General features: G+C 35.5%; 1 protein-coding gene across 1 annotated transcript; it reads right to left on the bottom strand.

Annotated features, from left to right (window-relative positions):
- Nucleotides 1-50,726: 50,726 nt before the first annotated feature.
- LOC145680602 (tektin-3-like) lies at nt 50,727-118,683 on the bottom strand. Its single transcript, XM_081751280.1, has 9 exons — nt 118,521-118,683; nt 103,446-103,600; nt 102,071-102,322; nt 98,354-98,586; nt 92,636-92,745; nt 83,683-83,831; nt 71,457-71,679; nt 65,718-65,872; nt 50,727-55,161 (listed from the first exon to the last, which is right to left on the bottom strand). The coding sequence occupies exons 1-9, from the start codon at nt 118,551-118,553 to the stop codon at nt 54,951-54,953; spliced, it is 1,521 nt and encodes a 506-aa protein (XP_081607406.1). The 5' UTR covers nt 118,554-118,683; the 3' UTR covers nt 50,727-54,950.
- Nucleotides 118,684-129,311: the final 10,628 nt, after the last annotated feature.

Here is a 129,311-nt window from a genome sequence, read left to right as displayed (position 1 = left end):
TCAAAAATTGATAAAGATGATGGTAATTTATATTTAAGAGTAAGATTATTAGATGATATGAATATTGCAGCGCCCACTGAAGAATCTGGGTATTTTGATGCATCTGTATAAATTAAAACAATGTCGGTGCGTAATTTTTGAATTTCTTCTTCCCAAATATGTTTATATACTTTATTACGTAATTCCGAATTTTCAATTTTTATAAAATTCGGAATCGTGACATTTATATTTACTAAATTGATAGTATATTGCCATAAACGTCTCCGCGGTGATTTCAAAAAGTGGCATACAAAAAGTTCAACTAACGTATTTTTCCTGCAGTAGTAAGGTGTTTAGTATGGCGGTAATCATTCTTCAAAACGACGGTGCAGTTTTACTATACGGATCCTGCACAAAAATGATTCTGCATAAGGCGGAATAAAGATTTAACAGGGGTGCCCACAGAGGGGGGCTATGACGCAAAGTGCGTCATTGAAATATTTGGGGGGGTTAAAAATCTATATAAATATGTTTGAGGGGGTGTAAAATTAATTGAAAAGAAGATTTTTTCATGGAAGAACACCTACGGATAGGCAATTGGGGGGGGGTGCGTCATGGACATAAGGGGGGGTGAGCACCACTGGATTTAAAGATGGTTATAAGATGCGAAATAAAGCAGAGTCTTGAAAATAAGCATAAAGAACAGGTGGAGATAAGTTGAAAATTAACAAATCGTCATTAGTGTCGCCAGGACCAAGAAATATAGGGCCTTATGCAGAGTCGTTCTGGCATGTGATTCGTGTCATACTAAAGAGTTCGACTAACATGTTTCCTGCAGTAATCAGCTCTTTAGTATAAAGCTAATCGCATATCAAAACGTTATTGCGGTTAACATATCCAGGCATACAGAACTGAGCTACACAGGCGTGTGCAGACTCTTGGATTAGTGGGGGCAAATCAATAGCGGTACTCCTGAAGATATGCAACCACCTTGTAATCATTACTTTCTTTATAATTTAATTTTTATTTCCATTTGTCCGGAGGATGGTGAAGTATCTGGGAAGGTGGCGGACCCAGGAGCCTATAGATAGTGTGTTAGGTGTGTGTATGTGTGTGATAATATACTGCTGGGAGGAAACAAAAAGAAAAAAGACTGAAATATAATTTAATCGGGAAATTTTTGTCGAGTATTGCAAAGTTCAATCAAAGTGTTACTTTATATAGCGATGTTTACAGACGTCTTTTAGGGCCAGTTTTTGTGAAATATAATCCTTATTAGCTGAGAAAATTATTTTAAGACTAAAAAGGTACTGATTGTCATGTTCCAGTGTCCAGCATGGAAGAAGCAAATGCAGCCCTCTGAGGAATGTCATTTGGCTTCAAAACTTGCGTAAATTGCAATTTGTAGACATGAAGATGTAACAGCTTATGGAGGTTCTTATGATTGGATGAGTACATCCAATTCCCGTGACGCACGACGGACCGATTTCTGCGGGCTGCGTTGAAATGCAACTTAAGGCAGATTTTCATGCAAGCGTACGTTGCGTTCTTTGCTTGCGATGTGGCTGAATAGCGAATTGAGAAAGTCGTTTAAGTACGGTTCTGCGTATAACACAACTTTCTGTTGGCTACACATAGAAATGGCAAGCAACGAATGCTACGGACGCTTGCATGAAAATCTGCCCTTACACATTGTCTGCAATTGCTTGCATCACACCTGGCGTCCACTCCGTGGCATGTCCATTGCATTATCTATCTCTAAAAATTTCGCACCCCATCTAATTATGGGTGTTTATGATGGGTGATCTCTTCTATACTGCCGGCGGAGTTTTCACTGAAAAGTTACTGGAATTTCCCAGATTCAGCATAACCACTACACAGCTTCTCCTGTGCTGTTTTCATTGTCATTCAAATCACAATCTCCAATGAGAGGAAAGGAAACTATGAAATATGCGTGCGTAACAGTTACAAACACCTATCATGATAACATACGTAAAAACAGTCTTGGGAAGTAACGTAACGCAAGCAACGCGTTACTTGCAACGAGTTACTTTTTAAGTAATGTTTTCTAGTAGCGCGTTACATTTTTTGGCAAAGTAACTGTAACGGTAACGCGTTACAAATTTTTAAGTAACGCACCTATTTGCGTTACTTTTTTCGCGTTACATTTCGGATGGATAACTAGAATATATGTTTTTTTTTTTGTTCAGAAACAAATGTTTCTTTCCTGTATATGAATTTCTCAGAATGGAGCAATGGAGCATGAACGATGTCAGTGATCGACAGTCAGTCACCGACATATAAAGAAACAGATAAGATCATAGTGCAACTTGCTGTTTTTGGAAGATGAGGACAGCTTCAGAGAAATCACGTGTATTGATTGCAAGCACCTGCAAAATTTTGTCGTAGATTTTACAGCTCCAAATCAATACATTCAATGAGTGAACTACTAGTGCAATGGTACCGGTAGTCTATTTACTTTGATTGGTGTTGCTTTTATAAATATGGAGAACGAAAATATTTTTTATCGTTCGAACATTTGAAAGAATACATTTTCTTAAAAGCTGAGGATGGTGGTGGACAGAATTTAAAAGTAAAGCGGTGGGCCGGCGGGAAATATTTATCAACAACTAGGGTGCCATAATTAATGATATACAGTAAGGGGTTAATATGAATAAACTGTGTCCTGAATAGACGTACTTTATTGCTAGAAAATAGTTCGTTGATGGTATGTAATATTGGAGTTCTTTCAGATCAATTTCCGTATCCTAGAGTCCCGTTGATTATAGATTTTAAAATGCATATATCGATTTTAGAGTTACTGGCGAGCTTTCATTCACTCCCAGTTCATGTGTTCTTATTTTATTAGTTCTAGTGTAATGTTTTTCTATATTCTGTATTTTTAATTTTACATAACAACATTGTTGTTATTATATAAATAGTTTAGCAGAATAATAATAAAACAACCATTTTTTCTAACTCATAGTGATGGGCACGAGTCGAGCTAAAACTCGACTCGACATGAAACTCGACTAGAGTTCACGAGTTTCGACTGAAGTCAAACGTAATTTTCTCAAGTCGAGTTCCGAACCGATTCACTGTTTTTAGCGTCGAGTCGAGTTTGATAAATGGCTCGCTCATTTTAACTCGTTTTGAAATCATGGCCTGATTACATTGGAAAGCGAAAGCCATGAGAAATGTAAGCTAAGCAGTAATACGAAATACTTTTAGTGTTGCTCACGAGAGGGGACACTGCTCTCATCTCGTCTCGTCTCGATAGCGAGACCACAAGAGATCTTTTCTAACAAGCTCAGTTCGGCTCGGCTCAACTGAGCCGAGGGCTCTATCCGACTCGGTTGGGTGAGCTGTTGGCTCGGCCCACTTCTCGTTTCGGGTCGATAGTGAATGAGCTGTGAGCCGAGCAGCTCGGGTCGTTGACAATTTTAAACCCGGGCCGAGTAGTTTTGAAAATATGTGGGTAGTGTCCTATAACTTTTAACAATGTTTGGCTCGAGCCCAAATACTCAACCTAGACCCTCAACCCAAACTCAGAAGCTCGTGAACAATGTCCTTGACTCCTAGACTTCACGTCTACCAAGGTTGGCAATCAACTAGTTTTTTAGTATTCAGATACAAACAGTCTATCTTTCATGTTTATACAGTGCTGTTATAATAATAATAATAATAATAATAATAATAATAATAATAATAATAATAATAATAATAATAATAATAATAATAATAATAATAATAATAATAATAATAATAATAATTGTAGAAGTATCATTGATAATGTTTATATTGTCTATACAAGACACTTGAAGAGAGTACTCGAAACTACACACCGGATTTGGCTCAATTCGACCTGAATTCGAGTCGAGTTGGAGGAAATTTTTCGAGCCGAGTTCTCGGGTTGAGCTCAAAGATGTCTGTTTCTAGTCGAATCGAGTTTCAAAGAAAACTCGCTCGTATCATCCCTACGAGTAACGCAGTATGGGATTTTAGTCAATGTTAAATTATATGGAAATGTTCATATAACTGTCAAGTAAGAATTTGTTCTTGCGTTTACATAAAGCAATTCAAAACGTGCGATAATAATAATAATAATAATAATAATAATAATAATAATAATAATAATAATAATAATAATAATAATAATAATAATAATAATAATAATAATAATAATAATAATAATAATAATAATAATAATAATAATGGTAGTAATAGTAGTATGGAAACTTGAAGTAATAAGATTTTTTCACATATTCAAAGTTTTGGACCTAAAAGTAACGCGTTACTTTCGAAATAAAGTACAATTACTCTTTTAGGGCAAGTAACGCGTTACATTTTAAGAGAAAGTAAAGTAACTTGTAACGCGTTACATTTTTACAAATAACTTACCCAACACTGCGTAAAACTTTGCGAAATGTAGAACACGTTGCTGACAACAGCATGTCTCTGTCTCTGTTTCATTGTACTATCCAAAAGGTACTGCTGGCCTTTGCTGAGAATTTGACGGTCTACTTCAGGGATTATGCAGTCAACTCTTTCAAATTCAACTACAGATAATCTTTCACAGCCATTAAGCAAATGACCGATCGGCCCACTAAAAGTTTTAGGACCTGTTGTTTCCCCATGAACGTGTTGAAATAAGTGGCGGAGAAACAACTAATTAAAATGGAGATGATATACAGCCCACTGCAACGGTCTACCTATATGAAGTTCAATTTGCCGAATTACACCATTCCTCCATCCTGTATTGGTAACAGTACCATCACAGCCAACAACATCTAATTCGTTCAAAGAAATGTCAACTTCAGTCAAGTAGGAAATGATGCTGGAAGCGATATCAGTAGAAGATCCCGATAATGGAGAAACGTGGCCAATATATGTCGACCCAGGTTCTTGAATGATATTGTAGTGATCCTCTTTTTGAAATCTATGAAATAACTTAGAAACACGTTCTTCAACTACCAAGGTATCATCTTTGCGCCCATCAAAGTATAGACCACGATGCAAAGTATCAGGTTTACACTGCAAAGATCTCCTGATATGACTTTCTCTCTCCGTTTTTATTTTTATCGACTACGTGACAATAGTCCGTGTCAGTCACCATTCCAATATCTTGTAGAACGCTAGAAGCAATTGCGCAGTAGCACGGTCAGATACACCAAACCTATCATTATTTAGTGCCGTTGTCTTCAGTTTTATTCTCATTTGCCATTCTGACGGAGTTCGTGGGGATATCTGGGACGAACTCATCATTTTCACTTTCACAGAACTCTGAAGCGCCCGAAGCATCTTGTTGAAGTCTTGAACTGAAACAATCTGAGGGTCGTTTTCAAAAATGGTTGAACTCGAAGGCGTATCATTAAAAACACGTTTATGTTTGTAGTTCCTTCTTCTCAGTCTTCAAGTTAGCCTTTTCGTTTCTTGAAGATCTATTAATCCAATTTTGCCCAAACCACACTTTTTTTTTTTTTTAATAGATGAAGCGTAACTCAAGGGCAGGTATCATCTTAAACGTTTCACACTTGCACTTGATAGAAATTAAATATTCACACAAATCTTCTGTCTTATCACACGTACCAAATTTCACACAATTAAATCCCCACGTTAAGCGGGTTTGCATATCCAAGCTCCTAACTATGAAAACATTTACGATCACTCCAACCCCAATCATTTCACATATTAAACCTGTTGTATATAAGTTATTAGGACATAAAATTGAATATAATTTATACGAAATCCTTTGATTTGTAATGAAAAACTAATTATAAGCATTGACGATTTCAGAAGATTCTCCCCGGGGGATAGTCAATATATGAATGAGAGAAAACTAATAAAACATTATTAGTCCACTTTGAGCATAGTCGAAGATAACTTATGTCGACAAGGTCTCAAATTCTACGACAGATCATGCTCTGAAATCATCACCGTCTGAAAGTTTTCTTAACAAATAGAATATTACATTTATTTCTCGTTCTACGTTTTGAAATGGAAAAATCATAATTTTAAAAAGAATTATAATACGATAAGCATAAAGATTTATAGAACTAATAAAGTAAATATTCTTGTGTAAGTTATCGATTTCTAATCGGATTAAAACTCGAATATTCGTTTGCATCGCACTTTAAAGTAAATCATCTCTCTATATAATTCTTACTGGAAAGCATGTTTAACTCCAATTACTTAATCAATATTTTTAATAATATATTTTATTGTAATACTTTTACTATTCAATGTCATATGCACTTCATTTTCCAAAGCAAAACCTCGCAAATTTATAGTGGACTAAGTAACTATTATCAAATAAATTATCATTTAGTTTACGTAAATACTGCATCGCCCGATTTGAAACTTCGTACTTTAAAAAAAATAAAATAAAATAAAATAATAATAATAATAATAATAATAAATAATAATAATAATAATAATAATAATAATAATAATAATAATAATAATAATAATAATAATAATAATAAAATCATAGCAATATCTTTATCAAAATTTCAGGGTTAGTCAATAAATGAATTCAACGGGTTCTATATTCGGGGTTCTATTTAATCGAATCCGACAGAAATACGAAGAGGACCTTCGAGAACAGGTAAAAGAAAAAGTTGCTTTGGTGGAACTGAAACTAATTTTTAAGAGTTCTTCACAATTTACAGACAAATACTTTAGACACATTTTCTTTTCTTTAAGTTAACTGATTCATCGAACGTATCTGAGTAACTTGTCTCTAATTTCTAATCGGTTATACACGTTTTACAATCATTTCCATTAATCTTGAACGAAAGGAACACGAATACGAGAACATCTAGGACAATTAAAATTTCAACCTTCACCACCGGGAATTGAACCCGGGACCCCGTACACCCAAAGCACACGTGCTAGCTACTAGACCAGCGGGAAGAGCTAAATGTATTATGTAGTGTCTGAAGTTTACCCCTATTTCGCCCTGATATAATATGTCTATTAAAGTTTTTATTTTTACCGTATTCGTTACTTTGAGGAATGAGATATATGTTATTTATATGGGGTCTATTAAGTATTCATCGATAAATATTATATAAATTATCAGAATTATTCATGGTCTTTCATGGGAATTCACTGGTGCATGCACAGTAGACAGACAGTGTAATTGGAAGGTGAGTTCAACAGAGATGATATATTTCGTCGACATTATTTAATAGCTATGTAGAAGAGATAGCGAAAAGGAATCTACATAATGAAGATGGAATTTCGGTAGGAGATATGTATACGGTTTGGGGTTTATATGGTTTTTATTGCAGAATCTAAAAAGAAAATTAATAAGATGTAGAAATTTTGAGAAAGGCTTGTGAAGAATATGGGATGAAAATAAGTGTTAGAAAGACAATCCATGGTGATTGAAATGAAGCGATCGGTGTCAAATATAGAAGTAGGAGCGGGAAAAAAGAACAGGTGACTTGTTTTCGATATCTGAGTAGTATTATTAGTGATGATATGACATGCGAACGTGAAATAAAAGGAAGGATAGAAATGACGAAAGAAGCCTTTAGGATGAAAAAAAAATACTATTTTGTGGGACCTTGAATAGAGTTGAAAAAAGACTCATAAAATGCTTCGTGTACTGTATTTTAATGTACTTATAGGACAGAAATATGGACATTACGCAAAAATGATGAGAAACAATCAAAGGCTTTCGAAATATGTGCGTGGAGAAGAATGGAGAAAAATAGCTGGGTCGAGAGGAAAACAAATGAGAGGGTGTTAGAAATGGAAGGAGAAAAATATTATTAAGAAGAGAAAGAGAAACTGGTTGGGATATTGGTTAACAAGGAACTGTATCATGAGGGATGTGCTAGAGGGTATGGTGGCAGGAAAGAGAGCGAGGGGACGGATTAGACTACATAGAAACAGAATTAGGCTATTGGAGATATCGAAACAGAAAAATCGTATGTGAAGATGGAGAGGTTAATAGAAGATCGTGGAGCATGGTAGCTTCTCAGCTACGGTAAGTGACCCGCTGGTCATGGCGGAATACTATTGATATAATGATGATGATGATACACGGTAGAAACAGAAAGATCCACTTTACTGTCATTGCTAATACGAATCACAATGCAAATTTCTACAGGCTGCCAAAATGCCTCGCTCTAAAGGCTGTAGAAAACTATCTGTTACTATGCGAGGGAAAATCATAGGTCGAGCAACAATGGGAAAAACTGCCATTCAGATAGCTAGAAGCATGGACTATGACGAGAAAACTGTGAAGAAATTGATTTAGCGGTATGAAGAAGGTGGTAAATATTTCACATCTCGGCCAAAAAGTAGGAGACGAATAATAATAATAATAATAATAATAATAATAATAATAATAATAATAATAATAATAATAATAATAATAATAATAATAATAATAATCTCAGGAATTTATATTTATTTCCAGCAAAAGTTTTGCATACCCTCCTAGTGCAGTATTATGTTTTTAAACGGTCATTATAAAATTGTCAAGCTTAATTTTAAGTCATTATAAGTGGTGCTTTATTTATTTATTTCACAATTCATTTCTGCCAGTAGCTTTCGCCCCCTTACTCCCTCTTCATGCTTACTCAGGAGGAAGCTTCGCGTCCCCAGGTTGGGAACCACTGCTTTCCATTAAGAAATTCTGACAGCCTGTTATAAATTTGCATTCTGACTAGTATCAGTAAAATGCATCCTCCTGTTTCTACTGCGCATGCACCTGTGAATTTCCATGGAAGATCATGAATAATTCTGATAATTTATATAATATTTATGGACGAATATGTAATACAACATATATCAATAACATATAACATTCCTCAAAGTAACGAATACGGTAAACATTAAAAATCAATAGACATATACAGCAGGCTGAAATAGGTATCTCTTCAGACACTAGAGAATTCATTTCACTCGCTCTTCCCGCTGGTCTAGTGGGTAGCACGTGTGCCTTGAGTGTATGGGATACCGGGTTCTATTTCCGGTGGGAGAAGTTAGGAGAAGTTAACTGTCCTACCTAGGTAGATGTTTTTGTGTTCGTGTTCTTGTCGTTCAGGGTTAATGGAAATGATTGTAAAACGTGTATAACCGAGCAGAAAATAGTGACAAGTTACTCAGATACATTCGGTGAATCAGTTAACTTAAAGAAAAGGAAAAAGTGTTTAAATCACTTGTCTGTAAATTGTAAAGAACTCTTACTTCCAATCCCACAAAACTAACATTTTTCTTTTACCTGTTCTCAAAGTTTCTCTTTGTATTTCTATCGGATTCGATTAAATAGAACTTCGAATAAAGACTACGTTGAATTTTATAGACTAAGCCTGAAATTCTGATGAAGATATGGCTATGATATTATTATTATTATTATTATTATTATTATTATTATTATTATTATTATTATTATTATTATTATTTAAAGTACGAAGTTGCAAATCAAGCGATGTAGTATTTACGTAAACTAAATGATAATTTATTTGATAATATTCACTAGTTTACTACAAATTTGCGAGGTTTTGCTTTGGGAAATGAAGCGTATACAGCATTGAATAGTAAAAGTATTACAATAAGAATATATTATTAAAAATATTGATTAAAAAATTTGAAGTTAAACATGCTTTCCAGTAAGAATTATATAGAGAGATGATTTATTTAAAGTGCGATGCAAACGAATATTCGAGTTTTAATTCGATTAGAAATCGATAACTTACACAAGAATATTTACTTTATTAGTTCTATAAATCTTTATGCTTATCGTATTATAATTCTTTTTAAAGTTATGATTTTTCCATTTCAAAACGTAGAACGAAAAATAAATGTAATATTCTATTTGTTAAGGAAACCTTTCAAACAGTGATGATTGCAGGGCATGACCTGGGGCAAGATTTGAGACCCTGTCGACATAAATTTTCCCCTTCGTGGCCATAAGTTATCTTAGACCATGCTCAAAGTGGACTAATAATGTTTTATTAGTTTTCTCTCATTCATATATTGACTATCCCCCGGGGAGAATCTTCTGAAATAGTCAATGCTTATAAAGAATGAGTCAGAAAAAACTTGGCCAGTAACTTTGACCAAAAAAGTAGGTAAAGAAATGAAAAGAAGAAAGGTCGTTTGCATATTTTAGTTGACTATAAAGTTTAAAAAAATAAACACACAAAATATATTATAAAGAACTAATTATGGAAAAATGCTCGTACATTACTCTTAATCCGCTTCATAAGAGTTCGCACATCTTCTTCTGTTATTTGATTGGCAGCTGCAGTCCACTTGCGACGAAAAGTTTTCAAGTCAGCCGCCTTCCCTTTTGATGTTTTAAATGTTCTTTTAATGTGGGCCCAATATTTTTCAATTGGCCTAAGTTCAGGGCAATTTGGTGAATTTGCCTCTCTTCGAACTGCGACGATACCCTTTTCTTTATAACAATCAGTGGCTGCTTTAGAGTAGTGAGAGGTAGCAAGATCTGGCCAAAAGAAAACAGAGTTACTGTATGACATCACAAATGGATACAAGCGTTTTTGTAAACACTCCTTCGTATAAATTTCGCCGTTAATTGTCCCTGTTGTGATGAACGCCTTGCTTTTTTTACCGCATGAACAAATAGCTTGCCAAATCAAATATTGTTTGGGATATTTGGATGCCTTCCGTTGTTTAAATTTATCCTGCAAATCTCCCCTCTTCAGTGCCACGTACTACTCCTTTCCGGGAATTTGACTGAAATCAGCGACACAATAGGTTTCGTCGTCCATAATGCAACATCCATATTGAGTAAGGTACTGATCATAGAGTTTTCTTGCTCTGGATTTTGCCGTCACTTTTTGCTTTTCGTCTCGGTTAGGTACCTTTTGGACTTTGAAAGATCGTAAACTTTTCCTTGCTTAAATCTGTGCACTGTAGATTGGGACGCTTTGACCACACCAGCAACTGCTCTTTCCGATAAGTAAGGATTTTGACGCAGCAATGCAGTAACCCTTTTCTCCAGCTTCGGTTGGCTAGTCCCCGGTTTTCTACCTGAGCCAGGTTTTCTTTCAACAGTTAAATCTTGTGCGTACTTTTTAATTACATTTTGCACAGTAGACCGAGGGTATTTTACGAGTTTGCTTAATTTATTTAAGGACATACCTGGATTTTCGAGGTATTTGTTCACAATTAGTTTTCGTTTTTCTAACTGACTCATCGTTCTTTACCACAGTATGCACACTTCACAACTGACAATCTATTCGTGAGTAAGATCGACAGTCTGCCCTTGCTTATGCACAGTGCTGCCAATGTTCATCTTATATACTAGAAAATATGGAGGGAGGAAAGTGGCCAGGTTTTTTCTGACTCATTCTTTAATTACTTTTTCATTACAAATCAAAGGATAATAATGAAATATTGAATATACTTAATATTTTGTTCTCAGCTATGGATTTTAGATTTGCCATTCGTATAATGTTCGCTTCTAATCGAATTCGAGAAAAGAGTAGTTGCCAAAGATTTATTCAAAGAAATGTTCTCAATCTTCTGATGAAAGTGGGAACTCACTTTTAAGAAAAAACAAAACAAAACGAATACTTCCTCCAGGGTTTGAACACATAAACTTCTGATTGATAGGCTAGTGACCCAAACCGATCGACTAGCTCGTATGTCTTCACTGAGCCTCTTTTGATTCTTATATAAAGTGGTTTCCTGCTCCACACTTTTTTTTTTTTTTTTTTTTTTTTTGTTTAGGTCGATACGACTATAAGTTTGTGGTGAATATTTGGACGTTACAACTCTTGCAATGCATAAAAGTCTTTTTCGTATAAATTATATTCAATTTTATGTCCTAATAACTTATATACAACAGGTTTAATATGTGAAATGATTGGGGTTGGAGTGATCGTAAATGTTTTCATAGTTAGGAGCCTGAATATGCAAACCCGCTTAAACGTGGGAATTTAATTGTGTGAAATTTAGTACGTCAAACATGATGAAATAGAAGAACGCTTTATCGGTTTCATAAAACTATCAGATTTGAGTGCAAAATCACTCGCGAGTAAAGCTTTGGAACATCTTGCTACTGTAGGCTTAGACCCAAAGAAATGCATCGGCCAATCCTATGATGGTGCATCGGTAATGTCAGGATGTGCTAATGGTGTACAGAACGTATTTCGTGAGAAAGTTAAAAATCCATGTGTTTATGTCCATTGTTATGCACATAGATTAAATTTAGTGTTAGTAGACGTTTCTAAAAGACTTGATGTGGTTGGTGATGCTTTAGGTTAGGTTAGGTTAGGTTAGGTTTGTTAGAAGCCATCTATTCTTTCCAGTTGGTGTCCACGTTACATCACGAAAAATTTATTGAAGTGCAGAATAAAATTTATCCTGAAGAGCGGGTTCTAGAAGTGCCGTACGTTGGGTATGTAAATACAAGGGCATCGTGTATTTCATAAAACGCTTTGCATCAGTTAAAACAGCCCTTGAGTATTTTTCAAACTCAACAAACAAAAGAGAAGCTGGAGAGGCGCGAGGACTATTGAAACAGTTCTGTGACTTTAAAGTGATGTTTGTGCTACAAATACTTAACGATATTTTGGCCCTTAAAATGGTACTTCGTTGACTTCGGCAGAGCAAAACGATTAGTTAATGGACTGATTTGTTCGTTGCAAGATAAACGTAATGATGATTATTTTTCTATCATTTGGAAGAAAACATGGGAGCTATTCAGATATTTTGATCTTCAAGTTGATGCTAGCTTAAGAATTCAAACTATATCAAAGAAATTGGATAATTATGTAGTCACAGCATCGATTTCCAACGTAAGAAGAGACCAATCTACACCTTTGGCTGAAGAATATAAAAGGGTCTTGATTCAAGTGCTTGATAATATGACCAGTGAACTGAAGCGCAGATTTCCTGAAAATGATTTTGTGTGTGATGCTATAGACGCATGCAATCCTAAAAGTGGTTCCTTCCTTAATCCATCTTTCATTCAGATCTTCGCGGAGAAGTACAAGGACTTTTTCCAGGATATTAACAAATTGAAATCGGAACTGGATTTGGCTAAGAGTGTGTTTGCTAACGACAGTAAACTGTAAAGCGTAGGTGTCATGAAGTTTTTCGTTCAGCTACAAACTATGGAATTGGCTTTTCCTGAATTGTTGACGTTTCTAAGGATTATCTTAACACTTCCTGTGCCATCTGCATTTGCTGAACGCAGTTCCTCTGTTATGAAGCGCGTAAAGCAATATTTGAGATCTACAATGTCAGCGAAAAGACTTTCTAATCTTGCTCTCATATCAATTGAGACGGAGTTAAGTGGAACACTTTTTCAGGATCCATCTGGGGTAGTGGATCAGTTTGCGAATATTGGAAACCGTAGAATCAATCTTTAGTTACTGATAGCTCATAATATAAATACATTATAAATATAATGTAAATATAATATAATATAAATACATAATATTTCTTTGGTTATAAATATTATTAGGTTTGCTTTTATTTTATTTCTAAAAAAACAAAGTAATATTCCATTGTTAGTCTCTACTTTAGAGTAATCACAAAATTAATATTTTCAACAGGACTTGTTTCTTCTAAGCTTCCGATCAGGATAAAATTTGCTTGTAAACAATGGAAATCAAAAAATAATTTATTGTCATTCAGTGGTAAAAAAAAAAATAACATAGCGTTTACTGTTTTAAATTGAGAAAAATGTTTTACATTTGTAAAAATATAATGTTAGGTTTATTTGAATTTATTTTGTGCAATAATTATTATATAGCACTACCTAGAATGTAAACTTTATTTTATGAATTTTCATTGAAACGTATTGCAAACATTACATATATCCGATGTTTATTTGAATATTAAAATGTTCACTCTTTTGTTTCAACTAATTACTGTTTTCTTACACTGAAAAAGGTTTTAAACGTACATATTTGTATTTCCTTCATAGATATACCTGAGGAGAATTAATAAGCAATTAAAAAAAATGACTGATGTGTTTGTTGAGTCATTGTCTGAAAAGAGCTTACGGAAAAACGCATTGGAACGAATGGTGGGAAAGCAAAAGAGGAAAGAAAGAGAATGTAGATTATGGACAGCAGGACAGCATCAAAATAGAAACACTTTATGTTACACACCCACCCACACACTTTCCTTTCCATGTATTTAGTATTTTCTACATTTACATATGAACTCATTTCCCTGCAGGCTTTTAATAACACTTCTGCATTTCTTTGTATTCTCTGCATATAATCTCTCATCAGACTGACATCATCAGCATAAGCCATAATCTGATGTGGCCCATAACAATATTTTCACTCCATCCTCCCTACACACACACACACACACACACATATTTATATATATATATATATATATATATATATATATATATATATATATATATATTCGATATTGAGAGCTCCCCCCCCCCCAGTTTTTTCTTCTAGAACCGCCACTGGCTGTATGCAAAAATTGGCCAACAATAAACGTAACGATATCGAGAATTGCGCCATTGCATTGTGATGTAAAAAAAAGATTAACATGAATAAAATTAGGGAGTTAATTTTAACTACGCAATCGATTTTAATGCAACCCTTTCTTTTGGATACTAATATGAACAAAATAAATAATTAAATAAAATTAAAAGATGAATTAGATTTCAGTAAATACGCTATTTCATTTCAGTAGGTACACAACTGGAAACCATGTCTTGATTTTATAATGATCAATTGAAACTGAGCAAAAAGAACAAATATGTCTTATAAAGTGTGTTATATAAAGCATACAGACGTCGCAAATATTCACTCTGGATTGGTATTCCAATGGAGTTAACTTCTTTCCGAAAATGAAACGATACAACAAGTGTAATCTTTGCATAATTTGATAATAATTTAATTATGTAATAATATTATATTCTTACGCAATGGGCATTTGTAGAGTGAATGCTAGTAAGAATTCATGATACTATCTCGAATTATAACTAATTACACCCAGGGTTGGCCCTAGGCAATTTGCTGCTCCGTGCAATGGCATCATTTGCAGCCTCCCCCATTCTCTAGAAAGAAAAAAATCTTAAAAGCCACAATTTTAAGTATGCTACCCCTCACATGAACAACGAATGCGAGGAAAAACACACTCGCACTCAAAAAGACCTAAACATTACAAATACAACCTCGTTGTATGTTTTTTCTTTTATAAATAATAATCTATTATATTAGTGAAAGATAAACACGCCTACAGAGGAAAGATGGTAATCCTTTTTATAGAATTCAATATCGAGCTTCAATCTCAATATATCAGATTGCAATTCCAGTGCAACTAGCTCTTTTATCTTTATTTCTTGATCTTCCTAATACATCTTTTAATGTTTTAAAACCTGTTTCCACCTTCAATGATAAAGAATTTGTTTGTAACAAAGACAAGACTAGTTTTCGTATGAAAATTGTGATAACTAACTAAATGGAACAAGTGTTCGTTACTGTTCGAGAATTGAGTTCTTACATTTGACATCAATTAAGCTATTCATGCTGGGATTTATTTGACCATTTGTTTTAGCACTGTCCATGTGACCTTAAACTAATGCGACCTAAACATGAGTTATAAATGTAGTATTCAAGTAGAGGTAACTTAAACTACCATAATCATGAAGTCTGTTTCCGCCAAGAAATATTTATTTCAGATAATATAGTTATGGCAGATTTTGCCGTCCCTCAAAATTTGCCGCTGAGTGCAAATGCACGTGTTTCACATATGGTAGAGCCGGCCGTGATTACACCTTAAAGCAAGCAAGTGAGATCTTTTTATCCCAAACACTGAAAGAGAAATCACTGTTAAATTTGCAACCCTATGCAGGGTTCCCTACAAGAAAGCAGTTAAGGCGCCCTGAAAGTAGTGTCCCTTCGAAATGTTTTATGTTAGAAGAATTCTGCCTCGTCTCTATCCCGTCGGGAAAATTCTGTTTTGTCTCGTCTCAAAGGGAAACTAGTTAATACTCTACTTACATACACAATAGCGTAAGTTACAGCTCTAGTGAAGTGTTCCAGAACTCAATGAATGAAAGATATTCAAGATAAAATACATATATCCAAAGCTGTATTGAAGCCCTGACCGCCCCAGTCTCCATGCAAAGTGGGAAGAACAGAACCTCTTAGCAAAGTCGAGGTTTGAGTACAGAAAATGTTCTTGCCTAGGGTTATAATAAGGCGGCCAGCTCCTTCCCTAGGTTACCCACAATGCACTTCAGACTGTTGTATCCCAGAGGTGTAAGAGCTTTTCCCGGGCTTATCGTTTCTGTTAAACACCTCTGAGATATGAAGGGATGTAAAAAGGGGACAAAGGTCAACGTCAAGTACAAAATATTCTAACATACTTCTCTCCTTAATAATAATCCCTAGGCTCATACATGCATAACTGAAACCGAAATATAAAATACAAAATCATAAATGTATATACAATACTATTTTATACTTACTAACAACCAATTCTCTCCTCGCTCCGGATCTACATCCTCTGGAATTAGTTAAACATAAAAATCTTCCTGTCAACCTTCTCATTGGTTTATCAAGGAGTCAAAAATACCTCGTTATCTGCGGTTATTTAACGTCGAATCTTCTAATCTTCTTCTTCCTCTTCAATATATAATTTGTCCTCTTCTTTCTTGAAATGGCGTAACTGGAAGCAAGGAGTCTTCGGGCATTTGTCCTCATCCTAATGTGCTTCTACAGAAGCTAGGAGTCTCAGAACGCCTGCCCTCGTCCTTATTGCTTCTATAATGAGGCGTCAACAGACCTTGGTCCTCCTCCTAATTCGCTTCCGAAGAAGCTAGGATTCTCTGGACTTCAGTCCTCGTCCTCTGCAGTTACTTAAACGTAGAATCTTCTAGTGTTTTTCTTCTTCCTCTTCCATATATAAAATGTCCTCTTCTTTCTTGAAATGGCGTAACTGGAAGCAAGGAGTCTTCGGGCATTTGTCCTCATCCTAATGTGCTTCTACAGAAGCTAGGAGTCTCAGAACGCCTGCCCTCGTCCTTATTGCTTCTATAATGAGGCGTCAACAGACCTTGGTCCTCCTCCTAATTCGCTTCCGAAGAAGCTAGGATTCTCTGGACTTCAGTCCCCGTCCTCTGCAGTTACTTAAACGTAGAATCTTCTAATGTTTTTCTTCTTCCTCTTCCATATATAAAATGTCCTCTTCTTTCTTGAAATGGCGTAACTGGAAGCAAGGAGTCTTCGGGCATTTGTCCTCATCCTAATGTGCTTCCACAGAAGCTAGGAGTCTCAGAACGCCTGCCCTCGTCCTTATTGCTTCTATAATGAGGCGTCAACAGACCTTGGTCCTCCTCCTAATTCGCTTCAATTGAAGCTAGGATTCTCTGGACTTCAGTCCTTGTCCTCTGCAGTTACTTAAACGTAGAATCTTCTTGTTTTGTGATTAGATCCATATATATAATCTTCGAACTGTAGAGATTGTTTCACTTTGTTGTTACATTTTTTGTTGTTGATGGAGTTAATATCTTCACTTCCCGTGAATGATCCATATTTGTTTATCTTCTTGATGTTTATAATATCAGTTGTTTAATTATGTGTCGTTATTTTTTTCCTTCGGTGATCTTCTATTTTAAAGGTGTTTGAATAGAAAGCTGTTTGAATAAAAAGAACAAAGTACAGTTGATAATTTATATTTTACATTGTATTTATTCTTATATTAAAATATATATGACCTATTACTATTTAGAGGAGATGCTCAAATGGCTTGTTATATTTTAGCATTTTGGTTTGCTTGCAATATTTTTACATGGTCGATGTACATAGTATATTTATACTTGAGAGCTGTTTTATTAAGATTTTATTGAAAAATACTCTATTGAAAACTATTTCTGAAATGTATAAAATAATTTTGTGGAAGACCACTTTCTAGCTCTGTGTGGAGAAGTTTGAGCAATAAGAATTTTTATATATTTGTTGTTAAAATAACCGTTATAATCCAAAATTTAAAATGTTCCTTCTATGGCAACCAAAAATCCGTTCATTTTTTAAAATGTGATTTTCCTAGGAATATAGGTATTAATATCTATCAATACATGAGTTTGTTAAGTGTTATAAACAACGTTACTTATTTCCTTTATTAGCCATTATTATACCAAGGAAAATGCATTTTATAAATGTAATATGATGTCTAAATGTATGTTTCTGATACACAAGAGGTAAATCGTAGTAAATTAAAAGTGTAATCGTAAAAATATTAAACAATAATTATCAAATATAATCGATAAAGTGATTTACACTACCGTTCTTACGTAATTTGTCTTTAACTTGAAGCCTTACATTAGATCACAAACAAGGGAGAACGTGATACGCAACAAAAGGCTTTATCATTCTCTGAACTTTGTAATGGTTATACTATCAAAGACAAATTATTCTTTATACATGATAGTTTATTTAGTACTTACGTCCAATACTTCTGACTAATTATATTAAATCTTCTAACAATCTTCGTCTAGCTATTGATTGATATTGATACTCGTATACAATTCAGTAATTGTTGCTCCTCAATTACACGAAAGTAGATTATGTTTCCTCCCAGTAGCATAGCAGAAAGTATTGTTTGAAGACCATCCAATACATCTTTCATTTGACGATGTATTTAACGATTGTTATCAATTGTAAATTCCAAGTATTATAGTAATTCACCAGGTCTACGGTAGACAATTTCTCTTCAGGCTTCTCTTACGCCACTTTTTCCATCATAGTGTGGTGTTTTGAGAGTTAATCGACTCAATCTACATAAAACAAAAATAGAAGGGAAATCTGTTTCAAAGTGGATTAATTTCTATCCAATGTAGGAAAATTCTGGAAACATTTATTTTATATTAGTTTTCAACACCGCGTTCATGTTCATCACCAAGGCTATATGAGACGTGGATTTACAACTTAACGTGGAATCCAAATTACATGAAGTCGAATTTGTGTCTCCCGCGCTAGAAGTATAAGATATTCTTTTTAATTGCATTGTAGCAAAGACTCATCTCCCATATAGGAGACTTAGAAAGTATCTTTCTTTCTGCTTTGTTGCAGTTGTATATTGATAGCCCAAACGCTTTCGCAAATGCTGATGGTTTCCATATCGAAGTTTATTATTCTGCATGCATCGTATATAGTCGTGCCATATGTTCTGTCTTTTATTCAAATGGGCGAAACAAAACCAAATTTTATAGTTCATTGAAATCTTTATTGCGACGTGTACTTTAGTACCAAAGGAGCGGAAAATCAAAAAAATACTAGCCTATTCAAAATGGCCTCCACACATCTTCAATTGTTGAGGCCACTCGTCAATGGCTGCACGCACCACATCTTAGGGTATGGAAGCGGCTGCTTTTACTAAATCGGCCTTAATCGACTCAATATAGTTGTGAAATTTCTTGCAGGCGTTCTCCTCTAAGTAGTCCCAAAAGCGGTAGTCCAGCGGGTTGAGATCTGTGCGTCTAAAAGCCAATCCTCAACGGCTATGAAGTGGGGAACATTGTTGGCTAACTACTGCTGGTTTTTCTTCGCCTTATGTGCCGGCGAGGAATCTTGAAATATCCATTCTGCGCCAGAAAACACAGTGTGATTCAATGGTTTCACTACCTTCTCCAAAACATCGTTCTGCTAATTTGCTGCCTTGATCTTGACTCCATGTTCGCAAAAGTGTAGCTGGGCCACCCCGTAGCAAGACACGCCCCACCAAGCCATCACGGAAGCTGGGTGGTGGTCTCTTTAGATCCTAAGAATTTGTTCGGCAGCTTCCGGAGAACTGTGGGCATAAATTCCGTAATTTTATCGGTAGAATTTTTATTGTACGCTGAATATTTTTTTATAGGTGAACAGGATTCGCCTGTGTTTTCCGTTCGCGTGCCGATAGAGTGTCCTCTTGGCTCTTGTGGCTCGTATCTTCTTTAAAGTTGCTGTCAACAGTTGTTCTGTGATTCTCCTATAAGCCTATTTGATGATGCGGGACATCATTCTCTTCGGTATATTCATCTCTCGTGCCATGATTTTGTTTTCGAAGAGGATTTCGACGAATTCCCGCAGCTACGGCTTTCACAGCTGCTGGCGTTCTTGAAGTGCGTAGGCAGCCACTTCTTGTTCTGTCATCGGTCAAGAAGTGTTGTTGAACCGTTTGATGCACCGATGCACAAATTTTTGCGTAATTTGCAAATTCTTTAGAAGATTGAAAATCTGTACCGGTGACTTGTTGCACTTATGCAACGCGATCACAGCGGTACGATTCTCTTTGATACCTCAATCCATGTTAACTGGACGAGTGAACGACACAAACTGGGAACTGGTTTGCACTATAGGTTTGGCACGATGTTGTTTAAACAAAGTTGATCGCGAACGTCAGTTGAATTGGCCGTGTGGCGCTAGTGAACTTAGGTACAGATCTTATGGTATGACAATAATGATAACTAAATGGTCATTTGTAGTAGTATCTTCTAAGTAACTAACTAACTCTATGGCCTATGAAACCCGGAGGTTCAATGCCGTACCTTCAACCTATTTCCTCATGGTAAAAGTTTTGGTGTGGGAAGAATCTGTTACTTGGAGACATTTACCTCCCAAAAATTTAAAAATTTACACTATGCATGCAAATTTGGTATTACCATTCAAGGTTAAGGTGGTCTTTTTTAAAAACAAGTGTATTTTTTTTTTTGTCTCACTTGTCACAACAGTTCATCATCCAAAGATATAATTTCTACAGTTGAAGTGATACTATGAAGGCTAACTCAATCAGTAACACTTAAACAAATACACCCTATTTTTTAATCAGTACGTGTTAGGATAAACAAACTGTCTTTCTCTTAAGAAATTCACATTTCATATCGTAGTCAGATGCGTTTAATTGTTATTTTTCTATCAGTAGTTTTATCTTAAATTTCTGACCCAAATGAGGTTACAATCTGTAAGAAGAAAACTAATTGTATCCATCTTTGTTCAGAAGAAGTTGAATAGATATGGTGCCTTTAGCTGTCGCAGAAATCGTCTTCTGACTCTTGAACAAAAGCGCACTCGGTAAATCACATCATTGGTTATTTTAAACTGTTTGAATGTGAGTAGAACAATTTTCGGTCGCGATTCGTCACTATGGACGAATGTTGGGTTTATCACTATCAACCCGAAAACAAACATCATTCCAAACAGTGGAAGCACCATTCATCCCTTACCCAAAGACGACAAAGACCACCCTTCTGCTGTCAAGGTAATAGCATTAATTTTATGAGATTGAGATTATCAAGGTATGCTATTGATTGATTACATTCAAAAGAGTCACATCATCACAATATTATGCTTGTGAAGAAAATCAAAATATCAAATCCAAGAAAAAAGACCACAAATGCCGACCAGAGCAGTTCTCTAACATTCGACAATGCTTCAGGCCACATCTCAGAAGTTTTTGTGGCAAGTATTCATAAATATGAATTTGAACTCTTTCCTCATTCACCTTTTTCACCAGGTTTCGCCTCTCATACTTCTATTTGTTCCCGAATATTTAAAAAGCTCAAGCTGCACGAGGTTTCGCAACTGATGCTGACATCATTACAGCGATCACGACCTAAATATTCCTATACTGCTATGATAAGGGCTCTTCAGCATCGCAGCATTTACAAGAGAAGTATGTTGAAAAATGAAAACGTTATGAAATGTGTATCTCTTACAGTTTGTTGAATGAAAATTAATGGGAAAGCTTTAAATGGTAAGAAAATAATAAGGCGAAGTAAAAGAATTATAAATGATAAGGGACTATATCTCAGAGCAACCTTCGAAACCGCAATATTTTAGCCTCGTCATTGTTCCCTCTCCTCTAAAAGTATTGTCTAACCTCACATTCACTTGCACAAACGAACACATTTCTTACGAACAGTTTGATTGACACTGATGGGCGCACGCAATGATGATTAGAGGAAGTGGGACTGGTCTACAACCAACCACGGGATCTCATTTTTGTAAGATGTTGCAACATTTGGATCAACTGTAGTTCGTAGAAATATTCCTAAGTTTTGCATTAAAAGAATATCAAATTACTGTAGTACGAAACTTTTATACATTTTTTGGTTTTACTTCGAGTAGACCAAAGATATCTTCATGTTTTAATACATCATTTCCACTTTACTGAGAACAGTTTGATTTTAGATCTAATTTAGAAACACACTTTAAAGAGGTCTTTCGTGGATATAGTAAGCACACTCGCCTTCACGTGTAACATGCGGATTCTGATTTCGACATTAAGTTGTAGATCCATGTTTCATGTAGCTTTAGTTCTGATAAAAGACAATAAACTGAAAGCAAACCAAACAAAGCAAAACGCGATTACCCAGATCAATATTAATACAAAACATTAATTTCATTAGTTTCCAGAATGTTATTATTATTATTATTATTATATTAAATCAATTTTCTAGTTTTACATCGTATGGGTCTGCTTTTTAGGCTTAAGTAGAAGGATAATTAATGAAAGTGATTTATTGTAAAAATAATTGGAGGAATGAGAATGTGGGGGGAAACGGGACAACTTCTAAAAAATCCACAGACACCACACCACCACTAACTTGTGTGAACGAGATCGGACCAAGAATAACATGCACCAACGGTAAGCGCTCTACAATTAAATAATAACAAAAGTGTTATTTTACATTAATCGGTCCATGGGTTTTCTCGGGGGTACTCCCATTTCCTCCAATTTCTCATTCCACCAATTCTTCCATAATCATCCACTTGCCTTAATCAGATTTCTCTCAGCCAAAATGGCATGATCATGGGACGTTAAATTGAAATATTCCATTTCATTTTTCATTACAGCTTATGTCAGAGTGGAATTTCTGTGTTCTTTCGAACAAAGAACAAAAATTGTACTAAAGCAAGCTTAAATGATATTTTGAAACGCCATCAGGGACGTACGGAAGGGGGGGGACACGGGGGTCCGGACCCCCCCCCCCCCCGAAATTTCGACTTTTTAAAAATTTAGCCTAATTTTAGGGGCAATTTTAGCAATTTTAATATAAAATAGCTTCATATTTAGTTTGAACCCCCCCCGAAATAAATTCCTGGGTACGCTACTGAACGCCATGTATACAAGCAGCAGAAGTTAGTCAAATCCAAACAACTTTCCTTACTCCTTTTCTTTAAGCAGTTCTCAAAGTGGCGTCCACGGACTCCTTGGGGTCCGCGACGCCTAAAAATTGAAATGTGTTGTAATAAAATGGAACTCACAGCTGTTATACAAGAAGTATTTTTTTTTCAGTTACTAAAAAGAAAGTAATTAGAAATTATACCTACGCTTGTAAATTTAAATATTTCCCTACTTTACTAAGTGTCTGCCCTGTAAGTATGAAGAGTTGTCTAAAAAGACATTGCGACATTTGATGCCTTTCCCTACTACTTACTTATGTGAGCAGATCTTTTCTGCTCTTTGCAGTATTAAAACATTAAAGTGAAATCGTCTTAATCTGGAATCGGACCTAAGATTGATGGTAACAGAACTTATTCCAGATTTCAATTTAATTATGTAAAAACAGAAAGAGTTTCATTCCTCACATTAGTGACCCTACATTTGAGAACATTGTTTATCAAATGGATTTTTTTTATTTAAAGAAAACATTGATTTTTAGTCTTGAAAGTTATTGTATTTTCAATTGAAATTTCGTTTGCTAGGAAACAGTACCAGTGATGCATCTTTGGAATAAATTACTTATTGCATTATGTTTCTTCATCTTTTTCTTGTCACTGGTAATTCTAATTAGTATATTTTAAATACCATGTAAAATTTCAGATAGCATTGCAAGGAGGTCCGCAGATCACTTTCCGAATGAACAGAGGGTCCGCGTTGTCGGAAAGTTTGAGAACTACTGCTTTAAGGTCGTACATTCGTTGCAAGACTAATTACGAGGACTTAAAGAGTTTTGAAGACGCTACTTTTTAAATAAAAATAAATGATTCTTTCGTGCCAAATTTTTGCCTCATCTATAATTGATCATTGAAAATAATTTAAAAAATTATCACTACTTGTTTTGAACGTTACTTTCATATTGTACCCCTAGTAGGGCCACAACTTTTGTATAAACATTCTATATTTTATTTTCCATTAGTTTTATAAAAGCTTCATTTGTTTAAAAAAAATCGTTTATCGTTGAAAAACTAGTTCACATTAACACCAGAAACACTCGTCAGAAAAAGAAATTGATGGAAACACTGTCTCTGCACAACTACGTGAGTTTTCGTCTGTTGGGGAAGAATAGCCCGAGTGTCTTAGGTTATATCTTGGAAGTGAGAATAGCAAAACAAGAAAACTTTGAGCAGACTGCGTGGCTTAATGCTTGTTACATATAGCCTCGTTACTGAAACGGACGTTAAACTCAAAATCAACTCATGCGTGGGTTTAATCGGGGTTCTCCCGTTTCCTTCCACTTTCTTCATTCCAGCATTTCATTCATTTTTCATCATCACCGTCTCCTTTAGCTTAACCGGCATAACCGTGGGACGTAAAACTCAAAGATTTTATTTTTTCATTTTCAAAATCAACTCAACTCAACGTTGGTGAAAGTTCTATGAAGATTAAAATCAATGCACAAGCGAAGTGACCAGGCTCAACAATGAGAAACTGGCTCCATTGTAATGCAGTGGACAGTTTGGTATCAAGCGTTTCCTTTAACCTAAAGGGCATAATCGTGGGACGTTAAACAAAAAACAAAATATTTTGATGATCAATTATTTCAACTGGTGGATAGTGGATAGTGCTTGGAGAAACTCCGGTAAGGCAGTAAAAAAGATCAAACGAAATTTCAATTACCAACCAGCTATCAATTTAGTCTATCTATTCGGAAGAAAACAGATTCAGAAATTCGCTTTAGTTCAAGTTATTGGGAGTAATGGAGTTAGATATTAATCACCATCTTTCCGAAATTTAAGACTTTCGACTCAAATTTAACACGACAAAAATTTGAGTCAAATGAAGAGATCATATAGGAAGTAACATTTACTTTGAAAGCCTCGAAGAAACTCATTTCCATGTAGAAACCGTGAAGCTGGGGATACGTTGGAGCACGTGCGTTGAACTTTGATGGGTACTATAGAAGTAACCAAGAAAGTTCTGTCGCTTTTTGTGGAGGTTTGTGTTCAACTGACACTCACACCGTGAATTGAATGCGAATGGAGATAAGCCGAAGGTCAATTGTTGGTATGAGTATCTAACATACTATCTGGTTGTGGCAGATCAGTTAAACCGTGAACTTGTGTAAGGACAGAGGGAACATGGGACCTCCACAGAGCATCGCAAGGGCGTGTATGCTATACGAGTTTACACTGGAGTCAAAGGCCGCTGCAGCGCGGCGGATGATATGCCAGGCCTTTGGTGAGGGTGTCGTAACTATGCGGACAGTGCAGCAGTGGTTTAACAAGTTTAAGGACGGTGACGAAACACTCGAAGAAGCACCGCGTGCCGGAAGACCAACACATGTACAAAATGAAGATCTTCAGGCAGCAATTGAGGCAAACAGTGGCCAGACATGTGAACAACTGGGACTACAATTCAGTGTAAGTGCAGAAACCATTCGGCAGCACCTCCATTAACTTGGGAAGCACTACAAGTTGGGTCGATGGGTCCAACATGATTTGACTCCGGGTTAGAAGGCAACTTGAGCAGACACCTGTTTCTTTGCTGTCTCGTCTGAGCAAGGAGCTATTTCTGGACAGACTGTCAGAGAAGTAGGTCTTGTACGAAGCTCCACGGCGCATCATTATTGGTTAACATCCCATGAATTGGTTCCAAAAACAGCCGAAACCAGCATTGCACCAGAAGAAGGTCATCCTGTGTGTTTGGTGGACTGCTCGTGGTATCGTGCATCGGGACTGCTACCGCTGGTCAGAACATCAATGCAACTGTGTACTCTTAGCAGTTGAGCTGTGTTCAAGAAAAACTCAAAACTCTGGAAAAACCACTTCTGAATAGCAAGGGGGTTCTCCTGTTACAGGACAATGCTAAGCTCCACGTGGCTAGGATGACCCGTGACACCATTCTACTCCTTGGATGGAAAGCACTATTGCATTAACCATACTCCCCAGACATTGCACCGTCCGATTATCACCTGTTTCATTCCTTGGACAATCACCTTAGAGGACGCCAGTTCAAATCCCTACTAGAGGTGCAAAATGCACTTGATACCTTCTTCGCTTCACGGCGCACCAAGTTCTACCGCGATGGAATCCATGGCCTTCCAGAACGTTGACAGAAGATCGTCAATGCTGATGGGGACTATTTTTGATCTTCCAGGTTGTCTTAGGATACATATTGATGTTCGAAGATGGTGGGTAAAAACCGACAGAACTTTCTTGGTTACCTTTATAAAATCACAGTCCACTTAGATATAACAATTTAAATACGTCAATATGTTCACATATCAAATCTTACAGAATGAATCGGAAGCATAGATACGGAAGGAACAGAAAAAAAGAAAAAAACTATCTTAGCGATTGTATGGTAAGATAGCCAACTCCTCCGTTCCTCATTGAGTGCTGTTACCAATACGATAGACCGCATTAGCAACGTTAGAAAATGCAGACAGATCAGAGAATTTCGAAAAAATGTATGCGAACGGAAATAGAAGGGTTGGATGCAAGAACCAGATAGGAACGAATTTGAGATTTTGACATGTTCCAGTTTTTAAAAAAAAAGAAAGAAAGAAAGAAAAGAAAAGAAAGAAAAGAAAACTTCATTGTGTGCAAGAATCATGTGGATTCGATGATTATATTCAGTTTTATAATGTAAAAGGAGGTATACCTTCTACAAACCGTGTTCATCGTGAAGTTACAGCAAGAAGCGGGCAGCTGCGGAAAAAAATTCTAAAAGTGGACTTACCTGGTTCTTGCGTTCAACCCTTTGACTTGACAGAGGTTTCCTGTATCGCTGAAGAAAGGATGGATTTAGTCTCCCCTTCTTCTTCTTTTTTTTCCCAGAAATTGATGTATTTTGTCTGAAGAATTTTGAGAAACTGTTGAAATCACCATAAACTACCTACCATTTAAGGCGGAATGCAAACCACCATAAAGCATTCAGATCTTAAAGTTCTTCTACCGGGAATCAGACTAGTAATCACGTGCACTAAAGACGCTCATTAGCCACTAGACCACCGAGAATTGCTTCAAATGCTTTTGCTTCTACGTAGATCATCAAACAAAATATTACTTCATAATAACATTTTTCTGCGTACAAACAGTGAATGTTAGCTAAACTGAATTTAATTCCGAGCCACCAAGAAAATTATCTCAGTTGCCTGACCTTACTGTTCTGGGCACGGACCTGCTTAGAATCGAACATAAAACACTTCTCAGAAAGACGAGTTCTGTATTATTGAGTCACGGCGGAAGACAAATAACAGCCTAATACAAATACCTGTATATTACTCGCCATTGTCAATATAATATAACAGTAACATTTCATATATTGTTACAAGTCCTGATAAAGTAGTTTAAGTCATTAATGGAAAAATGCTGTGGTATACAGTTGCATTCAGTTGGAAATGAATAATTTCGATATTTGAAATTTTGTACCGTATACTATTACATATCTATTCTATTTAAACTTACTTACGATATCTTGACTTCAGATATGCATGCCGATAACGATGATTTGATATTTAAATTAGTTTTTTTTTTAAATATGTTTCCTAGATACTTCAATCCATTGTTGTGTAAAACTTATTGAATCCTTAATAGTCATAGCTTTGAGACTATTATTTATAGATCTCGATTGAACAATGAGATATACAGTAGTGTCCAATATAAAAGGGAAATAATTGCTGCGGCAGTAGTCCAGAGAGTAGAGGCTACGGGCAGTAGCGTAACGATAGGTGTGCGGGCCTGCCCCCCTAAAAACAATTCGGGCCCCCTAAAAGTATAGTCTCACCGAAACTAATTGAGTTTACATAAGTTATAGTAGGCTTGGCACATTTTATGTTTTTCTTGGACATCCTACGTTATTCGTTTTAATTTAGTAAAACAATTTATTACGTTTTTTTAATAAATGCGAGAAATGATAGTCCTAAACGCCACTAAAATGTCTTTTTATATATATAAGTTAGTGCATTTTTAATTATTATTATTAGAGGAAGTGATTTCTCACACAGTTAACAACGCAACTCAACAAATGAGAAAGAGCATTCAAGATGGAATATTGCTCTCCCATATGGGCAATGATAGCATCTACGTATCTCTCTAGACTTGATTCTGTTCTCAATTGCTATAGTAGACTTTCGTGTCCCCGCGCTTCCAATATTACCTAAGGAGGAACTCTTGAGGAATCTTAATACCCAGACTCAGAAATAACTCTGACCTGAAATTCATTCAAAAGATGGGCAGTGGAAACTTGATATCGGAAACACTAACGAGTTTTGACAAAATAATATTACCTTTGTACTTCTTGTTGACAGTTTTTTTGTTTTGTTTTTCCTATTTGTTAACACTTCCATGTGTAAAATGGCGAAGTTATGCTTTTACTGAGAATTTATTCAATAAATAAATAAAATGCAACAAGTTGCGTTTTTATCTTCTATCTAAGCGGGTCCTAAACCGTATGTTTAAGACTAAGCGTTTTTTAAATATACATTATACATTTGACTAATGTATCATGATTCGCGAGTTTGGAGACACCCTGTACAGGATTTGCCTTAATAGGAGAATTTATTTAAAATGATTGAATATATTGTGTAAATTATTATTTTGTGGATAACTCTGCGAAGTTTTATGTTATTAGTTTTAGGATAATAGTTTTAGTGTGTCATATCGTTTACCTGTGAATGTACCAAATTTCACACAACTAAATCCCCACGTTAAGCGGGTTTGCATATTCAGGCTCCTAACTATAAAAACATTTACGATCACTCCAACCCCAATCATTTCACATATTAAACCTGTTGTATATAAGTTATTAGAACATAAAATTGAATATAATTTATACGAAAAAGACTTTTATGCATTGCAAGAGTTGTAACGTCCAAATATTCACCACAAACTTATAGTCGTATCGACATAAACAAAAAAAAAGTTTGTAGCAGGAAACCACTTTATATAAGAGTCAAAAGAGGCTCAGTGAAGACACGAACTGGTCGATCGGTTGGAGTTCACCGGTAGACGTGAAGGAGTGCGGACGTTTGCTCCTGCTCGTTGTGACTACCGAGTCGCCAGTTAAGTGCGGCTAGCTAAGTGCTATTTCAAGTGACTGTTATTAGTGCTATCTTGCTATAGTGAACAGCTTTGATACTTGTAGAGTATCTAGTTATTGTTTGAAAAGTATTTTTTTGTTTGCTTTGGTGCGCATCATGTTTCGTGGTTTACGTCAGAACACAGTGAAACTTGCATTCGATAAAAGTACACGACATATACGACCAACTGCTTTGGATATCCATGTTTGGCTGGATGAACAGGTATATGTGAATTTGGATCAGATTGATGGTATTCAATAAAACAGTGAGGATTATTGTGTGTTCTTAAAATTTAGTTCTCCAGAAAAATTTGAACAATTTCTCCTTAATACACCTAGTGAACTTCCCTTTTTGCATCAAGATGGCTCCCGGAGTCTTGTTTCAGTTCAAAATGCTTCAGATACTCTTACACGTGTGCGCATCACAGATCTCCCCCTTGAACTAGATGTTAGTTTTCTCAATTCTGCCCTCAGTAATTACGGAAGTGTGAAAAAGATAGAAAATGAGCAGTGGTCTCAGAAGTACCGCTTTCCTGTGTTTAGTGGCGTACGTATAGCGTATATGGAACTCAAGAAGCATATTCCTTCGAAATTACTCATCCAAGGTTATCGAACAAGTGTTATATACTCTGGGCAACCCCCAACTTGCTTCGCGTGTCACCAGGTCGATCACACGTTTAATTCTAGTCCCCGACGTCTACAGCGCTCCAAACATTTGAGTACTGCTCCTCTGACGCTCAATATGTCCCAGTTATCTGGAAAAACTCTTCCTAAAACTCCTCGTTACTCAGCCGATCAGAGCTTTCAACCTGGTAACCGTACATTAACAACGGCCTTATCTGACTCATTACCCAGTGCCCACAGTGCTCCATCGCTACAGGACCTCAATGAGTTTCCTGTGCTGAATGTGCCTACTTCCATGGATCGACCCACGGATACCGGGATACAGGATTCGATAACTAGTGCGTCCCCCGAAGGTATAGGAGATCCGCCCATGGTGCCTGATGTCAATGACCAGTGTTCGTTAACAAGTGTGTCGGCAATAGAGGAAGCTTCCGACACCAGTGCTTCTCAGATACCGCCTACTAAAGTACTTCACGACCTTCCGCCTCCTTTATCTGAATCAGTAGATGCGGAAAGCAGCAAAACTGTGAGAACGGTTTATATAAGTGAAAAAGCAGGTAAGATTGCCTTGTCAACACACAAGAAAATCAAAACAAACACAGGGAAAGGGAAGGCTGTCGTGACACGTGACTCACGTGAGCCTGTTGTTGGTGCTTCGATTACATCATCGCAACCTAGCTTCTCGACTGTCCTTGACGATTCACTACAAACAGACAGTGTAAAGAATCAACCTGAATAGTGTTGTTTTTTTTCTTTTTTCTGTTTGTCAGGTCTCATCATGCAGTTTGTTTATTTTGCAGCTCTAATAACTCTATTTACTTTCTATCAGCTGTGTATGTCTTATCCTATTGTCACTGTTCGTAAAGTGGGTACTTTAAATTTAAATGGTATAACTAGTCCTACGAAACAACGCTTGTTACAAAACTTTATACGATTACATGACTTTGATATACTCAATTTGCAAGAACTAAAAATTACCGATTTAAATTTTATAGATCGGTATAATTGTTTTGTTAATCTTGGATATAGTGGTAGAGGTACTGCAATATTAGTGAAAAAGGAATCCATGTGCAACACCTTACTCGTTTACCGTCTGGCAATGGGCTCAGCCTTGTATGCGATAATATTCTACATGTAAATGTGTATTGCCTGTCAGGTTTTCTACACAAAACTGACCGTGAAATTTTTTTAATGCTGATATTGTGCCTCTGTTTTCTGTTCCGCATACGAGTATTATCCTTGCTGGAGATTTCAATTCCATTTTGTTTTGTGACGATTCTACTGGCTATTTTAATAAATGCTTAGCGCTAGAAAGACTGGTCCACGGATTCCGATTAGTTGACACCTGGCGGTCCAAACGAACTGATATCATTTATACGTATGTCACTCCATCAGTGAAGTCACGCATAGACAGGATCTATACCTCCTTCGATCTCATACCTCGTGTGTGTGACATTAGTGTTCTTATGGCTCCGTTTAGTGATTATAGTGCTGTGTCTATGTTGCTCAAATTTCCTCCCCCTCTCCTTGGTTTGAACACAACGTTCGGTCCATCTAACTGGAAACTTAATCCACAGCTTCTGAAATCTGATGATATTAAAGAACTGTTTCGAGAGAAATGGGATTACTGGTGTCGACAACAGAGATATTTCGACAGTTTAAATTTGTGGTGGGTTCAATATGCTAAGCATAAAATTAAAACCTTTTTCCAGTGGATGCATTCTGAATACCGTCAGAATAGCAAAAATACCATTGACTACCTGTACAAAGTGTTACATGAGTTGTGGCAACAGCCTCCCTCTGCGCACACGTATATGCATATTAATAAAATAAGAGCAAAATTAATTCGATTAGAAAACGACTATTTACAGACTATCACTAAATCATTCGATTCCAAATTATTGTTGTCCAATGAGCGAGTTACATTTTTCCACATCATGCGGCAACATAATAGAAGGAGAACTAATTTTATGGAACATCTTGTATTAGAAAATGGCCAAGTTGTCACTGCATTACCTAACATTATGTCCAGTTTAACACAGCATTATGAACAACTATTTGAATCGCATCCAGTTGCTACTCAGACATGGCCCACTTTCTTTTCCAATATATCTTGTAAATTAACAGAGGCTGACAATGCGCCATTGTTAGCCCCGATTACTAAACAAGAGATTTATGATGTGTTAAATACTACCAAGCATTGTAGCAGTCCTGGAAAGGATGGACTCATTTTTCTCTTCTATAAACAGTATTGGGATGTGGTAGGAGATACTTTCACTGCTGTACTTAATGATATGTTTCAATCTGGCAATGTTATACAAAATGATGGTATCATTATTTTAGTTCCAAAAAAAGGAGCCCCAGCTCATATTTCTAATTTTAGACCCATTACGCTGTTAAATACTGATGTAAAATTATTGTCTAAGGTATATAAAGTACGCATGGAAAAAGTTCTCGAGAAACTTTTAAGTGGTAAGCAGGCAGCGCTATCAAAAGAACGTAATATTTACAATGTCCTATGTAGCCTACGAGATATCATGGGATATTTTCAAGTGCAACAGCTTCCTGCCTGTGTCACTTCTATAGATTTCAAACATGCTTTTGATTTTGTCGAGCATAACTATCTGTACGCTGTATTACAAGCATTTGGTTTTGATTCACGCTTTATTGATACTATTAAAAATTTATATCACAATGCAAAATCCCAGCTTCACATCAATGGTTACTTTAGCTCACCCATATCTATCAAGCGAGGTATCCGCCAAGGATGTCCATTGTCAATGTTGTTATTTGGCTTAGTTCTTGAACCTTTATTTCAAAATTTGTCCTGTTTTCCAGTCTCACATTTACATGATTTTCAAAATATTGTTTGTTTTGCTTTCGCTGATGATGTCTCAATCAGTTGTACCACTCTTGCTCAGGTCAACTATGTTCACAAGTGCTTACATAGCTATTGTAATGCTAGTGGAGCAAGTATTAATGTCAATAAAACGAAGAGTTTAACCTTTAATAATTGGGCTACGGTCAATAAAGGGTTAACCATCTGTCACTCAGAAATTGTAACGAAACTAAAAATTTTAGGTGTTAATTTTACGAGTAATCTTGATTCAGACTCTGAGACAGTCTGGACGCCAATAATCAATAAAATCAGGGCAGTTGTTCTCCAAAATCGTCATCGACAGCTGAATTTAATCCAGAGAGTATGGTATGTAAATATTTATATATGTTCTCAATTATGGTATACAGCACAGGTATGGCCACTTCCTGACATCTGTGCCAAAAAAGTGCAATCGATCGTTGGCTGGTTTATTTGGTGCGGCTTCTTCTTCCGAGTTCCACAGGTAGTAATGGTGTTACCAGTAGACAATGGTGGCCTTGCTTTAATCAATGTCCGACTCAAGTGTAAAATCTTATTTTTATTACGTAGCTATAAATTGTATCATTTGGACAATAGTCATACACAACAATGGCTACAATGTTGGACGCCCACCTTACCTGCTCCAAATCCACCCAATGTTCCTTTCCTTCAACACGCACCCTTATATGTATATAAATTCATCCTAGCCTGGAGTTATCTACTTCAACATGATGAGATAAGCGAAATCTGTTCTCGTGGTCTTTATCTGTATTTTTTAAAAATGACCATTACTACAACTACGATACGAGTACAGCAGAACCATAATAGTTGTAACTGGAACCGCATATGGTTTAATATTCATAGAAAGTTTCTTCCTACTTGTGTACGTAGTTTATGGTACAGTGTTGTGCATGATATTCATGCTACTAATCAACGTTTGTTCGACATCCATCGCCTACCACATAATGCCTGTTCCCATTGTGGACACCCCGACACCATTCTCCACAGATACACCTCTTGCCAGATAGTCAAGTCTGTGTGGTTAAAACTATGTGCTCTCCTTGCTATCGTAAGTCGGACATCTCCACACCATTTTACGCCTGATATTATTACCTTACCCGATTATCATTGGTACCCTCCAACCCGCAATAATGCTGTTACTTGGCTAATAGAGCACACCTTATACTATATTGATTCCAGTCGCAGTAACATAAGTGTCACGGATTATCATGAATTCTTAAAGCGCACCAGGTGGAAAACTTTTGGTATGGTACCTTTCCACAAGAATTTCGCAAACTTTCTGACTGCCTCATTTTAACATGATATGACTAGTGTAATATCTGTAAGATCTTATTTGTAATACCTCTAAATTTCTGTATAATACTGTCTCTCTTTTAAACGTTGTTGTCTACTTTGATAAGTTCAAAAAATGTAATATGATGCTGTGATTTGTATTGTTCTTAAAGCACTGTGTATGTGCCAATATTCTACTTGTATTTACCGTCTATGTCTTATGTCTACACGACCAATTTCTTTCAGGTATGTAAGTGACCTTGGGAAATGAAGATGTTTAAAAAAAATCGGTTTGGGTCACTAGCCTATCAATCAAAAGTTCGAGTGTTCAAACCCTGTAGGAAGTATTCGTTTTGTTTTGTTTTTTCTTAAAAGTGAGTTCCCACTTTCATCAGAAAATTGAGAACATTTCTTTGAATAAATCTTTGGCAACTACTTTTTTCTCAAATTCGATTAGAAGCGAACATTATATGAATGGCAAATCTAAAATCCATAGCTGAGAACAAAATATTAAGTACGTTCAATATTTCATTATTATCCTTTGATTTGTAATGAAAAACTATTTATAAGCATTGACGACTTCAGAAGATTCTCCCCGGGGGATAATCAATATATGAATGAGAAAAAACTAATAAAACATTATTAGTCCACTTTGAGCATGGTCTAAGATAACTTATGGCCACGAAGGGGGAAATTTATGTCGACAGGGTCTCAAATCTTGCCCCAGGTCATGCCCTGAAATCATCCTGTTTGAAAGGTTTCCTTAACAAATAGAATATTACATTTATTTCTCGTTCTACGTTTTGAAATGGAAAAATCATAATTTTAAAAAGAATTATAATACGATAAGCATAAAGATTTATAGAACTAATAAAGTAAATATTCTTGTGTAAGTTATCGATTTCTAATCGGATTAAAACTCGAATATTCGTTTGCATCGCACTTTAAAGTAAATCATCTCTATATATAATTCTTACTGGAAAGCATGTTTAACTTCAATTACTTAATCAATATTTTTAATAATATATTCTTATTGTAATACTTTTACTATTCAATGCTGTATACGCTTCATTTCCCAAAGCAAAACCTCGCAAATTTGTAGTAAACTAGTGAATATTATCAAATAAATTATTATTTAGTTTACGTAAATACTACATCGCTTGATTTGAAACTTCGTACTTTAAATAATAATAATAATATCATAGCCATATCTTCATCAGAATTTCAGGCTTAGTCTATAAAATTCAACGTAGTCTTTATTCGAAGTTCTATTTAATCGAATCCGATAGAAATACAAAGAGAAACTTTGAGAACAGGTAAAAGAAAAATGTTAGTTTTGTGGGATTGGAAGTAAGAGTTCTTTACCATTTACAGACAAGTGACTCAAACACTTTTTCCTTTTCTTTAAGTTAACTGATTCACCGAACGTATCTGAGTAACTTGTCTCTATTTTCTGCTCGGTTATACACGTTTTACAATCATTTCCATTAACCCTGAACGACAAGAACACGAACACAAAAACATCTACCTAGGTAGGACAGTTAAAATTCCTAACTTCTCCCACCGGAAATAGAACCCGGTATACCATACACTCAAGGCACACGTGCTACCCACTACACCAGCGGGAAGAGCGAGTGAAATGAATTCTGTAGTGTCTGAAGAGATACCTATTTCAGCCTGCTGTATATGTCTATTGATTTTTAATGTTTACCGTATTCGTTACTTTGAGGAATGATATATGTTGTATTACATATTCGTCCATAAATATTATATAAATTATCAGAATTATTCATGATCTTCCATGGAAATTCACAGGTGCATGCGCAGTAGAAACAGAAGAGTGCAGTTTACTGATACTAGTCAGAATGCAAATTTATAACAGGCTGTCAGAATTTCTTAATGGAAAGCAGTGGTTCCCAACCTGGGGACGCGAAGCTTCCTCCTGAGTAAGCATGAAGAGGGAGTAAGGGGGCGAAAGCTACTGGCAGAAATGAATTGTGAAATAAATAAATAAAGCACCACTTATAATGACTTAAAATAAGCTTGACAATTTTATAATGACCGTTTAAAAACATAATACTGCACTAGGGGAGTATGCAAAACTATTGCTGGAAATAAATATAAATTTCTGAGATTATTATTATTATTATTATTATTATTATTATTATTATTATTATTATTATTATTATTTTAAAGTACGAAGTTTCAAATCAAGCGATGTAGTATTTACGTAAACTAAATGATAATTTATTTGATAATATTCACTAGTTCACTACAAAGAGTAGTTCATAGAGTAGTACATATTGTACATAAATGTATCAGAAATTGTCGGAGGAAACGGCCGCAACTCTAAGAAACGTATTTTGTGTATTGATATGGTATTTTTACTAGCTGATCTGGGATTTTAGAATAGAATATCATCTTTTTGATACTGTAGGGTTCTAATGGTGTACAAAGCTTAGAGGATTGACAAATTACATGTATATATGAATATATGAATAATTTGTGAATGGAAGTATGTATGTATGTATATTGGTTCCGATATCTGGACAGGAATATATGTATCATATTTTAGACATATTATCTTTCGTTTCCATGTAAGTGTTTTAAGCATGGGTTGTTGGGTTGCATAGCTTTAGGCGCTATGGTAGTATGGATAGCTTGTACCTTTTGGTTTGTATTGTATTAATATTAGATTGTATTGTAGAGTTATATATTGTGACTTTTTATGCATGTAGCCTTATTTTAACGTAATGTAGGGTTGCATATCTTGTTTTGGTGATATGTTACCTGAATGCAAACGCCTGAAGTGATTGTATTGTATTAATATTGGATTATATTGTAGGCTTATATATTGTGACCCCTTATGTATATAAGTGTTTTAGATTACCTTGAATGCCATTTTAGGATATATATATATATATATATATATATATATATATATATATATATATATATATATTGTGATTTCTACCTATGTAGATGCTTGTTAGACATGTCCTAGTTCTATTTTAAGCACAAATGATATCACTGTGGTATAAGCCATTTACTTATAGATATATTTTAACTAGCGTATTCTAATGAAAATATTGGTACCTTTACTTATAAGATGCTTGTTTACCTTGTAGAAGACATTTTAAACGATTAGCAAATGATTGAGTTGAATTATTATTAACAAAATGAATAATTTGATTGTTGAGAACAGTGGCGTATGCAGAATATGATTATGTGGTCGGGTTATTGAGTAAATTAGACTCTCAAAGCTATATAAAAACACACCTCACATGACAAACTTGAACAATTTTTTGGGGTGTGATAATGGCGGCTCCAAAAGTAAGTTTTGTGACATGACATTTTTTGCTTTTTTACGGCAAACTATTGATCGTAGAAACAAAAGAAAGGTATTTTCGTGAAGCTTAGGACCTAACGAACACTAATATACAGGTTAGAACAATGTAACTTTAAAATAAAAATTTAATTAATTTGCATAAACAATATGGCGTCGATTTTTTGAAACTTTGGAAATATCTTTATTAGAGGATATATTTTTATATCAATAGGTAAAATGAATGACATTACTAAAATAAACACCATTCTCGCGCCTTTTTACTGGTACCGGTGCGCGCCGCGTGGATTTTGTTACGCGGGACGCGTAAAATATTGCTTCCCGGAAACTGCGCGGTGTATTGCCGGTTATAAAAACAAACAACACTCGGTAACTTGCTATGGTACATGTACACACACCCACAGTTTTATACACACTAATGTTAATGTGTGCACAGATGGCGTTGTTTAAAGAAACAAACATGGGAAAATGAATGAAGAAGGGTAAATTGTTATAAAGAATTAATAGAACTATACAATACAATGTAGGAAAAATTTTAAAGAAGAGAATAATAAAAAGAGAAACCTCACAGGTGTATGCTTAAAAAAAAGAATAATAATTTAGGTGCCTGTTATAAATGGTAGACTGTTATAAAAAATAATAGAAGTATACAATACGTTGTAGGAAGAATTTTTAAATAAAAGAAGAGAATAATAAAAGAGAAACCTTGCAGCTGTATGCTTTAAAGAATAATAATAAAAGAGAAACATTGGAAACTTGTTGAACAATGGTAGATTGTTATATAGTGTAATAGAAGTATACAATACATTGTATTTGTATGAAAAGAATAATAAAAGAGAAACCTTGCAGCTGTATGCTTTAAAAATAATAAGAGAGAAACCTTGGAAACTTGTTGAAGAATAATACATTGTTATAAAGAAAAAGAAAAGAATAATAGCTTATGTTGATGTCATGGGAAGTTGCATTGTACAATAGATGAAATGTTTATGAAAAGACTTTTAACTGGGTGGCGGATGCCGGAAACGCGGACGTGGCGCGGGAAGGGGCAGGGCGCAAATGGCCGGGCGCGAACGGTAAAAGAAATGTGGGCGCGGATGGTAATAAACTTGAAAATGAAGTAAAAGAAAGGATTATTTAGAATTTTAAAAGAAGACAATAGTATTTACCTTGAACGTATATATGAAAAGAATTTTGGGATTTTTTGTTAGTGTAAAGAAAATTTTTTATGTTTTTGTATTGTGTTAATGACATGTTTAAATATTGTTTTGAAAAGGAATAGGTGACTTGTATGAACTTGATGCTATTGGTGGACGCCATCTTGTATGTTTGAACTGCTTAAATACGGGAGTTTTGGAAAATGTTGTATGTATTTTAGCTATGGCTGCTATGCAGAAAGATTTTGTGTACGCCGATGAAGAGACTTTGCTTTCTCCACCGTGTGTGGAGAAGAAGCCGAAGACAGAGAATAGCGATTTATCGGTAAACGCACGAGCAGATTCTCCAGATAGTGTGAAAACTATTTATTTATCATCATCATCTTCGGATGATGATACTGATATTGAAGAAGATGAATTTTTGCCAGGATCACCATCATTATTATTAAGAACGGTACGATTTTGTAGATTACATTGTACGTGTGGAAATTTTCAAGTGGACAGAAAGTGCATTTTAAATGCTATTAAAAACTGGGAGACAAATAAAATTTTAATTTGTAGTGGTTGTTTTGAAAGTGTGGAGAACCAAATGGCCGACCAATTGTTATTTATGACTGAAGAAGAATTGGTGGAGCCATATCAACTTTAATAGAAATAGAAATTGACGAATTGTTTTATACATATGCCAAATCGCATATAATTGGCATATGTAGACAGGAGATGTTTTACGTATTGTATTATGATTTGATTGAAGAAAGGGACAAGACATTTTTAACTGAAGTGATTGATATTTTTAGAATGAAAGATAGAAAACATGTGTGAACTGATCTGCAGATGTAAAGTGAACTTTGTGTTTGGGTTTGTGTAAATAGTGTAAAGACATACAAAAAGTGAAACAACGATTTATATTTTAAACTTTTGACTATGTATGTATGCATATTATTTATTCCGAAAAACATGATTTGTGTATCATGTAGTGAAGAACATATTAGTGAAGTTTGTGTTTTAAAAACTATAAGTGCATACTTACGCTATAATAATATTTTTGTGAACATTGTTTGCTGCATCTTGAACATGAATGTTTATTTCTTCATGATGCTGGAACATTTGCTTTAGAACATTTATCCAACGACATAACTCTTATTGATTTATTTGAAGTGTTTGAAGAACATCATAGTGAAGTTTCAAGTATATACTTTATACGCAAAGCGCCTGATTTTTTAAAGAACACTGAATTTGTTGGACATATTATACCGTTTTTCTTAGAACGTAAACATAAGAATTCACCATGTGTTAATGCATACATTATTGACATACACGCTTTTAAGATTTCAAATCATGAATTTATTATACGTGAATTTTGTTTAACTGCGTGTGATGATACAGTAAATTTGCATTGTTTAATAAAATCACCAGTAGAATACAATGTACTTCCGTTAGGTTGTTAAAAACAAATTGAATGGTTATCATTAAACTTACATGGATTAACTTGGAATGATAAATGCGGTTGTTCTGTTTCACCCATACCTTACCTTATATATCAAGGTTGTAAATAACATGTAACATTGTATTGTAAAGGTGCAGAAAAAACAATTTGATTAAAAAATATTTTTGCATTAACTAATATTTTTTTAATTTGGAAAATAAAAAATGTATAACATTGAATGTGTTGTATGCAAACAAGAAATAATAATAATAATAATTATTATTGTGTAATTATTGATAATACCATTAAGTTTGTTATTGTAATTTTATTGTATTGTAATGTGAGAATAATATAAAGAAATAAACTTTTGCATTATAATATTTTTTCTTGTTTCCTTTTTTAAAAAGGGTTAATGAAATAAATAATTCAAAAAAAAATTTGAAAATGATTGAAAGTAACATATGTTTGATATTTATTTTCTTCTGCATTTACTTATATTATTTGGCGATAAGTATTGTTTCACACGTTTGCATTATTTTAATTTTTCGTAATATTATTTTACATTTTAAGAAAATATTTAAAGATAAATACAAATAATAATAAAATACCCAACAAAGTATTACAATTTAAAATATATATGCATATATATATATATATATATATATATATATATATATATATATTGCTTTAGAGTAAAATAAAAGTTTAATACTTAAGTAATTTATGTATGAACTATTAAAAAAGAAATGTTTTGAAAATATTAATTATTTATATTCTCGTACTAAATTAGTCGAACTCTTTGTATGACCGTGTTAAAAATTGCAAAGAAAACTTTACCTTCGTATTCTATCGTTTCTTTTGAAAAAAACTCATAGTTAAAAAAGTGTGACTCTACGAATAATTTTTCGTGTTATTTCAAGTAACACGTTATGTGGAAAATGTTTGGAGAATTTGTTTTACTAAGTAAACTTTTTATTTTTAACGTTACGTATTATTAAAACAATTGTTTTACGAAAACTATTTATTTATTTATTTAACCTTGCGCAATAAATTACTCAAACACTTCGTATGGACTAATAAAAATGATTTGAAAATAATAAAATGTGCGAACTTAGAAAAAACATATTAATATTTATTGTGTTCTGAATATAGAATACAATTTTACTTTGGTTTGATGTTAGTATACTTTTTAAAAAATATACATATACATACATACCTGCATAATGAAAAGTAAAACACATGTTGCAATTGGAAGCTCTGGTAACCAATGGAAGCTATGTTCAGCAATGGAAAGTAAATACCAACTTTGTAACACGCGTGCGCATTCGTTAAAAGTTTATACGCATGCGCAAATTTATTTATGTATACACAGGAACATTACTTAAATAGTGTAGTATTTGTGAAGATGTGTAGTAGACGGGTATATCATTCCGAGTATATTTCGCCACGAGAGAAAGAACTTAAACTTGTTAATGGGAAGAAAGTTATTTTTGTAGATAATAATATTTTTGAAGTGAAATTATTATATCCTAATGAAGAACATTGTAATTCGTTTAGAAGATTTTATCGAAATGATGATGAAATACAATTTGAAAAAGTGTATCCTAATACACTATTGAAATTCATGAATTAGATATTGTGAACTGTGAGTGCAATCGATTTAAACTGACTTGTGCATAAAAGAACTTTTTGAAAATTATAAACTGAATGAACCACTACTTTGTTTTGCTTGTTCATTAAGAATACCAGATGAGCGCCTTCATTTATGTTTATTATCATACAATAATCGATTAAAACGTGCTGTGTGGGAATTTGTAATTAAGAAGAAAACTCGTGACATAGTGTTTGAATTGTACTTGAAGAAACATTGTTTGGACGATAATTACAAACAAAACAAAACGCTTTTAAATAGATTTAATTCATCATATGAATCACATTTTTAGATTGTTATATTGCTGATTTAGTGGAACTGTTTTTTAAAAAAGACAAAAATGCCTACAGGAAACAGACCGTGTGTGTATAATTGTAGTTCTTTTTTGTGACTGAACAGTGCGTGTCGGAATGTATTTCGAGATGGAAACCAGACTATAAACTTGTATGTGAAGGTTGTTTTGAAAACTTCCGTATTATAGACCACCATGATTGTATTACTGCGGATTATGAAACGATATGCTTTAATGCATGGCGTATTATGGTACGAGGGGATACTTTTGATGAACTGTATGAAATCTTTTCATCATATCACGATATTGAAATAGATGACTGGACTTTTATTTATGTATTATATAATATTTTATTAAACAAAAATTATGTTGATTTAATCACAAGGCTTTTCTTAGAAAGAGATTTTATTTATAATTTTAATTTGTTTTATGTGTTAATGAAATAAGTAAACGAAGTAAAAGTGATACAATGTAAATACAATAAATTTTATATTGTAAAATACTTATTATAATTTGAAACAGAAAAATTTTAGTATGATGAAATTGTTTACATGTACATGAATTTAAAATTAAAATAGAATATAACATTACGTATTTATTTATATTATATACTTTGCAACAATTTTATTTATATGTAATCAGTTTTAAATTACGTGAAAAATAAAAAATATTATTTTTATAAAAGTATTTTTATTTTTATTTGTTTTTAAAAATACATAGTTTGTAATTTCTGTAAACAAAAATAGTTTGTAGTGTTATGTGCAGACGTATTTAGTTGTAATTTGCACACATTGGAATTTATTTTGTAATGTTCTACATACGTTTTCATTTTGTAATTGTACATAAAATCGAATTACATAATTATTTTAATATAATTTTATTACATTAGGTGAAATATAAAAATGAAATATCATTTGTAAAGAAGAAAAAATATATAAGAATAAAACAATCAAGTTTGAAGTACATACATAGAAAAAACTTTTGAAAGGAAAGAAGAAAAGAATTAATGTTTTGTTTATTTTGATAATTTAAAATTAAATTGTAGTTTATATTTATACTTTAATATGATAACAAGAAATTTTAACATTGAGTTTTTTCTTTAGTATACGCAGATATTGTTAGGACATGTTTTTTACAATTACTTTTTAATGAAGCGAAAGAATGAATGAAAAAAGAACCGATTCGTAAAAATAATTTAAATACATATAAACTAATAATGAAAAAGTAAGAAACAATGTTTACAAAAAGTTTACGAGAAAGTATTACGAACGTTTTCCGTTTATGTTATTGATATTTTCGTTAACAGTTTATTTTGATATTTCCCTAAAAGTATAACAGTAGTGAAAAAAAGATTTCTTAGTAAACATGTACTACAAATGCAATAAGTTAAAAAGTTGAAATCGCATATTACATAGTAATAAAAATACTGAGAAAAGTATATTGAAAACATAAAAGATAAAACATGTAGACATAGACATATACAGTTAGTAATACACATAATATTGTATACTGAAAAGCAATATAAAAAGTGTAAAATAGAAAACATCAAATGGAAACACTTACAGAATTAATAACGAGCTTCTATTAAGGCAATTAAACAAAATACTTATCTTAAAAAGTTATAATAGAAAATATCAACTTGAAACATTCACAAAATTAATAATAACGAGCTTCTAATGAAGCGATCAAACAAAAAACTTACATACATACATATATAATTGAGTAATAGAAATACTGGAAAGAAATTTAACAAGTACATATGTATATACAAATTAGTAATACGGAAACTTAATTTACGCTTAAATTACGCTTAAAGTTTTAAATATGCTTACTAGTATTGATACATTATTAAGAAAATTCCACACGGATTTGTTAATATTATACGCCAGTCTTAACTTTCAAATGTATCAAATCTAATTTAAGATCGAACATTCCCATTTAAAATATTTCCAATTTAATTTGCAAATGCACATGGTGGAGAAAGCAAAGTCTCTTCATCTTCGTACACAAAATCTTCTTTCTGCATAGCAGCCATAGCTAAAATACATACAACATTTTCCAAAACTCCCGTATTTAAGCAGTTCAAACATACAAGATGGCGTCCACCAATAGCATCAAGTTCATACAAGTCACCTATTCCTTTTCAAAACAATATTTAAACATGTCATTAACACAATACAAAAACATAAAAAATTTTCTTTACACTAACAAAAAAAAATCCCAAAATTCTTTTCATATATACGTTCAAGGTAAATACTATTGTCTTCTTTTAAAATTCTAAATAATCCTCTCTTTTACTTCATTTTCAAGTTTATTACCATCCGCGCCCACATTTCTTTTACCGTTCGCGCCCGGCCATTTGCCACCTGCCCCTTCCCGCGCCACGTCCGCGTTTCCGGCATCCGCCACCCAGTTAAAAGTCTTTTCATAAACATTTCATCTATTGTACAATGCAACTTCCCATGACATCAACATAAGCTATTATTCTTTTCTTTTTCTTTATAACAATGTATTATTCTTCAACAAGTTTCCAAGGTTTCTCTCTTATTATTTTTAAAGCATACAGCTGCAAGGTTTCTCTTTTATTGTTCTTTTCATACAAATACAATGTATTGTATACTTCTATTATACTTTATAACAATCTACCATTGTTCAACAAGTTTCCAATGTTTCTCTTTTATTATTATTCTTTAAAGCATACAGCTGCAAGGTTTCTCTTTTATTATTCTCTTCTTTTATTTAAAAATTCTTCCTACAACGTATTGTATACTTCTATTATTTTTTATAACAGTCTACCATTGTTCGGCACCTAAATTATTATTCTTTTTTAAGCATACACCTGTGAGGTTTCTCTTTTTATTATTCTCTTGTTTAAAATTTTTCCTACATTGTATTGTATAGTTCTATTAATACTTTATAACAATTTACCCTTGTTCATTCGTTTTCCCATGTTTGTTTCTTTAAACAACGCCATCTGTGCACACAACATTAACATTAGTGTGTATAAAACTGTGGGTGTGTGTACATGTACCATAGCAAGTTACCGAGTGTTGTTTGTTTTTATAACCGGCAATACACCGCGCAGTTTCCGGAAGCAATATTTTACGCGTCCCGCGTAAAAAAACCACGCGGCGCGCACCGGTACCACTAAAAAGGCGCGAGAATGGTGTTTATTTTAGTAATGTCACTCATTTTACCTATTGATATAAAAATATATCCTCTAATAAAGATATTTCCAAAGTTTCAAAAAAAATCGACGCTATATTGTTTATGCAAATTAATTAAATTTTTATTTTAAAGTTACAATCTTTTAACCTGTATATTAGTGTTCGCTAGGTCCTAAGCTTCAAGAAAATATCTTTTTTTACTTTCTACCACCAATAGTTTTGCGCAAAAAGCAAAAAATACATTGTGACCTACCCCAAATATATTTCTGGCGGTGAACATGTTACCCCCGAAAAAATTGTCCAATTTTATCGTGTAAGGTGTCTTTTTATATAGTTTTTAACCTGATAAATCGATTTCTGTAGTCCATTTTGTCCTAACATAAATAGTTTAGAAATTATGACCATTTAAAATCATCAAATTTTATTTTAAACTTACAATGTTCTAACTTGAATAGTAGTGTTCCTTAGGTCGTAAGCTTCACGAAAATATCTTTCTTTTGTTTCTACGACCAATAGTTTGCCGTAAAAAAGCAAAAAATGTCATATCACAAAACTTACTTTTGGAGCCGCCATTGTCACACCCCAAAAAATTGTTCAAGTTTGTCATGTGAGGTGTCTTTCTATATAGCTTTTGACCTGGCAAATCGATTTCTGTAGTCCATTTTGTTCTACGATGAATAGTTTAGGAGTTATGACCATCAACTTTTTATTTTAAAGTTACAATGTTCTATCTTATATAGTAATATTCCTTAGGTCGTAAGCTTCAACAAAATATCTTTCTTTTGTTTCTAGGACCAATAGTTTGTCGTAAAAAGCCAAAAATGTAGTGCCGCAAATGTTATATTTCGAGTCGCCACTGTTACCCCCGAAAAAATTGTTTAATTTAGTTTTGTAAGGTGTCTTTCTATATAGTTTTTGACCTGGCAAATCCATTTCTGTAGTCCATTTTCTCCTAACATGAATAATTTGGGAGTTACGACCATTTAAAGTTATTATACGGAAAAATTTTACTTTTTTCCATTAACGCCATCTATATAGAGATCATTATCAGTACTATACTGGATTTTGTGCGTTTAACTTCCAAAGTTATGGGCCTAGTGTTATTTCTAGAAAGGGCAATGCCTCATACGTTTACGGACAATAATATTTCGTCCCTTCCCGTGTTGGCTAATCATTTATTTTTTCCCGCCATACTTTATTTCTTCGTATACAGTTCCCGTACGTGCTTCAAACATGCAAGAGGACAACCTCTCTTAGGTAAGTAACAATGTTTTAAAATTTGTATAATCTCCATATGCTTTGCAGTGGTAGCCATAGTCGTATAATGTAGCATTACATAGGCGTATATCATACTCAAAACCTAATTTTTCCCCCTTTCAAATTGTCACAAATATTTTTAAAGTAACGCTAAATAGCTAAAAAAAATAACCACTCAAAAGCTTTCCATTGCAATAACTTTCACAAACTGACATGTAACATTTCCAAGGTGTTTCTAAAAATCACTGTCCTTCACAATAATCAGTGCTATTTTTTCTTAAACTTGGCATTTTTTGTTCTCCATAAGGTACAAGTCCCAACCCAATTAAAAGGAGTTCCTTTACTCACAAAACACTTCACATTTCACCCCGACCACCTGGAACACCCACATTGAAACATCTCGCAGTGTTTTCGTTTCTTTACATGCCGTCAAAGGATTTTTTTCTACATCTCCTTAGTGTCTACCTCCACCTCTTAGCTATCATTCTCTGTCCTTTTAACAATTGCTTTAATGTTGTTTCTAAATAGAAGCAAGTAACATATGTGACATGTTCAAAATGCTCTTTTTTGACTTCCAACAGTTAGAGTATTGTCCAATAGCTATCTATCAGTTTCAACTCTCAATATCTTCTTTTGTATTAATGACACAAGGATGAAAATTATGTCAGAGTTAAATAATGCTTCTCTGTTACAAATACTAACGTTCTTTGTCTCCCACCCCCCTATTTCCGGACTCCTGGGGCCGATTTTGACCACATATCGGTATATCCCTACTCTGCTCCTAACTTTTTTTTGTTTAGGTCGATACGACTATAAGTTTGGGGTGAATATTTGGACGTTACAACTCTTGCAATGCATAAAAGTCTTTTTCGTATAAATTGTATTCAATTTTATGTTCTAATAACTTATATACAACAGGTTTAATATGTGAATTGATTGGGGTACGAGTGATCGTAAATGTTTTCATAGTTATGAACTTGGATATGCAAACCCGCTTAACGTGGGGATTTAATTGTGTGAAATTTGGTACAGCTATCTTGCAGAAGGGGATGGGAAGTGAGATTAAATCCAGTAAATTGTCGGACTGCGGTGAAATATTTCCCTGTCAATCTGCTTGATTTTTAAACCAATCACTTAACTCATATGTACAGTATTAACCCAGACATTAATTCTGAAAAAGTTTTGTTTTTGTAAAAAAAAAAGTTTTCAGTAAAGTTGTGCAGTTGGAAAATATAAAACAACACACTGTAAGTACTTTTGTACTTTACTACAATTTATATTAACGAAAATAAATCATGGAATCGATTAAATATTATTTATTTATAAGACAAAAGAAATTTAAAAATCACAAGATTTTCGTCATTTTTGGTAAACTTTAACTGCGATGCGCGAATGGAAGATGTTAACCGATTTCATTTTTTTTTCTTAATTTTTCTAATCAGTGCCAAAGGCAACTTTTACGCGCTATAGCGATTTAAAAGAAATATAAAAGTTTTCTTTCGGTCCATCCTACTGTATAGGTCTGTAGTTGTCACTTGTGGTATCCAGTAAAAAAAAATCTTTTGTCTATCTTATATAACTTGCTTCCTAAGAGAGTTATATCTACCTATCCATCTGCTATCTCTCTAACACACACACACACTCATATATATATACAGGGTGCGGCACGTAAAACCGGCCCGTAAAGTGAACACATAAAATGAAATGTATTGAATATGGTTAACTGCAACACATAAATAAAATGTAATGTATTGAATATGACTACTCACCTTCACAGCAGCCTTCACAGCAGGTGCTGAAAGTGTCCTCCGCCCACTTCAACACACATGTGAGCACGATTGAGGAGATTCATATATACCCTTGTCAGTTCTTGTGTTGTAATGCTATTGGTGACATCCTGGATCCTGGACTTGAGTTCTTCAATTTTGTGTGGATTTGTTTCGTATACTCTTCCCTTTAACAGTCCCCATAAGTAAAAGTCACACGTGGACAAGTCTGGTGACCGAGGAGGCTACAAGCCTTTGCTGATTGTCCTCTCTGGTGTAAACATCTCATGCACAAGGGACAATGATGCAGCTGATGTGTGGCATGTTGCGCCGTCCTGCTGAAAGTAACATAACTGACGCTCCTCTTCGGTCAAGTGTGTATAAAACTCCTCCAGTATTCCCATATACACGTCACTGTTTAATTCAGGTGTGCAGACAGATGGTCGTCTGTTCCTGGGAGCATTTTGAACCAATCCTGTACGCCGCCATTTTTCAATCAATTCCTGAATGGTGCTTTTTGCTGGCACAGAACGTTCTGGAAATTTCTCCCGAAACAAATTCTTTGTTTTCACAAAAGATCCAGTGAGAATGAACCCTTCAACAATGGCAACACGCTCGGGTATCGAATACGGCATTATCACACACTGACACTCACTCGGCTTAACACAACGAGGCCTTTTTTCAACTGGTTTCGACAAGTTTCACTGGCTGCGGCTGCACGTGACTGCTGCAGGTCACGTAAGTCGACCCAACCTAGACACGCCATCTCTTGGTAGGAAGGTAGATTATTTAAGTGTTTCCAAAAACACAATATACCAGAATATTACGACGGGCCGGTTTTACGTGCCGCACCCTATATATATATATATATATATATATATATATATATATATATATATATATATATATATATATATATATGCCTAGATATTATAATGTATTCTCACATTATTGTATAGTTTCCATTAATACAGCCTCGGTTTCACATAATATATTTTGACTATTTATCTACGTTCTTCCACACCGATTTCATTTCTATCTTCAGTTCTTTTCCTCTGATAATGAGTTCATTCCATTCAATGGGAGTTCTTTGCAGGGTACGAAATCATTTACAAATGATGAGTGAAAATATTATTACTACTTTTCTTGTTCTTCTTGTTCTTCTTGTTCTTCTACTCTTATTATTATTATTATTATTATTATTCTGCTACTACTATTACTACTAATAATAATATGATTGAATAATAATAATAATAATAATAATAATAATAATAATAATAATAATGTTGCAAACAATTCGCCATTATCGTTATTTGAAATACGTCTGCATCATTAGCCTACTTACATATTTAACCACAATTAGAAAAGTGGAACAACTACCTACTACATTTACATGTGTTCTATTATTACCAAATTACAATAACGGACATGATTATGATTTTAGAAGAAACATATATCCGTTCAGTAATTTCAGTATGAAGACATATTTCTTTGAGTAGAAAACTAATTTCAGTAACTATATATTTGTTCTCGGGGGATTGGCCAGGTGAATTCGTAATAAACTTCCAAGTTTTCAGCCTCTAACGCTACTTCCATCTGCATGAAGATGGTGACGTTAGTGGCCGAGAGTTTGGAAAGTTATTCTGATTTCACCTGGCTGATCTTCCGAGAAAAAATATATACGGTACTCTTTGCCACCAGGTAAGCTTCGATGGAGATAAATATAATTTCAAAAGTATTGTTATATAATTACATAAAGGTGTTAATTTTGTTTATGATATTGTGCACTTCAATATTGTGGTACCACATAAAATAATTAAATTGGAGGTGAATATAGTTATATACCATTTTTTGGCAGTACGTGAGTTTTTGTATTTCTACGTTATTTTCTCTGATTTTATGTTTAAATCTTTTGAGGAGTAAATATATCTATAAATTTAAATTATTTGGTAAAGCCCTATCAGAAAGTTCTCAAATAAAAATTTATTAGAAGTAATATAACATTAGTGCATTGTATTTGGGTATATTTTGCAGATGGGTTAAACTTCTCAATTAGACTTACTGCAAGAACGGGTTTTGGGTATATATATATAATCAATCCACAGATTATTGTAAATTACTATCCTTGTTCAAACCAATTTCCAGTTTATAGGTATTTCTCTAGCGCATTTTTGTTAGATACATCAGCTTTTATTTATATAGCCTTATATTACCTATTTGATTATTGAAATATAGGTTTGTCTTTTGCTAGTCAGAAATACGGGTTGATACGATAGAACAAGAATTATTAGAAAGAAATAATCTAGTTTTTGGTACAGGATGAACTTCAATTGTTTTCTCTCATTTAACAATTATCATTGTAAGGCTTATCTCCCAGTTTAGATACTTGTCCTGGTCATTAAAGACCAGTGGCCCACGACAGAGCTATACTAAGGCACGTTACAAACTTTTCCGTAGTAACTACAGCATAGGTTCAATTTAAGGTGAGAATGAGAAAGTTGAATAAGGTCACCTGTACATTTTATTATTATTTTAATCTATCATATGTTCTGGACTTCTCAATATAAGATGTGGGTGTATTTGCTATACTGTATAAAACACCAAGTTTATATTTAAAAAGAGGGTAATTCGCAATATGTTGCCACACTAATCTAAGACACCTTATTATGAAGGGAAAAATTATTGAAAAATCTTTGTTTGTTTTGAGTTACAAACTTTATTATGCTTTTCTACATAAACAATATTCAATAAACAATATAAAATTATTAACAAATGCATCAATCGTATAACACATTTCTACGGAAGTAGTTACGATTATCATTATGAATTGGACCAATGTATTAGCAACATTACGAAAGTAGAAGAGCGACATTTACATAGAATTATTTTATATCAACATAAAATATTGCTACACTGTGGTCTCCAAGAAAACTATTTTCTAGTTTCAACATCACAGAATAATTACAAGAAAGATATTGGATCAGTTTTTCCTTTAGTTTCTTCTGTAGTTTCATATTAAAATGTGCAACGTTGCACCTACTGTAGTTTCTCAAGCTTAACAATTTATTTTGAAGATAACTACTCAGATGTAGCTATAAACATTGATTCGCTAATACAAATACTAGTATACCTTCCTATTTTTAAGTTTGACTACTTCATACAAAAATTGAAATGTCAGTTATCAGCGAGGAAAGTTGCATACTTATTTGTGCAAACATATATAAGAAAATTTGTTATGAAGTTCTAGAAAAGAGAAACTTTTTTTACATACAGGATGTCCGAGAACAGGGTGTACAGGAACTCCCCGTACACCTAAGTTAGAATAGCACAGAGAACAATATCGGTGTAATTTTAGTTGGGACATTGATAACACTCACTAGGGGACAAGAAGGGCATTTGGCAAGAGAGGCGGTTCATCAGGAAGATGAAAGTAGGGTTGAGAAAAGGAATGTAATTTTAATAAATCATAGATAATATAAATAATAGGAATAGTTTATTTAGTCGAATAGCAAAATTTGTCATCAAACTACAAGAATGAATATAAAAGTGGGTGTGTATCACATAAGCAACTGAGACTTTTGGGGGGCGCTTGCCCCCTCGCCCCGTGGATGCGCCACTGGTAACATTGCTTTCTTGGCCACCAACAACATTGTCTGATATTCCTGCGTTCAAGATCACGTGGAGCATTTCAGTTTTGAAGCCATGGCTGATGAAAGCAGCTGCTGCTACACAGATAAGCAGTTAGTAGCATGTGTGTGGGCGAAACGAGTAACCATACATAGGGCAAACTGTAAAACAGATAACGAATTCACCTAGAGATCGTTTTGGCAAGGATCCACCACGTGAAGCAATCATGCTTGACTGCGAGAAACGTGCTTTGCTTCAGGATTTCAAAGACAGGCAGTAGTGGACGTAAGGATGGTTCGTTGTATTGGGGTTTAACGGGCCCTTTCATCAACTAGGCTATACTCATATGAAACGTGAACTTACAGCTTAATGTGGAATTCGGTAAACCTCTGAACTCTCACTGAGAATTGAACTCGAGTTTTTCGAGCCGAAGTCGTGTACTGTAATCATGTAGCCATGGAAGACCTTTGAACGCAAAAAGACGAATGGGGAATATGTGCGGCCATCGCTCAGTTAATTGTAATTTCTTCAACTAAAGCGCTTCACCAAACACCGGCTGAATTGAATATACCGAATCTGACAATACATGAACACTGAAAAAATATTTGCATACGTAAGCATTTAGACCGATATTTGTATATGAATTCTCTGACATCGACATAGAACAGCGTATTTTAGCCTGCCCTGCTTTGTTGACAACACTTCTAAATGCTGTGTCTCCCACACGAGTATTATTTTCTGACGAATATGTGTAATATAATGCAGTTCACACAGGAGTAATGTGGTCTTCTAGTCTAAAGAAAATCCTCGTTATGTTCAAGAGTTAGAACGAAACCCTCATCTTATGATATGGGCCAGGATGACATCATATTATTTGTTGGGACCATATATATAATTCCAGGCAACTGGATTGGGCGTGGTTCTCAATCTCCTTCTCCATTAAAATGATTCCTACGAATCCTGGACATTAAAATATCAAGGAACTCATTATAGGAAATAATCAAGTCACATGTATCTTATCGTCAGTATAGGACAGACGAAGAATTGCGCGAGAGTGTGGAGGAAGCCTCTCGAATGATAACTTCTTACATGCACAGTGACGACATTAGTGGGTAGGCCGGATAGGCACGGGCCTACCCCCCAAAAATTTAAAATATTTAACGCTGAAACATAAGAAGTAAATATATTTTCCACTATTTATATTAATGGTAGATAATTATTTCTCAGATAACATCAACCATTACTGTAAAAGTAATTTCTTACTGTCATTAATCAATCAAATGTGTATATATGTATCCATAAATGAGGGAGCGGGCCTACCCACAATTAAAATCCTAAGGCCGCTCCTGCACATGCTCCGCAACAAGTCAAGGAGAACATGTAGACGGCATCATTTATGCCTACAGCACGATGAAACACATACAAAAATCTCTGAATACATGCTTCGTAAATGAAAGTACTCAACTATAGTATGTACTAAATAAATTAACTAAAATTACACTGCTGCTTTCTGTGATACTAAAACTTAAAGTACGAGTACCGGTATTTCTCGGACACCCTGTAAATAGAATAATATTAAAGTATCAGTATAAAGTGTACAATGTTGTTGAAACAATTCCGGGCACCCATCTCTCTATTTTTATTCATAGATGGAACTAAATCTAACGTTTGTCAACTTCTTTAGCCCTTTAAAATATTTATTCCAAGTCAAAGTAGGTATTAAAATTTCCTACTTATGCTTAAGAAAATATGGCCTTCAACAAAAGATGGGTAGTCAGGATCTTAAAACCAAATTGTACATTTTACCATATAATTATATCATTTTATTATCGAATATCTAATTCGCATAAGAGTCTCAACATTAAAGAGTAATGGTTTCTAAAGTTATAACACTTGCATCTAGCATCTAAAGCAGTCCTAATATTCAAAATGGTATTGTATATTGTACACACATGTTTATTAAAACTATTTTATATATTTTAAAGGAAGAAATATTAACCTGACAGTAGAGAGCGAAGTAATTTTCCACTTAAATGGAGCAACATACTTCTTATGTTAAGAATTACTTTTCTAATATACAATGTAAGTACAGTGAACCTCAGTTCACAAACATCTAGATTCTGAAAAACATTAGGATTACGAACAAAATAAGTTTTGTGAACAATTTTATCCTCTGCCTACGAAGATTATTTTGGAATACAAAGACACACACGCGTCTACATTCATAAGCCCATGCACGCCCAGTAGTGCTTTTGCGTGTTTGTCGTCAATATTATCTGTTACGAGTGCAGTGTTCAAGAAACTACTTTTTATTTCTTTTTGCACTATTTGTGCTTTTAGCCCTCGTACTGTTTTGTTAGTTTATTTGTCACTCATTTGTCAATGAAAGAAATCATGTTATTTTCATTATGTATTCTTTGTCACAGAAACATAAGGAAAGTGTAATCACTTCATACAGTGTCATGTGTCTGTGACTATAACGGCTTATATTTACATTAATTTCAATGAGAAAAACAATTCCCATCCACGAACAGTGTTATAGAACGGATAAAGCTCATGATCCGAGGATTCACTGTATCTTCATACTGAATTTATCAATTTCATGATGCAAGCTAAAGCGTTTAACTATTACGTTTGGTACATACTTAACTACTAATATCTACAATATATTTTGTAACTATTTACACCGTTAGCAAACATATAGGATAGGCCCTATACGTAATAAATCAAAATTAAATTACATGTTATTGCAATTGTTTCCTTCTCTATTATCAAGAAATATAAAAAGCACTATCTGACTAGATATGATGGTAACTATTTTTGTTCACATTCATATATATCTATTGATAGCTGTATAAATATAAAAGTTGTAATCTTATAAAGCACAATAAGTTACTAGAACCCGCCATAACCTAACACTATCCCTTGTCATAAATCTGAATCTTAGGTTAATAATAATTATCTTGATTATATTAGATTGGCACAAGATAGGCTCAAAATGGGATGTAGTTATGGCAGTGATGAGCTTTCCTTTTATTAATATTTATATTTTTAAATGTCAATTTAGTTAGTTTATGTTTGTTACATATATGAGCCTGATATAAATATATGAGTTTACTACTATTAAGCTTTCACTTCGCCTTTGAGAATACTAGTACATCAGCTCTATTATTTTCAAAAAGTCAAACAACCTTTATTATAGTAAATATTTTTGTGTACATTTTATAAATTATAAGAACACATCAAGTAATAAAATATATAAAAGTATAATAAGTAAAACAAAAAGAATACATGAAATCATGTTGACTACTAATATTTAACAGTAGCCGTTATAGGGAAACTGCGACGCATACCAAGACATTTTTCTCTATCAATATACAAGGAGTTCGCCTTGATGTTAAGTTCGGTTTCCAAATTAACTCTTGTCTTCAGCAGTTGCTGATGTTGAGATTCAGCTTCCTGTAATTTTCGGTGAAGATAGTTAATGCTGTCACTAATATCTCCCACTTCACGCACCAATCTGACAATGAAAGACGATGTTAGTGTTTATGATCTTTGAATAACATATAAACAGAAATTATTCTTATGTAATATCAAGTTTAGTTGTATTAAACGCTTTCCTTACTGCTACCAAATCCAAAATACAATGCAATAGAGTACGAATATTCGGGTCAAAACACGGGAGTCGCAGTTCAACGCCCACCTAGAAGGGAAGGAGAAGAAGAACAAGAAAAACTTACAGGACCTGAAAAATATAGAGAATAGAATAAAGGAACGACAGCAGGGGAATTTCAGATTTCGCTTGAGGGGGGCAAGAACACCACCGACATATGACTTTCACGTTTTATACCAGTATATTAGTAGACAATCTATTAAAGTATATGTTTTCCTCAAACTCTTGGAGGGACAATTTCCCCCTCCTTCCCCCTAAATGACGCCCCTGAACGGCAATGGAAGAGACATGATGAGAAGCCGAAATATTAAGAACGGAACTTGAAGTTTGAACCTTGTCTGACTGAAAAAAAAGAGTTAATCAGAGAGTTGTTCTGTACAAGGCAGAATATAAATAAAGTTGATTAATGAAACTTACATCTAACACTTGAAAATACATGAATCATATTTTAAATATGCATACCATTGATAATAAGAATTATAATTATTTGAATTTTAACAAATTTGCCAATTTTTGTAACGTTAAATTAGTTCGAGTGAAGACAGTTCTTGCTGGAAAAGTTCTCCCTCTTTTCAGTTTCTCACAAGTTCAGCTAGAAAAAAAATATTTGAATAATACAGGGTTATTATAAATGATGGACCCATTTTTAAAAAAATCGTAGTAATTAAAGTACAAATCCAAAATGAACAATCTTTATACCAATGGAAAGAGGAAGGTTGAAAGTTTCGGTGGGTAATGATGGTTCCCGAAGCGGCCGGTGGAGTTCGCGTGGCAATAGGCCGCCATTCGTTTCCCTCTCAGTTGTGACAGTGTTGTCAGATGGCAGGAAATTTCCCGCAAAACGGGAAATTCACATAATTGGCGGGAATGCGGGAAATTCTGTCAACTTTTCTTCCTTTCCATGTCATCTCTTTCTCACTCCTTGTCTTCATCTCTTTGTAAATGGATTGGAAGCGTCTTTGAAGGTCAAAAGAACCAGAAAGAGCCAGAAGTAAGAGACGTTTATAAACAGCGCCAAAGGGAACTGATTGTTAATAGTGCCAATATCCATTTTCTGCAACAAGAATGAAGGGAGGTTTATGGTCCTTTGCTTACTATATTTGTTATAGGCAGTCATTTATGGAATGTTAGGGTGAAGTAAGAGGAAGTAGGGAAGAATATAATGATTGGAAGTAGCACACACACATACATACACAAAATGTATATTTCTCTTTATCTATATATATAAAAGAGAACGTACAAAATCCTTTGTCCGCTCATCACGCTAATACGGCTGAACCAATTTCTTTCATTTTTGGGGGGTTATTAGGATTTGGACCCTAGATGGTTTTTATCATATCACTTTAATTTTTAATTACCAGTGTCTTGAGATAATTGACCATTCAAGTGTCCATAACGTACAAATCCTTTGTTATTAGTTCATCATAGGTAAAAATAAACGTATTTATATGCAACCCGCATGACCGTGTCACTCGGCGGGTTAACATAAATGACAGGCGATATACAGCGGAAAATAGCTTGAATCTTCTGTTTAAAATTTTTTAATTGATTTGCTTATTTTTACAGACACTTTTACAATATGCCAGCACCGGGATGACCGCAGCGAAGCGGGGCGGGTTAACATAAATGACAGGCGATATAATGTTAAGATTTACTGCAATCTTCTATGGTTTTTATCATATCACTTGAAAGCGAAAAAGTAAAAATTATCTAAGTAACAAAGTTTATTGCGTTCCGGGGTGACCGCAGCGAAGCGGGGTGAACGCTGCTAGTACCAAATAAACTGTAGATGGAAAATAGAAGGATGGCCCTATAATAGATTTATCTTCCCGCAGGAAAAGGAGCATGTCTGATTGATATATCATAATTATTTGACTTTAATTTGAAATCATTAATAAAATGATTAATTAATTAATCATTAATGATAAATTAAATAATTTATGATTAATATTCTTTCTTGACGGGAAATTTTGCAAGCGATCGGGAAATTTCAGGGCTTTGGTCGGGAAGTCTGTTATTCTTAATCTGACAACATACAACTGAGATGGCTACTGTGGAGCACAAGGTTTTCTGCATTCTTGAGTTCGCAAGAAGTGAGTCACAAATTGTAGTGCAGCGGGTATTTCGTACAAAATTCGGTATTGAACCACCAACTACGATCTGCGGAAGCGTATCACAGCTGCCGTGCACTCAGTAACAGTAGATACACTTGCTCGTGTGTAGGAAGAGTTCAGCTATCGCATAGATGTTTGCCGTGCAGCAGACGGTGGACACATTGAACATTTATAATATATTGCCAAAAAAAAAAAAAAACTTTGAAACCCACTTTCCATTGGTATAAAGATTGTTCATTTTGGATTTGTACTTTAATAAATACACATCTTTAAAAATGGGTCCATCATTTATAATAACCCTGTATTACCGATAACAGATAGTTGCTTTAACGGTTAATTAGTTTCTTCAAGTGTCTGTCCAAGGAGCCATATAATAATATAGTCACTATTACAAACGTTAGTAGATTATAATGCTTCTCCGGTATAAAAATCCATTAATATATAATATAATTACTTCTTCAGTATGAATATTCTTTAAACAAACGTCTGATCTACAACTTAGCTGCGTATCTAAATTAGAGTGACAAATTTAAACAATTTAGAAGAGATTAGTTAATTTCAAAGTAAATGTCTGAAATAACTTTAACTTCCGAAACCATGAAGATGGGAATTTAATTATTTTACTCTTAAACTTGTAATAGATCACATTAATCATTAATCATCTATGTTAAAACTGGAACAATGTATAGATGTTCTGGAACTGGAACTGGAACAATATTATGGTAATCCGGTTTATGATTTGTTCTACTAGATTCGTAAAGTATACTGTTTTAAGTTACGCAGAAAGCACCGCTGTTTTAATTAGAAAAAGCAAGTATTCACAACTTTACAATCGAATAAACAGATAAAGTTATTGGTGTTTAATTCCACAATCTTTGGAAGTGCAAGTATGACAACACAAGATAAAGTCAAAAGAAAATACAGGAGTAATTAACGAGATAGTTTTGCATCTGACCGTGTACCACTTACAAAAGGAAAATGCTCACCATCCAGTACAAATATAGAACCTGGTCATAATTAAACGCCTTTAGGACTGGGAACAGAGCCTTCTTCTGAGGATATGACATGATAATATTTCACAGCGATCAATAAGATATAGAGCAAGGTTAAACACAACATAAGCTACCATTTGCACAAGCAATTGCATAAAAGTAAGTACACTTAACATAAACACCAAGAAGTGAGCCATCAACTTCCAAGTTTATAACTTATCGCAAGACCTTAGCAATAATTATAGGAGGAATCACCAATCTATTGTACCTAGTACTGAGCCACATGCATAAGCGTAAGAAATACTGCGATAAACTAACTCGTTGAAGTATCTACTTCACGGGAATTTCAAAATCTACCCTTCAGTAGGAACCAACGACTCAACAAAATGATCATAATAATAACTTGCAAGAGATTTTGCCAAAGTTTTTGATTTAGGTACCTCGACACAGTCTAGTACTAATGACAATATTTGATATAGTATGAGAGTCAAGACACTTGGATAACATGGTGTAGTGATAATGACTTGGATGACATACAAACGCATAATAAACTTGAATTGGTGGGGCAAGATTGAAGAAACATAATGTGGATTTGTGTAATTGCAAATGTGTAACTATGAATGTGTAAGTATAGCTTGTGTAAATGTAAGAATATACTTAGGAGGTTCAATAATTATTGTCCCCGGCATATTTAAAATACTTGAGCTAGGATGGCTAATGGGGGATATTGTAGCCTAATGTCTTAGATGCCTATATGCTAAATTTCAGAACCATAGCTGCTATATTAATATTCTTTTTTGTCGTTTCAGATGTGAGAGGTGGCACCTAGCTTGAAAAATGGAGAAAACCGAACAACGAGCTGTCATCAAGTACTTCCAGAAAAAGGGGTTAAGCCCAAAGGAGATTCATGAGGACATGATCAGTGTGTTGGGTGATGAGACTCCTTCCTACCAGGTGGTAAAGAACTATTGCCGCGACTTTCGTTGCGGCAGAGAAAGCTGTCAAGAGGCCCCTGGTGCTGGTCCTCTAACAGCATGCACCCCAGAAAACATTGATGCTGTGCATGATATGATTATAGCAGAAAGACGAATATGGGTGCAACAGTTAGCAAGCATCATGCACATCTCTGTAGGCTCAGTGGAAACCATTGTGCATGAATACTTGGGATTTAGAAAGGTGTCGGCGCGATGGGTACCCAAAATGTTATATCGTGAAAATCAGAAAGACAGAGTTCGATATTCAAGGGCTGATTTGGAGGTTATGAAAGCAGACCTGAAACAGTTCTGTGATAGATCTATGACAGTGGATGAGACGTGGCTCCACCACTATGATCCCGAGTCCAAACGACAGAGCATGGAGTGGCGGCACAGCAGTTCGCCTCCCATACGCAAGTTCAAGGTGCAAGCATCAGCATACAAGGTTATGGCCACAATTTTTTGGGATGCGAAGGGTGTGCTCCTTATTGACTACCTGGGGGTTGGACACACTATCACAGGGGCCTATTATGCAGCCCTAATACCAAAGTTACGCGAAGCTATCAAGGAAAAACGGCACGGGATGTTGCAGCGAACAATGCTGTTCCACCAAGATAATGCTCCGGCCCACAAAAGCCATCTTACTGGTGCCGCAATCCATGCTGCTGGTTTTGATGTGTTGCAACATCCTCCCTACTTGCTCTACCTCGCCCCTAGTGACTTTTATTTGTTCCCAAAGTTGAAGGATCACCTCAAGGAGAAGAAGTTTCACTCAAATGCAGCTGTTATTGAAGCTGTGGAGAAATGGCTCACGCCTCAGTAAGAGACTTTCTTTGAAGCTGTCATAGTGGCTTTACAGCATAGGTGGAAGAAGTGCATTACTATGAAAGGAGACTTTTTGGAAAAATAATACTCCTTATAGGTCAGGGACAATAATTATTGAACCACCCTCGTAAACAAGTAATTCGTCTAATAAGGTAAAGCCACGTCTTAGTTAACATAACGTGAAGGTATCACTAAAATCTACTAAGTAAACATGTAGCTAAGCGCACACTGATCATTATTATAATTAATAAGTGAATATAGGTGAATGAAGCATGAATACACTACAGATGTACGAATGCTAAGTACGTATAAGTGTAGATGGCAAAAGGGTGTTCTAATAGTAAAACTTCATTCCTTGCCTTTATATAAATTCTAAATTGTAACGCCCCTATCCAGGCTCAACCACTACAACGCGGGAAATACGTCGAGCGATCTAGCCAACAGAAAGGGCTTCGCGCGGCCAAGACACACGCTCAAGGATTACTGGTGGAATGAAAATCCAGAGGATTTGCAATATGGGAAAATACACATTTAAACAATACAAATTCAAAGAAAAACACCACAACTCAGATTTATAAGTTTATTTACAATTAATAATACAGACTCAAAAATTCTTCTTCCTGGCAAACATTTGACAAAAAAATTAGAAAAAGAAATATGTATCGAGATAATTATGTCAATTCTTTTCTTGGATGAAAATTCAATTAAGATTGGATACAATACCAAGAAAGGCCAATCCAGGACCTCTCCCATTAAAGGCAACAAAATTCCAGATTTCTGTCACAGTCGTCGAAGGCCAGTCTAGGACCTCTCCTATTAAAGGCAACAAAATTCCAAATTTCTTTCACAGTCGTCGGAAGCCAGTCTAGGACCTCACCATCTTCAGACCAAATCTTCACTTATTAAAGCTTCAGAACTTTCAAGTCTAATTTGTTTTCTACCTTTTTAGTAAAGATTTCCTTCCTATATTTTCTTCTCTCCTTTTATTTTTAATAAAAAAAGGCAATTAATTTCTCTCTTTAACTTCAAATCGTATAATTCCAAGAAAATTAACAAATTTAGAAATCGCAAATTCTGGTAACCAAACCTGAAAAAGACAACATTCGTATAACTGAGGTTTTGGGTCCAAACCCTCCACCTCACTTCCCCTGGATTTTCAGTTGGAACAGGGACAAACCGTAATGAATCCTTATTCTTTCGAGAATTAAACAAGCCAATTACTCTATATTTTGGAGGCAACAACACAACCAACATAAGACGTCACAAACATTGGACAAAAAAAAACAGGAACTAACTTAGTACAAAAATTTTAACACTCACCTCATTTGTTCTTCAGTAATATTTTACCTCTTTGGAATAATTCCTGGCTTCAATTGACTCTGGACTACTCCATGCAAACAAGAATAATTTTCATTTATGAGGAGGAAATAGCATAAAGAATAATCACAGGGTCCGTGGACCACCAGAGTCCAAAATCAAACCCACTTAATATTCCAAAAATGAAATGAATTAGTTACCTCTCTTGCATATAGTTCCATTACTAATTAAAAAATATATATATTTCAACACGTCACTTGCAAAATAATAATAATAATAATAATAATAATAATAATAATAATAATAATAATAATAATAATAATAATAATAATAATAATAATAATAATTTAGTCAAACCACTCTAGGGCAACAGCAGCTACAACTAACAAACAACAATTTACAGAAACACACGAAAATTTGCTTAATTCTCACAATTCAAATATGTAATATATTAACTCGAACAACACTTCACTCCTCATAACACCAATTATTCTTGATTTGCACTGTTCTTTCCAATTAATAATAAAATTTCGTCGAAAAATCCAATAATCTTTATCAATCGACAGGATTCCTATTTCACTGCAACTCCATTTTGACAAGCATGGAAAGCGAGACCACATTGAAACATGCAAGCACACAAAGCGAGGTCACAAGCAATCCCAACAAGTACGAATCCGTAACAAGAACAGCAATCCTTAACCATGATCCGGTCCACAGGGCAGCTTCCTTCCAAGTTACCGCACAAAGATGGTAGCTTGGAGAAGTCAGCTGCAGTCATGCGCAAAGAACCAAAGGTCACCACTCGCAATCCTAACTCGTCCGTAAGGTCGCTCGGGAGAAAGTAACTCGACCGTAAGGTCGCACGGGAGAAAGGAAATCTTTTTACATTTTATATTTTTTCTTTTTTTTGATAAACCTAGATAATGTTAATTAACAGTAGTTAATTTCCTGAGTGCATATTTTTAAATACATAATACAAATGACAACAAACAAAATTATTTTTTTTGAAAGTGTAACGGTACGTTACAAAATAGAAACTCCAAAGGAAGCAAAGAGGATTGTACATGAGCGAGTAAGATTGTTGGGTGGGGTGAGAGCATTTTTAGGTACCCAAATCTTAGAGCGTCCCCGTTGAAAGCCTTTGCTTACTCCTACATATTAGATGTTGACAATAACGTGTAACCATTATGAATAATATCAAGGAGTAGTACACAACAAGCAGAAAGTTATTTAACCTAAGTGTTCACAAAAAGAAAAAAAACTTAAGGCGGGTGATTTTAATGAAGAGGTTAGCACTGGATATTTCGTAGAAAAATTAAAGTAAATTAACTTCACAAAATCGGAACAGGGAAATTAAAATAGCAAAGGGTCATAATTTCAAATGAAAATTTTATAACCGCATTCTTAACCACACCAATGCACAGTGGGCTAGGAACCCCGAAAATCTGGCCAAAACCCCAAAAATGAAAGTTCACAAAAGGGTCAATCACCTAATGCATATGATCCAGGAAGATCCTAATCGTATACAGCTATCAGGGTTACTGACATATGTTCACTGTTTTGATCAGGAGTGAAAACCAAAACCAAACTTTCTAAATGTTCTGTATTCATGTGTATTTTCTATGCTGGAGAAGAATAAGTTTGCGATATTTTTTGGGATATTAGCGTCATGTCCACGAGTGGTTAACTATTGTTTATTCCATCTGTGTATATTATAATTCAAAGATAAACATCTAGTTATGACGTTGTATGTTAATTCTATGGATGCTTATGGAGAAGTATGTTGTATATCACATAGAAAAACACACTTTTATGGTTTCGTAGGTTTTTAATCCGGGAAAATTACGTACAAGACGGGGTTTTCTGCTAATGTGGTGCTTGAATTATTTATGTTTCTGGAACAGTGAACCAATTTTGCGCGTTTAGATTGCATGCGCATATCTACTGTGGATATGTGTGAAATTTTCTAACCGAAATACACTATATTAATAGCAAATTTATTCTCTTTTCAGAGCAATTCCACATAAAATAACTAGAAGAAAGCTATTTGAGTTTCTGAAGAATTCAGAAGGGAACAGAAAAGCCTAAAAGTAGCAGCTCCTGCACTTCGTGGAAGATAAAATATCAGGTGGAGAGACGTTATGTGGTGCTGACCAAAAAGCAGTAGTCGCCTCTTGCTATCAGATGTTCTAGAAGCTCGACAAATGCGATCGCGAGTACGATAAAGTAGAGGAAAAGTATGAGGACTAGCTGGATATTGATATTAATCTGATAGTGAACCACAGCCATCGACCTCGGCGAAAGTCGGATACACACAGGCAGACTTTGCATAAAGCAGTGAAAGATCAAAGAGGAAATAGACTAAAGCAGTTCGGTCAGTCGAGAGTGGAACCAATCTTGTCTACGCAGCTGCGATGAAGTACAGAGAGCAAAGATAACTTGACAAGTCAAAAGTACTACAAGAAATCGAGGCAAGTCCGACTAGAGCGATCAAGATTAGGAAGTCCTTGACACAATCCGAAAGACACACTTCAACATCGTATGATTCAGATAAGGTGCTAGCATTGTTTTTGGAAACGAATCTAGCTAAACATCAGTACCAGCTTCTCAGGAGTGAAGCGAAGAAACTAAGCCATGATGTTTATCCCGCTTATAGTTATATGCGGGACGCAAAGAAGTGCTACCCAGAGAGCATACCAGTGAGTGAGTTGTTATCGCGAGTACCACTTCAGAGTGTACTAGATCACACTGTGAAAAGGCTTTTGCTGGTTCAAGAGTCAGTCTTGAAGAGCCACGTAAGTACCGTATGTGTCTAACGTTGATGAGCAAGTGGGGCTGTGATGGGTCTAGTGGCCAGGGCCAATGCAAGCAGCTAGCTAGCGAGGTTTGGTTACAGGATCCAGACACTTTCTTCATTTCATGTGTGCCATTGTAGCTGTTCTTCGAAAAGAAAGGTGTAAGAGTTGTGGTCTGGCAGAATCCGCACCCATTATCACAAAGATTCATCAGCCCAGTTCGGCTCAAATTCAAAAAACAAACAGAGGGCCTGGCATGAGAAGAGGTGCAGCGAGTATAAGAATAAATATTAGCCTAAAACCAAGTAAAATGTTGGTTGAAGATATGGCGTTTCAAGCCCAACACAGCCTCCATTTGACGATGGTAGATGGCAAAGTCTGCAACGCTATCACACATACAAGGTCTGCACAAAGCTGTTATGTATGCAGCACAGAACCTAAAGATATGAACAGTTAAAAGAAGACCTCAATCAGCAAGACTGAAAATCCCGAGTCCTTCAGATGTAGTCTTTCTACATTATATGCATGGATTAGGTTCTGGGAGTGGTCGTTTCATGTCCCCTACAGACTAGGCAAAAAGAAACGGCAAGTCCCGAAAGGTCAGTCAGCTGTGAAGAAAAGGAAGACATCCAAAAGAAACTGAAAGCCGAGTTAGGTCCCATTGTTGATGAGCCAAGGCCGGGCGGCAGCGGAACATGAAATGAAGGCTACACAACCAGAAGATTTTTTTTCCAGAATGCAGAAACAGTAGCCACAATAATGGGCCTCCACACGAAACTCATCGAGAAATGCTCTGTGTTATTACGGACCTTATCCTAAGGGCTGGACATTGACACAGACAGATTTGAAAAGTGGGCAAATGACGTCCAGGAAGTGTACAGTCTGTGGTTCTACATGCCGGTATCAGTTCATAAGATTCTTGATCATGGTCAGTGCATCATCACTCATAACCACTGCGATAGTTTGTGGTCTTTCGAGACATAATAATGTATGACAAATATAATTCATTTGTTGCTGTTTTGACATCCGATTGTTCCATAATATCTATACCCATATTACAGATATATACATATTTTTGCAATTTGTATCAGCCATATTGGACCCTACATTTTGAAATTTTCCCCTTTTGGTATCAAATTCGTACTGAGCGACCTTCTAAACCTATGCATATCAATTTTCACAAAACTTAAAACACGATTTCCTATTTTGGCCAGATTTTCGGGGTTCCTGGCCCACTGTGCAATGTCACGATAATATTAGATCAACGTTGAAGATTAAGAACGCCATTGACTTAGACTATAGTGCTATATCAATTGGCTTCCTGCAGATCCCAAAAGTTAGAACTACAAATTATTTTATTATATAAACTGTAAATATATTTCCTACCTGTTATGGGGATCATCTCGACACAATTCTACTTCTGGACGATGCGTCCTTGCTTCAAGTCTTGTGTGCGCTACCTTCATGAAATTTGATTTGTCTTGAATTGCTTTCATCAGAATTCGAATATTTTTCTCAACATCAAAAATCTCTTGTTGCACCTATATACAGCAAATAAAAAGGTGATACGTATAATATTTCAATTCAATTATAAAGCTATAGTATTTTTTTTTTAAATAAAGAGATAATTTTCAAATATATGTTCTAAAATATTTAAAAGCAGTTACAGATAATATTTAATTCGGCAAGCAAATGATTGCTTTGTTCGAGTGTATTCCCTTGGAATTCACAAGAATCATCCCTTATATTACATATATTGCTATTGTTTTAAATCATTTCCACCCATTTGTGGTTATTGATATCCTTACCTTCATGCATGGGTATAATAAAACTACTTTTAAAAAGCTAGTCTTTAGTAGCTAAATAGCTACAATCCTCGTCTTTTTATGAGGATCGTTTCTGGTTTATGATAACGAAATTGACACTCTTAAATATGAAATTTGGCTACCTCTGTGAACTGAAAACAATTAATAAATTATTCTAATTTTTAGATATGGCTCAAATCACGTGACCATTGAATATGAACGCACTTTCGGACATTATAAAGTTGTCACGATAAGGTAGTTGTCCCCAACCAATGAGCAGTGTTCGTAGGTTTCCTGAAGAAAATTTCCCTCGACTGACACAAAATTTTCCCTTTTTAAAATCAAATTTTTCCTACTTTTTAAATGTCCAATTCCTATGACAGAAGTTACGTGATAAGATTATTTCATCTATATTAAAGAAAGTGCCAACCATATTTATTTTATTAATCTGTCTTTTTCTTCTATTTTTTCCGTTATTTTTAAAGACAAAAAATACATATACATATATACCCACGCAACAATGGATGTATATTAGGGGTGCCCACAAAGGAGGGCTATGACACAAACTGCGTCATTGAAATATTTGGGGGGGTTAAAAATCTATGTAAATATGTTTGAGGGAGTGTAAAAATTAATCGAAAAGATTTTTTTTTCATCGAAGAACACCTACGAATAGACAATTGAGGGGGGGGGGGTGCGTCATGAACATGAGTGGGGATGGGCACCACTGTGTATATTATGCTACTTTGAACATCCACCTACACACACAAACAATTGTATTGGTTTATTTCTGAAGAACAAAGAAAACTTTAAGCATTTATATTGATCAATCAGTCGGCACTAGAATTTCCCCGATTTTCACATTTTAACGAAAAATTCCCTTATTCCCTTTTTGCTAAATTTACCTATGAAATTTTCACAGATTAGGGAAATTTCCCTCAAACTACGAACACTGCCAGTGAGTCATACAGTCTCATACAGTGTGTCGAGAAATTTTAGAATTTAATAATTAGATAAAATCAACTTTGAGGCAAACTGTACCAATCAACGCCTCCAGTGGCAGCAACAAATCGCAGTATTACATAGTCACCACCTGATGAAACCTTAACAGTGTTGGTCTCATACTAGTATAATGTAAAATATTAACCCCTTTCTACATGATTTTTTTTCTTTTAGCGAAACAAAAAAATCAGTATTGGAAATCTTCATATGGGAACTTGAAAAATGAATTAAAACTTGAATTTTAGATTTTTCACTTAATTCGCAGATTAAAAATAAGCAAGTGCCATATATGACACACTTACAACTCACAAAGAACATGCCAGATGACACCAAAATCTCCGTATTCATACACGTCAATATCTCACACAGCAGACAAAACAGTCATTTGGTGCCTTTGATAAATCACACAAAAGCTAAAGTGAAAAAAGGGAATGTGCCATATATGGCACGGTATGCGGTAAAGGGTTAACATAATACAAAAGTCAAACAAGTATGTCGCAATATTGAGGATGTTCAGTAAAGTAAGTTATCAGTTAAAAAAAAAAGTTGAGAACCGCTAACTTATGGGGTTAATTACCTTCCCATCTTTGTTTTTCCCATCGATTCAAATAAGAAATTATTCTTCTGTGCGGTATAATTTGAAATAAAGGCATTTCTTTAACGATTTAATTTTACTGCCTCTTCTTCTTCGGGCCTGTCTAAACGTCTTTTACATTTTGAAAAGTGAATCTGTGTTATGTGTTATTTATTCAAAAAAAAAAAAAACTTGATTTAAATAATATTATATGTAGGCTACATAATAGCTGATTTCTCCGTTCTTCGCACTAGAAAATAAATATAAAATATATGAACTCTCATCATCCTCTACGGATAATGATTTCAATGAAATTATAAATCTATAACATCCTTTATTTTGGGGATAAATTTTGAAACCCTAGTATCAGCTTACAATCCCTTTAATCAAAGTGGCATGATAAAACCTAGCTTGAAGTAGATACTATGTTCCAACACACATTTCAAACAATTAAGCTATTTTCCTGTGATGCGATTACAAACAACAGATAACGTTGATTTTAATGTGGGAAATCATTATAAAAATTTCCCCTCCCACTTAAAGGCGGAATTTTCGGAAAGTGTAGAATACCTTTCCACTTATAATTCTATTCGACTAAACTTGGGCTTAAATGTGAAGAGTATCACCAATCAGCTTAACAGCACCAAAAATTATGGATCCGAAAGTAACCTGGGCCTTTAGGCAATTTGTTTCTCACCTCATGCAGATGAGGCTGAATTTAGACTTGAAACGGAATCGAGAGTGTCATTATTCATCTCAATGATTCTGAAAATTATGTATTTAACGCTAATATAGGTCGTTTTCGATTATTTTTACATGTTATTCCCTTCCCACCTAACTTTTAGATGTATCTTACACACACACATTATCTTTTTTTCTAGATTGTGTCATACGTGTGCCAAGTTTAGTTGAAATTGCTCCAGGTTTCCAGAGTTCTGCTGTAACATATAGACCCTATATATTTTATAAACTTTTCTTTAACTTATGATGCTTCAATCATGTCCCCAAACCCTGAAATTTTAATGTAACTTATTTCCGAACGTCATACAAAGATGAAAATATGTATTCGTAAGTTGAGTGACAACTTAATATTCCATTATTTTTTATATATATATATATATATATATATATATATATATATATATATATATATATATATATATATATATATATATAATTTAAAAGATTTGTTGTTTGACTTTTAAGATCGATATCGACCTTTTTGTATGCAACCCGGTAAACCCAAACTTTGTATGGCAGAATTATCTAGTATCCATGAGTTAACATTCATGAGCTCGAATACAATTCCAGATTTTTACGATTTTTCCAATTGAAAATAAAGTTTAAAAAATTAAAGAAGACATACTTCCTTTAAAATGTAACTGACAAAATAGAAGAAATCATACTAAAGATAGAAATAAAATAAACAAATATTTTTGAAAACATGTTTTCTTTTTAAAAAATAAATTATATTAGAAAGTCAAACAAAATTATGTTTTTCTTTAAATATACTTTTTTTTAAAATATACATTTATACATGAATAAAAGATAAAGTATGGGAAGCGCTCTCAAGTACAATTATTAATTTGCATGTTAATTTAAGAATTTGTAAATGGACTACATATGGGTCGTTTAGAGCACAAGGGGATTAAGTACAATTCCAAAGTTGTGAAAAAGGAGATATGAAGTTTGTATGATACGCATAAGATGCATGGAAAAGTTAACACACGTGAAATTATTTTTACAATGGAATCAAAAAGAGCAGTTTCTGGTGAGGGGGGTATGTTTGTACTTTTAAGTCATTTTTATTGCTAATAGTTCTCCATCTCCTAATTTTCTCCAGTGTTGGTTAAATTTCTGTCAGCTCGTACAACTGTTTATCTATTATTGAATAATTCACTGTCCGTATGACTATCTGTTAACCACGTTTCAGCTATCCCAATTATTTAATAGTCATTGTCAATAATATTTTCAGGGAAATAATATAGCTTAGTTCAAAGCCCTCGCAAGTTTTGGTACTATGTACTTAAATAAACTTGTTTAGGTTCAGGGAAATAGTTGACCTTGTTTTTCGCATTACTCTATTCTTCAGCGTTGAAACAGCTAAATTGTGCTGACTTCTAAGGTCCTATTATTTCCGCCAATGAGTGTCAGGTGCCTACGGGGATTTAAGCAAACGACAACTGGACATGTTCTCTTCAGCAAGTAGCAAGGGTTCCACGCGATTCTTTTATTCCTCTGTTCCTCTTCAGATATCCACGAACAAATATCGGAATTGTACGTAGGCTAGTTTACCTTATTTGCGAGCTTGTATCATGTGATCGCAAAAGTGTTTCCTCTCATTCCGAACTGCAGATAAATAGTCCTGTTCCACATAGATGTTGGTACTACAATTTTGGAGAATTATTTATTTTTTCTTATCATGTAACAACTTGCAAACAATTGGACGACATTTATCTGCACATATTTTGCGGTCCGCTCTGTGGCATCGCTGTATTTCATTATGTGCTAAGCCCAACTTAAAATGGTCCTGTAACAACTCACGCACTCTATTTTCGGTATCACTCCAACTTTCTTTAGTGTCCTCATAAAAAAATATATTTTGTCTACAACTACGATTTTCAAGGTCGTCAATTTTGCTCATTAAGAATTAATTGTATTGTTGGAGACCATTTAAATCACTTTTCACTCTATCATGTTAATTTTCCATTACACACACGAATCACAAATTGAGACCGTTTCTTTAAACTGTCGCACCTCAGACACCTCTAAGTTGGAATTATGCAGAGAAGTGCTCTTTTCTTTTATTTCCAGTATATCGTTCTTTTGTGTGTTTGTAGGGCCATGATTTCGTTCAACACTTTCAATTATTAACAGCATCATTACTTCCACACGATAAGCGAACAGCACATTTGAGTTTGAATTAGTATATGAGAATACTATTTTCATTCTCTTTCCTACCACACAATCAAACAACCCTAGTCTATATCTCCTGTTGCTTAATGAGACGCCTATTTCTCGCTCAAGTGCTCTTCGAAGACAGAAAAAACACGTTTGTCTTTTTCAATATTCAATTAATGTTTTTGTAAACAATGTTCCAGTAGATAATAGCAGCAAACGTTGATCTGGATTCTCAGGTGTTGAAGAAAATTCAAAGATGGGGGAATGTTTCAGAAATGTCTAAATAGCACAAATATGTCAAGTAGAAGTCCAACGAACATCACTTCTGGTATATCAAGAGGCCTAGGGAATGTCTATCTTCGTCACTGAACATCCTACCCGAAACCCATATATCTGCTTATGTGCCGGAAACGGGACTTCTTTGCGGGATGCCTATGGGGCATTTCTGGATTCTTTGTGAGTTACTATTAGAGGTTTAAACAATATTCGGTGACTCAAATCCATTAAAATCCAAGAGAAAACCCCATGGGTAATTCCACTCTCCTTCAGGTCTCTACTGTAAGCCTAAATGTCCCAGGATAGGCATGAGATCTGTGAGACGTCTAAAGGACGTCCTGTAGATATGTTGAGTTATGTGGAAGAATGATGGCAGAAGGCAGACATGTGGTGAAGTACATTATGCAGAAAGGGAATGTATTGCCAATAATTTTTGATACATTTTAGACTTATAGTTACCTTCTACATTAATATTTGACTTTTAAATACTAATACATTGCAGATGTTTTTCCAAAAAGAAAAAAAAAACATTAACTAAGAGTTACCTTCTAGGCATGCTTTACTTACTTTGTGGAGGTGCATTTGTAGCCTGTTTTTGGTCTCAAGAGTTTCGGCAGATCTTCTTGTCAAGGCATTGTTTGTATCGCTCCAAGCATTCCATATGTCACTTGCAGAGGCAGAGATGAGTCCATCAGAATCTGATCGGAGTTGTTGGGATTTGGATCGTTCTGTTTGAGAACGCTGAATATTACGGTTTGTGAACTCTGCCCAAGTCTCAGGTGTACTGACACTGTAACAGAACAAAGAAAAAATGTTGCAAATTTATTTTAAAAAATAAGAGATCTAAAGCTTGTGAAAGTGGTCTCCTAAATATATATTTACAAGTTATGCTCTATTGTTACTCCTTAAAGTTTCTAATTAAATTGCAGTACTTAATTTAACATCTTTCTAAATTCTACAGAAGTTAAAAGACAATATTTAAATTTTACGATGTTGTTTTTTCAAAACTTAACACAAACTAATTATGCATTATTGGATTGGGAGAAGACTCAGACAAGACTGTAGTATGTCACCGAGTTATTCAATGCTTACAGTAAATGCTTAATGAAGGATTAAATGAATTAACAGAAGTTAGGGATTTCAAAATTGAGGAAAGGTCATCAACAAGGTGAGGTATGTGGACGACACGGTAATTATGCTAGAACCAAAGAGAGAGAGCTTCAAGAGGTAGATCATTTCAAATATCTGAGAAGTATTTTGACGAAAGACGCTTACTGCACCGAAGAGATCACTTCAAAAATTAGTGTACCTTTAACAAGATCAGCAGGCTTAATATAGGACTATGAAGCTAGTTAAGTGCTACACATAGAGTATGATATTGTATGATTTAGAGACTTGGGCATTACGGAAATTAGAGGAGAAATATTTGGAGAGCTTCGAAATGTAGTGTTGGAGGAAGATGGAGAAGATAAAAAGAGCAGAGAGAGTAACAAAGGAAGATGTTTTAAAACGAGTAGGAGAGAAGAGGAAAGTCAACTATTATCCAGCATCCTTTGTAGAAAAGTCAACTGGATTGAATACGTTTTACGAAGAAATTACCTTCTTCATACAGCCATAGAGAGTAAGATGGGAGGAAAGCAAGAAGTAGGAAGAAGAATAACACAACTTATTGATGACTTGAAAAATAAAAGAAAATATTGGAAGTGAAAGGAGGAAGCTGAGGATCGAGAAACATGGGAGGAAACATATCCACACCCTAACCTAAAGGGGATCTTCTATTAGTCCCAGAACCTGCCAACAGGCAGAACACTTAATAATAATAATAATAATAATAATAATAATAATAATAATAATAATAATAATAATAATAATAATAATAATAATAATAATAATAATAATAATAATAATTCCATGAAAAATACTTAAACACGTTGAAACCGCAGTGAATTTTGTGTTGTTTTTTTTTAATGGGCCCGCTAATAATTTTGTAAATGAAATAAAATTACAAACTCAATATTACTGAATGGTTACCACAAAACCCTTCGAAGGGCCACAACGACCTTTCTAATTGGATAATCTCACCGAGATCAGGAGCACCGGTCTACTATGGAAGTAACTAAACAGGGTAGACACGAATAGTTCATGAGATCTACCAGCCCATTGGGAGAATAACGTAGGTCCCATGGGGCCTACGCTGCGCTTAAAATATTTTAAAAATGGTAAGCTGAGTGGAGTAGATAGTCTATTTTAAAGAGCTGTTATCTGAATTTCTCCATAGTAATTTATCCTCATGGTGTATTGTTCACTTGATAGCATGTGAGGTTGATGCCTGAAGCTTACTCCTTAATCACCAAATCATATGTCGATCTGCTCGGATGTTTTTAATTATGATGTCAAATGCAGCTAAATTGGGGGTCATCTGGCTAAACAATGACTTTTTTTTGAAAATACAATTTTCGTCCTTCATTTTATTTTTATATTTAAAAAAAATTACAAGGTTAGTATATATCGTACGCGATTAATGAAACTTATCCGATCTTGACAAAAATTAGCCCGACGGTAGACCTTGGACACATCGTAGATTAGTACGCATATGAAATATCATGGTGGGGTAAGTGTAAAAACAAAAACATGGATATGTCATTATTTCGAAAGTATAATGATTCAAAGTTTAAAAAAAAAATGTTCCAGGGTACCACACGGGATCCGACTCAAAATGTTGAAATGGGAAAAGGGTTCAAGTTGAGTATCGTATAAAAGCTTATATTAAGTGACAGATGATGAAACAAGTCTCGACTCTTGATGATAAGCCTGTGCAAAATAGCGGTGGGTCAAAATGTCAACTCAAACGTGTTGAAATATTATGTTTTTTTTATTTGTTCTGTTTTTGTTTTACACCTGTCTCACCGTTTCATATTAATAGGAGTGGGTATAGACTTTTCAATTAAGATTATGTTGACATTTTGACCCACCGTAATTTTACACAGGCTTATCAACAAGAGTCGAGGCTTGTTTTATCATCTTTTACTTAACATCAGCTTTCATACGATACTCGACTTGAACCCCTTTCATATTTCAACATTTTGAGTTGGACCCAGTTTGGGACCCTGCAAGGGACCCTGGAACATTTATTTACTTTGAATCATTATACTTTTGAAATAATGACATATTCATGTTTTTTTTGTTTTTACACCTATCCCACCGTTTGAGATTCAAACGAGTGGCCATAAACTTTGCAATGAAGATTGTGTTGATATTTTGACCCAGAGCTGTTTTGCACAGATTTATCGTAGAGAGTCGAGACTGTTGAAACTTGATTTATCTTCTTTCATTTAACACCAACTTTCATATATGCAAGTTGACCTCCCTTTCCATTTAAAAATTTTGAATTGGACCCTGTCTGGGACCTTGCGGGGGACCCTGGGACAATTTATTTTACATTGACATGTGGTACTTTTGAAATGATGAAAGACTTGTTTTTCTGTTTTCATGTCTGTCTCACCGTTTCAGATTTTTCGGGGTTGCAACGGACTTTATATAGACGCTTAAAGATTTTAATAACAATGAGTAAAGTGCTGCCCCCAAAGTGGAATACGTGAGACCTCCCCAATTTTGGTAACCGGTTTTGATCTTACCTTGACCCAAGCTTTCAGGAAATATATACTCCTCCCTCACTTTGAGTGTTCAGGTTAAAGTACATCCCGGGTCAGTAAGTCCAAATATCAGGTTTGATGGCCAGTAAGTCCGGAATTAAAACGATACACAACACAATGAGTCACACGCCCACTAAACTTATAAGAGTTTGCCACAATTCCAAATATAGTAAGTGAAAAACTTTAAGTTCTCGAGTTATTGGCCATAGTAGTTTGGGTCTGAACGATATCAAATTTTGCAACAAAAAAAATCATTAGAAGTGATCGATGGAACTCGTCTGAACATGGCCAATTTTGGTATAGTCATAGATCTTAATGAGCTTACATATGAAATGTTATGGCGTAGATCTTTGGTTCTCGAGTTATTTGCTATCAAAGTTGGGGTTTGGACTTACTTGATAGATAATAACTCGAGAGCCAGAGAACTCCACATCATAATATTTTATATACGCATTAAGCTTGTTAAAGTCTACCAACACTGCAAATTTGGTCAAGTGGAGAACTTTCATTCTGAGCTATTAAGTATCAAATTCTAAGCTTGAACTTAACAAACCTGTTAAGAGAAGTAAAAGTATTATGTATTAATAATAAAGATTTACTAAAAATTATTGAATACGATTGTTTTTCCCTCGAGGGAAATTTACTAGTAAATAATATACTTCAAAATTATCAAATAAGTTACATTCCAAGAGGGTTCTAATATTATTTTTAATTGTTTTTTTTTCCTTCCTCCATGCCTATATTTACAGTTAAAATGTCCTGTTTCGTTCTAATAATCATTGCTTTGGTCTTTGTAATATTAATTTTCGTCCCACATTCTTCATGAGTTTCTCACAACTTTTCACAGATACATTTAATACATTTTCGGACCAGATTCCATGACGACATGCATACCGTTTGGAAACCATGTATGTCTAATAATTTCCCGTAATATTGAAATACCATCTCTACAATCTAGACATTTGTGTACTATTTATTCTAAATCAATATTAAATATCAGAGAAATGCAACATCATTGTCGAAACTCACTTCCAATTGCACTTTCCTGTAACATTTCTTCTCTCATTCCAACTCTCACTGGCTGATTCATATTTAAGCTTCTGATTAACTTTTCGTCTCTTCCGTTCAATTTTATTACAACCGTTCCTAGCACTCTCATCAAATATCCGAGCTAACTAGGTCAAAATGCTTTTCTATATTAATAATGATTACTGTACATACATTTCTCTGTCTTTTTCTATAAACCTTTTAATGAATTCTCTGAATAAGCCAGTAGCATCTCTTGTACTCTTCCTTCTACTCCGACTGTAAAATATTTTTTATCCTTTGCTTCTTAAGTCACAAATTAGTAATCTATACAGAAATTTTCCTTTAAGGGGTCTTTCCCTATTCCAAGGTTTTTTCTTTTTTCTTTCGAGTTTCAAAAATTATTTCTTAATCATGGTTGAAATTAGTTTCCACTCATAATTTCCTTTCTCTATGTTACTACAAATATTGTAAAATTCTGTCTTGTAGGGTAGAACTGATAGATGGTACAGGGGAAATTGGACTTTTCCATCACCTTTTGTTATTAAATGGTAATAAATATTTGAAATAAAATATAAGTTCCTATAAATTACTTAATGGATTGTTGATGAATTTGTAGGAGCCCAAATTACCATCTGTCTTAGGACGATAAGAACCAAGGTTCTTGTGGCCAAGGTGTAGGAAGGTGCCTATCAATGTCCAGGCGTCTTAGAGAGATATATAAAACCCAGAGACCAGGCATCCTGAGACTAGATGTCCTAGTAGGAAGGAACGTTCAGAGACCGGGGGTTCTAAAGAGTGTGGAATAGGTGCCCCTCAATGATCAGGTGTCTTAGAGAGATAGATAAGGAGCTCTCACCGTCAGAGACCAGGTGTCCTAGAGACTGGTGGATAATCAATCGGTGGAGATTGATGTCTTCAGCAGATTCCAGCTCCTTTTATTCTGAAATGTTGCTGACTGTTTGAATCATGATTGACGACGTCTTCTTTGTGGCTGTCGTCTGAAGTGTGTTTACATGTGATGTTGGGAACATATGGTGAACCTTGCAATACATATACCTTGGCCTTTGTGACGAGTTGGATCCAAAAATCTGACTTCGCTCATCGTTATAGCTTCAAATAATAGCCTATGCACGAACAATATTTATAAATTGATAGTTACGTATAGTTTCATTGCAAGAATATTAGTTAAAATACCTAATATTGTACTTGAAGGTATCGATACCCCGGATCTCTCCGTTACGCTACTGCGACAAATTGCTACTAACTTTAGATTATTTTGTTTGATCTCTTCTTTGATATTTTGTAGTTTTATCCTCTATGGCATGGCATAATGTTTTTGTTTATACTCGTCTGTTTCCTTACGCCAGTTATCTTCCCTTATATTATTACTTTCTCGTCCAACAGTCTCTCCCACGCCATTCTTCCACGGTGATCAGAACGCAAGTGATGAGATATATTATCTTCGAGATCTTTAACCCTACAAAAGATCTTTATGATAATTTCCACTTTTCCCCTTTCCTAGTATGACAGACGGGAACAAGTAATGGTAGTTTTCTGTTGCTTTATGTACCGCACTGTTCTAAGTTCGACGGATAGAGTCACTCTGATCACTTGTGGAATTTGTGTTAAATGACCTTATCAATCACTACGATATTCACCAACGTGACTATTGGAGGTACTGTTGACTTTGCAAGGATGCACTTCGTCTGACTTAGGATTTCCCAGGAAACGAGATGAGGTATAGGTGAAACAAGTTCTTCCAACAGAAATTCTCACATTCCTCGAGGGGACGTCACTTTGATGACATCATTTCGAAACGAGACAATCTGAACTCTAGTCTCGTTGGCAACACTAGTCTGGGTACTCCATGCAGACCAACTCGGCATGGACGACCCTTCTAGTACCGATATACCGTTGACGCTGCTCTGATAAGTGAGTTTTACTACAGTATTTTTTCTACCCAACACAATATAGGTTTCCACGAAAAACATCTGTGAAGGGAATAATACTGAAGTACCATTGAGAAAAACTAACTTTATTAGGGCCATATAAATTCAGTAGTAAGGGTAAATAATGACAAGATACTATATAGGGATGGCCGGATCCGGATCTGGCCGGATCCGAAGATCCGGATCTGATTGGGTCCGGATCCTTTGGATCCGGATCTCGGATCTGGATCCGGATCTCGGATTTGGATCCGGATCTCGGATCTGGGTCCGGATCCCGGATTTCGGATCTGGATCCGGATCTCGGATCTGGATCCGGATCTCGGATCTCGGATCTGGATCCGGATCTCGGATTTCGGATCTAGATCCGGATCTCGGATTTCGGATCTGGATCCGGATCTCGGATCTGGGTCCGGATCTCGGATTTCGGATCTGGATCCGGATCTCGGATCTGGATCCGGATCTCGGATCTGGATTCGGATCTCGGATCTGGGTTCGAAATTCGAATCTGGATCCGAAATCCAGATCTCGGATCTTGATTCTTATCCAAACCCACATCCCATCCAAATTATGATAAACTTGAATATCTAAAATTCGCCGAAAGTAATTTCACAAAGTCCTGACAGTGAAGAAGAGAACAGAAAATTAAGACGAATATTGATAAGTCTATTTGTTTCCTTCATTCTACTCTAAAGATCAAACGTTTGGCTTACTTAAGAAAAAGAAAAAAGGATCCGGATGAGAGTTCGAATGTCGAATGTAGTTACACTCGGTTGCAGGACCGAGATGAATATTTAAAATTCCTCAATGCACCTATTTCATTGACAGTTAAGAAAACATAAACAGTTAAGACAAGTATTGACTACTTTTTACGTATATTTATCTTGCTCAGTCTGCTCAAAATATCAAATGTATACCCTACAATTAGATTTAATAATTATTTAGTAAATCACAATATGAGCACCGAGAATAAACTATGAATTTTGGTGCCTCTTATCTAGATTTGAAATTTCGGATTCATACATAGAATCAGGCTGAAATATAAATATTTGAGATCTGGAAACCGAAACATGTGCTAGTAGCAAGATCGTAGCCGTTTGTACAGTGGCGTATTTACGATTTTGTTTCGGGGGGAGGCTTTGCTAACTTTCGGGGGAGGCTTTGCCTGAAAATGTGAAAATTCTGCAAGATATTTCATATAGTTTACTATAGTAAGTAAGATTTCGGGGGGGGAGGGAGAGTTAAGCCCGGAAGTAGTTTGAGGAACACGAGAAATTAAAAACAGATAAATATTCTTTTTCAGGAGTAAGTCGCGCTTTAACATGACTTTTCATGAGTGTTGTGTTCAAATATGAAAACTGTAATGACAACTTGTTTGAAATAAAAACCTTTTCATTTTTAACAATAAAGTTAGGTACTTTCAGATTGGAGAAAAATTAGCAAGGCACATACCACTGATTAGGGTGCTGATTCTTATGGAAGCTTTCATTTGAACCGGAAGATTTCCTCATGTTAGTATCGGATTGCCACAATTCACCTTGCTGAAAGACGTGGTTTATCAGGAGGTCGGACAAGATTCTTTTGAACGTAGCCTGTAGACTGCTTCTAGTCTCAATTATTCCCATATAACAAGACTAGCCATATACATAGTTGGTTCGAAATAAGTTAAAATATCACTAATTGACCTTAAGGGGATAATCGTGATTTAAATATTCCTAAATCAGAAGAGATTTGAAAGTTAAGCGGTAAAAGAAAACCGATAATTCCGGAATAAAGAGATTTATATGCAACCTAATGATAGCAATAAAACTCTTTATGTAACATTTTCAAAGCTAAAATTAACAGTTATCTTCTTGAAGAGGGTTTACGGCAACATATAATATTACAAATCCAATTATTATAAGTAGTACCTCTGACAGCCCTGCATTTCACATCACCATCGCCCTTCATCCTGACAAGTGGGCAATTCACTTACCCACAATGACTTTTCAGGTGTTCCAGTGACATCAATATCTCAGTTTGGCTTTGGGATCATGCTTCGGTGAACCTTGACTATCACCATCAGCAGCTACTAGAGAATCAGAACTTATTTCTGTATTAGATAATGTGGGTAACTATAGCTTTTCGTCTATAGAAGTCGGAGAGTGTATGGTATTATCGCAGGAAATATTTGATACATAAAACTTAGATTGTCAGTATTTAGGAGCAACTTTTAAAATAATCAGTTACTGTAAATGTGCTACAGATTAGCCGAGAAAACCCGACAGCCATAGTCGAGTGGTCTGCGGCATTAGGCTGTGGATCCTTTTACTGTAAATGTCTTGGATTCAAATCCCGCTTCAAATGAACGTAAGTCCGATGATAGGAACCAAAGGACTGTCGTGCCAAGAATTTAATTTGTTTTAATTATCATAAATGCCTTCTTTATTATTAAATTTTATCCAATATTTTCTTTTCAACCAGTTTGCGAAACTCAGAGCTAGCTACTTGTTTTCTTTTTAATTCATGTTCATAGTTAGCACAACTAATCACTAAGGAAAAACAATCATTTCAATAAAATTCGCCTCGCGTCTTTCGTAGCTCTAAGTTATTTTCAGCTTTTTTTAAAAAGCTGAATGGCGTTTTATCACTTTCCCATCGCTTTCCCTATTTTTTTTCTAGTTTTACCTATGTTTCTTTGCACGGATATTGCGCCTATATGCACGTGCTTAATGTGTTCGTTTACAAAAGCGGGCCATTTTTCTGCCACTATAGAAAGTAGAGTGCCCTGTATCAGAGAAATATTAATTGATGTATGTAAGTGAATATATCTGTGATGAAGTCATAATTTCTCAGTTTTTGCATCGCACATAGTTTCCCCATCCTCATTAATCTCTTCACCCCCGCTTCCTGAATTCCAGTTCTGGTATTCTTTCTTAAGCAAGGCCTATTTAATGGGAGACTGATGTCTCATGTAGGCTTATTAACTATATCATCAGCAATAAAGAAAGTAGGGTTTAATTTGCACTAATTTTAGAACATTACGTTAATTAAATAATAATAATAATACGGAGTGAGCTCAGGCTACTTGTTAGGATTCTTGCTTCGCAATTGGATTATACCGGGTTCAAATTCGGAGACCAGCTATCCTGACTGAGGGTTTTCCAGGGTTGTTCCTCAGTTATACTGGGCAAATGCTAGGTTAGTACCTTGATCTAAGGCTCTGAAGACCTTCCTTCCATTCCTTTCCCAATGTTTTCATCTGTTGATTATTACAGTGTAAAGTGGCCTCTGAGGATGTATCTGGTAGCTTATAGTAAATAAACAATAACGACTTAATATATCTTCACGAAACGTGTGGGTTAATTTAACTATAGCCTTACAGTCCCAATAGATAGCTAAAGTTTTAATATTAATTTCCTGACTTTTAAATACTATTTTCATATTGTTTCAGCTTTCAATTTTCTCATGTATGTTCCACCGAGAATTGAACCTGAGATCACATGAACAAATGCGAATATGTTAAATATTTTTGAACACTTTAATATACAAAACACAAAACGCTTCAATGATACGATGCATGGATATGTTTTGGTTACGTCCTGCAATGTATGATTAAAGAAACCTGGAGGGTGAAGAAGAAATAACAGAAATCTCTTTTATATTTACTCCTTCAACAAACTCCTGACCTCAGAAGGGCAAGCCATAAGTTAGGTAATAAAGTCATACAACGAACACTTTTATTAATACTAATAATACTACACAACCATATCGCTCTCCTGAAATTCTCGTGTGTATGTTTAAAGATCTACTGTTGTTCCACGCCAACCAGTCTATATTTTTTGTTGTACCTTCGAAGTGAAAGATTTGTTGATGGTTGGACTCTAGTGAGTCAGAAACTACTACGAGGGCTGCTATATATATTTCTGGCCTAATAATGAAAATACGAATATTTATCAACGAAAATGGTTTTATTGTTTTTCAAAATATTCTCCATCAAGATTTATACACTTTTGCATGCGCTCAAACCAATTTTCGAAGCACTTTTTCCACTCCGATTGAGACACCTCCAAAACATGGTGTTTGAATGCTTCAACAGCATTTTCTGGCGACGAAAATCGTTGACCACGCATTTTTTTCTTGATGTGTGGGAATAAAAAGAAGTCATTGGGTGCCAAGTCAGGGCTGTACGGCGGATGACCCATCACTTCGACGTTTTGGCCGGTCAAAAATGCGCTGGTTTGAGCCGATGTGTGAGAGCTCGCATTGTCATGGTGCACAATGATTCGTCTTCTCTTGTTCATTTTTCGAATTTCTCCGAAGACTTCAGGCAAACAAATGGTGGTGTACCACTCAGAATTGACCGTCCTACGTTGCTCAAGCGGAACAGTCGCCACATGACCAGTTATGCCGAAGAAACAGGCGACCATTTGCTTCGAAGTGCTTCTTCCACGAACAACTTTCGTTGGATTTGGCTCGTCTTGGAAGACCCACACGGTCGATTGCTGTTTTGTTTCGGGCTCATACGCATAGATCCATGATTCGTCACCTGTGACGATCTTATAAACGTCTTTTGAAGCACCGCGATCGTATTTTTTCAGCATTTCTTTACACCAATCCACACGAGCTTTCTTTTGAGCGATTGTCAAATTGTGCGGGATCCAACGAGAACAAACCTTTTTTACGGCCAGGTGTTCATGCAATATCGAATGTATGCTGGTGGAAGAAATGCCTAGGCATGCCTCTATCTCACGGTAAGTCACATGACGGTCTTGCATTATCAGTTCACGTACGGCATCGATGTTTTCTGGCACAACGGCTGTTTTTGGACGACCTTCACGGAATTCGTCTTTGAGCGAGCGTCGGCCACGATTGAATTCGTTGTACCAGTTTTTCACAGTGCTATAGGATGGTGCTTCGTCGCCATACAAAGATTTAAGTTCATCGATGCACTCTTGTCGTGATAATCCACGTCGAAAGTTGTGAAAAATGATCGCACGAAAATGTTCACGAGTTAATTCCATTTTTTTGCCAAGTTGATTTCTTCAAGTACCTGTAAAAGAAAAAAAAATTGTCGTAAGTCAAAAAGTTCTGAGTACATTTATGCTACAAAATGTCAAACTTTCCAATGGAAATGTCAGATTGCACCTGGCAACACTTAGTGTTGCCTAGGCCAGAAATATATATAGCAACCCTCGTATAAATAAAGAGTTTGTTTTGTCCAGTATTCCTGCGATTAGAAGGGTCTTATCTAAAAGATATTTCATTTGTATATGAGAAAATAAGAAAGTTTATATAAGAAAGTAAATATTGCAAGGTTAAAATAACATAAAGAACAAAGGTAGCACAAACGTGTTATGGAAACATTTAAAAGCACAGCATCCTACTATATTAGTGAATCTGAAAAAAGTTTTGACGAATTTTAGATATTCAATTTTATCATCACAATTTCAGATGTAGGTTTGGATACGAATCAATATCTGAGATTCGGATCCAGATCCGAGATCCGAGTTTCGGATCCAGATCCGAGATTCGAGTTTCGGATCCAGATCCGAGATCCGGACCCAGATCCGAGATCCGAGTTTCGGATCCAGATCCGAGATCCGGACCCAGATCCGAGATCCGAGTTTCGGATCCAGATCCGAGATCCGGACCCAGATCCGAGATCCGAGTTTCGGATCCAGATCCGAGATCCGGACCCAGATCCGAGATCCGAATTTCGGATCCAGATCCGAGATCCGAGTTTCGGATCCAGATCCGAGATCCGAGTTTCGGATCCAGATCCGAGATCCGGACCCAGATCCGAGATCCGGACCCAGATCCGAGATCCGAATTTCGGATCCGGATCCGAGATCCGGATCTGAGGTTCGGATCCGAGATCCGGATCTGAGATTCGGATCCGAGATCCGGATCTAGGTCCGGATCCGGCAAGATCCGGATCCGGATCTCACTGGATCCGGGATATCCGGATCCGAAAATTTTTGGCCATCCCTAATACTATATCAATTGGCACATAATAGCATTATTATTACATCTGTCTTTAAGAATTTGGAATGCAACTATACCCCTTGTTGAGAATTCGAAGTAATAACTAGTTATTCTATTACATTGAATAAAAAAGTACTTAAAAATGCTTCATCGCGAAGGACTAGGTATTATAAAAGGAAATATTGTATGAATACTTACGTTGGATCATACTTTTCAATTCCTCCATAGTAATTTATACCTCGAGTGTAATTGTTCATTTGATGGCACATGTGGTCGATACCTAAAGCTTGCTCCTTATTCATTAAATCACACTCCAGTGTATGCTGAGATGCTCGGTTGTTTTTAAGCTAACAGTAAATAAAATAATATGGTCATAAGTATTCATAAACAAACATCCGAAAATTATTATGTCACAATTCCTAAACATAAAATAACGCAGTACATGTTGACATTCAAAACTCCAGCAACTTTCGGATCTGAGGAGTATCGAATTTTCGAAAATGCCGGGATAGTTATATGTGATGAAGGAACGGTTTTGTAATGTAGTCACAGTCAAGTGCCTTCCCAATTAATAACAAGAAATTAAAAAAAAAAACGTGGATATTTATTTTCCTGTGTACAAATAAGGAACGAGCAAACAAAAATTTTAATTGTTTTAATACGGAGTCTGCAACCCTGACTGATATGCATAAGAGATTTGGCAACATAACGTAAGTCACGATGTTACTCTCTGTTCATGTGTCCTGGCTTGGTTCTTTCTAGCATTCGTGCGCCTTATGAAACAAACATTTAAATACCTGACCTTACGCTCAATGTAATCACACTTTTCTCGTGACTGAAAACTTCTCCTTCCTATATCCTTGCAGCAGGCGACAGAGAAATAAAAAAGGCTGGAGCCTCAGGTCTTTGCTCGTGCGGACTTCAAACGATGTGCACGATTTGAGTTGTTGAGTTGATTTTGAGTTTAACATCTCGTTCAGCAGCAAGGTTAAATGAGACGTGGACCTACTTAACGTGGAATCCGCACCACATGAGCTCCCTCTGGAAATCGAACCTGGGTCTCGCACACCAAAGGCGCGGACGGAAGTGAGCGATTTGTTTGTTCTGCTTTTCATAAAGAAAAAAACTGACCCGTATTGCTTCAAGGACGAGCGGGACTCTGCAGTAGATTTTCCAAGCATTTGCGACACTTATATATAAATTATTACAAAGGTATAAAATACTTTCTTAATACACTTTACAATTTCGGATTTTAATTAAGCCTGATGTTTGTTTATATGACTTTTTTCAAGCAAGAAACGAATGAATGTTCTTAAAGTGTATTTTAAATTGGTTCACCTCTGAAATGCTACTGTGAAAGCAAGCATGCGAAGCCATGAACAAATATGTAAGTATTACATTTGTAATTTTAAAAAAATATTATGAAATATCATTAAGTAGAGAAGGGTCAATTGTCAAGTCATGTAGGATACGAGAGGGATGTATATTCGTAGGTACGTTTAAGGCTGAGAATACTCACAGGGATTCAGTTAATTTGAATCCCGTTAGAGTTGTGAAACTTCAGGTATATTTTACAACTTATATATGTTGCATTCAGTTTAGTTGAATTAAGAGGTATTTAATCCGCAATACAGCAGTGACACTGAAAATATTTTGAAATGTAGTTTCCTGTATGTTTACTAGTGGCTGGCACAAAAACCGGTTTTTCGGTTTTCGGTCTTTAGAAAAACCGAAACCGGTTTTTGAAAATTTTCAAAAAACCGGTTTCGGTTTTTCACCGAAAGCGATTTCGGTTTTCTTCAAAACCGGTTCGGTTTTTCACCGAAACCGGTTATCGGTTTTCTCCAAAACCGGTTCGGTTTTTTACCTGGTCCGGTTTCGGTTTTCTTCAAAACCGATTCCGTTTTTTTTCAAAACTTGTTCTATTTCTGACCAGAATGGTGTTTCGTTGTTCTCCGGAAACCGAATCCATTTCCACAGAAATAGTTTTATGTGTTTTCAAAAAGTTTTCACCGAAAGCAGTTTCGGTGAAAACCGAACCGGTTTTGGAGAAAACCGAAATGTCGGTTTTTCGGGTTCGGTTTTTATGAAAACCGGTTTTGCCCATCCCTAATGTTTACCCACTCCGAACGGTTGACGTTGCGCATGACACTAGTAATTCGATTGCTTGTATTGAATACTTCTGTTTAATGCAAAATGGTTTTAGTTGAATAAGGCTTAAACATTAATTTCATAATTCTTGTAATTATTTTCGAGGATATCCCAATGCACTACTCTTTGCTTTCATTCTACGTGTAGAATTTTACTTTTCTTCAAATATACCTGATACAAATTGACATAAAGATATTTGAAACAGAATGTATACTAGTGAAGAAACGTAAGTCAACGTACATATTGAATTAAAGAATAACACATTAATCAATTAGTAATCTTCTCTATTATTTTTAAAGAAAAACGTGTTGGATTTTGCCAAAGTTTTTGTAAAGACATAAGAAAAGAAATACGAAATCTAAATCTAATAGTATTGTTTAATTTGAATGATTTGTTCATATCATTATTAGTTATGCTAGACATTAACTTAGCTCAAAGAAATAATTATGATACTAACAGCATTTTAAATTATGTTTTTTGTTGAATGGACTTTGCTCACAAATAAAAGGAATCACTGTTTTATTGATCATCACTCATGTAGAAGGTTGTGCGAGGCAAGACAGCTTTGCGATCAATAGACAACGCAAGGATCACGCTGACACAAAGAACACATCAAGTTTTCAATAAGTTTCAGAAGTAAGAAAAACATGAAAGATTTTTAAATATTCCCTAAAAATTCTGCCGAAATTATTTACTAGAATTTCTTGTGTTGCTTGCTAAAAATTCTGTTACTATATTTACTTGCTATCAGTAAAACACACACATTGTTTTACCAATATTATTATATAGACTTTAAGGACTTCAGTTATATTCAAATCGAAGAAAAGCCTCTATTTCAGGTCTCTCCGAATAGAACAAATCGAAGATGGTTTGTCATAGGCTTTCTTACAGAAAATTTTGTCCATGTATGTGTGTGGGAAGAGAAAGTAATATCATACTGTAAGGGGGTAGGTTGAGACACTATTCGCTGAAGGACATGATCTGCACTTAAGTGAAATCTGCAAACTTGAGGAAGGAGAATGGAATGAACAAGTGTTGGCAGTGTACATACAATCATGGATCCACTGCAAAACTCTTGACTACGCTATTAATGTTCTTGTTTATCAATCTCTCATCAACCACAGTTTTTTTGTCTGTAATTTTCCTTCTCCATGTTGTTTATAGAGAAGGGAAACATCAAACTTTGATGTCACAATACATTCACTTAGAAATGATTCGTTTAGAAATGTCCTGTTTAAAATCGCGTATTCTTCTTTCCTCCCCTCTATTACCTTCTACCATTCCTCCTATCACTTCCTTAAAAGACCATTTATTCCCCATATCCTGATCAGCTTCTCTTTAAAAAAATTGAATGTTCCTCTCCTTTCCACAACTTTCACTAGCTCTTCTTCATTAAATTCGTACCTCAACCAGTTAATTTATAGAGTTCGTTACCACATCCGTATTTCAAACATTTCCACTCTTTATAGATGCACGAAAAAAAAATATATATATAAGTAAGCAACCAAACCAAGCATAATTGAATGTAACCTGGTAATCGCGCTTTCCAGGACTTTTTGTACTGACAGATGAGATTTGCGAAGGGAAATCAACGATTTTCAGTAAAGAAACTGGGTAAGGAACGGGAGTGGAGTACAATGTTCCATTTATTAGTTTAAACATATTGTCTATCTAGGTAGATTGCCTGCCAAGCATATATTGCCTTCCTAAATCAATACTACCTACGTAAATATAGAAACAAAGAAAACCTTTTCTTGAGATTCAAAGCGACGCACTACTGCTAGAAAAGCTCCTCAACTTGGTTTCCTCCTGTAACTTCAACTTTTCAGGTACCAGCATTAATTCTCGAACTTTATTGTCAAACCTTGTATTATCTACTCGAGTTGTTTTCCCATTTCTGATGTTCCGTATTACATGTACAAATTTAGCCCTTTATGTTGTAAACCTTTGACGTCTTTGCTTATTTGTTTCTAATCATAAATTGTATACTGCACGGTACCATATAATTCCTCTATTCCATATCCACCTAACTGCTGCTATGAGATAAGATATTCGCTCTAAAGGTCATTACTACCTCTTTGTCAGACATATGGAAAGCAGAGTACGCATGTAGAGTGACTGTCAAATTACTTTATTTATTGTTTTTTTCTTAATTTGAGAACCCAAAAGTTATTCACTAAAAGCTAAGGAAGTTTAGAAACATATATGTGACGATAATAAAAAAGAATGCGCCGAGGCATACTCATTGCAAGGACGATTCAATTAATTAATTGAAATAAATTTAATGTATCTTTTCCAACCTAAGACCTTAAGTAACGTAAAATACAGGGAAAAAATCGGTTCATTCGCCTCTATGGATTGAGTGTTCTTCACTATACAAGTAGTATTATTCCTAGCTTTGTCTGTGAATTCAGGCGTGGTTCTTTAATACTGCTCTGGGACTTCGTTGTGGATATGTTAGTATACTCACCTTCGGCACGTGAGAATCGTGTTCAAATATTCAGTTCCATATCTCACAAACCTCGGTGGTGAAAAGAGACGTACAAATCAACCAACCTTTTATAGTTATGAAAGTCGAAGGAAATTCCGTAGGTTATTTTCATTATCATTAAATTCCTATTAAGAAGAAGCGAATGAAAAGCAGCTGTGACGCCTGATGGGAAACTCACCTCGGCAACATAACACAAGGATGGATTACAGTCATGCATCTAACGTCATAAATTTAGTACACGCCCAGCAAATAGGCTGGATAACTATACAGTCAGGAGACAGTGTGTTGTTGAACAAGGCGATATGAAAGTGCATAGTGGGAACATACAATTTCGAGTAATTGTACTTACGAATTCAAACTAAAACATTCTGCTCAACAAGCCGCAAGAAACATTAACAGTGTACTTGGATCAGGAATGGCAAATAAATGCACCACTTGCTGTTGGCTTATCAAATTTCATTAAGGTGACCATCATTACAAAATGAGCACCGTTGGTCCGACCAACATTATGTTCGGATTAGCCCCTCAGGAACACTGCGGAAGCAGACCGTCAGAAAAGTTTTAGTGTTATTGTAGATGAGTTAGGCATACACACACCAATGTCGTTCGTTGGCTCCGTGCAATCAGTAAGGTGAAAAAGTTGAACTCATGGATCAAGCATCAGTTGACACAGGTCAATAAGAATCTTCGTCTGGACGTGTGCGATTCTTTGAGTGTAAGGAATATCCGGAAGAGTTTCCTGTTTTGGATTATCACTTCATGTGAAAAGTAGAAAATAGATCTCTTATGAGAATCGTAAACAGTCAGATTGTATCGTGGTCACCGTCCAGGACGGTTTCTTAAATCATCTCTTGACCAGTGCCGGATTTACATAAAAGCTAAACAAGCTATAGCTTAGGTCCCACTCACTTAGGGGCTCAAAATTAAAAAAATAAACTGATTGTAATGTACCAAATAACAAGAAAATGTAAATAAGATAAAACGCACATACAACATTGGTGTTTTGTATTGTTGTGTATTAGGCTTTTATGAAGCAAGTAATAGGGCTCCATTTCTCAGCCCCATTTGTAATGAGGCCCCTGTTATCGTCCCGTTTATAATGGAGCCCCCGTTTCCCAGTCCTGCTTGTAATGGGCCCTTGTTTACATTTAGATATCCATTAGGTCCATAAATTAAGCATATATTCAAACCTTTAAAAAGGCAATATTTGTCGCTGAAAAAGGAAGTTTAACATAGAAGGAGCCCCCAAAACTTGAAATATATATAAGGAGCCCCTTTCAGTAACTTAGGGACCCATCAAACTTAAACCCGGCACTGCTCTTGACCCACATAATGTATTTTGCTGATATGATGGTCTATAATGAGAGTGATCTATTATATCTTTCTCAGGCGAGATGAAACCATCAACGCAGATCGTTACAGTGTTGAATTAAAATGCACTACAAGTTTGTCCACAAGAATCCATCAATAGTCAACAAACATTATGTCCTCATGTTTCGCGACAATTCATGCCCACATGTCATTCAAAGGACGATGCAGACTCTCTGTGAATTACAGTATGTAATCCTCTCACGCAATGTATTCTGCTGACGTCTTTCCCTCCGACTACAGCCTGTCCTGGCATCTCGATTGTTTCTTAGGAAGGGAAGATCTTGGGTGGTGTAATGTGCAATTGAAGACTTCTTCGCATCGCAGGTTCCAGATTTCTGTCGCTACGGTATCTAATCGTTTGCTGAGCGATAGCAAAAATGTGTGGTTACAGACGATGACTAGGTATTTTGATTAAGCAGGTACTGTATTTTTTTTTTTTTTTTTTAAGTTTTTGAAAATGACGCAGCTGGTGCAGACAATTAATTTGCACCAACCTAATAGTCCAAATTTGAGTGTTCTCAAATAGTTATGGAATCTGTGGGATGCATTCTTTAAACTACTATGAACTATCTATCTGACATGATCTATTTAATACCTTTGTCCATGAATTGGATATTTCCAGATATTTCCCTCTCATTTTCTAGTTGAATCAAGTGATTCTAATACCTAGTGAGTCCTATCTTCATAAACTTAACACTTCCTCCGGTCTCTCGTTTACTTCTCTCCCTCTGGTCTCCTGTGTTTACGCACTGTACTATCTTCTTGGCATTCTTTAACAATAGCGCAAAAGTTCTAATTACTAATTCGATTATGAATGTATCCCTTTCTCTCCATTTGAGTTTTTCTAATTTATCGTATTTTTCTTTCGTTTCTTGTTTCTTATACATACCTATTTTCTCATACGTTTATGTTAGCACGAGATCTTTCTCAGTTAGCTTAAATTTGTATATCATTACCTCATCATCTACAAATTATAATTTCGTTACTTTCTTTCTCAGTTGCTTTTCCAGAAGTACTGACATTACGTTACTTTTTTCATTACCAGGGCAAAATATTCTATAGTTCTGCTTCGAACGTCCCTACTACCTTTCCATCTAACTTCGTGTGTTTCTACCAGATTTAAAGTATTGTTTCACCTCTTGTTACAAATTCTCAAATTTTCTTCCCTAACATAATATGTATGAGCCAAGTTTTTATCAATAATTTCTTGTCCTATTGTCCTAACATATATCATTCCCTGTTTTGTTCTCGTTCAACAGTATTTCGCAAGATATTCTTTTTTGGACAACAGAATGCAGGTATATGCATATAACCTCTAGAAAATTTTGGGTGTACATTTCAATTTCTGTATGCAAGCAAACCAGAGAAAATAGTGCAGTAATTTCCCGTTGCTTTCCGCGCTATAGTGTTCCAAGTACATAAGACACTCTGAGTCAGAACTTGTCTAGAATTACCGTACCGCTCCTTTCAGGACACTCAAGCCTTAAAATGCAAACTATGCTGATTTCAAACTTATCTCGACGTTGAGATAATGCATCTGTTACAGTTTTCTTTCCACTTTAATTATCAGTTAACTTTTGGCTCGCTAGATTCCACAATAGTCAATGATAAAATAAATACTGCACATTGCAATTTTTATTGTTATTATTATCCTTGTGTTTTATTTCTCACAGCACTAAACTATAGGAGAGGATGCAATTTCTCTTTAGAAAATAGCATTAGAAAATTCCTTATGAATTTTTCACTATCAATCAACATCGCATTCTATTGCATTATAAGCACGAATTATAACTTCAGTGATGATTTAATTAGCATTATTGCTTTCATACAATATTCATATACATGATTTACAGGTATATGAATACCGTACGCTTCTTTAGATACTTCTAATCTTCGTCAATAGGGGATAGACAAACTTAGTATTTTAGAAGCTTTATCTCATACGTTCCGCGAAAGTTCTCCTTTTTTTTATTTGTGGTTTCTTGCTCTGTAGGAAAACATTTCAACGAAACTGTTGGTAATTACAGAGAGTATTCTTATGATATTTTATCACAATAGGGCAATGCTGCTCAGTAGCTGCACATAAGACCTGGCAATATTGTATGGCAATGTTGTATTGAAATAAACACCCTGTATTTTGTAACCAAATTGCAAAAATACTTTAAAAATTACGAAATTATGATCAGGAAGACATGGTTCAACCATAAAAGCAAACTAAATATTTTAATGGTAATGTTATCAATGCTTGGCCATTAAAGGTTAAAGGCTTCTTTTGTAAATTATATTGTTAAATTACACCAGTGACACAGAGACCCAATAAACAGAGAGAACCTAACATTTATCATAATCCAAACACACATATAATACATTAATTTTAACTTATATGTCGTAGTTATACAAAGAAAATTAACCAATTTATTACATCTATATATATAAAAGAGAACGTACAAATCCTTTGTCCGCTCATCACGCTAATACGGCTGAACCAATTTCTTTCATTTTTGGGGGGTTATTAGGATTTGGACCCTAGATGGTTTTTAATTTTCAATTACCAGTGTCTTGAGATAATTGACCATTCAGGTGTCCACAAATCCTTTGTTAGTTCATCATAGGTAAAAATAAACGTATTTATATGCAACCCGCATGACCGTGTCACTCGGCGGGTTAACATAAATGACAGGCGATATAATATCACTTGAAAGCGAAAAAGTAAAAATTATCTAAGTAACAAAGTTTATTGCGTTCCGGGGTGACCGCAGCGAAGCGGGGCGGGTTAACATAAATGACAGGCGATATAATGTTAAGATTTACTGCAATCTTCTATGGTTTTTATCATATCACTTGAAAGCGAAAAAGTAAAAATTATCTAAGTAACAAAGTTTATTGCGTTCCGGGGTGACCGCAGCGAAGCGGGGTGAACGCTGCTAGTTTACATATACAAGAGAGATGAAGTACTAAACTTAACTCAAGCTTTCAACTAGAATGATTGTTTTGGATTTTGCGAAGGCATGGTTCATCAGCAATTAATTCATCATACCCGTTCTCATGATCATAATCTGAACAAGTGGGTGATTGTACACACACATAACATATTTACATAATTTATTATATATACTCATAGTTGAAGAATAAACTTACTTGGTCCAATACTTTCTCGTGGAGATTCTTGAGCTTTCTTTGGCATTCACGGATTGTTTCAACTTCTTTCAGAAGTGATTGTTCCACTTGGTCGTGAACCAAGTCTATCCCTGTAAAAAAAAAAAAAAAAAAAAAAAAAAAATAATAATAATTAATAATTCGCTGATATTTAGAAAGATTGTTTTCCAAATATCGTGTTATCAATATTTCTAAAAACTTTCATTAACTTAACTCTCATTTGCATGACAGAAAATATCAATAATGCCATCTTCACCCAATGAATGATTCTACTAGGTAAATGTTGAAGGTTCTACTGCTTAATATATATAAATTCTATTGCCCCACTGGACATCGTACCAACAACCCCCTGCACTAAAAGGAAACTCTACACGGAGGAGCATAATTCATGTATCTACGTTAAGATTCAAGCCATTTTTTTATTTTTCTTTAGCACCGAACAGAGACGTAGATCTATAGTTAACGTGGAATTGGAACAGTATTCACTCTTATCGGGTCCCACATAATTTTGGTCTCCCACATCAAAGACTAACAATTTACTCATGAGGGTTCCTTAACTTTCTACGAGTGTTGATATAAAAGTCCTAAATTTAAGTAAGAAATATTATAACTTAATATGTAAAACTTTTAGGAGATATTTATTAAACCTCACTAGAATGACGAACCAAATTGGTGTTACTATCTATTTCTGTGTTTTGCAGGTAAAGGAAGACAATAAATTGACGAACGTTTGACCAAATGGAGAGACTGAAGACAAGAAGAGCTGTTATTGACTTACCTTCCATAAGAAAGTTTTAAAGTCACTGGATATCCACTCCGACATATGATAATGTCTCCTCTTATGCTATAATGAAGAAGTAGGAAGCTGAATTTAAAAGGAGGAGAACCAGCACTGAAAACTATCCTCGACGAAGAAGCAGTAACTCAGGAAAACATTCATAAAGTCCACAAAAATGTCATAAATGATTATCTATTGAGCATAAGGCAGACTGTTGAGTCAGTGGACTAAACTACAAGCTTTGACGGAGTTATCACTCAGCTTTTGAGCATTATTATTTGATTTAATTTGGAGTTTAGCGTTCCTTTCAGCAGCGAGGCTATATGAGACATGGACCCACAGCTTAACGTGGAATCCGAACCACAGAAAACTTTTGAAAATAAGGAAAGTTTTAGCGAAATGGGAACTTAAATTTTAACCCCTGACCAGAAGATGACCAGACGTAGCATATCAAGAAATAATCTTAAGATTTTCTGAGCAAATCCAGATTCCTTTTTAATCCGATTCGTAGCATTAGATTAGGCGTGGGTTCACCATTACCAACCCGAGTCAAAAGAAAGTTCTATCTCCCTTTATCTCCATTTCCTTGGAAACAAGCCCAAATCAGTTCCCTCAAAAGGAAAGGTGGTGGCCACTATCTTTTCGATATTCGGAGGAATAGTGATGATAGATTATCTTCCAAAGGGCTAAACAATAATTAAGAAATATTATCACGTCTCCTACGAAAACTGTACAATCATATTCAGCAGAAGTATATTGATGAACTGAAAAAGATGTCCTTTTATTTATCAGCATAACGGCTTCAGCCGCAAGTTGGCCGTCACCATGATAGCAATTTACGCTTTAGGCTTCGAAGTGGTCCCTCACCCAACTTATTCAATTTGCATGTTCATCTGTTCACACACCTCAAAAAAAACTTTAAAAAAATATGAATTGACTTTTAAAAGCACTAAAAGGCAGACAATAATAAAAGCGTTAAAAACACAATAATAATAATAATAATAATAATAATAATAATAATAATAATAATAATAATAATAATAATAATAATAATAATAATAATAATAATAATAATAATAATAATAATAATAAAGTACTCAAAAACAGAAAATGATTTATTACTGTTATCTACAGGTATAAAAAGTATTGAAGTCGTGCCAAGGCGAACAAATTATTTCCTAATGTAAAGTTATTTCGATTATAATTTTATGAGACATTACTATGTTTGGTTTGAGCAACTTCAAAAAAAAATAATAGATAATAGTAATAGATTATTTTCTGCAGTTAAGTATTTTGTTGTTATTACTATCTCTCTTTACTGCTTTTATTATTTTCTGCCTTTTAGTGCCGTTTTGAAGTCGATTCATATTTTTATATAAAAACTTTTTGTTTTTCAGAGCGTTTTTGAAGTTGGTTATTTTTCCTAATAATGTATTTTTATTTTGTGTTCTTAATGTGCTTTTTAAATCAGTTATTTTCCTTTTAACTTTCTTGATTTTTCAAATTTTTCGTTTCCTCAGTAGTTTAAACACATACCTAAAGGTAGGACACGCTTTCCCCATAAAATTGTACTCCCTACAAAACATGCGTGAAGAAATGCGTAATAATTAATTATCAAAAGTGTTAAAATATTTTTCAGTATAGATGAGAACCCTCCTTTGGAATAGTTCATTACATTAGTGAAAACCGTACCAAAATATCACGTAGTCTAAAAAGTATTTAGCTTTTGGCGCAGGAAATGGCGTTAGTATCTCAAATGACAGGGTATATCAGTCACAGCCGGTCCGGACTAACTTATTTAACAGCTAACAGTTGAGGCTTGAAGATGTGCAAAACGTAGTGGAATTCTTACAATTAGACGTAAGGTATTGCTCCGTGAAGATGAGTGAACTTTCCGCAAAACTGCGTTACATTTTATACTTTTATTTCGATAAAAGCGCGAACTCTGCGTAGACCCATGAAGTAGAAATTTGTACTGTTTGTTTGTAGGGAAGATACGTCATTAACAGTAACTGCCGAAAGATGTTTTGTTCGCTCTCGTTCTGGAAATGTCTATGTCTAAGATCCTCTTCGCGGAGGGTGACCAATCACAGAAAAAGTAGACCATATTCTGGCAAAAGTTGAGAAAGACCGGTATGGAAACACCCATGACATCACCAATAGCTTAAACATAATCATAATCACCAGTGTTACACCGTTGGAGAAAGCTAGCTAAAAAGTCAACCCATTGGTTATATGCAACCCACCTTACTTCGTTGAATTTCTGGTTGCAGCATAATTTAGGATAAGTTTGTCCTATTAAGTGTCTCAGGATTTTTTTTTTTTTTTTTTTAATCTTCCTTGGCAATACATAATTTATTTGATTAGTGAAATCCGCGTCGAAATGTAATCAACGGTTCTCAATATATTCCCATACAACCTTATCAACATACATATAAACATATATATACACGTCAAACGGAGAACCTCGTTTTCCTTTTCTGTAGGTTAAAACGAAACTGGGGGCTGTTTGTTTTGCGAGAAAAATGTACTACCAGCAGAAAAATGCACTTGACAATATATGGACAAAGTGTATTGACTTATCAGGGGACTGTGTTGAAAAGTAAGATCATATTTAAATTCTCAGCTACTCCTACTCCTACTAATTAGAACTTGTGTAACAACGCTCGCACATTGCAAATGAGTACACTCATAAACAATGGGAGGTATATTAAGCCTTTCCGTTCTAATATAATCAATATTACAAATTTGAATTGTTTATGATACTTCTAAACTTAATGGAAGTTTGGCTTTGAAGAAATTCAATTTGTCTGGATTTGATAAAATATACCAGTCAAATGATTTATCGGTCATATTGAAAAATGAATTTGCTCGAAAGCACGATTGAAGCTTTATTTAGAATGGGTGTCGAGATTGTTTTGTTTTGTTTGTTTCCCTTTTTAAACCTGCTATCTTTGCATCAATCAAACAGTCCTTAACTTTATACTTGTCTGTGTTATCTAATAGGAATACAAATGACTAATAAAAACAAATTTAAATCATGTATAAGTATCTAATACCTCTCAGGACACCTTTCATTGGTATTTTCCAACTATACACTTTCGAATAAATTGAATTTTGGATGTATATTTATATATACATGTAGGTGCACATAAAAAAATAGTACAGTCTTAGCACACTCAATTTTAACGCATCCAAGTGAGTCCAGCATGACTACACTTTAGCGTGTTATTTCAACACCGAGGGTCCGGTATTACCAGTTTGGCACAGAGCTGTTGTTAAGCTGTGGAAAAATAACATCGTGGCGGTATTAAAGAACTAGGGAATGAACATAGGACCGCATAAATAGGAACTGTGCGATGATGTTCTTACAGTACATAATCTGTGTTGTTAGTAATGTCCCAGTTTGGGTAGTGAAAGCAAGCCATTAAAGTATCTACACTGATTATTGTATTATTTGCATTATTTGTATTATTTGTCAGTGATCAGCAAAATCTTTAATTTTCTAACAACAATGACTTAACATACGTAGATATCACAGCATCTTAAAATACTGTGCGTCAGATAGACACAGCTATATAATAATCTCCAGATTATCCGCGGATTCAGGTAGTGCAACAACTGCGGATAACCCGCAAAATGGCCGAGAAAGGACACAAATCAATACTTTTTTTTTGAAAACATTATTAACAGTACGTGGCCTACACATGTCATTATGATTGAATAAACGGAGTTTCCTGCATTTAAAAATTCGTTGGTTTACTTTTTCATATACAAAAAACGGTTAATTATTTTTGTTGTTTCGTGTTAAACACGTCTTCTTTATTTGTGACTGAAGTTATGTTATAATTTTAACAAAAAATAAGCAAAAAGCAGAAGAAAGTTGGGAAAAATTAAAGGAAAGCCCACTTGTATTAGTTTTTCATTTTTAGCTACGAGCTATTTGACATTTATACCAAACAACAAACCACATATTACATTTTCTGTAAACTTTTTACCAAAATCATTTTGTGAGTGTATGAATTTCCTGACAAAATTTAAATTTTTAACAAGTGCTGCCATTTATTTTCTATTTTCTTATATTCTTCTCGGTGTACTTCTATCAATAAAGACTATGTGAGGTAGTTTATTTAACCATTAAACGCGATGGAGTGAAAATAGGACCAGGAAGTATCAAAATTTAACATAAATATGGTAAAACAGAGCCATTGCGTTGAATTAACACAGCTCATTTTACTGCTGTGGTGTATAAAATTGTTGTTTCTGTGTCTTAAAAAGAGTAAAAACACTGAGATGAAAAGTTCGTTGTTATGGTACCTACATACAGTATTTACATATGCATGTAGCTGTGTCTTGTAAATTCCACAGCAATAGAAGTATGGCTCTTTTAATCATTTACAGTATAATATTAACTATTAAGTTAGTCTCTGCCCTAGTATTCGATAGTACTAAAGTAGTAATAAACTAACGTCAAAAAGTTCAAGATTAGACATTTGATTAATATCAACGTATCGAATTTCATAATCAAGAAATTTACAAACGAAAACATACTATTATTGATTTTATGAACTCAAAATATAATTGCCTTCCCACTGGTCTAGTGGCTAGCGCATATACCTGTGCTACGGGGGTCCTGGGTTCGGTTCGCGGTAAAAGAGCCTTAAATATGCCAACGAGTTCGATTCAGCTTCCACTTTGAACTGTAGGTCCAAGTCTCATATAGTCTCGGTGCTTAAAAGGTACGATAAACTCCAATTCAATGGCAACAATCAAAATCTATTTTACTTTGATTTTGAGTATGCATGACGTCACAAATATAAATTAAGATTTATCTTGAATTGTAAAAATCAGAAACATGTTTATTTGAAAATTCTAGACAGTTTATTCAACACTGAATATCTGCCACTTCAATTACACCTTACCTTGTCTTTGCTCTCGATGATACAAGTTTTCCTGAGCAATATGTAAAGGACCTTCACAATCTCTAATAGCTTTCTCAAGAGCTCGTCTAGTATCTTGAAGCAACTCAGTCTCACCAAGCAATCTCTCCAACTCGGTTGAGAGTTCATTTCGCCAAAACGTTGAATCTGTAATCTTTTCACCCAATCTTCGACCAGACTCTCTTTGCCCCTGACTTGTTTTCTCTTCAGCCTCTCTGTAATTGTTTTAATTTGGGTAGTCAGTATACTTCAATGATACTTAGTGATGTAATATACAGAAATTTCTTAAGTAGACTATACATATCAGGCGAATCAAAAATTATTTATTTAACAAAGTTATTTGCTTTAGTTATATTTACATGACAAACATTTGTATTTTAACTGGCTGCAAGAATCTATTCTAAACAGAACTTTTGTCTATCAGAAGATCTTGGGGAAATCGACATAGAAGACGGAGTCTACGTATAGAACACAGATTTGACTGTATTGATGAACTGCCCAGACCATTTGAGTGTTCGGTAATTTAAAATTACCTGAACTAAGCATAAATTAATTTATCCATTAGAAATCTATATCCAAATCACTTAGAACCAGTGTTTCTTCCAGATACGTTTTTTGGGGGGCACTGCCCCCCGGAGCTCTGAGAGTGCCCCCCAGAGGAGACCAAAATAATACGTCTATAATATAATAATAAAGAGAATAGTACCAGTAGTGACCCCTGGAATTAGTGTTGTCAACGGCTCGAGCGGCTCGGCTCACGGCTCAGTCACCACAGCCGAGCCGAGAAGTGAGCCGGGTCAACAGCTCACCCAACCGAGCCGGCTTGAGCCCTCGGCTCAGTTGGACCGAACCGAGCCAAGCCGATGGCTCACCCCAACCGAGCCGGCTCGAGCCGATGGCTCACCTGAGTCGAGCCGGAGCTCGAGCTGAGCCGGTGGCTCAGGGCTCAACAGCCGGTTGGGCGCAACATCGTCCTGATCAGCAACAAAGAAAATACAAGTTAGCTCAGAAATATTTTTTCAGTTATTGATATAGATGGAAGTAATAAAACAAAACGAGTCTCTAGATACACACAAAGGACGCCTTTAAAAAACTACAAAGATGCTGTTACACTACCTTAACAATAATAGTTGTAGGCGTACTCGAACTTTTACATATTTGTACTATTATTTTATTAGTTTTTTGAATGATATTTACAAGAGAGACCAAACTAGCGCCCACTGATGTAAGAGATTAATTAACAAATCAGTTACTGCAAACTCAAATATAAAACTTTTTTTCTTTGTCTTCACGTAATCCAATTTCGAAAATTGGGTTTTTGTTTTAACATTTTGTAGTAAGTAGTTAGCAGTTTTACTCACAAATTTATTCATTGCAAAACAACTAATTATCTTAATAAACTGGATGAAGTATTAACTTTATAATTGCAAAGATTATGACAAAATAACAAGATGAATTTGAAGACTTATGTCCAAAATATGTATATTTTATATCAATTTTTTACTTGTTACGTAAGCCCTCTAACTTTATGTTTGAATGTGTTAACACACCTATGTTTGACGCGGAAGTCCTCAGGTTTGATTTCCAGTGGGAGATAAAGGAACTCACAGTCTTTGTGGTGATTTCAATAATAATAATAATTATTATGATTATTATTATTTATTTATTTGTAATGTTTACTACAAACAAGAAAAAGCGCTTCGAAACAAGCGTCTTTAACGAGTACACGTTACTGCTGATTTGCAACGTAGGTGTATCACTCTTTTAGACTTTTGATTAAATGTTTTGATCTCCGCATGTAAGTTTGTTTCCAATGGACCAACAACTAGTTTCTACTATGTTTCATTCTTAGTCAATTTTGGGCCCATAAACTCTATCACATTATACATAGGGAATACAATACGAAAGCCATCATTCTCTCCTCAGTTGGGTTATTTCAAAAGATTACGATTATCACTTCTTGTTTAAGAAGGAGAACTTGCATTTCCCTAACACCCCGTCTATCCCCATAGCTTAAACACACAACATAATTTTAAAAAATGATAAATTTAAGACAAAAAACCTCTGTATTTTTCGTCTATTTATAAAGGTATTTAAGATGGGAGACTGAATTTTCGCAAGTGAGTCTCATTCTTGCCCGATTCTTGCGGACTTGCTCTTGGACTTGTTTTTGCATACTTGATTTTGGTCTTGATCTTGCATATAAATACTCGGTATTTGTTTTCGAATCAGGGAATTTTCACCCAAGTTAGCACTCTATCAGTTCCACATAGTCATACATGGGACTCAACGCTCATATGATCTCAACTTACAGACTGCAGATAAAGGTCGATTGGCAGTTGGAGTTCGGAGGTTGAGGTCGTTGGAGATCGATTGATTGTTGGAGTTTGGAGGTTGAAGACAAGTGGAGATTGAGTGGTAGTTGCAGTTCGGAGGTTGAAATCGAACTGAGTGAAGGTCAAGGAGCAATCGGAGTTTAAAGATTGAGATCGTAGTTTCCCAAAATTAGTGTTGTAAACGGATCGAGCTGCTCGGCTTACGACTCAGTCACCACCGAACCGAGCCGAGAAGTGAGCCGAGCCAACAGCTCACCCAACCGGGCCGGCTCGAGCCCTCGGCTCACCTGAGCTGAGTCGAACCTATCCGATGGCTCACCTAAGCCGAGCCGAACCTTGCCGATGGCTCATCGCAACCGAGCCGATGGCTCACCTGAGTCGAGCCGAACCGAGCCGATGGCTCACCTGAGCCAAACCGAACCGAGCCGGTTGACATCACTACCCGGAATACTAATTGTGCCCCCCCCAGGAACAGTTTTTCTGAAAGAACGACTGCTTGGAACTAGAAACGATGAACGGAAACCGTATAAAATGAAACTTGATGGCTTTGTACGGTATGTTGCCTGATCCTTCTGTTTAAGCTTGCTTCTCGTCTTCTTCTTTTTTGCGATTTTCCTTAATATTAAATAATAAGGTCCGGGTCGGACCCTACTAAAGAACGTTTGTGCAGTCATTTATTAATTTATTAATTTCTCAGAAGAGTGTATGTCTTTTCTGATTGAAGGAAGTACAGTTTATTATGTACATCAAATAGTCTATTACTAAAATGGTTCTCCTTAAAAAGCAGATAAGTCAGACGAAAGTAGTATTAATTGCCAGAAATAATTCTAAAGTGCTCTTAGCTGATTACAGTGATTCAGACACGCACCCAAAATTTTTTGTTGGGGGGGGGTTCAAGCGTTTGGGGGTCTATGTAGTATTGAACGGATATTATTCTTCACCCAAAAAAAGACAATAAGTACAGTAATTATAAAACACTACCACGTATATTCTCAGAAAAAATATAATAGATCTAGATTGATTTTATAAGTGAAAGAGTACAGATAAACTGTAAGATCAATTTTTTCCTCTTAAATCAATCATTTCTCTGTTTTATTGAGAAGGGGCACAAATGTATGTTGAATTTGGAAGTTTTGGGGGATCCGGTGCACCCCTAGTGGGTGCGCCGCTGCAGTAATTTTGTTTCTTTCCTATTTTCTTGTGACTTAAGTCTTATGTTGAATTATGCAGTCCACTTAGAAACGATTCATGCGCGAAGAGGCTTTTGATAGAAAACTACAAATAGAAATAAAATCGAATTCAAAGGACAATGAGAAGTATCGTACGAGAGTAATAATAATAATAATAAAATTTAATCACTTACCTCACAGCACGAAGGCCTTCACAACGCATCTTTTCTGAGTAGTTTCTGTTGCTGTCCGACTCATTGTAGTGGCTGTAATTATTTTGCGTCCACTCGTAAGGCGTGTATCTTGTGTACAGAGCAGCTCGAGCAGCATGGGATGGGTTTCTTTCGAAGCCAGTCACAATGTTGGGGAACTTTAAAGGTGCTGATGACATATCCTTCGGTGAACAACATGGATCGACCAGCGAATTTGTTACCGGATAAGAAGGGCTGCAATATACGGAAATGCATATGTTTCTTGGAAATATTTTGCTCAATAGTAATCTATAAAATATCTAAATCATATTGGAAAATTGAATTATAAAACTACATCATCACCATTATTATAATCATAAATAGGCCTATTTGTTATCACTATCAAGTCGCTTCCTGTAATTTGAGAAATTTTCATACAATATAGTACCTGCCTTTCTACGTACTACCCTCTGTAATGTCGTTTATAAACAGGCTTTCTTCCAGAAAATGTTATCGAGGAAGGGGAAAATCAAAATGTCAGGGGAATTGCAGGAGGACACTATATGTCAAAGGACGTGTCCTGGTAAAAAGTGACATGTAGTTGCGACTGCGGCTGATCATCTCATTTGAAGTAACACTGTCTAGAAACTGGAATATTATTTTTCTACTTCTCATTTACCTCTCACCATAGCTTTTATCACATCCAGAGTCGTCCTGAAAGCACTGATGTTTTCAGAGGTGGACTGTGGGAAATTCCCCTTGGAACATTTCTCCGATTCCTTAACCTATGTTACTAGTATTTTTACAAGTATACCTAATTTCGCACTATTTTATGACCAGCATAAGCATATATAGGAAACTCTTCTTTTGTTATACTTAACGAAAGTATGGTGATAGATAAGTTTAACTGGCCGATGTTTAGCATTTCGACTTAGCTATAACATTACTAATTCTAGGTTTCTAGACCTTCTTGCCATATATATTCCCTAGCAAACATATAGTAGGCCCTACAAACTTCCAATGTTGGTCCTATGTTGTGATTGGTTACTTTGCCAACCATTCGCCAACCAACTCAATTGTAATGTAACTCCTAAGAAATAAAGAATATGATTGGTAGTACGAGGTCTAAATTGTTGGACAAGTGATGGTAAATTATTGATTTGGCATCATACTTTAAACTACGTTACAAACTAGATGGGCACAAAGTCGCTTTCCGCAATATATTAAGAAATAATTGTTTTGGGGAAAGCAGCTTTGTGTCCACCCTTATATGACATTTATTGAGAATAAAATATGATAACACAAATGAATTTCATTAATTGTTATAAAAATAGTAATTCTTATAATAATATTGAAAAACAATTGTAGAATATCTTACACTGGATATGCTTCCACCATTTCATATCCCAGTGCTGGCCTCCAAGGATGAGGTCGTGGTGTCTGGTAGAATCCCCCAATGCGCTGGGAAATGGGGGCGCCACAAACTTGCTCCATTAAGGGATCAGCTCCTACGCTGCTCCAAGGCTGGAGTTGCTAAAGAAAGAAGTTGAGCCAAGTTAGTATTTTAGACGAAGGGAAAAGTAAACGTCATTCAATTTACCAACAAATATTGCTTAAGTGATAAAACATCGTAACAAAATAAAATCTGTGAAGGTCTATGCCATAGTTGTGTAATAGGTGGTTAGCACACAAAAATCCGCCGTCGTTATTTATTTCTCTATAGTCTATGATTCGCTATCTATTCATTCAAGTACTCTCTAATTGTCTTGCGGTTATAATTCTAGGTCAAGAAAAAGAAACATTGATTAAATCATAGAGACATCCTCTCGAGAACGTTATGCATAAATCATAGAGAAAACATTTGTTTTGGAGAAGGGGATAGTAAAATAAAAGTATGAAATATAATACGTTAATTTAGGAAACTAAAACAAGTGGTATTTGAAGGAAATAATAACGAAGTGTTAAATCAATTCAGAACCATTTCCATAAACTATATACTCTGCATAAAGACTACATAGTAATATATTTACACAAGTTATGTAATGTACTAGTCTGTCAGGATTCCGTTTTCTTTGTGTGGTAATGTTTTCCAATAGGTTGGACATTTTCCGTTACGTATTTTACCAAAATTTCAAAATATACTTAACGATTAGCTAGTCAGAAAATTTATAAAATTTAAAGCATATAATCTTGATATGATTTATTACAGTTTAGAAATGGCATACATGACAAATCTTTGTGATTGAATTCTCTGTTTTGTCCACAATGTGTCCAGTTAGAATCTACAATTCATTTACTTATATAGTTGACTTACAGTCTGTTCATTTACATAATTTGAATAATGATTATGTAATAATAATTGATATTCAAGAGCTAAGTGTTGGAGTTGTGTTTTAAATTCTGCATTATGCAAAATAAATTTAGAGTGTAAAAATTCTGGGTGGTCCTTGTAGTACTTGACATATTTTAAGACGCCACTGAGGAGAGAGTATTGGGAGTAAGAAAAACGAATAAAATGTGTTTTAAAACTGTTTAAAAGTTTCTTTAATAAGAAACCTATTTTTTAACGACATATCCTTCTCATTTCTTCTGAGCTCAGCTTTGGCATATACTAAATTTAGAAGTTAGTTATACCCAAGCTTGTCAAATTCTGCAATATGTAAACGATACAATCAAGCTTAAAGTTAGACATTCGTATTAAACTAAAGAAATATACGAGCAATTTTTGGTGTTTCATGAGTGTTCAATAAACATAATGTACTTTTGAAACGTTGCTTCGGAATTATGTTGTACTATAAGATTTTGTGTGATGCCAAACCTATACTCATACTTAGCACACGTAGGATGACTGGAGTCGCTCTAGTGACTTTGCTTATGCTCTATGAGTTAATTCAGTGCTCTACATTGATCTTTCCCTACGCTACTAGTCTTATCATATCATTCGTGTAATTCAGCCTATTCGATTCCTGCAGTTTTCTAACATCCTTAATAATATCTTCATAGGCAACCTACAACTATCATTTTTTTTCTATCGCGTCCAAAAGGCATATTGAAAATCATAATTCTTCAAATGTATAAACAGGGTGTTAATGAACTATACCGGCAAACTGTAAGAGGTAATTCCTCACATCAAAATAAGAGAAAAAGTTCATATGGACCTATGGCGAAAAGCGCATAGTTTCATAGCTAGGGCTGTTCAAAATCGCGAAAAAGCCAAATTTCAAGAGGCCTTATTTCGAATTCCAGAAACTGTGGATGCTGGTTCTTATCAGCGTAAAGGAAGCAACGCATACACAATCCAAAAGTGTATATTTCATCAATTGTCAGTAGGTGTAGAGGGTATTCCCTACAGGGTGTAATTCTCGGATATGTTTTCAATAGAGTTTTCAGATATAGCCTGATTTCAAGAAGGGTCCAAAGTAGGCAGGAGGAAAACCTTGACAACAATTGACATCGAATGCTTCGGAGGGAAAGCGGAAGTGTTAGGAACTGGCAGCTCCATGTTTCTTTGTGTTTGGAATAACGTGTGATGATATGTATTTCGTCACGGTATATTTCACGTTTTCTTCACTTATAAGCGTGAAAGAAAACATCGCACCATGCGTTTTCCTGAGTACGAGAGACCATGATGCTGACGATCCTTAACACTTCTGACATCGCGCCAAAGGGTTCCGTGTTCACTGCTATCAAAACTTATCGTTTGCCTACTTTGGACCAATCATAAAGTAAGAGCATATCTCAAAATTCGGTTGATGACATGTCTGGGAATTTCACCCTGCAGGGAAGCCCATTGAACATTAATGAAATATGCATTTTTTTATTGCGTATGCATGAATTCCTTCACGGTGATAAGGACCACCATCCACAGTCTGTCGAATTCAAAATAGGGCCTCTTGAAATTTGGCTTTTTCACGATTTTTGACAGCCCTAGCTCTGAAACTATGCACTTTTCGCCATAGGTCCATATGAACTTCTCTTATTTTGATGTGAAAAATCACCTCTTAAAGTTTGTCGGTATAGTTCATTAACACCTTACATAGTATTGGTAATTTTTGTATTTTAATCGCTCAGTGGTGGTTATCGATTTAAATTTAATAATTTTCCGCAAGAAAAAAAAAAGGTCTTACTGTAATATGGTGACTCTAGCTAAACTAAAAACAATACTCATCGGTGGTCAAGTGGCTAACGTGTGGTGCGCTGAATGTGTGGTCCTATATTCGATCCACGCAGGAAAAGATTCTCTTTAAGACGAACTAGTAATGGTTCGGAATACACTTTAAGCAGTGGATCGTTTCATATTGACTTCATACTGAAAAGGAACTCTGATTAATCAAAGTAAGTTTTAAAGCAAACAAGACTACAGTGTCTCCTTCAAAGTACCGAAATGCAAATGAAATCTTTCAGTTTTATGTCCTATGGTTATACCATATAGATTAAAGGAGATAGTGATGAGAATGAATGAAACGGAGGAATGAGGAAAGTAGGAGGAAATGCTAGAACCCCATTGGCCACCACAAAGCTTATTTGGAGCAAGCTGGGATCAAACCAGGAATACCACACATCAGAAGTGAATATTTTATCTGTCAAAGTGACTAATTTCTTACGTGCTTTACAAACAATCCATGTCAGTTTATTTAAATTAGATAACCAGTGAAACAAAATATATTGTAATTATTTCCAAAACATTATCCTATCTTTATTTCCAAAATGTCCTATTTGAATACTAATTTAATAATACTTAGTAGTGAACAGAACAAAGAAAGAGAGGGAGAGGGGGGTTATGAAGTTATTAGCGGGCTAACAAATTTTCATGACAAAGAATGCATTTGATAAGTATGAAAAAAACAAAGCCAATTCGTAGACTTGCCGAAATACATGTAGGATAGACAAAACATGTTTTCAAAATTTACAATTTTAAGTCATCATATTTAATAAAAATGAAAACGAAATTAAATTTCTAGTTTTACATCCTTAGGCTAAAGACAAATGAAATGAAATGAAATACACGTTAAGTTCAACGTCTCACGATTATGCCCTTTAGGCTAAGGGAGACGGGTGATTTAGGTAAGTAAATGATTATGGAGCAAATTGATGGAATGAGAAAGTGGGAGGATACGGAAGTATTCCGAGGAAACCCACGGATACAAATGTTGCCCATCACAAACTTACTTGGACTGGGAGTCGAACCAGAGACCCCACGCACCTGAGGCAAGCGCTCTACCACTGACTCATCGCAACCATTATTTAATAAGGACATATATAAGTTGAAATCTTGCAGTTTAAGGTCTCACGGTTATGTCCATTAGGCTAAGGGAGACGAATGATTTAGGTAAGTGAATGATAATGGAAGAATTGGTGGAATGTGAAAGTGGGAGGAAACGGGAGTATCATGAGAAAACCCATGAACAGAACATTGTCCACTACAAACTTACTTGACCGGGGATCGACCCAGGAAGTCTACACCAAAGGTAAGCACTCTACCATTGAACCATCGTTCTCCCCCCCCCCTTATATGTGAGGTCTGAAACTAGTTTAAATGACAAAAGTGATTATGGTCTTGTTACTTTTTAAAATATTTCGTTAGATAAATATATTTGTTTTAAGTCTGAATTTTTGTAATACAACAGCAGAGGAGAGATTTATGTATATTATAACAAATAATTTTCTAGACAAAATAAATCTCGGGTTTTCTTTTCCTTATTCTATTTAAAAGTAAGAGCAAAACTTAGAAAATTAAAGTCTAATGAGCGTAAACTATGAACTTTTTATTTACTGTGTTCATTCCTTTATGTTGATTGCTGAAAATTGATACAACATAATAGATGGCAGTGTTGACGTAAAATCAATGTGTACAAAACTTACCACTAGTAGGTTGGTAGTGTCAAGCGTGGCAGCCACCCACCTAATTCCTATACTGAAGCACAGTTGTTGGTCAACTGATTGCTAGGCTGGTCTTTCCAATCTTCACAAGCATGCGACTATCGATCAGAACCACGTGGGCTCAGGTCGATTACTTTTACTCAAGTTTGCGTTGTTCACGCAAAACGCACAATATACTTTTTTTTTTCTTTTCGCTTCCATCGACTATTAATACGAGTCTTTCTTAACATCAAGTCAAAACGTTGTGGGTACTCTAATAGCATTTCTAATTCCTTTCTTTCTTTCTTTCTTTCTTTCTTTCTTTCTTTCTTTCTTTCTTTCTTTCTTTCTTTCTTTCTTTCTTTTCTCTTTTCTTTTCTTTTCTTTTTTTTTTAAAGATTTCTTGAACATGAAATTGTTTTTAATCATAATCATTCCCTAATTCCCGTTAGGGACACTCGGTCAAAAAACTATAATAGCTTTTTCAGGTTAGCCATCTTGAGTGAGGTTTATTCTGGGTTTCCCTCATTCACACCAGGCAAATGCCGGGATGAAACCTAGCTATAGGTCCCAGGCCGCTTCCTTCCTTGCCTTTCATCGTATAATGAGCTCGCCGAGGGACGTCATCCCTCATATATGTGACGGACTAAATGGTCTTAGATGCCGACAGCCCAGAAATCTAATTCATAATTCATAATCATTCTCATCTAAAAATACGTTGGAATCAGGGGCGTCATTTCGCACTTCGCTTGGGGGGGGTGGCAGGAGCACCACCGACGTAAGACTTTTAGAGGGATATAGATAGAGGGATAATGTCCCCTTTTAGAGGGATATAGACAGTGATGCAAGGGCTTAAAAAATAGGCTTTTAAAAAACTGGAATTTTTCCGCCACTTTTTTGCCTGGAAATTTTTTTAAAAAATATTTGAAGTTTAGTGGAGATATAACAATATGTTCCACCTTGGTTTTCCCATTATATTAAGAAAAATATTTAATTACCGCATTCTGAAGTGAAAATTATTTTTAAAAATCAAGAAACAAAGTAAACTAGTCATTTGACAGAACAGAAGAAGTGCACATCAGTGGACGCATTCTAGCTCCAACGAATTGTTTATGGAGCTTTTAGTTTAACGCTTAACGACAAAAATGTTTTACTAAAAATGTATTATGTTATTGTGTTCGCAATAACTGTTCTGAAAATGTAGCAATTTCCTGGAATAAAATTATCATTTAAAATTTATGGATAAACTAAAATTTCATTTTAGCTATATAAAACAGTTACTCAGGCCGCTTAAATACGAGAGAGAGAACGTTTAAAATCTATCCACAAATTTCTCATTTCAAGAATTTTGACACAACAGTAAAGGAAGAAGGAATTTTGTGAATAATGATATTGAATCAACATCATACCCAAAATAGCCGTTTATAGCATTAATTTTCTAAATAAAAGATATTGGGCCTTATACAGAGTCGTTTTGACATATGATTAGCGTCATACTAAAGACCTGACTACTTGACTAGTGCAGGAAACATGTTAATTGTACTCTTTAGTGTGGCACTAGTCACGCGTCAGAATGTCTCTGCATAAGGCCCATTGTGTCTATGAAAAACCCTGCTTATTGATCTTTTGTAAAACAAACAACATTGTCCATATAAGAATGCAAAAAAGCTTGGTTTTGTTTACATTGAGACATATTTATTGGGGAAAACTACTTTGCAGTAAACACATAACTAACGAACAAAAATGTAACCTCACGATTTGTCTGCTGATACATCGTTTAAACGACATCTAGTGGTGTTTGTAGGAACCCTTATCAGGACTCAGGGGCCGTGGTGGCTTAATGATAGAGCGTTTACCTCAGGTGCATAAGGTCCTTGATTCGATTCCAGCTCGCGCCAATTGAACTTTGTGTTCGACAAACACCGTGTGCGTGGGTTTTCTCGGAGTTCTTCGGTTTACTCCCACTTTCTTCATTCCACCATTTCCTTCATTTTTTATCATCACCGTCTCCTTTAGCTTAGCCGGCATAATCATGGGACGTAAAACTTCATTTCATTTTCTAATGAGGACTTGTATGTTTACTCCACGAACAATTGTATGTGCCCTATTGAATTGTGTCATGTATAGGTAAAATTGAGTTCGAATTTGTGGTACTTCATCGTGCTGTTTTCACTAGCGTGAATCGGTAAAATAATGTAAATGCGGAAGAAATACGGCGAAATAAGTGTCAAATCACATGCTGAAATGTTATTTTGAGAGAAAATAGGTATTATATGCGTAAAATCGCTCAGTAGTTGCAGATATCAGTCGATGCAGTGCATCGAACTCTTGAAAGATACTCACAATTTGGTGTAAATATTGCACAGAAACAAACTGGTTATCCAGAAATTACAATTTTTCGTAAAGACAAATTCATTAGAACTACAGGCAAAGGGAAAAGGCGTTTAACCGCTTCGGAAGTAGCAACAGAACTAAGGAAGAACCGTTCCCAATTGGTATCAGATAGGATGGTGTTCTGAAGCCTGGATACTTTTGGTCTTGGGGTGAGCTTGTAGTAAAGAAACCACTTCTTCGAGCATAAAACATTACAAAATGATACTCTTGATGAAAAACATGAGCGCCAATGAAGAATGGAAAAGAGTATTCTGGACCGAAGAATCTAAATTTCAAATTTTCGGTTCCCAAAACCAGATATTTGTGTGCCGTGGAACGTAAAACTCAGATTTCATTTAATTTTCTCATAACAGTCTGTGAACACACGCAAACGAATACTAAAGATCTCTGGAAAGCTCTTCAAAGCTACTGAGCCGCATAGCTTTGCAAAAAAAATTGATAAATTGGTCAAATAAATGCTTGGAATTTGTAAAGCTTTCATCAAGACTAAGGTTTCGCACTTCGATGAATGGAAACTTCCTCAATGGAAACAGCAGTGCATTTCCATTTCCTTGTGTGAACAATCAGTTTATTTTGCAAAACAAGTCCAACAAAATATTAGTTTGTATGGGTGGATACAGTGCATTTTCTGTGAAAAATTCTGAAAAATCAAAAGTGTGCTCAAACTTTTGACGATGATTGTAAATTATATTTTTCCGCTATGCCATTAAGGAATTTGGTATATATATAACTGTATACTGGCATTTATATCTTATAATAACCCTACTAGTGGTGCCAGTATGATGTAGTCGAGCAGTTTGAGATCTTAGGCTGATGATCATGGGGTTACGAGCCCTCTGACATGTAAGTTAACTGTCTCAACTAGCAATTTTCCGTCCGACACAGCTCAATTTGGACGTGTTTACATATTTTCATGGAAACGTCTCAAACTCTTGCATCTAAATATTTTCAAATATATTATTAAACTGTGAAGAAAACGAACCTGGCTTTTCAGCAAACAACTGAAGTCAATGGAATAACCGGAAGGAATAGTTCGATAACACATGGATCTTATATATTAAAGATGTATCATTCTCCCAATGTTGGCCAACCCAATAATGTTTTTCTCAACTGCTATTTTTGAAAATTGCAATAGCAAGAAACAGTGATGGAAATACACCCAATCTCCAAGATTTGTACAACAAGAATAACATTCAAATGATCACATTTTCAGTAGAATGGCGCATACGTTGGTTAGAGAGTTGTACTAAATTGCGCAAGACCTAAACGTCACATTCATTAGTTCTAAAGACCCCTGAAGGTCGTCATCAAGAAACTTCCAATTGACATGGATATCAATGACAATCAATGGCATCTACGAATATCTAAAATGACTCCAGTATCCAGAGGTGTATTTTACAGAGTTGAAAGAATATGTTATGCCAATGGGAAACGTTTTTTGTACACTCTGTTTCTGGTGTCACTAACAAAAACATCCAGAATAGCGGATATATACCAGTTACAGTACCTGTTCAACTACAAAATTCAAGTGGAAGCCTACCGAGGCCAAAGCATACTACAAAATTACCGCTTTCAAAGGGTAGGTTAATTCTAAACAATCTACAGTGTCTCTCCCAGATATTTTAAGTGTAATGACCATCTCTTCACTCTATGTCTCAAAAATACCCAAGAAACACCAGTTAAATGTGTAACTGTGATGGAAACCATCCGGCTAACTAAAAGGGATATCCACATCTCAAAACCACAAAAGCGAAAAAGCAACAACAGTACCATAAGAACAAGAATATTTCCACAGGAAACATCATCCTCAGGAAACACACCTCACAGCAAGTATCGGATCCAGGGATGTCCTAAAGCTATGCTATAGCGGCAACCACAAGGCTAAAGAAAACTCAGCAGAGCAACACCACTCAGCACAACTCCATGAAAACCACCGAAACCCAGAAACCAACTAAGTAGACACCCGTAAAAGCAACAGCAGTAACTAAATCAGATACTGACACATCTATCACCAGCATGATCAAGGAGATCATGGCCATTTTCCAAGCATCAATCTTAAGATGTTCCTTGACAATCTCAAGACAGGACTAAGAAAAGTTTCAGCAGCGACGGTCCCCATCAGCAAGATGGCCACCATGTTCGAAGCAGTCGCATCACTCATGGATGGTGGCTCCAACTAGACGTATGATGTCCCATGACCTAAGAGTCGTTCATTGGAACGTGGAAAGTACTCGCTCTCAGAAGTCGAACCTAGATTTCCTACACTGTGAGCATGTAGATATCCTTCTTCTCACGTAAACACTATACAAACCACTCATCTCCTTTTGAATCAACAACTACACCATACACCAAACCGAACGTCCTGGAGCAACCAGCCGGGTCGGCCCAGCCACCCTAATAAAAATTTCCATCATGTTCCCTCATCCAACTTCTATCACTATAGGTCACAGGGCAACACTCCACTCGCCAGAAGGACCAAACCAGCTGATGGCTGAATACTGCCCACCCAAAACCAGGTTGGACACACAGGACCTGCAGATGCTGCGACAGCTGGGACCACGCATCCTCATCAGAAGCAATTTAAACTGTAAACATCTGAAGTGGAATTCCTGCGTATCCAATGAGTACAGAACAGCGCTACATCAAGCCCTCTGACACATAGACTTCATTCTCTCACCACCAACCAAGCTCACGCACTATCCGCAAAACGGAGGACGTCCGGATGTGCTAGACATGTTGTTGACGGCTAACATCGCCATACTGTAAGGACTAGAAGTCATCCACGCACTGAGGTCCGACCACATACTAGTGACACAAATTATCTCCATCAGGAAATCTACCAAATTCATGACTCCCGGGGACCCGACACCAACTACAAACAGCTAGGAATAACCTCACCACAAGGGTACGGAAACGACTCCTCGGGATCAAACTAATGCAATGGAACCAGAGACTGCAAGAACTGGAAACATCCAAAAGGGATTTCTGAAAACTGGTGCGCTCACTGCCCAAACCATCTACCGGTATCAGAACATACCCATTTCAAGATCCACAGAGACTCTTGACGGGCCAAGGGGCTGCGGTGGCTCTGGTGAATGGGGTCCCACGTTCGATCCCAGCTCGCGCCAAATGAACTTTGTGGTAGACAAACACAGTGTCCGTGGGTTTCCTCGGGGTTCTCCTATTGCCTCCCACTTTCTTCATTCCATCATTTCCTTCATTTCTCATCATCACCGTCTCCTTTAGCCTAGCCGGCATAACCATGGGACGTAAAACTCATGGTTTCAATTCATTTCTTAACAGATGAAACTATTTCCAGACATACTAGAAATTATAATGCAACCAGACTGCGACCACAGAGGACATTCAGGAAGCGATCCATCACAGTGTCCACGAAACTCCATTTGAAGATCCCATTCCACCTCCAGTACTCACTACACTTAAAGAAGTCCAACAAACTATAAGGAAGATAAACGCTCATCGAGCTCCTGCACCAGACCACATCACACTGCAAGCACTCAAACAACTACCTTGCATGGCTCTGCTGTTGCTCTGTCGGGTTTCCATCTTGACACACGGATACTATTCAAAGACCTAGAAACAAGCCAGTAACATCAAGGATACAACTAGCCAATTACAAACCAATCAGCCTCCTTTCGCACACGAGCAAGGTGTTCCAAAGGAGATCACTCCAACACATCCAGCACCACCAACTGCTACCAGATCATCAACTTGGAATTCAAGCCTGCCACAGAGAAGAACAATAACTTGTCCGAGTGGTGGAACTGATAACAGCTAGATTCAACGAAGGAGGCTACACTTGGGGAGTCTCCTTAGACACGGAAAAAGCGTTTGACAAGGTGCGGCACGACGGGCTGATACTACAAGTCTTAAAACTCTCCAGAGTATCAGATCTGACTGATCCGCTCGTATCTATAACATCGTCAGTTCAAAGTCATCCACGCAAGACACTTCATCTCTACCCGAACAATAAAAGCAGGAGTCCCCTAAGGTTCCTGCACCTTACGGATTCTATACACTGTATACACAACATACACTCATCAGCCCAAATACGATCCTTGCAACCTTTGCCGACTACACTGCAATCTTTGAAAGCCACGGCAACGTCAGATATGCAACTGTCTAGCTTCGAAGACACCTCGAACTGCTGGACCACAAAAAGGAACAATTAAAAATTAAAGTAGACCCCTCGAAGATGGTTGTTGTGAACTTCCCAGAAACTGCGACAGGCAGACAGTTCAGTTTCAGCTGGCAGAATCACCCCTCACTCAAGCATAGGGAGCAAAATACTTGGGAGTTCAACGAGACCAAATTTCTTCTCCAACAGAAAAATTAAAATGAGTAAAATTAGATAAAAGAAAAATATTGTAATCAATGTTTCTCCCAGGATTTGGACTGAGAAACTATTGAAGTACGAACCATTCAATCAGTTTAGAAGCAATAGCTGATTTTAACTATCTTTAAGTTTCTTTGTTTTTACTTCCTCACTCAAGGTCATGGTTATATACAAGGTAATCAAAAAAGTTCTTGTCATTTTTACCATTTCATTAATCATGCGCTCACAGAGAGGAAACGAAATGACGCACATGCCTGTCAAGCGATCGGGAGTTAGTCTGACCATTGGCCTGTAGCAATACGGGCACATTGCGCACATACAGTACCAGTATAGTGGTCATAGCTGGTCCAGTGTCGAAGAGAAATGGAGGTATCGAAACAGTTTGTTAACTTGTGTTTGTTATATAAGGTGTTTCAAAACAACACCGACAACATTTGGGAGGTGATTCCTGACACCAAGATAAGGCGAAAAGTATAAAGCAACCTAGGTGCACAAAAGCTTCCTTTTGGAGTTAAACAATTTTTAAAGAGGTAGTTAGTGAGTACTTCAAATTATATGCCCTAGCCAAAGTGTCTCTGAAAAAATTGCTACGTGAATACCTTAGGATTCTGAAAGACGTATTTTTGGATAGCACATATTACTTCCCAAGTGAAGTCTTGATCCGACTACGGTAGATTCCTTAGTTTTGGAGCTATGGAGCTTTAAACTTCATTTTTTTTCATGATTTCGGCAGCGTATAACTCCGAAAGGAAGCATTTGTGCACACAGGTTGGTCTATACTTTTCGTCTTATCTTAGTGTCAGGAATCACCTCCCAAACGTTGTCAGTGTTGTTTTGAAACACCCTGTATAACTTTAAAGTGGGTCTATCAGTTTACGCATCAAGTTGCCTTATATGCCAGGCATTTGGGGAGAATGAGGCGAACGGACACACCGCCAGATTGGTTTCCAGAAATTCCGTTCCTGAGATGTGAACCTTTCGGATGAACCTGACAGTGGACAACCAGTATTGGATGATACAACGGTAACTAGCAGTTCGGTTAGGGAAGAAAAGCGGAATGTGTCATGCCATATAAAAGAATGAAAAAGAAGAATAACTTTATGTGGATAGATTATTATTATGGATGCAGTATTTACATTGATGCATGTTTGATACATTCGTCAATAACATATAGTTTAAAGGGCTAATAAAATATGTTTAAAATAGTTAAATGGTTTCGATATATACCTAACAAACTCAGTAAAGGATTTGTTAGTGAAACATAACCGTTTTAATGACGAGACCCTGAAGGCAACCATCGAGGAGAACAGTTGCAGAAAGATTCTGTTTCTGTTGAAACAGTCAGACTGCACCTGCATGGGATAGGGAAGTCATACTGTATATGTTAAGCAAGTGGATACCCACACATTGTCGGCAGCCAAGGAACAACGAGTGATGAAATTTACTTTTTCACTTGGCATCTGAATACAAGGTGACACTTTTGATCGCTTGCTCACTGCTGACGAAAATTGGGCCCGACATGACACTTCCAAGCGTGTCAGACATTGGTTGTTGCCACATGACTCTGTTCCTCATACCTCAAGACGATCTCTGCACCTACGAAAGGTATATTATCTGTATGTGGATTTGTCAGCAAATGGTGCATTATGAGCGCCTTCCACCTGGTGAAACCATCACTGCTTACCTATACTCTCAGCAATTGGAAACGGTGCATCGTGCATTGCAACAAAAGGAGCCAGCTTTGATGAATTGCAAGGATGTGCTGTTCCTGCATGACAATGACAAGCCACATGTCGCAAAGAGAACCCGAAAAACCCATCAGCAACTTGGCTGCGACTATGCCATTCACCATATTCACCAGACATTGCGCCAACAGATTATCACCTGTTTCATTCCCTCGACAACCACTTCCGTAGAAGATCCTTTGCAAGTGAGGAAGACCTGCGGAATGCGTTCACATACTTCTTTCCATCTACGACCGCCGACTTTTATCACAAGGATATTGTGCAACTTCCTGAATGTTGGCAAAAGGTGTTGGTAAAAGGCGTTGCAAATCTAAAGCCATCCACTGTATTACTCTTTGTTTATCACTGCTTTAGAACAGCAAGAACTTTTTGGTTACTTTGTATTTCCTTGTGATGTTCTGGATGCAGCAACCCGAAACATGGCAGGTAAAGGAGGAGAAAAGCGAAAGGTCTGAGAACAACACACCATGTCATAAAGCGCTTGTCGCAATGCAGAAATTGTATCGGGTAGGCTTGAATTGGACCGGCTAGGCTTAATCCTCCCTCTTATTCACTCGATAGTTTTTCGTTAGACTTCTATCGTTCTCAACATTGAAAATGGACTTGTTCAAACAATGATCCTGTCATCGATGTTGTTAATATTTTACTTCAGTATAAAGACAATGTTTTTCACCAATTACAGTGTTGCGGGACCATTATCGCAAGTATTTTGCAATGCGAGGGAAATACATGATTAAATTGGTATTGCTATTGGTCTATCTCCATCCTACCTCCTTCAATGTTAGGCCGTAAAGTAATTTGGTCACGGCAAAATGCAAACTTCGTTTAACTCATTCAAACTAATAATTTCAGACTGTTCAAAGAAATTACCGTATTTAATACTATCAGTAAACCAGCACAAACGTTTGTTTTCATAGACACACAGTAAATTCTTATTTTCGCAAAAAGATAATTCTGCCATGTATAAAATATTCAAAATATTCGCTAATATTTAAATATTATAGAACATATTTTGACTCACAAATTAGCGTGCGTGTTTATTTACATTTTGCTGATTTAATTCCATCTACTGGTAAGAATACGTCTTTGAAAATTGAGGGGTGGTCAGGTGTGTTTGGAACAAAGTTGTAATATACAAATAGAGCTAAGAATATTGATATTAACAGTGTTTAATTTGACCAAAAACTATTCCATTTTCCTTGATATAGAAAATGAATTTATATCAATGTTTACGAAAACATCATATCTCGAAAATATCTTTAATTGAATATTGCCGGTAATATTTCAGTAAAGAACAATAGTCATACAGGTAGTGTTGTAAAACAAATGTCTGCGGGGTTCCGATACAGAAGGGTATTTGTGGGGTCCCATAATCAGTGAGTTATTTTCAAAAACAACAGTTGAAACTTGAAGCACGAAAAACAACACATATATTAATTGTGGAAATAGGGGCTCAAAACTAGTTTGCTACTAATCTAAAATTTTATAATGTACGTATCTCATATACTCAAAATGAATAAAAAGAAACTTTTAATTATTCAGTAATAAATAGTGCAAGCTTCAAACCGCGGATATACAGGCCCCGTTGTGTTGGACTACCTAGATCGCCAATTGTTAGGGCTCTGTATACAGGTCCTATTATCTATATTTGGCAAGGAATCTCCGTATATTACAATGTATATTGTATGATGGTTCATCATATTTTAAAAACTTATAATTTATTAATTTAAATGTGAGCATTTTGCATTTACGATAATTATGCTTTTCAATTTTGAAACAGTACGAGAATTGCCTATTTGAATATTATTTGTGACCATTTATGTGTTTACAGTAGAAAATAATATTAGCAAATATCAATGGCGTCGATTTCTCTATAACTATTGAGGGAGTATTCAAGTTTGTCAATTAATGAGGATTTTAATACAAATGCACAGGCCTAGGGCCTCGTTAGCCCCCAGGATCAGCGTCCATAAATAATATATCTATATGATATTGAAAAGCGAAAGAAGACTTATTATATTCCTTTTACATTTTGTAGAAAATTATTAATTTGAAAAATTAATACTTTTTTTTTTAAACATATATATATTTTACTTACCGTAAACATACTAATATTTTTCGTATGCACCATTTTGGCAATTCTTCACGAAGGTTTAACAAGAGATGATGTTGATTTAATTTAGGTAATTTCTAAAATTTCAAAATATCCCAGAACACCATAAAAATAATGTTGGTGCCCAGTACAGATTACAAATAAACTGTAACCGTAGGAACCAGAATTAAATCGAATTGATTATTACGATAAAAAAAAACTATTGTTACTTAACTACAGCTGCATTAAAACGTCGATATAATTTAATAAATTGTAGCAACCTATTAAATCGTACTCATTTTTTTTGCTTAATTTGCATATTTCTTTCGTTTGCAATTGAACAGTATTTAAAAATATTATTCTTTCTGAATAATATTTTGTTATACAATCATATTTTCTTCCTTTCTAATTAGGAGAAGTGAGGGGAAGTTCGCCACCAAAATGTCATTTATTTTTTATCCTCCAAACGAATTAAGGGAGAAGGAGCAAATTTATACTGTACATAAAGTAGTCATTATAGATTATGAGGAAAGTAAAATAAACACTGTATTACTTATACTTATGTCATAATATTAAAAGTACGAAAATGAAGAAAAGTGGCGAACTTCTCATCACATGCTGGAAAATTCGCCATATAACCTATATATCATGTTATCGTCACTTTGAGTGTATGTAAGTCTATTTACAAAAGCAGATGCCAAAGACAACAAAGTGTAAAAGAGCCAGATACCATAGAAGATTAAACAAATTACTGAAAAATACAAGCATGCATAATTACCATGTTTCAAAGGATACAATTGAAACATATTACAAAGGTAAAATTAGATCTACAAATGTATACGACCTTAACAAACGATCTTTTAATCAGATTCTAAATCGGAGCCAAGTGCGAGACCATTACCGCACATTGTAGACACACGACACCGTTTTATTAAACCTTTGTCGCAGTAGGCATGAAACCAGCTTAGTCAAATTAAGCATTGGTACCAATCCACATTCTTACCTTTGGATTGAAGTAGTCCTCTCCACAGTCACTACAAAATGTTGATTTAATCCGTTTAACTTTCTACACTACTTCTTTATTTCACTACATCCTGGTTACTGAGAAGCCAATGCACTTTGGTTTCTGTCTTGATATTGTTGACTCCTTGAAGTCCAGTTTCACCACACCTTGCTTGTTACTGGATTTTCTCGCCGTACACTTGTTCTTCCGAGTTAAGAGTACAGCAGACGAATTTCTGGACTTCCACATTCGCCATAAATTCTAAATTCACCACATTGTACGTTACTTTGGCGAACTTACCTGCAAATGCATAGTTGAAAGAAAACGTTTGCTTAATGTTCATACATGCTTTCCGAAACAAATCTTTTCACAACATTTGTAAATCTGTTGTAAACACAATCTTTACTGTAGTTTATGGTTACGATATCAATAATTACCGAGACTGAATATACTGTAATTCTTACCTTACAAAAAATATGAAATTTTCCAACATACTATTGTAATTCTGTGCTTTTCTTTGTCGTCCGTTTCGTTAACTGCGCATTAAAAACTGTACTGCTTGTTTGCTAGTTTGCTCACCGCATTGCAGATTCAGTGCAAACAAGGCACATGTTACTTGATTTTATTAGCGGCATGAGTGAGCGCTTCCAACCCATAGTTTTTATTTACGATTACAAAAGCCACAACTACGGCGAATTTCCCAGGATGGTGAACATTCCTTCATTTACCCTATCCGGGATCCCCTTGAAGGCAACCAAGCAAGTCTTGTAATCAACAGAACAATTCGTTAAGTCTTAAACTCTTGCCAGTTGACTGTTCTTGAACACTCTTAGTGATTAAGATATACAATCGTACCTTCGTCTCCTCTTCATATAGGCACGGTATTGAGAAGATTCATAAGTCTATGATATAAAAAGACTGTTTCCATTATTATTAATTGTATTGGATTTCTTAAAAGGATGTTTGTCTTATTTATAGTCCTGAGTTTTGAGTCTGCTCTTTAAACAAGACATATTTTAATAGTGTGTTCTTGTTGCGAAATAATATAATAGGTATATTCTTTTTACTCATATACTAAAGTTTATTATTTTTATATAGAACAATTGTAGTTATGACATATTTGAGCACTATCCAGGGTTTGAGTGAAGGCACAAATACGTGTACAAAGACATTACAACCAAGCAGTCGAAGTATGTTGCATTTCTTAATTACACAGCTCTGTCTGCCAATTACAGAGCTTTTATATCCGAAGAATATATCCTCTCGTATCGTAATATCCTCTCCGAATATATCCAAAGGATCATTTTCGGATGTTGTCGTAACCAATCACAGTTACTCTAGAGAAAAACACATCTTCTTTGCTACACTCGAAGAAGTTCTGACTCACCACGCAGGGTCAACCTCTGAACTTTTCCACCCAGCTTTTCCACTCGGAATATAAATTTGTACCATTGCACTCTACGACTCACCTGGCCACTTAAAAAATTCAGGTTGGGATCAGATCCTCGACTTCCTCGCCCGTTGAAAGATTAGCTAGTGGATGAATTCCTATAACTAGCCAACAATAGGGACCAACTACAACTAGGGATTTGGTTCTCAGTCGAGTCACTTTGAAGAATAGACTGGTGGATACATTTCCAGAACTAGCCAACAATAGGGACCACCTACAACCACTTGGCCAGACCCCGGTCTTAGCCCCAAACGGATAGCATGACTCATCTTACAGCTAAATATCTACCTCAACCGTTTGGTTGACGGCCTGATATCCCAACAATATCCAATATCTCGAGAAGTAGACTATCCCAGTAATTTTGGACCTAGGTTTAGTATGTAGTACAGGCGGTAAAGGTCTAATACCCAACCTTTTACTTCCTTTGGGACGTAACGGAACAATTCTAGGAATATCCTAGAACAATGGGTTCCAATTACTTAAAAGATGCGGACCCTTTTTTTCAATGTTAGCTACTGACCCCTTACCTTTAGAATTTAATATATGAGTAGCAGTAATAGTTAAGGGGTAGGTAGTAGTATTAGTATAAATTAAATTTCCAACTTTTATATTACAAGCATAGATATACAGAATGGGCACAAATTAAGATGTCATGAGACAAAATATACTTATTTTTTTCGGACAATTCTTTCCGCATCTGGTTCATATTTGTTACTTTTAGCCTTAAATCAGATTTAAAATAGAGATGTTTTTATGTTTGTTTTTCAGGAAACAACTCAGTATGGAAAATGTTTGTTCACAATGATTTGTGCTCCAAATGGAACTATGTTTCAATGTCTTTTTAACCTATTTTCCTATACTCAAAATTTACCTTTGCTCAAAATTGTTCGCGTGTACATTCTCTGAAAAATATTTTAAGTGAGCCATCACAAGTAACATCAAAATGTTTATCTTGTTCTTCCTTAAGCAAAGTTTTTAGTTATATGACACCATACTCCAAAACATTTTGTAGCCACGAGTTTTCAGAATCTGGTAGAGAGAAGTAATGTTTGAAATTAGTCACTAATTCATTCAGGTGCTTAAAGGTGACATGTCAGAAACATCTTGTGGCAATTCCTCATCAGTGGTACCCAGAAGTGATATCAGAGTTGAAAAGAATATGATACTTCATCCTTCAGTTCGACTTGCCCACTTATGTATTTTTATAATTGCTGACTCAATCCTATCTCCAATGCCATATATATTCATACCACTACCTTGAAGACTAATATTTTATATGTTAAAGTATACAAAATCATCTGGCAAATATTCTATCACTGTCATGCACTACCAAAAGTTATTCAACTTATCATATGGCAATTTCCTATCACTCACAAATAATATATTTTACCTGGATAAACAACACCTTCTGTATCTAGAAGTAATTGCGATATTTGTTCCTGCTTCTTCCCATAATTTTCAGGAGATACTGGAATTCAAGGGTGGACATTTGATAAAATTTATAATCTTAACTGTTTCATCAAGTACCTTCTTCAATGATTGCAACATTTTCTTTGTAGCAAAGACTTCTCGATAAATATAGCAGTGGTTCCACTTCACATTAAATGCCATATTCTTCACTCGATAAAAAAAAATCAGTTTTTTACTGTCTGATATAGCATCTGTAGTCATATGTCCACACATTTCTCCAGTGAAATAGAATTTTCCTATATCTACAACTAGTGCTCTCAACGGGTCGGGTCGGGTCGGGTTGAAGACCGACCCGACCCGACCCGTGACCCGAATTGACTGACCCGACCCGATGACCCGACCCGACCCGACTGACCCGAACCGTGATCCGATCTGATTGACCTGACCCGATAACCCGACCCGAGCTGACCCGGTTGACCCGACCCGACAACCCGACCCGAATAACCCGACCCGACAACCCGACCCGAGCTGACCCGATTGACCCGACCCGACAACCCGACCCGAATAACCCGACCCGACAACCCGACCCGAGCTGACCCGACTGACCCGACCCGACAACCCGACCCGACTGACCCGACCCGACAACCCGACCCGAGTTGACCCGACCCGACCCGATCCGAGTCGGGTCGGGTCACGGGTCGGGTCGGGTCAACCCGACCCGTTTGAGAGCACTATGATCACGACACTGGGTGAACGCCAAAATGCACTCACATTGGGAAACTAGTTTTAAAAGCATAATTTTAGAAAATAAAGCATAAAGCATAATTTAAAATATATAGCACAATTCTTGGAAAATTCTCTTTAACTGAAAGTTTAACATACTGTGTTAATATTTTTAAAGCCAATATTTACAATGCAAAATCATTGAGAACATAACAATGCAACAATGAAAATCTTATTTTCATTTCTGTAAACTTTTCGGTGAAATCCTTTGATGTGGAGAAAAGAAAAAAGTAAAAGAAAAAATTTTTCTGCCAACAATGAATAGTATGCAAGAACTCCATACTATATTGTTACAGTGACGACGCCAGCTTTAAGTTCTTAGGGGGGCAAAGGAGGGGCAGATACATTTTCGGGGGGGGGGGGCTATTTGCCATACCAAAAATGACATATTTATTACGTTTGACTTATTTTACATTACATTGTGTATTTCGTTGCTGTTTTTATGTTAGATCTATATGATTATAAATTAAACTTATTTCAAATAAAATTTGTAACTAACAAATAAGTAACGTCTGCACATGAAATATTTTTCAATGAAAATTTTGAAGCCTAAACATAAATTGAATTACTTTCGCGTATGCTACAAGTAACACATTCGTCTATATGCTACGTCTCTCTCTCTCTCTCTCTCTCTCTCTCTCTCTCTATATATATATATATATATATATATATATATATATATATATATATAGCCAGAGAGAGAATTTACGAGGAGCTGCTGAAAATGTCGTAGTCCAATCCAGAAGGAGTGTAGGTACTAGGTAGAAAAATGAAATCGTAGTTTAGAAAAACATATCTCTGTATATACAAATATAAAGTTTCATATTAATAATGACATTCTTATTGTTTCTCAGGCCTCTGAAGTGATTATGTGTGCCCAAACAGATAATTTCACGAACATCCAGATCCTTACTGTTATAACATTTTTGTTCCACCAAGGAAAGTCACCGAAGTAAATTAATTAGGAAATCAGTGAAACACCACGGGACTCTCCTCCGTTATATATGGTGGTGAAGAAGTAAGTGGCTTATTATAAACGTAGCAATTTCTCATCAAATTATGCATTACATCCAGGATGATTAAAAGCAATGACTCTTCCTGGAATCATGGATGCAATTTGTGACATTATTCTTGAAAACTGCAGCATTTCAGCCAATGGTGGATATAGCCCGGGGCCGGAGGGCCTAGGCCACCCCAGTTTTTGTGTGACAAAAATAATTTAAGCTATTATTTATATAGTTTTTAAAGTGTATAGTAAACTCACGATATATTTATTATAGTCTGAGGTCTGCACCCCGCTTTCTCAGTTTTTACCTTCTCAGCAAAACTTGTGTCAGAGATTCTGGGCATTTCTTTGGAACTCGTCGGTAGCATAATTCAGAATGGCTTGGGTATGCGCAAGTTCTCGGCATAATGGGTTCCCAAAATATATGTCAGGAGAATAAAAGGGTAACGGCATTAAGAGAAGTCTTCTTCCAGTTTGACCGTAATGCTGATCAATTTCGCTGACGAATAGTAACCATAGATGAAATATGGTTGTACCACTATGATCCTGAATCGGAACAACAGTCAATGGAGTAATAGCACTCATTTCTCCATCGCCCCAAAAAGTTCAAGACACAGAAGTAGGTTGAGAAACTGTTTGGAACATTCTTCTGGTATAAGTATGGAGTGGTAGACTACCTCCTCAATGGTCAGATATTTAATCCAGAATCTATACATTACTTACAAAACTGAAAGAAAAATTCAAAGTTCAACGCTGCGGAAAATGAAAAGAAAGGAATTCTGTTCCTTCAGGAGAATACACCTGTCCATCAAGCCCCTGCGAACATAACTGACATTGCATAATCTAGGATTTCAATGTCTAGATCATCATTCTTATTCCGCAGATTTAGCTCCGTCTAACTATTACGTGTACTTATTTCTCAAACTTAAATAACACTTGAAAGACGCCATTTTAGATCTGATAGGGGTAGTGCTACGAACAGTGCTGCGAGGAAATCTAGATTTTTAAACTTTTCTGCAAAAGCTGGAGCACTGTACAAGGTAGTATATTGACTCTCGGGGGAAGAGAAGAAGAAGTAAAACTTCACCAATCCACGTGCACTCCTTCCGGGTTGGGCTACGAATTTTTCAGCAGTTCCTAGTCAATATGGTAGACGTCACGTCAGTACTTTGAAACAAAATAAGTAAAGGAGCACTAGTATAAACCAATTACTAACTAAAGATCAGCACTCTGACAATACATTTTATTGGGAATCAATTTCTTCCATAACTTTATTATTATCATTTGCAGGAAGGGAAAACACAACTCTTTTTATCTCCTTCAAAAAATTAAGCCCTGGTAGTTGCAAACTAAGCTGTTATAAGCACATCCTCTGAATATTGGAAGCCGAGAATAATGTTTCAGAAAAAAGAAGTTTTAAATAAAACAAAATATGAAACTGAAAACTTCAAACCTGGATAAATACAAACAAGTTACGTAACTGATTTTACCTTTCTTTTGTTTCCAATCGAAGTTGATCCAATGAGAAGAAAACAAGTCGACCAAATCTACTATTGTTCGCTAGGCACAATTATTAAAAATCATAAGAAAGAAGTATAACTAAAATTTACCTCAAAAGGGGCTAAATTAGAAAACAGAAATATGCGTGCATACCCAGACGCTCAAAGAAGAAAGCTTGAGGATTAATCTGCCACATAGTAAATTCATGGAAAGTGGACTACAATTTGTCAATGAGATTGGTTATGATACTGATATAAAATACTACGTGAAGAATGTTTAAAGATTGTACGAGTCTGGAGGGGCAGTCTAAGTGGCAGTCAGGGGGGCAAAAGTAGCTACTATGGGGGCGCTCGCCCCCCTTGCCCCCTTCTGGCGTCGTCACTGTATTGTTATGTTTACTTTTTGAACTTAAGCACTTTCTGTACTTTTTGGTGGCATCTTTTACTTTCCCTTTCTGTATATATGTACCTGTAAGGCGCACACAAATGATAGAAAAAATTTATTCGAGCAAAGCACATCTCTTTACAATGAATTAAGTAGAAAGTTCATTAAATATGAGAGAAACTAGTTGCAAAAAAATATCAATAAATAGATCAAGATATTTAGAATATTTAATGTATAATAAATATACATTATACACGATTAATGTAAAATAATCATTGAAATTAACAATAAAGCATAATTTAAAAAAAGCATAATTAAACAAGAAATAAAGCATAATGTGGGTTGCTCTAACAATTAAGTTGTATGAAGACGAGAAGAAAACGAAAGCTGGTTCCTTAACGAATTTCGTTGATCTTTGTGTCTACAAAAACGCATTCCTAGAAACCTACAAGCTAGGTGTCATCTCTGTGATTATATCAGTTTCTAGTGCTACATGTGAAAGATCATTCTCTTCTTTGAAAAGATTAAAGACTTGTATACGCAATTCAATGACTCATGATAGGTTGAAAAACTTAGTGTTACTTTATTTTGAGAAGAAAATTGCTAAATCGTTAGATCTTTAACAAGTTGTGGATATGTTTGCTGCTGCCCACACGAATAGAAAGATCCTCTTCAAGTAGAGGCATGAACCTATAAGTTATTTTCTTTACCTGTAAAAGTGTATTTGCTTCCACTTAAGTCAACCAGCTACACATATTTTAAACGCCATGATTAAATAACTATTTACTTATATTAGAAATCAATTGCATTAATGAATCCTAGTTGTTTGAGGTACTAAATTCTTATATTTTCACTGTTTTTCAAAGAGTAAAATCATGAACAATAAAGATGGAAACATTCACCTTAAATACACACACACACACATATATATATATATATATATATATATATATATATATATATATATATATATATATTGGAGATGTCCCCCTCAAAATCCTCTTGGGCCCTTCATTGCCCCCCCCCTGAAAAAAACTCTAGCTACGCTACTGGACACCATGCACCAGAGATGAATTCTCTACCACTGAGCCACCGTGGCCCTGCTTGGGCTTGGTCATCCATATCCAATATCTCTTTTGGCGTTGCTTAAACAACTTCTAGTTTTCTTCTAAATCCAGACTCCATATTGGCGTAGATATTAATATTACAGTCGATTGGTAAAATCAATCTTCCACATTTAAAAATTAAAGTACACAAGTAGAAAAATAAGCATTTATCATAAAAACACTAGCTGCAAGTGTTCAAAATAGATTTATGGTTTCTATAAAATCAATTGAAAATTGCTATTTTTAATTAGGCAGCTAGTGAAAAACAGCAGCTTTCGACTCCAGCCGAGTTTAAACTCAACCTAAACTCACTTGATCAAAGTGAACTGACCCGACTAACCCGACCCGACAACCCGACCCGATAACCCGACCCGACAACCCGACCCGATAACCCGACCCGATAACCCGACCCGACAACCCGACCCGATAACCCGACCCGACCTGACCCGATTGACCCGACCCGACAACCCGACCCGAATAACCCGACCCGACAACCCGACCCGAGCTGACCCGATTGACCCGACCCGACAACCCGACCCGAATAACCCGACCCGACAACCCGACCCGAGCTGACCCGACTGACCCGACCCGACAACCCGACCCGAGTAGCCTGACCCGACAACCCGACCCGAACTGACCCGACTGACCCGACCCGATAACCCGACCCGAGTTGACCTGACCCGACCCGACCCGTAACCCGACCCGAGCTGACCCGACCCGACTCGGGTCGGGTCGGGTCACGGGTCGGGTCGGGTCAACCCGACCCGTTTGAGAGCACTATCTACAACTATAAGTCATTCAAAGCCTTTAAAGTGAATTCAGTTGTTCACTGCGGAAGTTCGTTTGAAAACCAGATATCTTCCATAATTTTGTCTTTCCATGTGTACCGTACGAAAATTAGCATGATAGATTTGTTTCTGATAATAGTACTTCTATCGATCTATAATGAAACAATTCTACAAGTCTGTGTCCTTGAAATGAGAGTCTGTTTTATATCAGCAGGCATATCACAGTCTCTCTTAGTTTCTCTGTATTGTTTAATAGTGGCACATCGAAAATTTCACTAGACTAATATTCACCAAGTACACATTCGCAAATAGCCAGACAGGCAGATAGAATCATAGGTTACAATATGAGCCATTTATGCTTTGGAACTTCACTGATTTGTCTTGAAAAATTCCAGTGACTTATTCTTGTGTTATGAGGTTTAAGTTCCAAATTTCTCCTGAGATACGCTGGATTTCATAGATTTATTAGCAAGAGTCTTATACATCAACTTTGGCTCCAAAATTGGCCATAGTTTAGTGTCAATAAAACTCCACTTGAAACAATCATTGTTGTACTCATATATTTTAGAATTTTCCTGTATTTTGTATATAGAAAATAATAGAAGTCGATGTACTGATATTAAGACAAGCACAGCACTTCATCGATCAACAATAGCAGAAGAAAGAGACTTATGTTTTCTGTTGTGGATCATTTCCATTAAAAAGTCAGTCTTTAACATGCTTTCATTTAACAAAACGTTAAAAACAACTATCTGTAATGAATGCTTTAAAAGCAGGAAGAAACGTAACGAGTAACGATACTGTTTTAACACAACCGCCACAAGTGTATTGTAAAACTTTGTCCCATATAGGTTATAGGTAGAGCGTTAATAAAAAGAGCGTCCGGAATCGATTCCCACTACCGGATTTTATTATAAAAATTCCACTATAAAAAGCATTTTTACAAAATACTATACAAATAATCTCTCAAGTTTGCAAGGTTAGTTACAGATATTCTTTGACCGTAAGGTCGCAGACAGGATCTCTACAGAACCCCATAGCAGGTTAAGCAGAGTGGAGTTAGGGACCCAATGCTCCGTGGCAAGCAGAGGGATGGTTAAGTGGCCAAGAGAGCCCCGTAGCAGGCTAAGCGGCTGAGGTTAAGATTCCCAGACAGAGCCCCGTAGCAGGCTAAGCCAGGAGATAGGATAGGCTTAGTACCGTAGCAGACTAGAGGCCTTGGGTTAGGTTACTCCTAATGTTCCGTGGTACCTAGTTGCTGCCGTCCACCAAATTTATAGGGGTCCTCGGGTGGCGGTGGCGCTGCTGCTCCGATGTCATCGTCTGCTCCGTGGGAGGAGCCACAAGTCTGTCGTCTGCAGGTGATA

This window comes from Thermobia domestica, chromosome 3 (assembly GCF_964235325.1).
Source record: "Thermobia domestica chromosome 3, izTheDome1.hap1.1, whole genome shotgun sequence".
Classification (NCBI taxonomy): domain Eukaryota; kingdom Metazoa; phylum Arthropoda; class Insecta; order Zygentoma; family Lepismatidae; genus Thermobia; species Thermobia domestica.
The sequence above is the reverse complement of the archived record's forward strand: the minus strand, read 5'-3'. Positions and strand labels throughout refer to the sequence as shown.

What these genes read in the sequence shown, in the direction of transcription:
- LOC145680602 (XM_081751280.1), bottom strand. Translation starts at nt 118,553, where the DNA reads ATGGTGCATACGAAAAATATTAGTATGTTTACG. An exon ending in ATGGTGGAAGCATATCCAGT is followed by an intron (nt 102,323 to 103,445) that starts GTAAGATATTCT and finishes CGTATATTGCAG; the next exon opens with CCCTTCTTATCCGGTAACAA. An exon ending in ACGAGAAAGTATTGGACCAA is followed by an intron (nt 83,832 to 92,635) that starts GTAAGTTTATTC and finishes ATTTACTGTTAG; the next exon opens with CTTAAAAACAACCGAGCATC.